Below are 144,179 nucleotides of genomic sequence, written 5' to 3'. Positions count from 1 at the left end.
TTCGCTTCAGAAACTAAACATGGGTTTGGGGAACGAGAGCAACCACCTTCTGTCCAACATCGCTGTCAATGGCAAACATGGCGAGAACTCTGCTTACTTTGATGGATGGAAGGCTTACGAAAGAGACCCATTTCACCCTACTAACAATCCTCAAGGTGTCGTCCAGATGGGTCTTGCAGAAAATCAGGTTTATCTACACATACACACCCACACCCTCTAGAAATTCTATGCTTATGCCACTATGATCCAAAGGTGTGTGATGAGTTTACTGACTCATATATATGGGTTCGTTTTCATTTGTTTCCTCAGCTCTGTTTTGATCTGATAGAAGAATGGATGAGGAATCATCCGGAGGCTTCCATTTGCACTCCTGAAGGATTGCATAACTTCAGAGATATTGCTATCTTTCAGGACTATCATGGACTTCCCCAGTTCAGAAAGTGTGTGTGTGTGTGTGTGTGTGTGTGTGTAGTGATTATGATAAGATATCTCGTACAGCCTTTATATATTGTACGTACATGGTTGAATTAAATTAAAGCTGATGACAAGAAATGGGTGTGCTTTGTGTTGTTTATAGGGGGTGGCAAATTTTATGTCAAAAGTGAGAGGTGGAAGAGTGAAATTCGATGAAGATCGGATAGTGATGAGCGGAGGGGCCACGGGGGCTAATGAATTAGTCATGTTCTGTTTGGCTGACCCCGGAGATGCTTTTCTCGTTCCAGCACCTTATTATCCAGCGTATGTACTCCTACCCTTTAGAGTACTTTCCTTAATTTGTTCATTATTAGGTGGATCATCTTCATTGTGCCACCAAGATTCAAAGTGGGAAATTAATAAAGGCATTGCTTGCTGTACTGCAATAGAACAAGTCTTCTTATTTGGAGAATTGTACTTAAAAACAAACAAAAAAAACTGTTTTCATTCACATATAGGTTTTTTTTTTTAGTAATTTGAAGAGCTTTATCAGAGGACAGAGGAGAAAAAAAAATGAATTATGTGCAATATATATCTAGATTATGTCAGACTTAAATATTATATAATGTAAGTAATAGCAAAAATTATGTTATTGCTACAAGATTCATATATATACATTTATCTTGTTATTGTTAAAGATTCTCTCAATCGTGATGATATTTTGATTAGTGTACATGATAAAATAACATAAAACGCCGTTTGATATATTTAAGCTTCTTTTTCTATATCTCGAATTTTAATTAACTGAATTAATTGTGGTTGTGGAAGACTATAGAACATACTAGTTTGGAGTTTGTGTGTTAATAAGATGCCGCTTATGTGATATAAAGATTCTTTTAACAAGGGTGCTAAACCTCGGAAAACAGTACTGAATACTTAGCTTCTATTTTATGTCCATATAAATAAAATAAAATGAAATTTGAATATACTAGCTATCAATTATCATATGCCCTTCAAAGGGACGAAATTGAATTGTACTTTTTTTTTGTGAAGTCATTTGTTACGTGATAAATTACGAAGGAAAAAAAAATCACACTCCATTATTGTGTGGCTAATATTTTCCCAAACTTGTGAATGTGAATGGCACTGACATAGCGACGTCTCAAAAGTCAAAAGGCGAATTTTCAATATTTGATTTGATACAATAAGTTAGGTAATTCCAAATAGGTCAACCAGCATGTGGGGTTTCATTTTGAAATTCAAATTAAAGTTACGACACTTGAAGGTCAGTGGACCCTTATTGTCATTGATCATGGGGAGACCATAGCTACTTCCATGTACGGTTCCCTTGAACTCAAACACGAAACGGTGCAAGCGATCCGTGTCCTATGTCACATAGCTGGATTCCTTAAACTTAGTTGATCGAAGAAACGTGAAATACCATAAAATTCTCGAAGTATGCAGAGAATTCTCTTATAACCTATGCGTCCAAATTAATCGACATAGCTAAATTTTCAAGTTTAATGTGTTCCGTGCTGTGTAGGAGCAATGCCTTTACTCATACGTATTTTTCATATTCTGTTGCAGATTTACCCGTGATTTATGCTGGCGAACTCAGGGTGCAAATAATTCCTGTGCATTGCGACAGTTCTAACAATTTCAAGATAACAAGAGACGCTCTTGAAGCAGCTTACAAGAAGGCTCAAGAAGACAAGGTCAATGTGAAGGGTTTGCTCATAACAAACCCATCAAACCCTTTAGGCACCACGTTAGACAGAGAGACTCTAGAAAGTCTTGTGAAATTTATTAATGAGAACAACATTCATTTAGTGTGTGATGAAATCTATGCAGCCACTGTGTTCAACTCCTCCAACTTTGTAAGCGTCTCGGAGATCATACAAGACATGGAGCTGTGCAACAAAGATCTCATCCACGTCGTTTATAGTTTGTCAAAGGACATGGGCCTTCCTGGATTTAGAGTTGGGATAGTCTATTCATACAATGACACAGTAGTGAACCGTGGCCGCAAAATGTCAAGCTTTGGATTGGTCTCCTCACAGACTCAGTATATGCTGGCTTCAATGCTTTCTGATGATGATTTTGTGGAAAAATTTCTGGCAGAAAGCTCAAGAAGATTGGCTAAGAGGCATAGTGTTTTCAAAAATGGGCTTGAGAAGATGGGAATTGCTTGCCTTCCAAGCAATGCAGGGCTTTTCTGTTGGATGAACTTGAGAAGCATGCTGAAAGAACAAACAATCGAAGGTGAAATGATGTTGTGGCGTATGATTGTGAATGATGTGAAGTTGAACGTGTCTCCAGGCTCCTCTTTCACTTGCTTGGAACCTGGTTGGTTTAGGGTTTGCTTCGCTAACATGGATAATGAAACTGTGGATGTAGCACTTAAGAGAATCAAAGATTTTGTGGGGAAAGAAATAAAGAAATCGGTGAAAGTCAAGCACAGTCAAGGCCTTAACCTCCGAGTCAGTTTCTCCTCTAGAAGATTTGATGAGACTGTATTGTCATCACCTCACATGATATCTCCACATTCACCAATCCCTCACTCGCCCCTTGTTAAAGCCACTTAAACCGTCAGATTTACCATCCAAGAAAGAAAAAGCCTTCAAATAATAAGTCTCATTTCAAGCGGTATACCTAAATAATGTTCAGTATCTGCTTTGCTTTTCCATTGTTTGTTGCCTTTTCCCCATTTCTCCCATTTATTTGAATTATGGGAGTGCAATAATATTCAGATGTGTAGGTTGTCCAATATAATGGACAGCTAATTCTAGTGAAAACAGAAGTTTCATTATTATTAGACACACTGGTAAGTTTGGCCACTTCTTGGATTAATCTCTGCTTATGTGACAGATACGCAGGATAACATCACTTCTTCTTCGTCTTCTTTTTTTTTTTTTTTTTTGATAGAGACCCAAATATATAACTAGTCTGATGAATTCTAGAACCCAGCTGGAAAATGTAAATAATTTTTCCCACATATCTACTAATCTATACTTTGATATGGTTATATAAATAATCAGTAAATTGTGATGCGTCTGTAATCTGATCATTCCAAGAAGTTATGTGTGATATGACAGAAGAGCATAGGATGGTATGAAGTCTGGAAATGACTTAACTTTGGAAAATTTCCTAGTCTTTTATTTCGTGCCTCTCATAAATTCCATAACATGATAATGAAGGTCAACAGACAACTTAGTCTAAGTGCTTGCCTACTCAGCAAAATTCTTTCCATCTCATATAAATGGACTTTTCAACTTACCAATACCAAATTAAAGAGATAATTAATATTATCAATACATTAAGAGTTGGACGCGTGTCCAAGAAAGACAACAAAGAAACAAAATTAACCACGTTATGAATGGACTTTATGTTTTATTGGCGTGCTGTTTTGAAAAATTCAACCCCATGTGAAGTAGAACTTTGTCACCTTTCTCTCTAGACTTGAACTCAATTATTTAACAAGGCAAAAATCACTTATCCATCTGAGAAGGCAAAAATTTCTAGACAAAAATAAACTTCCCAGAGCAAGTTTGCAAGTCTTGACAACTCACATTCATAAATACATTATCTCGATGAGATTATTTATTATCTTGAACCTGACAAGGAACGTACATTCTAAATTTTGCTAAACATATGCATTGTTGATTAAAACTTATATATCTCTGTTTGTTAACAATTTGCATAGATAAGTTTAATTTCGGGGCTGCTTGAGTGCATGAAATGCTGCAGAAACTTCCCTGTGAACAAGTTTATTTTCCAATTCCAGACAGAATCCTATTCATCTGGTTAGGCAAATGCAATGCGAAAGGGGACACGGCTATTCTATCGCAGGTCATTTTCTCGTGTGTGAAGGGGACATAGTGACCCACACACCAATATGCAAGTGCTTCTAACTTCTCTGCTGTCTTAGCATTACTGAAACTCACCACACCCTTTTACTCTCATCATTTTCATGATCATCCACATATAATTGGTTCATGTCGGGGGACTTTTCCATGTCTTGTGAAAGAATTAATGAGTGGTGCACATAAATATGATAATAGCGTTTGTATCTCAGTCGACGTAGAGATTAGTAATACTTCAGATGAGGGTTTATACAGAAATAGTACTTTTCTTATTCCCAAGTCTCGCCAATTAGGATTTAGGAATTTGAGGAAGTGATAAAAGCCTTTTGTAAAACAGTGTTGGTTTAGTTTATCAGTTTCTCCTCCCCCATCACTAGTATATAAATTAAAGCTAGTGGGATCATTTAATTAATCCGAATGATAAGGGTGTGTCAACCGTACGAAAACATGATTCTTAGTTCATCAATGTGGCAGAGCTAGCTGTGTGGTTTTTAGAGCTTTTCTTGCCGTCTGGGACATTGTTGTTTCTGCAGAGCAATGACAGTGATGTCGGAAACAGGATGCACTGCCACATATCATAAATGCACGATCGGTTCAGTGATGGAGGGTCTGTGTTGCTGTTGACTTTTGTGCATTGTGCATTCGGAATTCAAAACGAGAGTGAGGACAAGGACATATATACTCACTGCATCTATCAATTCACTGCCTTAGCTTTTAACCCCAAAATGAATCTTCAATTATGTGCTGTGAAAATGTAATTAGATTTAAATCAGCTTACTTACTAACATATAACAAAATAAAAGGGAAGTATCAGTCAAAAGATAAAACCTTAAAACTTTGAATTAAAATATGGCATCCTTCAATTCTATTTTATCATTTATCGTCCCCTCGTTTCTGGCAATCATTCATTAAAAGAATGGTATGATATGCCTGGAATGGCTTTTTTTTAACATATTTTTTTTTTAATTGAGATGAATTGGTTCCAACAATTGTAATGAGGATTTAAAAAAAAAAAAACCAGTGTCCTATGTGCTACAATAGCACCATCGCTCCTCTTGTACCAAGGAGGACGCAAGTTCAAATTTAATAAGCGTGAAGGGTGCACGGATTTCTTTCCTTAAAAGGAAGTATAAATATGAATGTAAGAGTGTAATTGTCGTAATTGTTTCCAACAAGAAAAAAAAAATTAAATAAATTTCATGATATATAAAAATATATTTGCAAATTACCAGAATGCATACCAAAAGTTTGAGCCAAGAGTATTGCGATAAGCCAGCTAGAAAATCCTTGACTTGTAATCTAATGGTTTACAAGTTAAATTTGTAGGATTAGGGATTGGGATACGGTTGAATCCGACATGTGTGATAAAACTGGAATTATGTACATAAACTGGGTCGACAAAATATTGGCAACATGTAGACGAGTGACATGACGATAAGACTCTACGTGTACATGTGCTTTATTCTTGACGTACTACGTGCGTCTGATGTGCAATATTTAATACGCAACCTCGCAAGATGCGATTTATGGCTTGCACGTTTATCCAACAGTGACAACCGCTTTCTCCCGCACAATTACTTTCGTTTTCACCCTTAGTTTACGTTAAATAACAAAAAACACCACGCATTAGTTAAAATTTTTTGGAAAAACATGATCATTACCCTTATAATTTTATTAAATTTTGCTTTCAATTTTTGTAATATTTTTTAAGTGTTTTTAACCTCTATAATTCAACAAGATTCTGTGATGTTTATCACTTAAGTTCCTAACGGTGTTAAATTACAAAAATTATAAATACTGAAAACATATTATAGAAATTAAAAACAAGACCTGATAAAATTATAGAGATTACTAATTATGTTTTTCTATTTATATTATATTCATGATTTTGATTTAATCATGATGGAATAATAAATCATTACTGATTTAATGGTTCCCATTTCTATATATTTAAACATTAGGAATAATGATAAAACTTTCGACCTTTTTACACCAAAAAAACTTTCGACCTTTACCCACATCTTAAGGAAAATATTAATAAAATGACCCATTGATCAAATTTATTTTGAATCAAAGTCTTTAAACTTCTAAAATATCATTACAGTCCAAAGGTCTTAATTTAATATTAAATTTTAAAAAAATAATAAAATTCCCTCATTTATATTAACATTAAAACTGTTATACTTTATTTATTCATTTACTTACAGATTATTGTTTCATTATTTTATTTTCATTTAATTTCATTTTACTAACCATCAAGTTGTCTTAAAATAATTTAAATAATTAGAATGACATTAAGTGAAGTAGGTAATGAATAACATTTTATAAATAAATGAACAAGTAAAATAGAACAATTATAATCTCAATTTAAATGAAAGGTAATTTTGTCATTTCTATCAAAAATTTAATATCAAGTCAGGACTCTGAACTGCATTGATATTTTAAAATTTATGGACTTTGATTTAAAATAAATCTCATTAAGAAGTCTTTATTCATATTTTCCCCACATTTCATCCCACTTTTTCTAATACAAAAAGAACGGAAATTAAACAAATATGAAAACTCTACTTTATTCTACGTAATTTCAACCCACTCATCTGAATAAGGCCGATTAGTTTAATAGTCTAATCACAAATGGGCCAGCCCATTAAAGTTCTACTTTAACAATTATCCTCATCCTAAACTAACAAACTAGTATTTTTAGGTGCTCTGGTTTTCTTTATTTTAATTTTAAAGAGTTATAACCATGAATTATAAATGAAATGTACTTACAATAAAAGACTTTAAATTTTAAATTATTCTAAATAATTCAAAATAAATATAACCTTAGATTTTATTTTTTATGTATAATTTTTTTAAATTACTTATATTTATAAAGCTAATAACAAATCAAACTGCATTATTTATAATTCGAGAATAATGAGGCCTCTCTCTTAAACTTTATACCGCATCAATTTATTTTCATATAAATACATTAAAATTTATTTGATAATTAAAGCTTTTTTAAATATCATACTCGAAAGTTTATCATTATAACTCGAATTTTGTCCGATATATTGTTTGGGAAACTAATGATTAAACATGATGAGATAAGTAAAGATGAATTCAAAGAAAAAAATAAGAGAGGAGAAAAATCCACTGGCCGATTTATGCGAATTTAAATTTAAATTTAGATTTAAATTAAATTTTTTTTTGGATGCATAAAAATTTGCAGAATCCATTTCTTATTATATTTTTTTATAATTTTAAATTCTCTCTATATTCTAATCATATAAAATTTTAGTCATTTAAAATATCTCATTCTTCTTGTATGTTTTTACTATTAATGTCTCTATAACTCTTATATCATTGATCATATCTTGTTGTGGTCTCTTATCAGTTAAAAAACAAAAATAAATTCATCACTTTCAAATCTGTCAATTAAGTATTTCAATTCATCTTTTTTCTTTATTAGATTTGTTTTAAAACTATCAAAATAAAAAATTTTAAATATAAAATTTGGAATGCATGATTTTAAATCTAAAATTCTATCCATTCAAACGTTATCAATATGTAATACGAAATATATACAAAACCACACCATATATAATGTAAAGTTTGTAAAGTCATTTTATTCGTAAGTTCCGGCTAGTGTTGTTCAATTCAAGCTCCGAATAACGTATAGCTCGTAATCAGTTCGATTTCATACAAACATGCATTTTTTTTTGCTTTTTTTTTTTTACCGAAATATATTATTGGGAATTTAAAAAAAAATGGGAATAGAAGTGATGGGATACTTATTTTATTAGAATGATCTTAATATTTGATTTTAATAAATGTAACCTTTTAGATTATTAGGTTATCCTTTAGATTATTTTAGAATATTTTCATCTAATTATTACAATTTATAAAATATTATGTTTTTAATATTTTTATTTTTAGGGTTAGATTAAAGCCTGCAAATAGAGCCTTAATACATTTGTTTTATATACCTTTTGAATGAACAGTATTCAATATTGATTTACCTTTCTTTGAGTTTCTCTCTTGTGTCTCTATTATCTTTCTATCTGCTGTTTTCCAACTCTTTTCTCTTGTCTTTTCTATTTTCCCTCCCCATTCACATCAAGAAGACTCTCTTTTAAATTAAGGTTTAAAAATTTCAAAATCCTAAGGTATTATAGCGATACATGTTACTTGATTGGAAGTGTCATTTTTTGCTGCATTGGGTTAGTTACTTGGGAGAATTTTATTGAAGAAACTGAGTAGCAACTTATTTTTGGTAGGTCTTAAAAAATTTAAAACCTCAGTATATATAAAAGATTAAAATATTCTTAATTCAAATATTTTAAAAAAACCATCAATCACTATTGTCAAAAGTATCATCGCCAGTGACCAGAGCCTTGTCAGCGATAATAGCCACTGAATCTCCGTTGTTGAAGCTTCCAACCATGTTGGTGGACTGCCGTTGACTGTGATGGAGGTCCAGCCAGCAGTCAAAGCTCCAATGATTGTTGTCGCCGGCAAGGCTTTGGCCACCGGCGGTGGTGCTCCAATAATAGTAGCTAGTGATTTTTTTTTAAATATTTGAATTGAGAGTATTTTAATTTTTTTATATTCAACTTATTTTAATTTAATCTTTAAAGACAGAATTGAAGTTTTAAAATTTTTTAACACCCATTAAAAAATAAGTTACTACTTAGATCCTTAATGAGATTCTTCATGATTATTTCGCGGCATAACAATTCCAAGTTGATTAGGCGTGTGTGTGTGGGGTATGGGCCGTGTCAACAATTTGGAAGGATCAAATATCATCTCACCGGCCAAAACGCCTAATCAACCCCACATGTCATCACCAACGAGTGCGATTTCTTAATTATATGATTATCAGTTGTAATCTTCCTCTAAGCATGCTTTGCTGCGGCACGCGTTTCAAATCACCATAACCAAAAAAAAAAAAAATAATACAACACACTATGTATTCTCTATTTCCTTTCGTCAGTTTTTATTATATTCTTAACTGACAATGTATAACATATCTTGTTTATATTTTTTGTTATTTTTATATCTGACATTATGCACGCCAAAAAATGTTTTTAAATCCCTCTAATAATTCTGCAAGGAGATTAAAAACAAAAAAAGGCCTGATTGATTTATGCGCCAGAAGTAAATGTTAAAACTTAAAAGTACAAATGTGTGTGCCTTTGTTTTGTGTTCACAATCCTCAAAAGGATTTTCTTGATATTTGATAAAAAGAAAAAATTTGAATTTGAACCCACACAAGAATAAGGGATGAAAATGACTACTGTAGAATGAATAGTAATATTTTGTTACGTGTTTATATATATAAGACTAGGTGAATGGAATACAAATGGATTTCATTTTTTTGTTTACAAATATTATTTCAAAGTACGCATTAAAAATTTAATAAAAAATTAAATATGCCCAATGTTAGACAAAAGATAGACCCAAAATAAAATTATAACCCATTACAGTAATAAATAATTACAAAGGGAGCATCTGTGGATGGGAGGCCCTCCAATGTCCAGACACAGTTCCTATGCTAAGCATTAGTGATTAAATAATTAATTAACATTAATTAATCACATGCTTTTGCATTTCCGCGTGCATGCAGTACAAAACAGTGACAACGGAGCCAACATGTGGATTGATGAAATCAGAAGCAAATATGACCTGCCAACTAAACTCTTACAAAATTGTGAATTAAAAATAATAATAATAATACAGAGTAATTTATTGAATTATACAGAGTTTATTGCAAACATTTTGAGTTATTTTAAAATTAGAAAAATTAACCAGTAACTTGTATTTTTTTATAATTTTTTGGGAAATTGGTAATAATTGTAGCCCTTTGAAATTTTTGAAGTTTTTTATCCTAAATTTTTAATATCTAAATATTTGGATATAATCAATCTCATAAAGTTAAGCAGGTAACTTTGTCTCTCAAGACGAAGCATTAAAAAACAAAAAAGTAAATTATAGGTAAGACGCATTTGCCTTTTTTTTAGGTGGTTTAACAGGAGATTACATTACTTTAATTTAAAAGTAACCCACTGACACTAGGTATTATTAAGAAAAAAGCGAAGTGTGGATCTGGCTGATAAATTTGATTGATCACAACATGGAGATAATAAAACAACCTCTGATTCTCCATGCAGAAAACTCCATGTGCTACCCGCTTCTCAAAGAGCTAGATGCTGTCAAGCTCATCAAGACCATTAAATAAATAAATAAAAGAGAAAATGAAGAGTTTTGAGTACATTTGATGTGTAAAGTCCACCATGTCCCTTTCTTAACAAAACCGAAGTTAAACATCTGATTATTATTCCTATTATTAGTTGTAAATGAAGCATACAGACACATCATGTTACATCACTCAGAGTAAAGATGAATCCAGGCCATGAGGGGCTTTCAAGTTATTTTAACTCCACATTGTGAAGGGGGATCACACACAGCTGCAAAAAGAAAAAGTTTAATTTCAACCTCAAAGATGGAGTCCTATGTTTTTCTCACCACCATGTCCCACATGAGGACATGCTGAAGGACCAGACAAGAACCACAGAATCAGAGAAATCGGGAGATGCTCTAGTAAAGATTAGATTAGTACTTCTGCCCCGTCTGTGATCTGACCCTGATACAAAATATGCACACTTTTTCCTCACCATCCAAGCACATAAATTAAAATTACTGTGTTTACCAGTAGGTGATGTCCATTCAAGCAACTATTTTTCTCACTTTTTCACCCCGTATTTTTTCATCACCCATTCACATGAATTACCGAGTTCAGTAGTAGGTCATCCCTTCAAGCCAGGTAATTATTACAGGAAAAAAGTTTGAAACATAATTGCGTTCAGAAAAAATTCCCCCGGACAGTAAAGGAGTGTTATCACATTTTTACCCTGTATTTTTCTGAATGTCCAAACAGATATGAGATGAATAACTGGACTAACTAGCAGGTGATGCACTCAAGTAACCGTTGCAGGAGACGAGTATGAACTACAGTCATGTTCAAAAACGAATCCCATCAAAAATCTTATTCAATTTCTCCTACATATTACCAATATTGTCTCAAAACAACTCAGCTGAAGCATCACCATATTATATACAGAAGAGTACCTATGTTCTTGGCTGTAACCTCCTACAGGCTTGACAGGTTTGAATCCATTACCAAATAGAGAAAGTTGATCTCTCTCTCATGCTTGGACAGCTTGATAATCATCAGCAAATGGCACAAGCATTGGGATTCTCTTCCATGCTTTGGACATAATAATATGTTGTCATCTGGGGGTTATAAGCCCTGTAAGCCCTGACCAGCTCTAGAATAGGGTCTGGAACTGGAACTGGCTCTTTCTTCTTCTCTTCTTCTTTCTTCTCCTCCTTTTTCTCTTCTTTCTTCTGATCTTCCTCAGGCTTGCCTTCTTCTTTCTTGGGCTCCTCCTTCTTTGCTTCCTCCTCCTTCTTGCCTTCCTCCTTCTTTGCTTCTTCTTTCTTCTCTGGCTCCTTTACTGGTCCCACTGAAACTATATCTGTCTGCCAATATTTGCGTAATTTGCTCACCACATGAACCGGATCCACTGTTCCTATCACTGTTAGTGTCCTATCCTTCATTTCCATGGAGATGGCATCTATCCCTACAAGATTGCCGGAGTTCATAGTGCAGAGTTTTCATGCTTTGAAAAATAACTTCGGAAACAACATCAAGGACAGGCACCAAAATCATCTTCTTGCTTCATTTAACTAGAGATATGTACTACAACTACACATAGCCGACTACACCTTTAAATGTGAATTTGAAGATCTATAATGCTGACTCGTGGTACGTACATGATCTAATTGAGTACTGTATGTCGAAATGTGAAAAAATGAAGTAAGACGCAAACCATAAAGGCTCTCGCTCCTGATTCTCCAAGTTCCTTAAAAAATACGAAACCCCATCTCACCATATTTTAAGGAACCCGAGAGCAAGATGTTGACATGCTAACAAATTAACACCTTCATCTCATTGAAAGATGAGGACTCTTAAATTTGATTTCCCTGCCCCACCTATGACCTCATGCCAACAATAAAAATAATTAATTGGTTGGATAAGTGCATGAAGTGAGACTCTGGTTCATTCATTTGATATAATTGCCATATTACATCACGTGATGGTTGAAATTCTGAAAAAACTGAGTCTGGGTTCATCTTACTTTCTCTGATTCATTTTGCAAGATGGATACAAGGGAAGGTTTTCATTCTTTTTAAGCAAAGAGTTTGGTGGAAACGAGACGTAATGAATAAACAATGATACGATACCTGAAAGTGTTGATACTGTTTTCAGGGCCTTCTGCTTCGCCTTGTCATCATGCAAATCTAACTTGAGCACAACCTTCTGTAAGCATACATCAGAGAGTAATTCAGCTCGGATTCAAATAATCTTCAGGGAACCATGTTCAGCGGTTCAAGAATTTTACAGAATAACATGCAAAATCTAAACTTATCAAACAGGGGGGGGGGGACTCAAAAACCAAAAATTATCATCACGACGCTAAGGAAAAAATAAAGAAGTGAAATCTAAACAATCTCAAAGAGACAACCCGACGTGAAATCAAAACCCGAATATGAAGTGGGAAAACCCAGATTCATGTCAGATACACGCCCCTAATATTCAAATAAATATAAGTTCGTGGAGAATCAGAACCTAATGGAATCATGGTTCAGAAGTGATGTATTCTCGTCATGGAAAGAAACACAAAAAAGGAAGATGGGAGAAAATGGAAAAAGTGGGAGAATCATACCTTCATTTCTAAATACCTCGCAGGGGACAAGCAGAGAGAGAGAATGGGAAACCAAGAAGGATTAGCTGAACTGGAGGGTGGAAAAGAGAGAGGCGAAGACGTAATCAAATAATGGTCTGAAAAGGTTGGGAGCAAGAGACTGAAGGAGTGGTACTATCAGAAAAGCCGAAAGCAAACAAGGAATTGCAGAAAAGGAGAGAGAGAGAGAAGGAAAGTTAGAGAAAGCAAGAAGAGGAAAGGCAAACGTCAGAGGAAGAGCTTGGAGAAGTGGAAGCTATAGGTGGTGGTGAGATATAGGCCATGAGAGACTGAGCGCCTCTGTGCATGAAGGCTGGTGCTGAGCTTTGATATCATCAAAAAGTAAAAGCCACGCGAGGTAGGAGAGCGCGTGACTATGACTGACCGTTGGGCACCTCTGAAAGTAAAATCTAAAAATTAGTAAATACTAGCACTAAACACACGAGTTATACGGCTAATTTTAAAAAAAAAATTAAAAAGACTTTGTTATTGAATAAAATATTTTAATAAGCAATTCAGCACTAGGGCCAGTAATTTCGACAAGTTAGGCTTACTCATATAAGGTTTAATACAAGGCAGTCTTATTTGAATTAGATGTATAGTACTTTATTTATGTAAAAAATTTATATTATTAAACCAGCCTTAACACCTTTCAACTTCCAATTTATTCAGGCCAACCGGAATATTCATAACTTTTATAAAAAAATTTTGTTTTTTAAACTAATTTAATTCTATTAAGTATAAAATATTATTTTGACTTTAAAAAATAAAAAATAATAACTTATCAATTTTGTATTTAAGTAACTTTATTATTGTTTTGCTATCTTATGTGTAATTTATTTATGAATATTTTTTTATTTATAAATTAATATTTTAGTTATTTAAATGTTTCTCTTACCATGATCGTACATAAATATTTTTTATATTTTAATTATAATTAAGTTAATCTTAATTCAATTATAGTTAAACAACTAACTTAAAATCATGACCTGATTAGTTTAAAGTTTTTAATAACTTTTGAATAAATTGTACTTTTTATTTTTAAGAATATGAGAAAAATTATTATTATATTATATAAAAAAATAATTAAATCACAAGTAAAATAGTGTTTTTTTAAGAACTATTTTTTTTCTTTAACTTTTTTTTCCATGACAAATTCAACGATGGGTCCAAGACTTGTGTGGGAAACTAAAAATTCAATAATGCAATCCAAAGAATTCGAAAAGAATACAATGCCATGCACTTGCTTGAGAGCTTTCTTGGCAAGTATGTCCGCAATCACATTCACATATTTGCTGCATCATATAATATTCGCATTCTAATCTCTATTCAGCATGCTCCTGATCTCAATAATGAGGTCATGATCAGGATGGTGATCCAAATCTGCCTTCCAGCACCTCTACAGCCTCCATATAATAATTTCAACTTTAGCCTTCCTCCAATTCAAATCCCAAGCTCTCTTAAACGCCTAGAGTATTCCTCAAAGTTTTATATTTAGATTGCTTCCCTGCCTGTTATGATGAAGAAACTCTGCTAACGTGCTTCTAATGTGTTCACGGGCAATCCCACCGCAACCTAAAAGACTACTATCTCTACCACAGGCTCTGTTAGTGTTAAATTTTATAACCCCTATTTTTAGGTGCTTTCCACCTACTCATACTCATGTATTGATCTTTAGGCAACCCTTTTAAATTTGACCATCTTACCATAGCATGCACTTTGGCAAGGGTAGCCTACAATCAAGTAGCCTTACCTTGGAACACTTTAATGTTTCTGCTTATCCATCTTTGTCTAAAGAGCATAGCAAATCAAATATCCTATCGAAAACCATTGACTGTAAACTTATGAGATTTTTTCTTTAACTTCTTATATTGTTTAACTCTTACATATAAAAAATATTTTTTTTTAATTTATTCTTAATTTTTAATCAAGTCTAGCATAGATGGTGATCACATAATTATCTAAAAATATTGTTTTATAGTCGATAATTCATACATGCCCAGATTTATTTTTCAAATTATTTTTAATTTAAAATTTTTCTTTAAATCAATTTTCTCATTTTATAAAAAAATATAAAGTATATTTTTTGGATACTCAAACTATATATAAGACTAAAAAAAATTAAAACATAAATGGGTCTTAAAGCATAAAAATCAATAAATATTATTTTGAGATATTTTATTGATTAAAAATAATAAAAATATGAAAAATAAATATTTTTACTTTTTTTAAAAAAATAACTATAGCAATGCACTCTAATATATGATATTTTAGTATAAAATAACATAAAATTTAAAGAGTTAATTAATATTTATTATATTTTTATATATTTTTAAAAACATGTTTTTTAAATTTGAGTATCTAGGAAGCCCAAACTAGATCAGATTTAGGCTCATTTAAGCCAACCTAGATAGGCTCGAACATTAAAAAATATTTTTTTAGGCCTCAACACTAAATTTTTGGGCTGGATCGTTGAGTTTAACCTAAATTACAACTCTATTTAGAATAGAAAAAAGAACAATTTACCTCTAAAACTGCTCCCTCTATTTAAAAATGTAAGGCATTTTTTGAAGGTTTGGATGTTAAAAAGTGTAAGAATATTTTTAGTCTTTCAAGGTGTAATTATTATTTTTAAAAAAATATTTCTATTAAATAAATTATTTTATATTTATTTTAGGATATAATATCCTATTAAATAGGGGTAAATATGAAAAGATAGGGTTATTTTGAAAAAGTAATTACTTTATTAGATGTGAGATTTAATTAAAAATGCTTTATATTTTTTAACAGGTGGATTATTTAATAACACTAGAGATCACAAATTTATTTATTTATACTCCCTTCGTTCAAAAATATAAGGCATTTTTTTAGGAGTTAAATATTTAAAATATAAGACATTTTTAGTATTTTAAGGTGTAATTATTATTTTTTTTCAAAAATACCTCTATTATAATGACTTATATTTATTGTAAGGTGTTTAATAGAGGTAAATATGAAAAAATAGGAATTAGTCAAAAAGTAGGTAGTTACTTAATTGAGGTTGAAATTCAGTTAAAAATACATTACATTTTTGAGTGGAGGAAGTACAATTTTTGTTATGAACTTCTATCAACTTATTCTTGACATTAACTAGAGGATAATATTCATTACTTATAATAGTAGGACCCCTGATCTGGACATGTGGCACATGTTTTTACTTGACACATGGATGAACTAGATAGCCTTGTTATCATAAATTAATAGACATTATCCTCTACTGAAACATTAAGAGTAGGAATAGACTAGGTCCCTATATAACTTGACCTATTTAGGTTCAACCCAGTTTATTTATTAAATAGGCTCAAGCTAGATTCAGGCATTTAATTAGGCTTACTTAACTGAATAGGTATTCACACATACGCGCACGCACGCACACACAATTGCAAATACATTAATTACCATTTAATTTTTAATTAATCTATTCATTTTTTAATTCTTGTTATGCTTTCACTTTTCAATCATAATGAACTTATATAATAATTTTAATATAATAACTTTATTGTTATATTATATTGTATTTGAAAAATATTTCAATTATTATATATTGTAATTGATGAATTAGGTTATATGTTGTATATTATAATAGTTCTAAAATAACTCAAAACTAAAATATGAACATATTTAAATACTTACTTTTAAGTAGAATTTTAAATAAGTTTTCAAACCAGATTAGGTTTAGATAAGTTCAAACTTGATTCATAAAAAAAAGCCTTATATAAGTTTTAAATCAAGCTCAAGCCTGTTTGATCAAAATCTAATTCAACCTAACATATTTTTACCCCTACTTAACATTATAGGAGAGGTTCTTATGAATTTAAAATTTGAAAAATTAATTACATAATAAATGAGTTTAAGATTTTAAAGTCACTCAACCTATAATTTATAGGCATATTACTCTTTACCCTCTAGAATTCCTAGTGAAAAAAGCTAAAAATATTTTTTTCAACCAAGATTTTGTTATTAATTTAATGTTCACTAAACAATTCAAGTATTACAATTAATTAATTTTAAAAAATTCTAAACAAACTGGCTATATACTCAATATTTTGTTTGATTTAAAAAAAAAGTATGCTCATTATTTTGTACTTTTCACTGTTAAGCAACAGATGGGCCAATCAAAATCTCATGTTTGTTTGTTTAGGATTAAAGGTCAAAAATATCTATGAAGTGCACAACGAAGAGTCACAAATGATATTAAATTTAACTATAGGTTATTTATATCTTTTCAATTTTAAAAAAATATTACTCTGCTACCCTGACATTAACTTACTGTTATGTGGGCCTCATATATAATTTTTTTAATATTTGTATTATAAAATATTTCTTATGGGCCTCACATTATTTTTTTAACGGGTTAAGGATCAATTTTATTGCTAAAGTATACATGAAAGGTAAAAATGATCCTAAACTCAACTTAGGATTAATTTTTTCCTCAACTATTAATATTTTTAAATTTATCACCTTGCTATTTTTTCTATTAATGGGATCCATTTTAATTTTTTTTTCCACCAATCATTTTTTCATGTTTTTTCTCCTTCTCTCTCCCCCTTCTCTCCTTCAATCGTTTGAATCAAGGTCATATAAGAGTGGTCAAAATTGTTGTTGATGGGAAGAGAGAGGGAATGAAGGACGTTGGAATGATAGCATTTAAGTACAGGGGACCATTGATTCAATCTTCAAACCAGAAAGAGCTAGATTTGCAAAACAACCATGCTACATTCAAATATGCAAGAATAGGCTATGTAGGTGAGGGGATCAACACTACGATTGTGTTGAATCATGCTCAAAGTGTAACATGTATGCTCGGCCATAGATCGAGCGTTGGGCTCGAGCTACTTGAATGGTATTTTGTATGTAAAGCTAGCCTCCAAGCACTATATTTTCCTTTTTCATTTAGGATTTTGCTCTCAACAAGCACGTGTTGCATTTTTAGCCCTGGATTGAGTTTAGACGCATGTTGCTCTCAACTAAGGAGCTTCTGTATAAGTACTCAGCTTGTTAGATGATACACAACTTGATTTAAACGATTGAAGGAGAAGAGAGAGAGGGGGGGATAGAGGGGAGAGAGAAGGAAAAAATATTAAAAAATAATTGGTGGGGCGCAGTTAAATATTTTATAATAAAAAAATTAAACAATTTTAAAATGAGCCCTATTAATAGAGAAAATAAATTGAGAAAATGACAAGGTAATAAATTTAAAAATCTTAGTGGTTGAGAGATAAAATTGATCTTAAGTTTAGGGTCATTTCTGACTTTAATGTATACTTTAGAGACAAAATTAACCCTTACCAATTAAAAAAATAATGTAGGGCCCACAAGCAATATTTTATAATAAAAAATATTAAAAAAAATTATATGTGGGACACACATAACAATAAGTTAACAACAGAGTAACGAAGCAATAATTTTTTAAAATTGAGAGATATGAATAATTTTAGTCGAATTTAAAATCATTTATAATCATTTGTGTGCATTTTAAAGATATTTTTAATCCTTAATTTTTTTTTATAAGGCCTCATGTTCAAGTTTTACACAATGTAGTCATGTAATTCATTGACCTTTCCCTCCCCGCTACATTTACATTAACCGCTTAAAAACTATGAATTTGTATGCAAAATACATCATATTTCCTATCAACGAGTGTCGGAATATAAATAATAAATTTTATAACCACTGCTACTTTTTAAATTTATCTTAAAATTTAAAAAAACCCTTGTCTTGTCAGCTATGATTTTATCCAATTAATTATCTCTGATTACAATATTAATAACATAGATTATCAAATCAGTTATTTTTAAAATTGTCACATAAAATAAAATGCAATAAAAAAATTATATTTAAAATTACTACAGGCAATTCAAATTTGCCAAATACCTAAGTATGTATCACAATATTTATGTGCAAAGTGGACAGATATGGGGTGCTTTGAATGATGTGATCTGTTATCCCCCCTTAAAAAAAGGATGAGAAATTAAGATAAGGATGGCGGCAAGAATTTAAACTCCTGTGAGCACAAATGACCCAATTTTTATCTATTCTCTACATGATAATGATCACATCAATGATAGCAAATTTATGCTAACACAATGCATTTCATTTTTTGTTAAATTAGCAACGAGGGTCGTGATCATCTAATCAATAAAATAGATGCCCTATTTTATAATATTAGTATTGCTCTTACACAAGCATGTATTATAATTGAATAAATTAGTATAAAATTAACTCGGGACTATTAAATTGTACAATTGTTTAAATTATCAATGTTTATTATAATGAGGTGTATATATTTTGGCAATACATGGAGTATTAGCATGGCATCATATTCCAACTCCACTTTGGCCAGAGACAGACAGACATTTTCTGCCCTGCCACGTCATGCGGGCCCCAGGGGCGGTTGCCAGACTGTTAGTTGAGTCATTCTCATTTATGAGTGGCATGCCGTATGCCATTACACCTGACTGGCAGTGCGCGTCTGCGCGTGAACCAGGTTCCCAATTCAAAAACTACTTCTCCTTCAATTTTGAAGGTTACCTGAGAAATCTAAAAATTTAAAAAAAATAAAATTTTATTAAATACTCTTTTTATTAAAAAATATAAAATATTTTTAATTGAATTGTTAAACTTTTAATAAAATTATTTATTTTTTATTTAACTCTATCTTTTTATACGTTATTCTTATTAAACACCTTATAATAAATATAAAGTCATTATTAATGGAGCACTTTTAAAAAATGTAATGATTATATCTTAAAAAATTAAAATATTTTATATTTTAAATATCTAATTCTTTAAAAAAATACTTTATATTTTTGAATGGAGTGCGTACACCATTGAGCCAGCTTGTCCTCTAAAATTTCAAAAGCCCTTTGTTTTTATATAATCCGATTTAATCTAGACAAATCTAATCTGATTTGATCTTTTGAAAAAATTGATCTGAAAAATTAAAAAAATCAATGAGATTGGACTTTATTTTCAGGTTTAAATTGAATAAAAAATTAAACTTTCAAATTACTTAATCTATCCTGATCTTGTAAAATATTTTAATAAATTATAATGTGAAACCTAAGTATTAAATTGAATGGATTGTTTTTTCACTTCCTTTTCATGTTGAGCATGATAATTATTTTTACTATATTAAACTGTTAATGCTTTGTGATAAATTTTATATGATTAGAAGTATTTGTATTATTTTAATTAAGTTTATTATGTTAAAATAAATTATTATCTCTTGTAGAAGAAAAAGATAAAAAATAGCAGAGCAAGATACCACTATCAAGATTGGTCTCACAATCATATGGATCAAGTTAGTTAGTTATGTTCAACTTTAGGTTAAATTTGGAACATTGGACAGGTGGGTCAAATCAAACTATGAGTTATTTAACTCAATCTTTTCATAAAGAGATCAAACTTGGGTTATGTTGAAATTATGTCTTATGTATTTTTTGTGTAGCCCTACTCTAAATTATAAATTCAAAATATTTAGGATCTTAAACTTATTTTTTGTGTAATATTTTTTTAATTTTTAAAAATAACACAAATTAAACTCTTATCATTAACAAAAGTTAACTTTTATCATTAACTGATAAGAAAATGATTTAAAAACACCTCAAATGTTAAAAATAAATTTTATTGATCATTTTTTATAATTTATTGGGTCTTTATCTATAATTTTTGGGTTATTTATTGTAGTTTTTGATCATTTAATGGTCAAAGTTAATTTTTTGTCAACGATTAAAGTTAAATTACACTATTTTTTAAAATTAAAGAAAACATTATACTAAAATTAACTTTAAGTCCTAACTGTTCTTGTACTTATAGTTTATTGATCAATTTATTATTTTACCCTGTTAAATAAACTTTTCTAATATTATAGTTTTTTTTAATTATATCTTCTGTTTTAAAATGATTAAATGAAAGGTATTTTATGAAAACTTATATTTTTGTTGTTTTAAAGAGATAAATTAAGTTCATGGTTGATTTAAATAAATTTGTCCTATAAATTGGGATAAAAGGTTATTTTGTCATATAATTTCTTAAAATAATAAATATTACAATTAAATTTATAAATAATGAAATTTTAGACGAGTGAGTTTTTCTTTTCGTTGACCTGAGCATTTTTTTTCACATCTGGAACTTATATTTTATCTTTTTATGTTTCATTAAAAATAAATGTTTCTGTTCTGTTATAAAATTTACCATATACCATTTGCACATTCAATTAAATATGACAGAAGATCTTGACAAATATTTCAACAGTATCAATGAGAATTATAAGAATAGTATCTCCATTGTTCGAGACAGGAGTGTTATAATTATTTTACCTTACTTTTTATACTGTATAGTATATATATACAAACTCTTTCCTGTAAACAATATGACTCCTTACATTAATATTTATGCACTGCATCGCATGATTTAATGTTTTATACACTCTGAGTAACTTTGCTCTATGCAATTTTTTTTCGTTAGTATTTTTTTTTCACTCACCATATAGATTTTGCTCAGTGTTTTTCAAATTTCTTTATTTTTTTAAACTACCTCGTAGAGTTTAATATTAAATACGTTATCAAAGTATATTGTGATGTAAAATTAAGTATAATTTTTATAAAATGCAGATTTACCTGAATTAAAAAAATATAATTTTAATATACACTTTCTATCAACAAAAAATTATCCTTGGAAAAAAACAAAAAAAATTATCAAAACTCACCCCGACAAGAGAATGATCTTCGTCAGAACGATGCATACCGTGGGCTCTACAGAGCTTGCTGCGTGCCACGGTTACTTTAGCCAAACCATCGGACTCTGTCTGTTTCAGTTTATTTTATATTAAGAAAATTACTAATTTTTAATATTTATTTAAATTTTTTGAAATAATGAAAATGAAAAACCAAAATTTTTAATTATTTTAAAGGAGCACACCTTAGCCACAACCATGCACAACATAGTTGTGGCCATGCGAGCCTTAACTCCCTTCCACGTGGAATTTTTAATGCCACCATGTCTTTGAGAATTTTCGGTCCTAGTTCCTTCATCTCATGAATTAATGACTGTTTGTAAAATATTATTAAAAACAATTTTTTTTAAGAAAACTATTATCGTGAAATATGAATCCCACAGGTGCCATCTTCCCTGTGATTGCAATTGGCAAAGGACAAGTTTTTGACGAATGAATGCATGCATCACAATTTTTTACTTTCAACATTAGCTCATTTTTTTAAATTAAATTAATTTCAGTCCTGCCTAAGAGTATTCTTATTTAAATAATGATGTTGTATTCTTTTTGTCCAAAATTATAAAATATTTTTAATTAAATTACACTTTTTAATGAAAATTAGAATTATCTCTGTGGATCATCCTCATATTGTAAGGGTAACAAGGATTAGGGTAAGTTATCACTAGAAGATAACCTACCCCCGACAAATTAGTTAATTATTTTTAAATTATACTATCTTTCTATGTTTATTACATTTAATATGATATCTTAATTAAAAGACATTATTAGTTACACCCCCCATTAAAGGTGCTTTTGGAATAAAATTATTAACTACATCTTGTAGGTTAAAAAAAGTTAAAAACTACATTTTGAAAGACCCAAAGTATTTTATATTTTTTAATATCTTGCCTTAAAAAAAACATGTCCTATATTTTTAAAGGAGGGGAGTAGTTACATTTTTGTAAAAAATTCATGATGATGAATTGATAGCATATAATACCACATCTGTCCAATCTATAAGATATTTTTAGAGGTATTTAATGTTTTAAAATATTAGATACTTTAATAAAAAATAAAATTTATCTCATGATATTCTTCTAATATTATCATTTTCATTATATTTTATCTATGTGATATTTTTACGCAAATGGAAGATAAGATAAAGGAATTTTTTGAAAGCTTACAATTTTTTTGAAAAAAAATAAAGTTATAAAATTATATTTAATGAATTCGATTAATATGCACTAATTAGAATAATGAAGTTTTCCTTTCATTAAAAAATATAATATACTTTTAATCAAATCTCGTCACAAATATATTAGCTAATTATCTTTGAACTAATACCATCTTTTTATATTTACTTTTATTTTGATAGGGTGTTTCATTTAAAAATAAATATAATAATTTATTTATTAATAAAAATTTAAAAAAGACATATTGAAACACTAAAAATATTATATTTTCAAACATCTAATTCCTAAAAAAGTGTTCAATGATCTTCTGCCGTAGGGAGTATGTTTAAAAATATATACTCTACTGTGCATAATTATAAAACATTTTTAGTTAATTTACATTTATCAATAAATTAGTTAATGACGTTTAAAATTATACTTTTTTTTCACATTTACTTTATTAATGAGGTGTCTCAGTTAAAACTTTCATTAATTACACACCTGGTTAATTTTTTTAAAAAAATCTTATTAATTACATAATAAAATACAACATATTTTATATTTTTAAATATAATATTTCAAAATTTTTCTTATAATATTAAAGGAATGGAATAATTACTTTTAAAAAAACAGGGCGTTTGAGGATCCATACCGAATCAACTTTCCATCAATTTGTGAACTCAACACATTGGGCCACCAAACCACTATCCTCTGTTGTCAAATGCTGAAAGCAACACAACATGTACATTTTGTTCTTTCCCGTCTTCCATTCATTATCCTTTTATTTTCCTTTATTTAGTAATATTGGCCAAAAATTTGTAGCTAATATTACAGCCACGTTCCTTAGGATATTCTTTAGATTTATTTGAGATTTTTCGAGGAAAATAAATTGAGTCCATGTTCTCTCGTCTTGATATAACTAACATTCTACTAATTGGGCGTACTTTTAAATATTAAACTAGATTGGGTGTCAATGTTATTAATTTGCCATTCTACATAAAGTGAAGGTAATTTTTAGTCTGATATCAAGATAATTTAAATACTAGAATTTCAATAATTCTATTTGTCCAAAAAGAGAATGAAAATTTCAAAAAAAAAATATATTTTGACTAACTAGTAATAATAGTTTCATAATTTGAGCCATATGCATAACCAATGCAATGTTGGCAATCGAACATATTTTTTAGTGTATATTTATGAATACTAAATAAATTATATTTATTTTAATACTATTATATTTAAGAGTTTGCTTTAATTTTAATGTGTTGTTTGAATAAAATTGTTGGACTATATTATAAAAAGTAACTAGTTGAAATTAAATAACATGAAATATGAACACCATTAAATATAAAAGACGTTTTTTTAATTTGAAAAACGGAATTCTCAATTTTTTAGAAATTTTATTTTAATTTAAAAATAAAGTATAATTTTATCCTTTTGTAAGTTTATCCAAAATCATGATAATCATCCTGGTGTCAATGACATAAGAGTAAATGGGATTAAAAGTTTAAAACCAATTACCCTTTATCATCAAGTTTGGGGCCCAGTGGCGTGACACTCCTCTTGTAATAAGGAGGTTGTGTGTTTAGGTCCCATAATGTGGACATCTGTGCCGAGTACGTGTGGTTTCTTTTTTATGAAAAAAGGAGTGTAAATATAAGTGGGTGAGTAGATATTATTAAGTAATTATACCCTAAAAACTAAAAAAGATGGATGGGAAAATTCAAACTGAAAAGGCAATGTATAGCATCCTTCATGAAGGTGGGGCTAGTTATTAACTTCCTTGGGCCTGATTGTCTTGGTTATTACTGGCTCTCGTTTAGTTTCACTATTTTGGCAGGACAAAAAACATTGCAAGAAAAACCAAAGAAAAAGGTCCTTACATGTAAATGGAAATAAAAGATTATGTGTTAGATATTCTCATGGCCCCCAGAAAGCACCCTATCTCTATGCTTAAAAGCAACTTCAAATCACGGGAGACCTTTTCTTTTCTACCTTTGTATATTTGTGTCTGGGTATTATTTATGGTTCTCTCTTGGACCACCAATATATACGAACAGAGTAATATGGTGGTGAATTTTAAGTTTAAAATGTTAATATTAAAAGATATTCAATTTTAAAATTAATTTTTTATAAAAAAGTAAAATAAAAATTTTGGGTGTGTATAATATTATAGCTCGGCTGAGATGAATTTATTATTTATGGAAAAAATATTAAATTTTATTTAATAATTTTTCTTGCCGTTTATAAAACATGCGGGTCTTTTTCGGACGAGGGGCCAGTGTTCCCGCTTTTATGCCTTGACAATTTCGATAAAGTAACATTGAAAGATCTGAAAGTTAAATTCTTCTGAATATACAAAATGTTGGTAAAAAAAGAATATACAAAAGGGAAAGCACAATCGGTCCTGTAATTTTATTTGGTTTTATTTTTAATTTTAGTAATTTTTAATATTTTCACACTCTCTTTATAAAATTCTGTTTTGAAAAGCATGCTCATAATAACTTACACATAATGATTCAAATTTCTTAATTTTGAATAATGTTTTAATGATCTATGTTTACTGTTTAATGTTTATTTTTTATTTGAATTATGAATGTCAACTGAATTAATCAAAATTTAAAATTTTAATTTATATATAATAAGATGATAACTCAATCTTTAAATTTATGTATTGATCTTGACGATAGTTGATATTTTAATATCTCAACTACAAGATTTGAAAATATTAATGTTTCAATTGAAAATTGAGTTTTCAAGATATATTAACATCTTTGTTTGTTGATATTTATAAATCATAAATAAAATTATGACATGTCATAAATTTATCTACCCTCACATGATTTAATAGAAAAAAATAGTGCCATACAACTTTTATATTTATCTCATAATCTTAATCCTTCATGTATTGCATGTGAGAAAAACATTACAAACTATCTAATTATCAAATAGATCTACAAATGATAAAGGAAATAAAAAAGCAAAATTGCAATATCAACACAGTAAAAATAATAAATTATATTGTGATTTACAAAGAAATCATAACATAACAAAAATAGAGCTAGCTTGTGACCTTCTAAACAATCAGGGGGGGTACTAGACTTAATCGATCATGGTGGCTTCTTTACGATAGTGAAAACAAAATAAAGATAAAAAGAATCGATAGATGAGCCAAACAAATGAGGTGAAAAGTATAGAGAGGAAAGCCACCATTGTTTTGAACATTTGAAGATTCATGATAAGTTTTTTAATCTTTTTTTTATAATTCTATACTTATCTTATTAGTTAATATTGCAATTTATTTCATGCAAACTTTTTTCACCTTTGTTAGTTAATATTCTAAAATAATTTTATTTTATGTTGCAAACGAGTACCATGCTAGTTTCAATAATATTAAGTGATATTTGTTACTTTAATTTTTATAATTTTAGTGTGTTTTAGTCATATAAAGACTGAAAAAAAAAAACTAAGAACTCAAAGCAAAATTCAATAAACTTAAAGGATTAATAATTATGTTCTACCTATAAAAAACGAACAAGAAGTGCTTTTTAAATCAGTGACCACTATAATTGTTAAAATTATCACCCATGCCTTTTAAAGCTGCAAATATACATCACCTAGTTGTTATAACTTTGACCGGCCTTGTTATAAAATGAAAAAGCATTTTTATATAAACCTAAATTATAATTCTGGAAAGTTCAAGACTCAGCTGGTGATGTTGACCTTTCGAAAGAGAATTTAATTTAAAAAGCTTCTAGTGTCAGTTAATTTTCATCAAACGCATCTATTTTTCTTCTCAATCTCCGCCATACCCTCGCGTTTCACTTTTATGAAATGTCTTCACACAAAAATCAAGATGCATGGCCACAGAAATAAAAGAAAAGTAAAGCAAAGACTTTTTTTTTTCCCCTTAAAAAAAAAAGGCAGAGAGAGAGGGGTCCTGATTTTGAAGTGAAATTGTGCCTAATAATCAAATTTAGCTTAACTATGATAGGAAGCAAAAATTATTATTTGCAATTTCTTTATTTTTCTTTTCAAGCTCTCTTTTCTTAAAAAAAATATGACAATTGTAATGAAATCATTTGAGAACTAAAAAAGTGTGGGACAGGTATTTAAACATGAAAAATAAATTTGAATCGAACGTGTGCCTTTCAAATTCAAAAGCAAGAAAGCAAGGCAAATCATACGCATAACATTCTGTTCACTCAATAATAAACCAGCGATCATTAAGAGGAAGAAGAAAGATGACTATACCGAATGACGTATTCCCCCTCCTCTCTTCGTTCTTCTTTCTCTCGGCCTTTGCTTTCTTTTCAGTGTTTTTTTCCGTCGCCTCTGCTTTCTTGTTCAGCTTTGAGTTCCCTCACGTTTCAGCCTCTGTTTTTTTTGCCAGAAACACTTTCTCGCCTCTTCTCGGTTTCTCTCCTTTTCTCTGGTCAGAACAGCCCCTTCTCCCTCAGCCTCTGTTTCACGTCTTTCGGTCTCTCTCCCTTTCTTCGTTTTCACACTCTTATTTCTCCTTCTCCGTCACTCTTCTCTTCTCTTCTCTTCTCCTTCAGTTTTTCGTGCTCTGTTTTCTGTTTCTTCTGTCTGTCTGTTTTCTCTCTCTTTTTTCAGTCCAGAAAACCGTCCCCCTCCCTCTGTTTTTCATTCAGTCTTATATAGGAGATGGAAGAGGTGAATCATTGCTTTCCTGCTCGCGCTTTTCCTTTCTGCTGTGTTTTTCTGTGTGCGCCGAAGTCTGCTCTGTTTTTCTGCATTTCTGTCTCTATTTTTGTGCTGTCCCGTCTGCTTTCTCTGCTGTGCCATTTCCTTCATGCATGCGTGCGTCCTTAGTTTTTCTGTTTCTTTTCTCCTGCCAGCCGAAAGTATATGCGTACGTGTTCGGTTGTTTACTGTTCTTTTCTTTCTGTTTTGCTTCTCCTGCGTTCGTGTCTGTTGCCTCTGGTTCTTTCAGCGTCTGCAGCTCATGTGTTCGTGCGTTCTGCTGTTCTTCTGTCCTTTTTCCTGCTGCATGGCCGAAAGTGTATGCTTATTTTTGTTTCTGCGGCCTCTGTGCCTGTGTTTCTTCGCTGTTTCTGCATTTCTTTTGCTGTTTTTGCATTTCATGTTTGCTGTCTCTTTGCTTTTACTGCTGTCTGGCTGAGAGTGTATGCGTGTGTTGTACTGTGTTTTCATGTATCTGTTCCTTCTTCTTCTTTTTCTTTTCTTTTATTCTTTAATGCCCCCTTTTTTTTATTAATTAGATTGAGGGGGAGAAAGAAAAGTTAATTTTAAAACATATATTTTAAATGAAAAACAAAAGATTTAAGGAAAAAAAATTTAAAAATAGTTGAGTCTCAATATTTGATTCCCAATATCTTTGAATTCTTTTTGAAAATAAATCCTAAAAAAAAGGATTAAATTTTATTTTTGTATTTATTATATGTTTTGATTATTATTAAAAAAAAAGAGTCCGGACAAAATACAGTGTTCACAATGTGTTGCTCAATTTCTTGTATGGTTCTGTATTCGTCAAAATGGGAAGGAATTTGATTGCACTGCGGAGTTATGTAATGCAATTTTTATTATTACTTAACAATAACACAACATTTTTCTCAATGATTTTTTCTATTCGGGGTGGATTGAAATATGCGTACACCATCTGGGTAAGTGACCCTCCAATATTTTTTGGGAAAAATCAATTAGACCCACAAAACAAAACTGAAGGGATGAACCAAGCATGGGATGGGGTTAGTCTAGTCGATTTAGTGAAATAGTTAATTTTTTATAATATAAAAAATTAAAATTTAAATTTTTATTAAAAATATATTCACATTTAATGTTCAACTGGACCTCCAACACGAGACCTTTCTAAAAGTGCTAATGCTAAAAAAAAAAAAAAAAGAAATTCTGGTATGCAGGCTAACCACATGGCATTGTCAAGTGTCAGCTTTTAAAGGAATCCAAGTGGATTTGGATTTGAACGTGAGATTTGCTCTTTTGATACGGCTGTGCAGGGTGAAGAAGACCTTATGGATGCTACTTCTGTTGAGTCCTTCAACTTTATGCCTAGAAATGGAAGTCTAATCATCTTGTGTTAGATTTTAAATTCTGGTCTAGTGGCCAAAAAAGTTCATCATGTAACCTTTTTTTGGATAGCTAGTCTTAGGTTTGCTCACAAGTCATTATGCTCATAATTGCATGCAAAATTATATTTATTTAAAATACAAAGCTCTTTTCTTAAAATATAAAATATTTTTTTTAAAATTAAATATTTAAAAATATAAAAAATTATTTTTTTTTTTCAAGTATAGTCATTCTTTTTTTTTTTAAAAAAAATGCTCATATTAAATAAAACACTTTAAAAAATATTCTATTAAATAAGGATAAATATAAAAATACATAATTAATTTAAAATAAATAATTATTTTATTAAAGGTGAAATTCAATTAAAGATACTTTTATATTTTTGAATGGATGGACTATTAGTTTAATAATAATAATAATTAGATTTTAAACAAATTTTCCAGGAAAAAAATGACTCGCCGATGCCCATCCGACAATGAAAATGAAGATCTGGGTTGCAAAACTCTATTTGAATTTTTTTAATTTGCATCGGTTTCTTTTTATGAAAAGTTTATTTGACACCAAAATATAATTAAATGTATATACTGGGGACTCAATGTTCATTTGTCGTAAATAATTAACACACTTTATTGTGATAAATTCATAATCTAAATTATAAAGAGTTACATTTAAATGGTTCCAAGATGAATATAATTGCAGTTTTAAATTTCCATAAATATTTAGAACGGATCGTTTCAATTCCTCTCCCTTAACCCCCCAAAAAGGAGAGGATATCAATAAAACTTGCTAAAATAATTTAATATCAGACAATAATTTGGACGGATCAGATACTTATCAAGCTTAAACTTTTACTTGTCAGTTGTTAATTTTTATTTGTTATAAGTCATTGTCTGATAATCTCCACATACAAAAAAAAGTTATATCTGAGAAAGATATACATCCAAGAGTGATTTTTTTTTTTTTGTTTCTTAGAAACTCCTACAGCTGACAATGATGAGATTAATTTTTCAAGAAATTTAAACACTATTTAAAAGGTTATCTTCTTTCAAACTATGCCTTCTACTCACGTCTCTAAAAATGATTGCTATGATCTTACTCCAAAAAAAAAAAAATTAGGGGGGTAATAAGAAGAAGAAGATTATCTCATGGCTTCTACCGAAATAACATTATATTGTGACTTGTGGCCCAATTAATCACATGGTTCCTACTATCATAAAGTATAATCTGGCCCATACCATAGCCCAAAAAAAAAAACAAACATTCAAAAGACTAAATACTAACAGGAGTAAAGTCTAACAGAAAATGTTAGTCTTTTATAATATGAGGACTTAGGATTTAAATTCTCACTGAAAGAGGTACCAATATTTAATATTCAATTATATCTCAAATGCAATTATCTTTAATAAGAATACGTATGAGCAACAAAAATATAATGAACAACTTGTTAAAATGCTTACATGTGATCATCATATAACATAAATATGCTCGGTTGATTATAGGAGTCGATGACGGAAATAATGAGGAGAATCTGCGCCTGAAAGTTGTGAGGCCGTCGCCTGAAAAAGAAAGAAAGAAATGAAATAATCATATTTAAATCATATGATTATTAAAACACACCAGACACAATAGAATTAATGGCACCTTAAACATGCATATTATATATTTTCCTATAATCATATCCGAAGATGCGTGGGTGTGAAACTGAGTTAATCCCTTTACGCAGTGGGCTATTGGGCTTCTTATAGGTTTGGGCTCAATATATTTCATAGTTTTGGGCTAGTTACATACTAATATTGGATTAGGATCATCTATTAAAGAATATGAAATTTTAATCAGTTCTGGTTCACATTCAGTTTATGCCTTTCATGCTTAAAACTGAAGCAATAAGGATCCTCTTGATTCATCGAGCTTGAAAGCTGAAGTAACTGGATTTTTTTTTAATAAAAAATCAGGCCCTTTTATTAATGTTATCCAAAAACACACACACACACTCACACACTAATCCCCGGTAAAAGAAAAAGAAAAGGCAGAAAAATCTATGAAATACAACCATTGAAAGTAAATCAAAGCAAGTAAACATAAACATACAGCCCACGGAAAAACCAGAAAAGCAACAGAACATGACAGCAACAGGGAACCAGAAGCCTAAACCAATACCTTTCTTTAGCTTTGCCTCAGTGCTTCTGCCATGAAGGTCTCCCAACATCACACTGAGAAAGACATGGTTGTTCAAAGAGTTTTGTCTTGCAATATGGCAAATCAGTATTCGAATCTCCGTTGAGAGAAATTTCATATTTAGTATTCACAATGCCTTGAAAAGGACTAATCCAACATGAGGATAGCCGTGGGCTCCAATAGGAGGATATACTTGTGGGTGGGGAAAAAAACAAAGAGCTAGCCTTGTGGTTGCTAACCTATTTGCAACACCACGGCCTCCGTGAGCCACAAGAACTATGGAATAGTTCACACCAACATTATGTAATTCAAAGCACTTCAAAAGTTAAAGTACTCTTACTGAATCACAATATAAGACATATTTTAAAAATCATACTTTGATTAAAATATAAGATATTGAATAATTTTGATATTTATTTTTTCAATTATAACTTTACATCATTTACTATTCTTTTGAAAAAAATCATGCATTAAAACTTTAATTATTATTGTTAATATTTTTTTATATAAGATATTTAATGAAGGTATAAATAAAAAATGTGTGGACATTTTTAATAATTTAATATTTTAACTAACATTATTCGTAAATTATGAATTAATTAACTATGACTTATATCATGATTCGAAGGGAGTAAGTGGCTTGGAAATTTTGAACACCTTTAAACAAAAAGCAAGATTAGAATGTGAAGTCCATGTTGGATTTTGTTGTATTATATCATCTTCCATGAATGGAAGTGGCTGCCGCTTCTTCCAATTTTGTCAAGGTCACATGTCAACTGAGTTGGAAAATAAGTTGCTTCACAAAATTGTAAGGATAAATTTAAATTTAAAATGAGTCTAAAATAAAAGGGATAATTGTAATCAATTAAAATTATACTTGGATCACCTAAAATCTTACTTACTCGAGTTTTAAAAATGTAACTTAGTTATTAATTTAATATATAAACCTGTCGCCTTCCATACAGTACCGCTCTCAGTCGCCCGCAAGCCCATAAAAATATTTTTGCATGACCACAGATGTTCTGTCTACATTGTCTTGCCACAAAAAAAACTTCACTAGAAAATGATATTCTTACATTTATTCTAGTCCATAATAATATTTTTAATAGGTTGAGTAACGTGTATTTTAATTTATCAAAGATCAGGCTTTTATTTAATTTCGATATAAATTTTTGGTATAATTACTGTCAAGTACCTCACAATAATTACAGTCATCCTAAAGTGCTATAAAATGTACAAATTATACAAAATCCCAAGTAAATAAGTTTTTTCACTGCAATTGCATTAATACCCTCAGCTTTCCACAATGACAAGAATGTTCTTCTCTGTTTGTTTTCTCTCATGGACCAAGGATGGGTCTCATTCTTGATTATGTTCATGTTGTCACCACTTTCTCCCCCATGCCATACTTCCCTCCTTTGGCTCCCTTGTCAATCTCCCACACAACTACCCTTCTGCTGTCGACTATGATCACCCTAACTGCCTCCCTTTTGATGAGCTTGGCTACTTCTCCAATCACAACAACCTTGCTCCTTCCAATCACCCCTCCCACCCTTGTAAACTCATCAAAAAGATAATTCTCCCTCCGGATCCCCCTGTTTGGATGTTAATGTAGCCACTCTTTCCCCAGTCTATGAGTCTTATATTTAAATGATTTTATTACAATGTCATGATGAACTGCCTCTACTTTAACTGGTGATGTCGGACCTTAAGAAGTGCATCAACAAAGAGAGGAACTTGTTGGTATGAGTGAAAGTGGAAATAGGAAACGAAAGAAGGCTTCATATTCATGGTAAATTTGGTGGAGTTGAGGAGAAGATATAGGAAGAAAGGCAAAGATGTGAGGAGAGTGAAGGATGAGTGAGAAGCATACGAAAAGTAATGGAAAAATGGAGGTGGCAAGACATGAGGGAGGGAAGTTGAGTTGTGACAAATTTCATTAGGAAGAAAGTTTCAACAAGTGGCCCATATAAGAGAAGAATGATAACCATAGGATTTGATCGGATTTTGTTTAACTTTTTCTTATCACTTGGAGGGCAAATTTGTCTTTTTATGTGCATTAACAGAACATCCAAATCTTTTAGGACCTCTTAGTAATTAAATAAATTTAAGAGATTTACTTGAGGTTAACTTAACTAGGTTTTTTCCCCAAATTGTTATCATCCCTTTGCAAATAACACTACTATCACGCTTCGCTTTTCTTACATTTTGAATGACAAATGTGTTGTGTACTAGATATTTTATATAAAATCTTAACTAAGAAATTAATATTCTCAAATTATCAATTTATTTATTGATTAATAATTATTATATAAAATTTTTGTTGATTACTTTATTACTTTCAAAATAGTATTCACATTTATTATTTCAATGATTTATTAAAAATAACATCAACAAGTTTAAATTAAGACATATCAAAATTATATTTTTAATAGTCCTTTAATTTCATTTATAGAATCGAGAAAGAAAAAAATTTAATCTCACTCATAATTCACATTGTTAAATTTTTATCACAAACTTTTTCCTTTATACTTCATTAAATGTTAAAGAAAAAAATACATTATTAAATAATGTATATTTAATAGGAATAAAATTAATAATTTTTTAATTTTTAAACATAATTAATAAAATTTAATTTTTTTAATATTAAAAATATGTTAAGAGTGATTTATAAATAAAAAAATAACATATAAAAATAATTAAATTAAAAATATTTTTTATCAAAAATAAAAATATTATTATATAAGAAAATGAGATGCTTCGCTTGCTTAAAAATATATAATTTTTTTTGAGAGGTTAAATATTTAAAAAAATAAATATTTTTAAATTTTCTCTGAGTAAATTATTTTTTTAAAATATTTTTATTAAAAATAAAATATTTTATTAAATAAAGTAATATAAAAAAATAAAATTAATTTAAAAATAAATAATTATTTTATTGATGGATAAAGTTTAATTAAAAATAATTTATATTTTTTAAAATGGGGAGAGTATCGAGAAGCGAGGTAGCATTTTATTTCCTTCGGGTTCTGTACTGGCAATAACACGTCCTTGGCAAATGACGCGTGTATGCGATTCTGACTCCTAATAATGCTGCAATTTTGTAGTTCTCTTACAGTACGGAGACCGAGAACCCAACCCGATTCAGAAAACCTCAATAAAATTTCATCTTCAAGACGCCAAGCAAAAACCCAGAATTCCCATTTCAGAATTCGGACAATCTTCCATTTAGCCCCCTTTTTTCCGTAGCATATTCTTTCCCGGGAATTCAAAATAGAAATTCCCAGGAACATAGCATCAATTTTTGGGATCCCGAATCCGGTTCCATTTCTTTTTTCCCCCGTTCGATTAAGTTTTTTGTTCCTCCAATTGCTTTCCGGAACCTAGTTTCCCATTACCACACTCAAATATTCATAGGGATTTTGTATCTCCTATGGACCAACAGGACGAAGCAATTTGCAAATCCTCGAATTCGTTTAATTTTCTCAATGGGTTATCTCTGAAACATTCGCGTGGTTCGAAATTAGGCTATTCTATGTCAGGATTTCTCCTTGTGTCATCGATAACGTGCCCGACCACCTTAAGCTCTGCCATCCTCGGCGTGAAATTGGGGTTTCCCTGGAAATGAACGGGTCCCGCATGCCCCCATCGGAGACGGCGTCATTGACTCTCCGTCGGGATCGGGTCGACAAGGAATCGTCGGAGGTCACCTATGTGAGCACCGATAACATCCGGGTCACGGGCAGCGTCGAATTTGAGGTGTACGAGAACGATGGGTTGATTCTTTGTGGTTCTTTGGAGCGAATGGATGCTGATTGGACGAGCGGGAATGCGGGGTCAGGGAATGATTCAAATACAGGTTGGAGCATGGATTGTCATGTGGCGATGTCCATCGGGTCAGGCTCGTCGGCGTTTTTCCAGCCAAAACTTGGAGTTTCGGCACCTGCCATTGAGGTATATATTGCTGGGTGTTGCTCTGGTATGCCAGTGATTCTGACCAAGACGATACAAATGAGTCCAAGGAGGAGAGTGGCGAGACATGCGACTCTGGATGTCATTCCTGAAGATGAGGAAGTGGGGAAGGAACAGAAGAGTATGAACGGGTTGATTCGCCAGCGTAAATTGCAGGTATTGCCTTTTGCTTTAATTGCTATAGTATCTTCTGATTAGTGCATAAGCTATGTGAATTAGCTATCTGTGCATATTTTTAATGCAGTTTATTTTCTTTGTTTGTATCCTATCCTAAAAGCATTTTCCCCTTGACTGTGGAAACTAAACTTCATCCTTCTATTCACAAACTTCAGAACATACAAAAAAATTCCATGCTTTTTTGAACCAAACTGAAGTTGTTCCTATCAGGTAAAGTTAAATGCAGGAAGCTGGTTCGTCACTTGAATAATCTTCGTCGACAGGCATTGGGACAGGGAATTATTATGTTCGTTTCAACATTTATGTTAATAATTCAGTGATTATGCTTTAGTTGGGTAAAACGTAGTTTTATCTACTTAATATGTGCTTGCATGCTTTGTACCAAGCCAATTGCTGCGATTTAGTGGGCAGTGGTAAGTGTACCAGAAAACATCTTTAAGCTGACTACCTGAAAGGATTTAAGAAGAAACCACGGATGCAAATCAGACTTGGGATAACGCATATTTGAAGCTGAGTTGATTTTGTACGTCTTACTAGATTGAGCCGTGGTTTTCTAATGCCATGCGGTCTGTTGACTGTTACATTAATCTTTAACATTGTTTTCCTGAGAATTTCAATGTTGCTTTGTTTGTGTATCCTTTGTCAGCAACAACTATGCATGATTCCTTGATTATGCCTAACGGGGGGTGAGGGACCTATAATTTTGGTGGTTTGGCTGCATCTTAATCTGCTAAAGGAAGAAAGAAAAAAGATTTCATTTTCAATAAGCTGTTTAGTAGAAGATAACATACCAAAGGTTTATGAGCATGATGATACCACCTTGGTTTTAAAATCCAGAGGCATTGGTTGAGATTATAAACGATGTGGACTTTAGTTGTATTAAGTTGTACAAACAAACATTTTAATTTCCCATTTTCTACAAAACCTATTAAAGTATTTTTAAGTTGTTTGAGGGTGAGATTTGTGGAAAGTTTATGATGATCGTTTTCTTTTCTTAATATATAATTAACCTGGGGATTTGATTTTTAATATATCTCATGTTCAATATCTTATAAATATGTTTCTAAGCACTTAAATTATAATGCCATTAACCACCTGAGGCTCACCATTATTGTTTGGTTGTTTAAATTTGTCTCATAGTCTCTTATATTTGTTCAGAATGGTGGCTTACAATGGAGTATGTTTAAAATTTTCCTTTGGATTCTTTGGGGTGGTTGCGGTGGAATTTATTGATTGTGCATATGGTGGAGATATGGGTAGGAGAGTTATGTGCTAGCCTTATTGTGATGTTTAATGTCATAGAATTTGATGGAAACAAAGATTTGGGATGTAGATCTGGCTTCAATATCTTATCCTTATCCTTAAAATGTCTGGTTTTGCATTTTTCATTCAATTTGATGGTGCTTTGTTGGTGCAGATCACAGGGTCAGAAGTTGATGATTATGAGGCATATGGAAAAATGGAGCATGATTTCTATGCTCAAGACATGTATCCGGGTGAGGATGGACAGCTTTCATGGTTTAATGCTGGTGTTAGAGTTGGTGTTGGTATTGGTCTTGGGATGTGCCTAGGCATTGGAATTGGTGTTGGACTACTCATGCGTTCATATCAGGCAACACAACAGGAGGAATTTAGGAGGAGATTTTTCTGAAATGGTAATTATTAATTTTATTACATTAGCTTAATGGGAAGTGACAAAAAAAAGCTCTCTAGTCTACTCTACTCAAGAGTGGGATATTCCTGGAAAAGGAATTGAAGATGCCAAGCTAGCCTAAGTTTTGTAGACGAGTGGCTGTTCTCCTTCCTCTCTTTAGCTTTACTTCCATAATTTTTGGAGAAGAGACTGTAAGTGGGAGTGTTTGCAGGACATGAGCATAAACAAAGATCAAGGTAAAACTGGCCGAGTATGAGGGTTGTGTGAGCATTTTACAAAAGCTTAGAAAAAACTGTATCTATTGTAGATATTTAGATCGAGCCAACTACAAATAAATATGTAAATATGTCATACTTTTTTTATTTGGAATAATTGGCTCGGTTTATATATCTATAGTAGGTTAGGGTAGGCTACCAAACTATCTCCATGCTGGGTAAATCGTTTTGATCGGAAAATTACAGCTGAAGATTTTAAATTGAAGATGTTTTACACTGAAGAACTTTTGACATCTAGAATCATTTAAAAGAATCCGAGGAGAAAACAGTTTAGATTGTCAAGGAAGATTATAAAAGGATCTTCAGTATGCATATTTTAATTCAGAGTCCACTACGATAACTTTTCCTTTTAAACTGTGGTCGTGTCTCAATCAGTCCACATGGTTAGTATTCTTCGGTATATTGAACCTTATACGGACATGATGCGTCCAAGAAGTTTTGTATCAGATATTTGATGCAATTCTGCGAGCTTTCCTGACAGGAGTAGATAGCAAGCCAACAGGCGCGCGCGCGCGAGAGAGAGAGAGAGAGAGAGAGAGGGTAGAGTTTTGAGGATGTTCTGCAGAGACTGAGAGGTTTTGAGTGTGAACAAGGATGGTGTTTCTGCTGTTTGACATCTGGTGTTGTATATTTGTTGTCATCTGATGCAATTTTGGTAGGCATATATACATATATTGGGTCTGTTTTTCTTGATATTAAAAATATACTTTTTCTCGTTGTTCCGTATTCTTGTTAAAGTTCTTACCTTTGATCGAATTAAGTTGTTTTGAGCAGCTTAGGGGAACGATCAGTTTTTCCCCTCTTCCAAAAAGTAGTGGTAAGGCTTAAACAAGCCATGCAAGCAAAAATGTAATTTGCGAAAGGATTCTCTCATGACGCCTCCTGCCAGAATCTATCGAAATATTACAAAACAGAATAGGAAGAACAGTAGGGCTGCTAGAGCCGATTTCCGTATCGGCAAGGTTCAAGCCTACATCTTCTACATAGGCCTGTGGCTTTGTGGTTGTGTCAGCTGGGCTTTTAACACATGTTTGGTGACCCCAGTTTTCACAACTGGCACTCAAGCCAAGGTCTCATGTCTTCTAAATAGCTTAACTTTTGCAACAAAGCCACGAGCTGTTGATGACTTTTATCGCTTCGCTTTTGCAGCTTTTCTTGCCGATTGAGCTCTACTCTCTCGGACTTTGCTTCTCTTGTGCATTCATTTCTTGCGCTCACGATCTGCTTTACAAAGGAAATTGCAACTTTGGACCAAATATTAGCGCAGTAACACTTTTCCAAAATATTTAAAATTTAAATCAAGGGCCTTAATTTTACTCTAACGTTAAAATCCAATTAATCAAAATGTGATTCTTTAGGTAAAAATTGAAAAACAAAAAAGCGGCCGCATAATCAACAACTTATATCTTGCAGTCTGCAAGTTGAAAATCTTGAAGCTTGGATGAAAAACATTATAACTAAGATGCTTATGATAATTATAATTATAATTCAAACATATATATGACTTATTATGCATCATAAAATCTGAGAGATGAGATACAAATCACTTCTCCTGGCCTTTAATGTAGGATATTTTTAATCGTTTTGTGAAAAGTTAATTTTTTTCTAACATTATAAAAAAAATAACATGAACTTTATTTTTACCTTTGAATTTTAAATATTATTATATAATTACATTAAATAATTTTATATTAATTAAAAAAGATAATATTAAAACAAGTGGTTTAATTATCATAAAATATTTTATATTTTAAATAAAAAATTATTTTTAACTGGTGTTTTAAAAATGGGATTGGGGAGTATAAATTTTAAAAGTATAACCAACAATTTAAAAGAGTAGTAAACTGCAAATACATATTTTAATAATTGACTTCGTTTCTTCCTGTAATTTTTTTTATTTTTGGGGTGCATTTCAGCAGGTCTCCTCAGAATTTGGTACTGTCCGTATTACGCAAAGCTGATAGCTTAACCCTCAGAACTGCCTGAAATTACGCCCATAACCTTCCGGCACGAACTACTGTTAATCAAAAAGACTGAGAAGATTCCGTAAGCGGGAAGACGGCGATTATTCTTCTCCGCCGCCGATGTCTCGCCGTACCAACCCGACGTCTCTCTCCCTAGTGGTCAGCCTCAACTGCATAGAAGATTGCTCCTTAGAGCAGCAGTCCCTCGCCGGCATCGCCGCCGTTGAGCATGTCCCTCTCAGTCGATTATCCGAAGGCAAGGTAGAGTCCGCTTCCGCTGTGCTCCTCCACTCTCTCGCGTTTCTTCCACGTGCTGCCCAACGCCGGCTCCGTCCTTATCAGCTTATTCTTTGCCTCGGCTCGGCTGACCGCTCTGTTGACTCCGCCTTGGCTAATGACCTCGGCCTCCGCCTTGTCCACGTTGACACCTCGCGCGCCGAGGAGATTGCCGACACCGTTATGGCGCTCATCCTGGGCTTGCTCCGCCGAACTCACCAACTCTCTCGCCACGCCCTCTCGGCTTCCGGCTGCCTCGGGTCAGTTCAGCCGCTGTGTCGGGGAATGAGACGCTGCTGTGGGCTGGTTCTGGGAATCGTAGGTAGATCTGCGTCGGCTAGGTCTTTGGCCACTCGAAGCTTGGCTTTCAGAATGAGCGTGCTTTATTTTGACGTTCCACAGGTATCTTCTTCTAAAAATTGACATTGCTACAGTCAGATAAAGTTTTTTTTTTTTTTTGTTTTGTTTTATGTTGAGGCGACCTTCATCCCTACGACTGATTCTATTTTAGACTTGATAAAAAGGAGTAATTTTGAGTTGAAACAGAACAAGTATTTCCAGTTTGAATTTCACTAGAAACATGTTAAACGATGATTAGTTGATATTAATAAATTGAGTGTTCACCAGAAAATACTTGAGTAAATTATGAGATATTCTGTCCGAAAGTTGAGGGTCTCTGTCTGTGCGTATGCGTGCTAATATATATCTCCAAAAATTGAAATAGATTCGTATCCAATAATTTTGGACTCAGTTAGCCTTATAACATTTAGAAATGAGAAAGTTTTCCTTCTTTTCGGCTTGGGTTTTACTTTTATGGACTATTAATTCCTTGCAATTTCTTTCTGTCTGCTGTTCGGCTTCTAAATGTGTCTTCTACATTCTGCTCTTTGACTTTCTAGCCTTTGTTTGTTGATATTGTCCTGAACCTTGCACTAAGGGAAAAGGAAAAGTTGGCCGGTCTTCTAAAACTTCCCCCCTGCAGCACGAAGGATGGATACTCTTAACGATTTGCTTGCTGCAAGTGACCTCATATCACTTCATTGTTCTCTAACAGACGAAACCATCCAGATTATCAATGCTGAATGTCTTCAACATGTAAAGCCTGGTAGGTATACATTTATGATTCTGATATCCTTTGTATCTATGCCGGATATTATGATCTATTTCTTTGTGGAGCCTATAATCTTTAAATGCATCCACAGGAGCTTTTCTTGTAAATACGGGTGGCAGTCAGCTACTGGATGATTGTGCTGTAAAGCAGCTTTTGATTGATGGAACCTTAGCTGGATGTGCTTTAGATGGTGCAGAAGGACCTCAATGGATGGAAGCATGGGTATGGTAAATTTTGGGCTCTGAATCCGATACAGGCACCTGTGAACAATCGGAATTATAACTTCTAAGACTACTCTCTGAATCCCATTCGCACTATGATCAATATCGGGATTTTGCATGGTTCCATTTGTTTAGTCGTTCCCTTTCTTAATAAAATATTTTGAAGCGGTGGAGTTTTATTTGTGTCTTAATCTTTGCTGTCAGTGATCCAATAGATAATCTTAATGTGGGATGGTGGCCCATGTTCCATACCAGGACATGTCTGCAGGCCTCTTTTGAGTTGTGATCAACAGCCGCGTATCTGCTGTAGATGCAGAGATGTTGTATGATTAATCACACCATCAATCCCAAAAGATTGAGGAAAAAGAATGACAGGAAAGTTGAAAATAACTAAAGTAAGTCAGGAGGATGCTGGTGTATTTAAAACCAAGTACTGGCAATAACAATAGGAGAAACTGTAATATAAAGTAACTGGATATGAGTGCAAAATTTGATCTCATTAATGGGCTCATAACATTTTTGGCTTGCTGCCATATGCATAAATTACTGCCTGTTGCAACTTACAACTGGAGATCTCTTGACCCAAAAAAAAAAACTGGAGAACTTGACAATTAGTTGACGTTAATGGTTAATGTGTTATGTGTGTCTACTTCAGGTAAAGGAGATGCCTAATGCGTTGATACTTCCACGAAGTGCTGATTATAGTGAAGAAGTTTGGATGGAGATAAGAGAGAAAGCTATATCTATATTGCAAGCATACTTTCTTAACGGAGTTGTTCCAAAAAATGCTGCATCTGACGGGGATGAGGATGAAGAGGAGAGAGAAGTCAGTGATGAGAATGAACAATTGGATCAATTAGACAGAGAAATGGCTTCGCAGATCTGTATTAGAAAGCAAACTGATGACATTCACATGTGCCCTGAATCAAAGAAGGAGATAATCAAGTTAAATTTTCCTCCCAGCATCAATCTTCTGTTTCTACTCAAAATACCACTGGTCCGTCTGAAGGAAGACGTAGCAGGTCCGGTAAAAAAGCTAAGAGGAGGCATGTGCACCAGAAGTCTAAAAAAAATCAGAAGATCCCTCTACACTGGAGAAAGAAAATACGTCTCAGAGAGAAGATACTGCTATAAGTGGCACTGACCAAGCTCTGAGCTCCAGCTCTCGGGGAGCTTCCCCTGAAGACTCAAGAGGTAGAAAAACTCCGGTAGAATATATGCAGGAATCAATTAGCAACCAACTACTGAAGTCGAATATGAGGCTAAGTGGAGAGTGTTGTGAACTGTTGAGAGATGGATGTGTTATTGCCCTATATGCAAGAGATTACTCTGCACTCTATGTCTCAAGGCAAAGAGTTCAAGGTGGAGATTGTTTTCTTGAGCTCATGTCAGATATGTCAACAAGAGACCCTGCTGCACAATTTCTCGTCATCTTTCGAAGCAAGGTTTATTTTGAAGGAACTTATTTCTGTTTAGCATATTTAGTATTTCAATATGTATTAAGATAATTTGAATGGTATCTGGTTGTCTTGATTTTGATGCCATCTAGCTGATTGGCTTTGCTTCAGGACATAATTGGTTTGCGATCTCTTGCTGCTGGTGGAAAGTTATTGAAGGTAACTATGCATTATATTGGGAAGAGTTTGTTTCTCAATCTCAGTGAGATTTCTCTTAGAGCGGAGAGAGTAATTACGTCATTGTCTTTTGCATGCGGCAATTACGTGATTGTTTTAGATAAATTACATTTGCTATGATTTGAGTTAAGCATTTATTTAGATGACAGATAGATTTATGGCGTTTGAGTTGTACAATTTAAGTTCTTCTTATACAGTTGTTGTATTCCATTTAGCTATGAGGGTTCATTTCATTTTGCAGATCAATAGAAAAATGGAATATGTCTTCGCCAGTCACAGTTTTGATGTATGGGAGGGTTGGGCACTCGAAGGATCTTCTCAGGAATGTAGGCTGGTGAACTGTAGAAATTCATCGGTAAGTTTACCAAGTGGTTGTACAGATCCTCATTATAATTTATTTTCCTTTAATTAGTTTTAGATTATAAGAAATATTTGAGGGATATGGAACGTGATTTTTGAGAGCTCCTTTTATTTTTGATATATCATTTTTGCCTTGATCTTTAATTGACATGAAGAAATCATATTTTTTAACAGAAGTTTATACTACATTGTAAAAGATCATTGCAATAGCATGCATTCTAAACATGTGCAGGTATACTTGGTTCGGATTATAATATAAGACATTTTTTAAAAATGTTGCTTAATCTAAAATATAAAGTATTTGATAACTTTTATATTGGTTTTTTCAATTATATCCCTACTTCATTTATTTATTTTTTTTTTAAAATCATGTATTAAAATTTTAATTACTATTATCAAGGTTTTTACATAGGGTATTTAATGAAAGTATAAATGAAAGATGTAAATATTTTTAAAAATTTAATGCTTTAACTAATATCATTTGTAAATCGTGAATTAATTAGCTATGATTTTATTGAGGTTAAAAGGAGCATATATATATATATATATTTGGTGATTGAAATGGTTGATTCGAAGATGAATATATTTTATATCCATTTTAGGAGGGATGATGTGGATTACAACGCTTCTGCAAAGCTAATATCAGTTCACCTCTTGCTCTAGGCTGTGTTAAATGTAGCCGTTGAGATTCTGGCAACCAAGGGCGAAGACGGTGTCACTCGCTGGCTTGACTAGGCTTTCGTGCGGGCTGGTCAACCATTATTGTAAGCTCCTTCAGCTTCAAGTCGTTCGTTATGGAAGAAGCAGATTATCGACAATGGAGAGCATATTATATATATATATATATATATATTATATACACGCACATATATTCTTATTGGGAAAAAATTTTTTTTTTTGGTGAAATGACAACCAAGGACCCATAAATCTTTGTAATCCCATCATGGACTATAAAAAGTTCAGTTCAGCCAAGATCCAGGGACACCTAAATAAGGAAGGAAAAGACCATTTCGTCCTTAGTGTGGGGTGCGAGTCTAAATGTTTAAGAGAAAAACTAAACAAAGCCTATTTAAATAAATAAGACCTGGTTTATTTATTTAAAGCTTGCCCTTTAGCCCTATTTGTTAAATGTTTTTTTTTATATAATTGAATAAATTAAAAAGTATAAAACTCTTTGTCTTATTTAAAAAAGTATAAAACTCCTTGTAATGTGTGTAAAGGGACTATGTATTTTTTTATAAATCTACGTAAGTCTTTTAACTTATGAAGGTACGTTCTGATGGTTTTTATGTTTATATGGACATTGGTGATTTTCAAACAATATTTTGTAATCTGTCTTGTCCAAGAGGTTTAGATGGGAAGAACTGGCCAAAAAGCATGAAAATTCAATTTGTATTGGTCGGTTCAGCCTGTAAATTGATGACTTTATCTTTTTTTGGGTCTAAAATTTCATCTAAATTGGCTAACCACTAACTTAGTGTGACCTGAGGTCAACCTAGCTAACCCAGTTGTAAGGTTGTTGGGCCATGATTTTATTTTTTTAAAATTGTAAAAATTAAATAAAAAGTAAAAAAATCGGCTTGAAAAATTAAAAAAGTGAAGCAATGGAAGACAAGGCAATTAAATTAGATTTCACCATCTGTAATTTAAACTTTGAATAGAGGGCTTAAATTATAAGTTCAAATTTAAAAAATTTAGTATTCTTTTAAGTTAATTATCCCTTAATTGATTTAATTTTTCATTATTTGTTGTTGTTTATTTGTTTGATTATTGTTTAGCATTTATGAATTATGACTATCATTGTTAATGATTTTAGTGTTAGTAATGATTAGTTTTAAACTTTCTAATGATTGAAGGGTTGTAAATTATAATTTTAAAAATGAATATTTAAAAAGTTATATTTTATTATTGTTAGACTTTTGGTTGGTTGTTATTCAATCTATAATTAAATTGTATTTGTATTTTGCATTAGAGATTAATCTTGGATTTGGTTGACTATTTTCATGATTGATGTCTTTTTATTTAAATTGTATTATTTTAATCATGATCGGTTTGCCTTTGGGTTGATCCTCGATTTAATCCAGGTTGAACCACTAACCCGTAACCCATTAGTTTGATCAGTTTAATGACCGGTTCAATTTTCAGTACCTTTCTAAAAAGTATTCAAATGTCAAAGTTAGTTACAAGGTAAGTGATGAAGAGTTGATCATATTAACGATCTAATCTGCATAAGTACGATCATTGATGGAAGAGTATAGCTCGTGATTAAAGTTTGATAGAACATGTGTAAGCTAACTACTCAACATGATTTATATAAAGTTTGAATTTGAATTTGAATTTAAGAGGTGATAAAATTTTCATGTAAGTTATAATCTCAAACTGATATTCCTCAACCCAAATGTCATTTGAGGACTGTGGTCACAGATTGAAAACAATATCATCAATATAATATACAAGATCAGCAACCAAACCACCTATGCTTTGGGTCTGCCCTGACTAGTTTCAACTTGAAGATGACACTTGGGAAAATAAGTGTGGAAGGGATGATCACATGAAGCAATGAGCAATTAGGCACGTGCTTTCCATTCTTTTGAATGAAGCAATCTCTCCATCAGCAAAATGTATATTGCCTTTTAACTTTTCAACAACTAATCAAACTTAAAAGCTGACTTCTCTCGCTCTCATTATTTTCCTAGATGAAAATTAATTAGAGTATGAATTATTCACATTCAACACTTCTTTTCATTTTCAAAAAATTAATACAAGTATCATATCTTTATTGAATCTTATTAAGATTACATTATGGACTTCTTATATATCTTCAAAACTTATGCACATCTATCCACACATAGTTTTTCTTGAGCATTTGAATTTCATTAAAATTAAAGAAACCTTTATTTTATTTTTAATTTTAACAATATTTATTATGTGCGTGTATTTTATATTCTATTTTTTAGGGGAATTTGTGTAAGTTTTGAAATGTATGCTGAAAAAAAAAAAGAAATTTTAAGAAAACTCTATGATTTATTTTTATGGGAAAAACTCATATGCTTAGATTTATATATTTAAGATGCTTGTATTCAATTAAATTAAGACATGTGGATCTTTTATAGATTATTTTTCTATAATAAATTCTTGTTATTAATTAAATTAATACATTAAAATTCACGTATCATGATTTGATTTGATATAAGTATATTAAGTATATAAAGTTAACTACATACTCCCTCTGTTAAAAAATGTAAGGCATTTTTAACTGAATTTTACTCCCAATAAAATAGTTACCTACTTTTTTAACTAATTTTATCTTTTCATATTTACCCATATTAAATACTGTACAATAAATATAGATTTGTTTCATCAATAGGGTCACTTTTAAAAAAAGATAATAATTACACCCCGAAAGACTAAAAATGCCTTACATTTTTAAATATACAACTCTTAAAAAAATACCTTTATTTTTGAATGGAGGGAGTAAGTCTTGCCCTATTTTTATTTCCAAATGAAATGTGTAGAAGTCACAAAAGTAGAGGTTGTTATTAGTGTTGTGGTTTGTAAACTAAATGCCCTTCTGGTCTAAAATATAAATATTTTTTTTAACTAATCTTAATTCAAAATACAAGTAACTTAGTATATTCAAAATTTTTCTCTTAATTTACTCTTTTATTTATTAACTTAGATCCTCTTATAAATTTATCTTTCATTTATCATGAGGTATATTGATAATTGGGATTAAAATTAAAAAAAAAAGAAAAAACAATACATAATTTTTATAAAAACAAAGACTTTATTGATATGTAATGTTTTAAAAAAATACTTATATTTTTCATCAAAGGAAGTAAGTACTAAGATGTGCTAGATGCCAAAGTTCCACATCAAATATTGCAAAAAGCTTTATAAACACCATCCAACGTCATATAGGGAAATGGGACTTTGAAGGGAAAAAGTAGAGTTGAATATTAAATAAATCATTAATAATTGACATCAAAAAGAAAACTGTGGCAGGCAGCCTTTACATATAAAAAAGAAAAATCCGATCAATAGTTTTGAGAGATAATCATTTTCCTACCTAAGAAACAAATCCAACGCCACAAAAAATATTGACTTTCATATCATCCTCACCGTCTATATTTAGATCTACACACAATAGAAAATTTTTAACCAGTCTCAATGCTTATTTATTTAAAAAATAAATAAATTGGCACATGACTTGTCTGGATGGCACCAGAAGCTTTAATAACTCCCAGTCCTAGGGAGGCTTCCAGCCCCACGCTCCGACACATCTCGCGTCATCATTTGTCCCCTCCTTTCTTTAATATTATTATTCTTATACGGGTGTGCGCATTATAACTAATTAGTCATGGTTGCGTATTGAGAAATTCCTATGAATCTGTACACTGGGGATGTTCATCGATCGTGTCTCATCCTCACAAAAGATTGAGATTAAACTTTTATGTCATATTTTATCTTGTTTTCAAAATCCATCCCGTTAAAAATTAAGATAAGATTGAAAATAGAACAGAACATCTGCCATCCTAATAAATTATATAATTTTTAAAAAATTAGGTAATAATATTAATTAAAATTTTAAATCATATAATTATTTAAGTTTAAAATTAAAATAACACAAATACATAAATCACACTAATTTAAAGTTAATTATTAAAATTATATAAATTATAAGTAATTTCTAAGCTATAAGAGAAGTAACAACAGGCAAGTCAAGCATAATATCAAATTATTGTTCTCCTATTTTAATTGAGATGTACTAACTAATTACTCTTCTAAAAATAAAATAAAAAATATGATATAAATAAAAGTGATCAAATAGTTAAATATAAGAATAAACTGTATTAATATAATTAAGATATTAAAAAAAATATCGCCTTGTTTACTCTTTGTTATTAAAATTATCACTATAAAAAACTTTAGTTTTATATAAAAATTGCAAGTATTGAAATTATAATTGATATAATTAATATAAATATAGATTATATTAATATAATTAATATATTTAATGTATATTTTAAAAATAAAAAATAATATATATAATATTCGAGACGGGATAGGACATTCGGATGGTGATCCTGTTTCCCATCCTGTTTCGAACCCATTTCTCATTCCGTCCCAAAAACCCTATCCGATTGTTTTTAAACCAAGACAAAATCCATTTTAATATAATCAAAATGATATTAGACTAATTAAGATGAATATAAGCTGAATGCTTGCACTGTATCATTTATATTTTATTCAATAAAAGCAAACCATGCTAAAATGAGAAAGAAAGAGGGTAAGATATGGAAAGCACAGGACACAAAACAAGCAAAGGCCTTACACGTTTCCACTACATCTAAATAACGGTTGCCTTTCCTTCCTACCCACTTCTCCAACCAAACCTTCCACCGCCTTCTTCTTCTTCTCTTTTCTTTTTCTTTTTTTTTTTTTAGTCTCTCATCATTTAACTTCAAGCATCGCCTTTTTATTTAAATATTGAAAAGGGGTTACTCTTTTCATCCCTCATTTTATTTGTTTTCCTCTATCTGCATAATTTATATATAAATATCCTTCCCGGCTTTTCCCAGGCATTTAAAAAGAGTTATATGCGAGTAGAACTATTTCAATTAAATATAAGCATATTAAATACTTATATATAAGCAAAAATAATCGTTTCACGATGTCTAAAAAAAATTAGTTATTTCTCTTAATTATGTGAGATTGAATTTTTACCCTGTAATGCCATTTTTTTTCAGTGAAACTGAATGTGTGTCTGTGTGTGTATAACTAACTCAAACTGAGTATAACGCCAAAATACAAAGAAACTCAAGGAGAAAAAACTAAGAACCATATCTTTAGCCAACTACTTCCATTATAAAAAGGTGTTTTTTTTTTTTTTTATCAAAGATATACAGAGCATTATCAAAGAATGACAAGATTTAGCTAAAGAGTGTGTCATATGGTTGGCCTCCCATCTTTAATATTCTGAGGCCTTAATTTATTTTGCTTCAACCAAACTGGCTAGTTAGCCCAGAAAATTTTTGAAAATAAGAAGTAGTTAAAACTAATATAAGATTATTAGTAGTTCAATTGATTGAGATTGATCATGTGTTTTTTTTTTTGGGGGAAAATTTTGTAATATTTCTATTATAATCCATATTTTTAAATTAAGCTACGATTTGTTCATATACTTATACCAAACAAGCACAGAGAAACTAAAATTTGATGGGAAAATGAACAAGTAACACACACATTTAAAATTATAAAATATTTTATACACTATATACACGTCCAGGTTCTTATATTATTTTTTTTTCCAAATCATAAAATATGTATTAACTTTTTAATTAATCCTTTTCATTTATCTTTACTCACATTATTTTTAAATTTCATCATAATTGAAGTCAATTTTTCTATTTTATTATTTTATATCTTTGTTGCTAAAATATCTGGTTTAAAGTGAAATATATTAATTTAATTGCAAACATTTTAACCATGATTGATTCGCTGATTCTTGAACCGATATTTCAATTGATTTAATTGTAATTCTAGTTCTTTTTTTTTTTTTTGTAATTCTAGCTCTTAATACAATACATTTGAGAACTAATTGAGCAATGAGGTAAAATAATTATTCAAATATACGTGGTACTAATTCCTTATATCGGTCGACATACAATCTACGTACATTCTCTTTTTAATTATTTTTTGCCTCATAAAAACTAAATTTTCATAATGTGTATTTTCTCATTTGTAAGATTGGAATTTAAAATATTATTTAAGTCCTAGAGTTTTTTCATAACAAAAAGTTTAAGTGAGTTGGTTTGGAATTAAAAACTAGATTTTTTTTGTTGAATGCTAACCATGAAATTGAGATTAAAAGTTAACAAAATTCTATTCCATGTTAAACAATGCAAAGCACAAAAATGAAGCAAAAAATAATACTACTTGGCATTTTGTTTGTGTACCCTGTTTGGTACGTAGACCTAAATTTAGAGAGATTGGGATTAATATTAGAGCTCTAAAATTATATTTGGTGTGGAGTAATAATTAAAAATAATACTTTATTTTATTTTATTTTTTTACAATTAAATATAATTTATGAAAAAATTATAATACCCCTTATTAATAAAAAAAATTGTCCCAAACCTATCTTTGTCGTGGACTCACAAGTCATCTCCTCACTCAATTCCCATCTTCAGTTCGAACTCAACCTTCCTCCTATCTTCTCTGACTATGATTTTCATTCTATCATTCAAGAGTTTATATCGCTTGAATTGAAGAAGAAGAAGAAGAAGGATCTGAAAGCAAACAGTAGTGATGGAGATTGTCCAATGACTTAGAACCAAATTTGGAATCTCTTGAATTGATGACAAAGATGAGCGATTTGGGAGCAAACGTAGCAGCAAACCTCGTGTGACGACTTGTTCTCTGATCCGGACTCTCTCAAACTAAGAAAGACAATGATGAAATCTAGAGTTTTGAATTGACATTGATGATAACACTGAACTGGGTTTGAAGATGAAGGCGAAGGATTTGGACACTCTCGAACCAATAACAGAAGAAGATGCTGCTAAACTGTCACCAATGATGTCGCTAAACTATCACTGACGATGTTGGATCTAAAAGAAGATGAAGTGTGCTAGAGGCAAAGGTAAGGGCATTTTTGTCTACATGAAAATTAATGTCAAGATTGATTTTGCAATGTCAAGGAAAGGTAGTATTGAATAATACCACCAAAGTGAGATTAGGATTGGAATTAAAATCTTTATTTTCATGTACCAAATACAAAAATTTAGGATTAATTAATCTCAATTTCAGTCCTACTCTCTCATTCTTTTCATACCAAATATGATCTAAAGTTACAACAAAAGAGGAACCCAGAAAAAAAGTCCCACGTGCACGCCAAATTATGCTTGGAGGGCATTGCCGTCCTTTCACCTTAGATTCTGTATATATACGAAATGGAAGGTCGGTTTTGGTATGTGGATTTGAAGTGAAAATTTGTTCCAGGAATTACTCTGCTCACACTCGACAAAGCACTGGCCGAAGCAGAAAGTGGCAACGAAAAAACACGAACCGAGGTTGTTGGCAAAGATACAGACGCAAAAAGTGTTGGTTCGTGTCTTTCTCTCTTTGTTTTTACTCAATTTATAGTCTTATGGTGTCCGTGAACCCAAATCCAGCTCAAGGTTTTTACTTCTTCGATCCCATGAATACGGGCCTTCCCGGTCTCAATCGCCCTGTGCCGCCCCCGACGGCGACTTCGGCCGTTGCCTATACGCCGCCGTATGCGGATGATCCGAATAAGAAGATCCGAAAACCGTATACTATTACTAAGTCCAGAGAGAACTGGTCCGAGCAGGAGCACGACAAATTTCTCGAAGCTCTCCAATTGTAAGTTCTTTTTTGTTCTTCTTTTCTTGGTTCATCTGTTTTTGCTGTTGAAATTTTCCTTCTTGTTCTTTTTGTATTTGTTTTTCTCTTGGTATGACTTAGAGGAATTTGATAGTTTTGTCCTTCAAAGTTTTAGAACCTTCTAAAATGGATTCAAATTAGCGAGACACCGAGACAATAAGTCGGTGTAGTCTCATGGGTTAAGTTCTATGTTAGCTTTTTTTTTAAAAAAAATCCTGTTCTAATAACTCTGAATTTCGAGTATTGGGATTGCTCGAGTCTTCTCAACGGTTAAATGCGATATTTTTTTTGTTCATTTTTAAGTAGAAGTTGTCAAAATCTTTTACTTGTTTTCCCCTTATTTTTCTCTGTTGTGCGGTTTGGGTATTGTGATTATCCTTCATATTCTGGAGCTTCGAACCTAGATTTGTTATTGACCTGAGGGTACAAGAATTATACTTCTGGAGAAGTAGATGCCTCTCTCTATATCTCTGTTTCTTATTATGCTCAAAGAAGTGTAAGATTAGTTTCATTTTTGGTTTAGGGGAACTCAGGCTGGTTGAATAATGAAGGATTTAACTTCCAGTATTGGCTTAAGATCGTCGCAAGAGTACACGTGAGCATTCCCATAGTTATGAGAAATTCAAAGTAACTGAAACAACGGGAAAGTCAAAAGAAGCATTCAATTTAGATCGAGTTGAGGAATTACTGTTTGGGAGTTGGGACATATATAGTTATGAGCCAATGTAGAGTCATTGACATCAGTTAGTCTGTTCAGTGTCTCCCTTAAGCATTGTCTTCCAGAGTCAAAAATTACCCCCTTTTTTATCAGTTGCACTAAACTTCTGCCTCTTGGGCAAATGATTGTAGGATACCTTCTTCTTTATTTTGTTTGATTGATTATGTATGTTCGTTTCTTTTGATTGGCATCAGATTTGATCGTGATTGGAAGAAGATTGAAGCATTTGTTGGGTCAAAAACTGTTATCCAGGTAATTAGACACTTCTGGTTTCTGTAGAACTTTTGAATATATATATATATATATACATATTACCTTTCTGGGTTTTTTCTCATTACAATGTGGTCATTTTAGTATTTGTTACATCTTCCTCTAGGTACTCCTCCTTTATCTTTGAAAGAAGTCATCCTGTTTTTGGGCCACAGATCTTTGGAAGAACATCGGAATTCAATATTTGCTCCATTTTACTGTTGGCAGATAAGAAGTCATGCGCAGAAGTATTTTCTAAAAGTTCAGAAGAATGGCACTAGTGAACATGTGCCTCCTCCCCGACCAAAGAGAAAAGCTGCTCATCCTTATCCACAAAAGGCCCCTAAAAATGGTTAGCATAGTAACATAATTCACATGTCTATTTTTAGACTAATGCACCAGTTTTTGAATAACTCTTGGTTTTTCTTTTGCTATTTATTAGCTGCATTGGCATCTCAAGGTATCGGACCAATGCAATCATCATCTGCTTTTGCTGAGCCTGCATGCATTTATAGACCAGATTCATCATCCGTGCTCGGAACACCAGTTACCAATGTGCCTTTGTCATCTTTGAACTGCAATGCTATGCCGCCTGTCAGCATGCCACAAGTGGCTAAAGGTTTTGATTTATTTGTCCTTAATATTTCTTTTTATTGAAAACATCAACTTTTTATTGTTTCCTAGTACTCTGAGAAACATCAGATACCCGTGTTCCTTTTAACTGAGTAAATTGCTTGTTAGATGATATGGGATTGGCTGGACAAGCTGTTCCTCGTAATTGTTGCTATAGCAGTAGTAATGAGAGCACTCCTGGTGTTTGGCCCGATAATAGAAGTATAGATCAAGCAGACCAAGGCAAGCCAGTAACTGGTGAGGCTACTTTGTCTCCAATTGCGTATTCTTGGGCTTGAATTTGGCATAATGGCACTAACACGAAGTCGCAAATTTGACAGTTAGATCTTCTGACAAACTTTGAAGAATGCAGTGCTTTGGATTGAACTTGGCGTAATTGGGTTATCAGAATTTTGACAATTAGATTATATGATAAACTTTGAGAATTTGAGGTTTATATTTCCATTTAACCATATTAATTTATTGATATTTTTCATTTACCCTGCTGCTGTTGTGGCGCATAGAATATTGGGAGGTTTTTCTTATATCTAAGTCCACCGATACTCTACTCCATGGCCAAAGCTTGGAATATGAAAATTCTGTTGGAAAAGAATGAGATGCATTTTTTGTACTCATGGGTTGCACGTAGATTTGCAAGAAAAATGTTATTTTATAATTTAATAACACTTACTTAGCTTATAAACCTTTAATACTGGAACATATAAAGCTTTATAAACCCTCATGTCAAATTGTAGGACTGTAAATAAAGCTGCATTCACTGGTTGCTTTATCCCAATTCATTTCATTAGTTAAATGAAATATCTTGAGTATTATAACGGGCTTGTTTATTCATGAATGGCATGTCGAGAATGGTAAGGGTAGAATGAACAGAGTCAAGAACAGTTGCTTTATCTCAACTCATTTCTCTAGTGTGACTCATTTAGACAAGTTGATACAAGCATATCTTGATCTGCTTTTGATCTTACAAGCTTAGCCTATTTAGCTTGTCCAAATGAGTCAAACCAGAATTATCGGACTTTAGTTTTTCTGATTTTTTCCCTGCAATAATCTAATCCTAACCAGAGACATTTTTAGGGTTTTATGCTTGTGCCTTGAATATTTTGCTTCTACCTTAGAAGTATGTTGCTTTATAGCATTAGGTCCATAATGCTATGGTGTGCTAGGTATTAGCATGCTTTGGTTCATGATATGTTTTGTAAGTAGACTCACAATCTTTGTATCATCTGCCTAATGCAGTAATGCCAGATTTTGCACGAATCTATAAGTTCATCGGTAGTGTGTTTGATCCAAATGCAACGGATCATCTGCAGAGACTGAAAAAGATGGACCCAATAAATGTGGAAATAGTAAGTACTTTCATGCCACTCTTCTTTTTTCTTTTATTAAGAGAGCGAGGGTCCAAGATTTATATATTATCAGGCTATGTTTGAACATGATTTGAATATATGATCGGCTGTCAGATGAATTGACATGGTGCTTTTCTGCAGGTATTGCTGTTGATGAGAAACCTCACCATCAATTTAACGAGTCCTAAGTTTAAGGACCATGTAAGTTTCATTCCCAATATATTTCATGGAATAATTATACATGGTTATAGATTGATGCTAATAGTGAGATTCGTGTCTCAGGACTTATTTGGGCGTCTCAATTACTTATATATATATATATATATATATTAATTCTATTACTGCCAGTTTATACTTGCCTCACAAAATAATGCATCCTAGTCGACTAAGCGATTCCATTTCTTACAAACTTACATAAAATTATGCAGCAGAAGTTGCTTTCGTTGTATGATGTGGATGTCGGGAAGTTGAAGACTGGTAGTCTTCGCAGCAATCCCATGTCCAACAAATCTGAAAGTACTGTTCTGTCTGCTTAGAGGATGCATCGCCAGTGTGGTTTCTCCTGACCAGAGATTTGAGATTTTTTTCCTCAAAGTGCATTGGCGTTCCCTCTTCCTAATGGGTTGAGGGATTATTCGCAAAAAGGGAACAGCAAACCGGTTTTTGCTGACAACAGATGTAGATTTTAGATGCTTGCACTTAGTGTTTGTGTGTGTGTGTGTGTGTGTGTGTGTGTGTGTAAAAACGTTGCATATAAAGTTGAAGTGAGTTCGTTTGTGGTAGGAAGAAGTTTTGAGTTGTGTTGTGTGGAGGTCGTTGTGAATAGGTGATGAACATGGCTGTCCTCTGATGTTATGGCCACTGTTGGAGGCTATACTGTATAGTCTGTTGGGTGAGCTTTTTTGTGCTGTGCTTTTGTGTTTTATATGAAATATGAGCTAATAAGACAGTGATCTTATACCCTAGTTTCCATGCAATGATTCCTCTTGTTTACCCTTTTTTTTAACCTGCATGAACATGTAGTTGAGCGTTTGTGGGGCATAATCCACAAATTAGACTCTGAAGTGTTAGATAAAAAGAAATCAATTACCTAAACCTAGTCCTTGAATGAATCTGAGTTGTGACTTGATTTTGTAGGCCACAAGCGCAATTATATGTAGTGTAGCCGTGCTAGGTTAAATTACTTAATTTCAATAGTTCTATTTCATTTTAATTTGTCTACCAGTCAAAAGTTTTCATTTCGACGATCAACTATGAAAGGCAATATAAATTCATTCAGAAGATTAAGGATGAAAGTCATGACGCCACACAGATCACTCAAGGCATGTGATGCTATAATTAGCTAAACCAATAAAGTCCTAAAGTTTATCATTGAAGAGAAGTTTGAAATTTGGGAAGATAGAACTTGTGATAATTAAACTTGATGAATTATATTTCGAATGTCCACTTGAAAATATGTTTAACGTCTAATCGTGTTTTAAATATAATTACCTCAACTATGAAAATACCTAAAAATATTAAAAGTCATTAAAGTTTAAAATTTTTATAAATTTAATCCTTCTGCTTTTTAGTTTTGGCTGACGCCTTGTGATTTTTAGTTAGCACTAGTACAAACGAAACGGCTCGCGCTACATTGCTAATTATACAAACGGTTTTTGTTGCCAAAAAAAAAATCATTACCAAATTATAGGTTAGACCAGCCATTTTACATGCACACGATCCCCAAAAAGTGCAAAATAATTATTCACAAAAAGTAGTAATTAAGAGAAAAATAAGTTTGAAAAATTATTATTCTAATTTCAACCTAACAATATTCAAAGCCGAATTAGTAATATCGATTTTCATATAATCATGTCCAAAAACAGTATGATTCAGAAAGCGTTCCATCATAAATGTCAGCAGCATAGTTCAAAGGGAGGGGGGGGATTTTATTCATTGCTAAGAAAAGATCGATCAATTCAGTAAAGCCCACCTAATTTTTGGTTAAAAAAAAAAAAAGGAAACCATAAAAACATATGGCAAGAGTTGCACATCCGCATAAAAGTAAAATGAATACAATGCAAGGGATATACATCAAAGATGACAAAACACTATCTATACCCAAAACCCAAGTCCAGCTCTTGGCCATACATTCCCTGGCTCTGTCCACCAGAAAACGGGTGATGCACCAGTGGCTTCGAATTCGGCCTCATTTCCATCTCAAAAAGTCGCTGGAGTGCCGCCGGCTGGTTTCTTCCACCACCGTCAGGAGCTAAAGCAAGTAGTCAAAACCCAAGTTAGGAGCTCAGTGACTTTGAACAAATCCCGAGATTATCACTTTTTTAAGGCCAAAACTTACACAAAAGAAATAAATTACATTCAACGAAATTTCCAGATGATCATGGCCAACATTTACTCCAATCATTTTTGCCCCACAAATTGACACTCACTGCTGAGCATGAGATTAAATATGAAGAAACAACATTGAATGTTGTGAGACTTCTTTTTGAATTTGAAGGGCAGGCACTAATGGATGAGGTCACAAGCAAGCCGGTGACCTCCCACTTATATAGGAGTTTATATGCCACTAGGTTACAAAACCATTGGCCTTTTCAATACAGTTGCACAACAAGAATAAAGATTAGGTCAGGTATTTTCCACATGAAAGTGTACTAAATGGTTCATACTTCATATCAAGTGCCTTCGAATATCTCTAAAGCAAGCCAAAAAAGCATGTAATCATTACAAATCGATTACAAGCAAGACGGCACTTCATCTAGCCGGTGGCCGTACTCCACCAACTCATTAACCATCTTGGCCAGTAATGAATTAAACTTATTTGGCAACAGCAGGGTAGCATGCATTACAAACGACCAATGATGCACTGCGCTCATAATCCATGCAATCTTAGGTTTAAAAGCATGATTTGACTAAAGCTTTCCTTCTTCCCATTACAAGACAAAAGTAAAGACAAGCTGAAAGCTGATGTCACGTCTACAACAGACTTATATATGCATATGGATTATTTTTAAGAAGCATCAATAGTTTAAAATCAACCAAATAACTCAGTGGTCAGAGAATATTTTGCCTTTAACTACAATAATATGCAGAAGACAAGCATGATGCAGATGCTTTACCTGTCATTGACATTCCAGGTCCACCGAAATGTTGCTGGTGACCACTAAATGGGAAGCCCTGCATAGGGTGCGGCTCCTGCATGAAACCAGGCAATGGATTGTTGGGATGAGCTGGTGGCGAGACACCCAATGGGAACCCTCGTAACAGGTTAGGTGGAGGAAGACTCCCTGGCATAAGCATCTGCTGTAACATGGAAGGATGAGCAGCAGGGTTGAACCCAGTTAGCCCACTACTGGGTTGAAGAAAGGAGGACGAAGCATGTTTCTTGGAACCTGATGGTTAGGAGGAGCATCGTGATGAACCATGTGCTCTGGAGCCATCATCTTCATATGAGAGTTCATATGAGGAAGTTGAGGATCCAATTGGTTGAACATTGGACCCATTTGATTTAACTGAGAGGGATGAGGCTGTGGAGATCTATGGACGTTAAGATTCTGATGGGGAATACCTGATTCCCTTGTATCATAATGACTATATGCGAGACCTTGACTTCCGACAACAGGATGTTGATCTCTAAATGCAGGGCCCAGAGCTGCAAGTTTTCCGGCAATGTCAACTGGTATGTCATGGGACAACTCATTTTTTGCTGAATTACCAGCAGATAAAATATTTTGAAGAGAATCACCAACTGCCATCAAATTATCTTCTTCTGGAAGGCAGAAATCAGTTGGCCCACTAAAACCACCAGAATTGGAAAGTTCACTTTGAAGTTGTGATGAATTACCATCTCCCTGAAAATCAGCATACCCTGACAACTGCTCTTCAAATCTATTAGGTTTGAGTTGATGAAATTTTTCTGATGGCAGGACACCACTTCCATGCCTGCTCAATGCAACTTCACCTTTAGAAAGAGTGAGACCATTGTCTGAGACTGGGAAAGGAAATTGAAAAGGTTCTGAAACATCAGACCCAGAAGATCCAACTAAAGAACTCTGAATGGACAACGGTGCTCCAACTGACTGCAACTCCTTCATAAAAGCTGTTCCAAAAAGAGTTTCCAGAGTCAAACTCTTTGAAGAATTGGAAGCATCTGCATTGGCGTCCCCTAAATTACTAGGTGAATGACTCATGGTGGCTCCTTCAACACTTTGATCTTTCTCTGCAGAATCCATATCTGGAGTAGAATTTGGTTTCATGTCTTCAGAGCAGGTTCCTTTTTGTAACAAAGAAAGGAGCTGCTGGGACGCATGATCATTAATATCTGAATTTGACTGCTTAATCTTTGCATCAAAATCCTTTTCCTGCATGGACTGCTGAAGTGATGAAACGCTTTCACTAACTTGTGACAGTATAGAATTTTCCAGATCTTCACATGTTAGAACTGCTGGAACAGTCTCAGGTTTATCACTCTTGTATGGTTGCTCCATTAGTTCAATAGTAGTACAGGCTACACTACCACTTGCAGGTTCTGCGTTTAGGAAAGGAACCCGTGATGCACCTTTTTCACCCCCAACAATCAGCGAAAGCAAGTCATTTGGCCTATGCGTAGAGTCCTCCACATGCTTCTTTTCTGCAGCACAGTAAGAGAAGAATGAATAAAACAGGCCAACATCAAGTCACAAAGTTTAGCTTGAAAGTTAAAAAGCATCTAATTATTAAAGGTTTAAACCATGATGTAAGTACCTTCTTCCATAAACCAATGTGCAAACCTGGAAGACTGCGACGCATGAGGACTCCATGTTTCATCTACTTTGTGATCAGGCTGCTGTAGGGCCAGTTGCATAAACAGTCAAATTCAAAGAAGAAACATTGTCAAACAAAAACAAGAAATATAACATTTATCCAATCAACTATATATCCAGGCCCCATTTTTCAATTCAAAAGATATCTTCCACTTGTGGTTTCCAAGACACTTGAATCCCCAAGGAAGAGCTTGAGGGAGGATAAAAAACTTAGGCAGACAATTATCCAGAGAATAAATGAACACCCTCTCATCCACATATGATTCACTGAAGATGGCTTGGAGAAAATCCAATGACAAGTTTATTTCTCAATTGCATCAATAAATGAACTACACATCAAGAAAGTATTTTATCATCATGCTAAAACCAAAAAGAAAAAAATTAAAAAAGTATGGAACCTTGGAGATTCAAATTCAAACCATTCAAACTGTTTAATAAAAAGCTCAGCAACCAATCACTCGACAACACTGATAAAAGATTCCAATAAATGCCACTAGTAATTGTACCTCAGCATTTGTTAAGTCGCTATTATTTAATGTTAAAACATTGCCAAATAGCTTGTCAAGGACAGAATTTGAATCATTCTGATTTGAAGTCCCAATGGTCTGTGTCCCTTTTACTCCAGTGTTAAGTTGAATAACTTCCCTGTCATCTGATGCTTCTAAGGCTTCAGAAAGAACGGACTTCTTCCTCAATTGATAAGCATTCCCATCTTTATGTCTGGAGCATCCACAGCTGATGATGAATTTAGAATCTTTTCTTTCTCGTTGAGTGAAACATTTAGACTTGAACTTCCAAGATGTTGCTGATCCATATCTAATTGCTTGGTCGAAGAGTTATCCTCAGCATTATCAGAATTGACACTGAATACTTTATTACCTTTGGCATCCCCAACTTCCGGTTGTCCAACCTACCAAAGTAACAGAAGAATAAACAATATGTTAAAGAAGAACCCACAGATGAGAATAAATTGAAGTAAACCTAACAAAATTCAAATTCCAAAAATAAGAATTTGATATGAACTACTAGGCATTCAGACAAATGGCTATGATGGGACTCACTGTTATATTATCTAATAGTCAATGAGAAATAGCAACGAAATTCCTCCAAGTATCACAGAAGAGGAAGCATCAGCAAAACAACCAATCCTCGTAATGACATTAGCTAAACTGGTAGAAGAAAAAACGAAAAAAAAAAAAAAAAACAGATATATACATATATAGTACAGACTTCCCTGACTTTCAAGAGGCAGAACTCTTCCCAAGCCGACATGATTTGACATACACACATATAGGTTACTACATTAGAATTTAATCTTGATCAATATTATGATATTTGATTATTCATTACTTTTGATTTTAATTTGTGATTATATGTGCATTAATTTTCTTATATCTAAATATTAAGTTGTGAATGATGAAATATATTAATGCTAATTTCTTTTTGTTAATAATATTTTAACTAATACACCATTAAAACTAAAAATATATTAATTTAATTTGTTTAATGACTGGCATGGTTTTTAAAACATTGCTATTAATATCTCACTTTGCCTAACCCATGTTACCAGTGAAAATCAGTCAATGACAGCTTGACTCCAAAAGCTCTCCCCTCCATTTCTTCCACTCTTTCTTTGATTGGAAGCCAACTTATCCCCTTTGGTAACCAAATAGGAAAGGAATTTCCTTTCCTTACACAAAGATTGAGTTATACAATATGTATTATATCCCTATTATCATTAATCAACAGTCATAGTCTCTTTTTAAAAAATAAAAAAAAATCGGAGATACAAAGGACATTTTCCATTGACAAAGTCACCTTTTTCCTTCTATTGCATTCCATTTTGGCTTTCCCATCTTGTCCCATGGAAAGTTCAAAACCCTGAATCATAGTTTTTTATTTCTCACTAGACATGAAGTTGACATAAATAAAAAAACTTTTAAAAACCAATAAATGCAATGTTATCAACTATCCAAGATTTGAAGCAACTGGAATCTTTAATACAGCAACCAGTTGGCCATCAAACCATTGCAATTTAACTTTATAAAAGGAAGTGTTCTTTAGGCATTCAAAGCACTTAAAATTCACTATTGGAACACTAAAATCCTTCTGAAAAATAAGCGCAGGCAGGGTCATCAATCTTTGTAAGCCGAAAAGAACAAAGAACTAAATTCCAGAATTTATCACAATTCCTGTCACAGCAGAAAACATGCCAAGTAACTAATTTACCCAAGGTAAACAACAACCTTTTACCATATCTTTTAATAATATAACTATAACTCACACCATAAAGATACTCTGTAACTACATTCATCACAGGCAATAGCAATAATTACTATCAGAACTTCAGAAGTGCAGCCACAAAGTTACTTGAAGTTTAGCTCAACATGTAAAAACATACACTATTATGAATAAGTAACCACATATGAAACATGCATAAGATACCAGGTTAAAGGAGAAAACTACCAACCTCTGTTGTGTGAGTGTTTGCTGATGTTTTTGACGCAAAATTTCTTTCCAAAACTGTGCTCTTGAAGCCAGGAGGTACAAGCGGTCTTGCTGAAGGGGTGTGCACAAGGAAAGAAGACTTCTCAAAATCATTGCTTGAAGCTGACAGAGCCACAGGAGGTTCCACTGACTCATTGCTTCTACTAATTAGTCTTTTCTCGTTATCATTTAGCAATGAAGTAAAGTCAAACTCATCTTTATTCTTGTCCGGGTTCAGCTTCTGGTTTTCATGGAAAGCTTTCTGTTGTTCCTTTCTCATTAATTCAAAAGAAGCTGGAAACAAAGTTACCAACTCCTTAGTTCAATTTTATCAGAGGTTAACTTCATCATGGCAAGAAGAGCGGTAAACAAGACTTCATAAAGCTAAAAAGAGAGAGCAGTTAATGCCTCTCCAGCCAACAAAAAACGGTTACCTCTTCTCTTTCTCTCCTCTTCTACCCTGTCCTCACTGGTATACTCCGAAGAACCAAAAGTTTCATCATTATATGCGTCACTGTCCCTTCGTGAGTGAGGTGCCTGGGAAAACATAAGACAAGAAACATACATGGCATCTAAGTAAATAAAATTGCTTGCAATTACAATCTTTTCAATTTTTTCAAAGTTATAACTAAATTTAGTAAAGGTAACATAATAAGCCAACATATAGCTGACAGAAATATAACAACTAACCTTATAAGGGCGAGGAGGATGATATGGCTCATTAGAGCGGTTTAGTTGGGAGTGGTCATTAGCTCGAAACTTTGAACCAGACAGCCCAGGTGCAAATCCAGGTGGTCTTGAAAAAGTACCACTACCCAGAAGTCCATCATGTTCAGGACCTTGCCAAGACCTACGAGATTGGTTGCCAAAACATCTTCCAGAATCTGCAGATTGACAAGACTAATGAGTTGGATTGAGACCAGACTTGATTAAGAGCAACTTCTGGTTCCACAAACAGCATTTCAATGTCATAAATTTGCAGACTGAGGAAGCGTAAAGAAGTATATGACATATAAAAAGCTTGAATTTAAGGATGAATGAAAAAAGAACCCAACATTCACTTGGCAGAAACAACGTGATTAGATACAGCCCCGAATTGATTTTCCTATATTGAGGGGATAAAAAGAACACTCACTAAACTTGTATATAAGGTATAGCATAAAAGGAATGACAAGCCGAACCCATAGGAACTGGCACAATCAAATTATTAAACTAGTTCAGTTAAGATCATAAGCCAACATTAGTAGTTCAACATTACGTATTATTCATTCTTTCTTGGAAGGGTAATTTCTCAGCAAAACTTTTCAAACACTGAAATAAGTAATCATTTTATATTATAAGCTCCACAGCCGGGCGTGTAAGAAAGGCTCAGAGAAACTTCTAAAATCTAAAAGCCATAAACTCATCAGCATTCAAAAATTAAACATTGAAGCACAGAGAGAGAATCACATCAGTTTAAATGGTCGGAAAGCAAGTAAATGTTTTTATTCGACAAAAGGGGAAACACTGTTGAAGCAGTTTAAACTACACCTGAGTCCCATTCGGATTGAGAGTCACTATCTCTATCAGACCGTCCAGAAGAACGAGATTCCCATCTTCCATGAACTCCCCGTGAATAGCTATTCATGTCTCCTCTAGTGGGAGGGGATGAACCATATTCATGACGCCTAAAATTATGATTTGATAAACCTCCAGTTTCTCTCTGTCGTTCCTGGGAAGCATCTTCGAATTCACTGGTCCCATTAAAGGGCACAGGCCAATATTAAAAGCAACATATGACACAGCAATTGAATAGTAGCAGTTGAAAAGGATGGATAATAATGAAGAATAAAATGAGATCCCAGCATCTTTTTATTTTCTCCTTCATCAAAATCGGATGTTATCCAATGTGATAATTTACCTTAGAATTGATGGGTCAAATCCACTGGGCAACTCTTTGCAAATATCCAGTTTACTTAACGACAACAAGAATTCGCTTGTATATGAGAATTTCAACTTCCTGAATCACCATAAAATAATTATTAGACATGTGTGCCAATTTGATGAAGACACTAAAAGAGGGGGGTAACGAGAGAAGAGGGAGAGTTGGAAGACAAGAAAGAAGTTTACTTCGGTAATTCATGATGAGTTGATTGATCGCAGAAGCTTTTTTCTTCGCTTTCTAAGCTCATTTTATATGCTTGACGAAGAATTTTGCTAACTAAAGTTGATGAATAATGCCAGGTATCAACCACAAAAAGAAATGCAATCACTTATGTGGTCCGGCTACACAAGCTCATCCTATAAATTCAGCTCCAGGAAAAAAAAAATCAGCAGCCAAAACACCTAAGTCCACAAGGGACTAAGGACCAAATGTAACGAATGCTCCGCTTCTCCCAACACGCAACGCAGTAAAGGGCATAGATAAAACTAAATCATTTAGTGCGTGCAGAAGGCCAACCCCGGCGTATCCATCACCCTCACTAAAACCCTCATACATCCAAATTACCAAATCTAGTCTAGAACCTATATAAAAGCAATACTGATCCCACTCATGCAACCAAGCCCATCACAGCCCAAAATTCGGAACCGTCAAAACTCCATTCGTCGATGAAAAATGTGGAGTGCCCAGCAACTAACAAAGTCCTCCTTCAGTAAAATTCGCGAAAGGGACGTAGATGTATGTACAGGTTACAGCCCGTTAAACAAAGCAGAATCCATACTTGCAAATTGCAAGATATGGGAAAAATGATTATATAGTACTTGTAAAAGACACGAAATTAAGCTCCAACTAGAACCAAATAGACCAGAATTAAAAGGAGCTTCGTTCTAATCTAGCAGGAGATCCTCCATGACATGGTAACTAGGGTTTTTGTTCTCAGATGACGAACTACCTGGATCGAAGACAAGAGAGAGAGAATCAATCAATAAAATTCATGGACAGGATGTAGATGTATGTACATGTTGCAGCCCGTTAGTTAAACAAATCGGAATCCGAGCTTACAACTAACAAGATACAGGAGAAATGATTGTATGATACATGTGAAAAAGACACGAAATTAAGCTCCGACAGAATCCAGATAGACCAGAATTAAGAGGAGCTTTGTTCTAATCTAACAGGAGATCCTCCGTGAGATGAAAATTAGGGTTTTTGTTCACAGATGACGAACTACCTGGATCGTAGACAAGGAGAAAGAGAGAATCAATCACGAGAACATGGTGTAAAAAGCTGAATAAATTTTCAATTATTGTGGCTCTTTCTGCTTCTTTCTTCTATCGATCGGAGAAAGAGGTTCAGTGAGTAAAACAGATTTGAAGGGAAAGGTTCAGAGCGGAAACTGGCATGGGGTCTCTCTTCTTCCTATGGTGGAAATGACGTTATTCACCTTCTGTTCCATTTCACGATTGAAAGGGAAATCCCCCTTTCAACTGCTAAATGACACGGACATATAATATTGTATTATCTAATTATCACAAATGATATTCTTAGTTTTTTAATAATCTATCATAAGTGATATTAATATTATGTTAACAGTATACACGTTGCCCACTGTCATCCTCCCGGTCACAGAAGCATATTGTCTCTTTTTAAACTTTTTTGATGTACAACACACAAAAATTGTGCATATGATGAATTATAAATTATCATTTTTATATTATAAATTATAAAGCATTTCTTATTCGTTGCGTAACGTAAAAGAGTTTAATATTGATCAATTAATAATAATAATTAATAAATATAAATATTTAAATAAAAATATATTGAAATTTGAATCTAACCACGCAGATAAATCTCATTAGTTGCACTTTTAAAAATTCAAAATATCTTATATTTTTAATATTTATATAAAAAATTTCTTATATATTTTGAAATTATAAATAAAATTTTAGTTTTATCATGGTTGTAACCAATTTAAACATTTTATTAATATTTTCCACATTCACTTAATTGATGGAGTGATTCGAGTCACTTGATTGAACAACTCGTAGTAAACTTCAATAATAGATAAAATTTGTTTGATATTTTTTTTTATGGAACTCCAATTTTTTTATTAAAATCCACTCAATTTTAATACAACTAAGAATTGTTTAATATGAAAGTTGAATATCCAATGCATTTTTGCATTGCATATTTCTATATTAAATCTAAATACTAGATTTATAAATTTATTATTAGAATAAAGTTGTCGAATTCACAAGTTTAAGTAAATTCAAGATAACAATATAAACTTAAATTGTAAATTCATAAGATTATACCTATTAATAAATAATTATTAACAATATATAACTAAATAATTAAAATATAATTATAATTTAATTTAAATATATTTTAAATATAAATTATTAAAATTAAATTCATCTATTTGATAGATTACCATACTTGAACTTAACATAGAAATTTTAAAATATGACAACTTTTTTTTAGCATTTATTTTTTATTTTTCAATTAATATTGATTCTTGCTTTTTGAGTTTTTTTTTTTGAATTAAATCTTGTCATTTTTATAAATTAAATTCTATACAACATATATTTAACTCACCCAACTCAACAACAAAAAAATCAACAAGTTTAGTGGATTTAACCAATTTTGTGTCTAGTCTTAATTTAAAAAAAAAAAAGTTAACATGATTTTATAAATTATAAATGTAAAAAAAATGAACTTGAATAGTCAATTTGTGAGTTTGTTTTTACCAGTAGTTAATTCACGAATTTAACTGAATTTAAATTTAAACTGAATTTATAAGTAAGTTAATATGATTTTGCAAGTTAAAAATAAAAAATAATAAAAATTAGATTATCAGCTTGAGAATTTGATAACAGTGAAGTCTTCAAATAATTTTAACCGTCTATTTAAAATTATTAAATCTTCACCCCCTTCCACAAAATGTGTTTGCTGTTGCATTGTTGAATGGGTGCATTGGAGACATGAGAAAACAGATTATATATTCCAATTCAAATTTTGCTTAATTCTATATAAAAATTGACTTTAAAAATGACTATAGAGGTATGTTGAATTAAATTTTTAACCACAGGACATCTGTGTGCAACAACAAAATAATTTTGTATTTTCAGTTTGATGTACAAAAGTTATAAATGTAGCTTAAACTCGTAAGATACCTTTGCTACATAAATGAAGAAAATGAAATACAAATACTTTTCAAATTTTCCTGTTCATCAAGTAGAAGAAGGGTTGCATCAATTTCATGATTTCATGGAATATATTAACATGAAGGAAGTAAGAGAGATTCACGTGAGCCGGGAGACACTGGCGAACTTCACACGTCATGCGTGGCTAGTCTGAAGATGTAGAAATATCGATATCTGCATTGACTAGCAAGTGCTCGTTCATTCTTCAATTGCTATGGCTCTGCATCAGATTCTAAGACATGCTTGAAGCTTTTTTATTGACTAAAAATTTATCAATATTTCAAATATAAAGCTATGTATGATTGAATTCATAAAACCTCTGATTGGCTGAGAGGAGTAAAAGCAACATTATAATATAAAATTTCAATCTACGTTATCACGTGGCTTAATTAAGGCATGCAACCTTCAGGACATGGTTTTATAGGTATGGCCGCTAAAATGGGTAGTTAATTTTGAGAAAATCGCATCATGATTTTAAAGATGATGAAATGACTAAATTTGTGTGTGTGTGTGTGTGGGGGCTATAAATTTGGACTGCTTTCTACAGCCCAAAACTTTGCTGGGCTGCTTTGTGCAGTACCTCTGATCACCATTTAATCTCATCAGACTTGCTCAGGAAGAGCGAGAGCCACGGTTTTGAAAAGAAAAAAAAACAGAGAGGGAAATTCAACGAGATGAAAAACAAAAACTATATATTCTATAAAATTATACTATAAATTATCCATTTATAAACTAGCATTAAATACAATTAAGTTTATCATTCTAGTTAGAGCACAACCTTCCTGGATCGTATTAAACTCAATATAGTAGGTAATATTATTTTTATTATATAAATATAAACAATATCAAAAATAAAGAGAGAAAAGACTAGCAAGATAAGAAGAAGTGTGATAAAAAAATAAGGAAGTAATAGTTCTTTTTTACTTGGGGTTTAATGCATTAAGATAAAGAATTCTACAAGTTATGAATTATAAATATCCACTCATATAATAATACAATATTTATGGCTTGTTTAGTTCAATTTCATGCATTAGAATTATTTGTAATCTGGATGCACTTTGTTTATTCCTGTTATTTGGCTAGACTTAATAATGTAATATGAACTATATTATTAGGTAATCCTAATTCTCTCAAATGACTACAATTACATAGCTAAATCACCTGAAAGAGGATTACAAGACGAGCAAAGGACATTGTTGCCCTTGAAAAATCGAACGATGCCCTTTCACCTCCACTATTGCCTTCTTTTTGTGGCAACCTCATCGATCTGTAGCTTACCAAATAACTTCGTTGAGCTTTGTAATGTCCCCCTTATCAATCCATTTTGTAATCACAATATTAAGGGAAATCAAGGGACTAACATAGACAAATTATCCATCCATAGTTAACCAATTACTAAAATTTAAGCTATAAAATTTTCACAATTAGGGTCCCAAATTTTTAATATGAAAATAAGATAAATAAAGCTTGATCAAATCTATTTCAGTATTTAAAATAATTACAAAAGCATGGTATACCATTTATTGGTTCAAAATATATAAGATAGTTGAAAAACCAATAGGATCAGAAATTGAGCGACACATTATGGCGTGGCACCCTTACGTCGTAGCTTATCTTTTTTGTATCATACATTGCAGTATAGGTACCATGTGTCACGATGCATTGTAAATTTTTTACAAAATAACTACTACCATTTGACAGTAGTTGGGGCCAACTTTTGGCATGCCGTAATTCTTTATCCAATGTTTGATTGAGGTGGTTTAGATATTTATAAAAAGCTTTTTTTCAAAATCTAGTTAATAACACTGGTCTCATTCCCAAACTATTATTCAATCAAAAGATGGACACTCATTAGTAGAACCACACATTTCATACGTTCATACTTAAAATTTCAACTTAGGTGCCCAAACTCTTAACCCAGTGCTAAAAAGCCTATAAATACACATAAAGCACACTCAATAGATTCGAGACTACTTGTGCAACACCCGCATCAAGCATATAATACATATTTCTCAATTTTCTTGATTCTCGAGAATATAACCAGGGATATTTGACATCAAAAGTCATTATAGCATGCTTTACAATTAATTGAATCATGCATGTTTTATTTACACTAGTATTTTAGCCTTATTTAAATATCTCAATCATCGGGCCTAAAACTAAGGACCCAAAATACACTAACTCATCACTATTAACACTTAGTGCAATTATAATAAAATAATGTAGTTCTAATCAGCAATAAGGCGATACAAGAGGTATGCTTATCCCTAAGTCTCGAAAGCTTTCCTTTTATCTACACTTAAGCTAGAACCCATAAAATATTAAGATTGAGGTATAGTCACTTAGTAACCAGAGTACGTATATCCTTTGTAATTTATTATTAATTGACAACTTAATATGTGCAAATTCTCATAAATATTTAAATTTCTTAACTTGTAAGGAAATCACATTTAACCACATGAAAACTCAAGTAATGACTTTATCATTCTCTACAATCATCTCACAATGCATATTGCCACAATAATAACAATCATATGATAACGGCAAAAGCAAATATCATAACTTGTCATAAACTTAACAACTATATGATGCATTAGATAAGAATGCATAATTTAACTATCTGTATATTCTCCTTATATCTTTTGATTGAAACTATAGGTAACAATTCAATCAAGGCTCCATCTATGTGAATGTACTATCTAAGCTCACCAATCATGGGAAGCGACCTTACTAAAAATTATCACACTCACTCTCAAACCACGGTTTCCCTCGTTCTTAAATATTTGGGGTGTCATAAACTTTAAACTAATATCTTCAACAAATAGGTAGAGTTAACTAGGTTCAAGCCCTTGCATAAATAATGTGATAAGCCCTCAACAAATATTAAGACAGGGCTGCCCCTCGATTCCAATGATTAGCAACCATTATCACGTGAATTTTATTTACATTCCCTAGGTGAACTCCCATAAAAAATGATCATGCTATTAATGATACTCACTTATTTCACATATTCACTTATCTAAATACAAGTTCATTGAATTCACATAATAAGTTATCATATTTGAGCATTACAATTATCTTTACTTATCACACATAACTTCTATTCTCAATCTCATATACTCATATCACATTTGCATATTCTCCAATTTACTCATATTGTATTTCAAAGCCGATACATCAATGCCATCATTCAATCAATTTGTCAACTTCTTATTTCAGAACATAATTATGTTATTTCAAATATTTTGAATTCAGATATTGAATTTATAACAAAATGGGCTAATTAAAACTGACATGTTTGGCACATACTAACAATAATGTAATTCAATCATTTATGTCAAATCGTTTTCTTTTTCCAAAAGCATGGATCAATTAATAAACAACTATAAAGAAAAGATTTCGGATAGTTATCTCAAACTTTTGAGTGACTAAAAATTTATCCCTCAAATCAATGCTTTCAAAGCTTACTCACAGGTTAAATAGATGCACCGACAATGGATCTACGATTAATTATGTCCAAACTCATCATTATTACCAATTGCATAATTTAAACTCTTTATTTCAACACTTAAAATATTCCAAAGGCCTTGTCCTTATCATTTAGGCTTACCTATAGGGTGTGTTAACTCTCTTTAGTTCACATTAGCTTCATTAAACCCTTACTTTCTATTAACCAATTCTAACAACTATAATAAACGGCAATTTCAACCATTAATGTATCTTTAACCATTAAAACATGTAAACCCACAAACCTTAGATTTAATTACCTTAAACAACTCTCATTAACTATATTTAAGTCAATAAGGTTGGACCTATGACTTCTACAAATCAAAATCACTCCTATAAGCAAACCATAACTTTAAAACTTTTGAATAACGGAGAAGGAAGGCAGGAGAAGGATTAAAAAACTCACCCTCAGTGTTTGTTAGCTCTCAAATTGCTCTAAACTCTTAAAAAGAGTAAACCTTAGCAGAGCTCCACTCCCTTCTTCGTCCTCCTCATTTTAAACTTTATGTTTTCTCCTTCCTTTTTGACTAATTTTGTGAACTGAAGTATTATAATTTTGTGCTATGCACCACGGTGTACCCTATGGCTCTGTTTGGTAGGAATGATTGGGAGTGTGGGATTGGGATTGGGATTAGGATTGAATAATCCCACCTTTTCATGTTTGGTATGAAGGAACGGGAAATTTAATCCCAATCCCATCTAAGTAGGTTTATCCAATACTGCTACCCCCTGGTACTGGAAAATTAATCTTGGATTTGATTATTTTTGGACCAAATTGCCCTTACCTCTTACACTTGTCTCTCTCCCTTGGCCCTTACTCAGTAGATGCACTTTCAGACTAAGCAACGCCAACGCCGACGCTGTTCTCTACCAACGACTCTCTTATCCGCTGATGCCATTACTAGATCTGAAGGGAAAAGGAGATCGAAATGAGAGAAGGAGAATGATTGATGACCCAAGCCTCTTTTTCAGGACATAAACTTGAGCTACAGCTACCTGAACCCTTGTAGATGGTGGCCACACTGGCAACCTCACAACGAAATCACTCCTGATTAAGTCACTGACATACCTCATCGTTACTATATGTATGATCTTCAAAATTCATCGCATAGCTGAGAGTATTATAAATGGAAATCGGTGGACTGGCGGCAACCTTGATGGGATCCAATCAACTAGATGAAGTCATTGCATTTGTTCTTGAAGTGCAATGAGTTCTAAAACGTAATGGACTTGGCAGTGAAAATTGTGCAATGGGGTCATGAAGAAGAACGGCCCAAATTGCTTCAAAACCTCTGGTTTCTCCAGAGGGCTAATATAGTCTTTTCTTAATTATATTTAATTGTAAGGTAAAATAAAAGGAAGTATTCCTTACAAATATTATCTAATATCAAACATGATTTTAAAACCTTATTCCTACTTTTAATCCTAGTCCTAGTCCTAATCCCAATCCTATTCCTTTAAATTGAGACTTGTATACTAAACAAGGCCCATATATGCTGCAGTGTGTGGCATAGAGAGCCGTACCCCACACCTATTTGGCCCATGCACCACAACAGATGGCGTAGAGAGGTCCCCTTCTCCTATTTAATACTTTACACTGTGGTAGATGATACATATAAAGTGATACATGGCATAGAGCCACCCTTCTTTGACTTTTCTCCTTCCTTTGGGCTTAACTGGCCTAAATTCTAACTCAGATCTGATCCTAAGGCTATAACCCACGCCAGGATGCATAACGGGTGTCATAGTCATAAGCTTTATCAGCATCTTCTCATATCTAGTGACCAAAAGGACCATTAAAATGAAAGCAAATGAGATTGTTGAATCTTGGTGAAGTGAACTTGCCATTGTTGTTAGTCTTCTTACTCCATCATTTTACTTCCATTAGAGTTGGGTGAGGGAGAAGGGATCTTTGGATTTGAAGAACAACTGTATTGCAATTGAGGTGGAATGATTTTTTTTTTATGGTAATTGCTCTTATTGCAAGAAGGTTGACCTAGCAGATGAATGAAGAAGATGGAGGATTTTTTTATGAGGGTAGTTATGTCTATTTAGTTTTATTTAATTTAATAAAATACCAATATTATATTTCATTCCCATGTTCTTAAATATCATACTAAATAAATTCTTATAATCACCATCATATTACATTACTTTACATTTCCAATCATTACATTCACAATGATTCCATGAACCAAATAAGCCATCATAATACTATCCTTTAAATCCTTTAAATGTTCATAACAAATATTGCATTTAAAACCTTACCATGAAAAACTCAATGATATAACAATCTAGCAAAGGAAAAAGAACAAAAGATATTTATAAATATTCATTAAATTTGTTTCATTAAAAAAATCAATAAAATTTAGTGGAACAGGACATTAAAAAAAATAGAGTGTGCTATTTTCTTCCTTGGTAACAATTTTACTTTACTTCCTAATGACACCATTACTCACCCTTAATATAGGTCATATTTTCACAACAATTTTGTTATAATACCTCATGTCATAAATTTCAATGACACTCACACACACAAATTTGTGGATGTCAAAGAATATTTGAGAGTTTTCATTTAAAAAGTGAAAAAAAATAGACAAATCTAGTTGAAGTTATGATAAGTTAATACGATAGTGGGCCATGTTATGAGAATTATGCAAATGGCGAGCAATATAAGTCTTTTTCTAACATTCTTAAATCTTAACCTAAAAGAAACCCAAAAAAGTGTCATTCCCAGTGGCAAAGTCGCCTAGTGGGTTGGGTTCCATAAAAAATGATCCATTTCCCTCTATCGTTCTTGCCACTTTGTCTCACTTCATCTCTCGTACATTACCCACATACGCGCATGTACGCACACTTTTAAATACAAAATTAAAATTCTACAAAAAAAAATACAAAATTAAAATTATTTTCATTAATGTCAAATTAATATGATTTAAATTGAATACATACTATTTTATTTAATGTGCGCAATCTTTCCAACAAGGTACCAAAAACTAGATGAATAATTGATTAAAGTGCTAATTCAAGGGTTAATGATTAAAATTATAATTGAATCATGTTTAAATAGATCATGAACAAAATATTCTATTAAATCAGTGACTAATTAAAAAATTGATTTAATAATTTACTGATTTAATAGAAAAGTTAAATCTTAATTTTAATACGCTCCTTCATGAGCTATATACTACTCCTAGGATGAAATAACCCGCGATTTCTTTGCGTATAAATGATAATGAGGAAGTCAAAACTTAAAACCAAGAATAAACCCATTTTAACTATTATTTTGGTTTATTAGCAAATTAATTTATTTAAATTCAAATTTTTAACTCTATGTCACGTTATACCTGTGAGTGGTACTTTTCATCTATTTTTCATAAAAAATATTTCAAAACCTTTATTCAGACTGTGTTAAAGACAAAATTAATCAGAAGACTTTTTTTTTGGGTAAAGAATTAAAAAGACAATTCGATACGAAAGAAAAGAAACAGATTTTTACCCCAAAAAAAAAAAAAAGAAAATAAAACAGATACAGAAGCTTACGGTCACTGAATCTGAATTAAACAATGAACGTCTTTGCTTGCTGGTCCGGTCTTGTGTCTCTAACTTCAACAAACACACACGCTCTCTCTCTCTCCTCTCTCTCACTAACCGACCATTACTTCTCCCTTTCTCCTTCATTTCGATTCAAAAATTTCACCCCATTCCCTCTCACCTCCTTTACTCCATTGTCCATTGCCTTCCCGCCGGAGCTTCAACCATGATTGCCGTAAGAGTTCATTCTTTTCGGAATTTTGATAAAAGTCCAATGCGACCCAGTTCGTAGCAAGAGTGTGCGTGCATTGTGCTGCGTTGTGTGTCTATCCCCTCGCACAACAAAAACTGGAACAACAACGAGATGTTAGTATACGACGCCGCTTTTCTCGATAAAGAGCTCTCCAAACGCACGTCAATCTTTGGCCTCCCTCTCTGGGTCGTTGTCGGAATCATCGTTGGCGCCGTCATCGTCCTCGCTCTCTTCCTCCTCTCCCTCTGCCTAACCTCTCGCCGCCAACGGCGCTGCCACAATCCAAAAAAGATTCACGATCCTGAAGATGCTGGAACCCCTGTTGTATCGAAGGAAATCCAGGAGATCGTCCACCTACCTGGACCCAACCAGCACCACCCGACGCCGCCGCCGGAGATCCATGTTGACATCGGAAAATCACAGCACCGGGTTGTGGTGTTTTCCGATCGGATTTCTAGTGGAGAGAGCAGGGGTACGGCCATGAGTGCTTCTGAAACGACGTCGTCTTTTGGTGGTGGGAGTGTTGGGCCAGAAGTCTCCCATCTGGGGTGGGGGAGATGGTACACTCTGAGAGAGGTCGAAGCTGCGACTAATGGGCTGTGTGAAGAAAACGTGGTTGGTGAAGGAGGCTATGGAATAGTGTACAAAGGAGTACTTGATGATGGTACGCGAGTTGCAGTGAAAAACCTTCTAAATAATAAGTATGTATTGCCCTTTTTTTTCCCCCTTTCCATTCATTTCAGATTTTACTTGCAGAATGATCTTCACTGGAATTGAGACGAACCAATATGATGATCACATAATATCTCTTCCTAATAACTGAGCTACTTTGAATTACTCTCATCTAATCATATATAGTTTTGTTTTGTTGCCGCTAGTATGATTTTTTATGCTAGATGTTTGGAGCACGCTGGAGAAATCTAATGTTTCAACTTTCTCTATGGGGTCTATCTTGTTTGGTTCATATCCGGTTTCGAACTTATATGCAGTTTTGTAAAAGAATTTAGAAAAACGATGGTATACTTACCGCTGGAATATTAGTTTCTTACATATACAGTCACACTGGCCGCCAAATTGAAAGGCTACTTTATCTTTTTGGGTTCTTGATTGGATTCCCAGATGATGAATTGTCCTTTAAAGCCTCAATCAAGGCGAAGGAAAAAGCAGATTAAAATTCTGTGTTTCTATTTTTTTTTTAAAGAAAAGCACGATTGGAGTTTGCTTACTGGTTTTCTCCTTCGTAGTAATGCACAAGACTTCTCATAAGCTGTGATTTGCTTTTGACTGTAGGCCCGTGTTTTCTTCTCTTTTACTTCAACCTTCCCCCCTCCTTTTAAAATCTTTCCCTTTTCATTGTTGTGCTGTTGATGTTAGTAGTTGGGTCTAAAGTGACTTACTTGAGTGAAGAAAAGAATAAACTTTCTTTCTGGGCCTTTATTTTATCACTACTAAATTGATAATGCTCTTCAACTTCATGTTTAACTCATTTGAGGGGCCAAGCTGAGAAAGAATTTAAAGTGGAGGTCGAAGCTATTGGTCGTGTGCGGCACAAGAATCTTGTTAGGCTGCTCGGATACTGTGTTGAGGGAGCATACAGGCATTGATATAATTTTCTATAACAACAATTGATACTTGGAACAATATTCAAGAAATATAAGTATTACCGTATTATCTTCTTTTACAGGATGCTTGTGTATGAATATGTTGGCAATGGCAATCTAGAACAATGGCTTCATGGGGATGTTGGATCTGTAAGCCCTCTGACATGGGATATCCGAATGAACATCATATTGGGCACTGCAAAAGGGTATTATATTCTTGGAATTATCTGCATAAAAATACTATCCATGTTGATGCACCAGTGGTTCGGACTTCTTATCACAGTGCTTCTTGTGTACTCTTTTCAGATTGGCCTATCTTCATGAGGGTCTCGAACCAAAGGTTGTTCACCGAGATGTAAAGTCTAGCAACATACTCCTAGATCGCCAGTGGAACCCAAAAGTTTCAGATTTTGGGCTTGCTAAGCTCTTGTGTTCTGAGCATAGTTATGTCACAACTCGAGTCATGGGCACATTTGGGTAAGTATGATCAAGCTAAGCGAATATGTTCTTTACTATTGAGGTCTTTTCTACCAGGTTTTCTAATGAAAATATCACATGCGAACATTTATTATAATTCAATGTCGTTTATTGACTCTACCAGTAAAGTCTCTTCCCATATCACCTAAGTTCTGTCCCCATAATCAATTCCTGAGTGAGTACAATAAACGATGAGTCAATCTTACTCTGAGAAATTTGAAGGTCATATGATTCTCCTTTTTCTTCCTTCCATCAGTTATGTTGCACCAGAGTATGCCTGCACTGGAATGCTGACTGAGAAGAGTGATATTTATAGCTTTGGAATACTTATCATGGAGATCATTACTGGGAGAAGTCCTGTTGATTATGGTAGACCACAAGGAGAGGTCAGAAAACGCGACCACCTAGAGTTTCAACTATTGATATGCCTGATGTGTTTGCAGTTCTGATTGTTTTAACTGTTGAAACCGGAAAACTTTCAGGTTAATTTAATAGATTGGTTAAAAGCCATGGTTGGAAATCGAAAATCTGAGCAACTAGTTGATCCTAAGCTCCCTGAGATACCGTCTTCGAAAGCTCTCAAACGCGCACTGCTGGTTGCTCTTCGATGTGTTGATCCCGATGCTACCAAGAGGCCTCAAATGGGGCATGTCATCCACATGCTTGAGGCAGATGACCTATTATTCCCGGATGTGAGTTCTTTTCATCTGCCTAGATCATTCTCAAGACTCTTCCACAATGCTGAAACCCTCTGTAGTTGCATGATAGGAAAAAAATTCTTAGCATAAAAAGCAAGATATGTAATGTTTGTTATATCTTTATTTTCTTGAGTGTATGAAATGCATTTTTCATTCATAAAATTATTTATTTTATTATATTCTAATTCTGTGTACTAAATAGAGCCTTATACTTTGTTCTTTTGCAGCCTCAGGAACGCCGGATCAGGGGAGAGCCTTCGCATTCCAATCGCGATCGTCAAGAGCAGAAGGAACTGAATTTAGATAAAAGAAGTAATGGAGAAGGGATCACTGGTCCAAGTGAAGCAGATGATAGTAGTAGAAGTCATCATCAGCCAACTAGGTGGAGATAACGGTCTGACAGTTAGCTGTTTATAATTTAAAATGGCAACATGTTTTTATCCTCTGATATGTAGTAGTTTGCCAATTATTATTTGTACCCCAATTTTACTCGCCCTTCTTGCTTCAAACCTCGACATGGGATTCACATGTATTATACACACACTCTTATTCATTATATTATAAGCAGATGTTTATTCTTGATTGAAGATCAACGAAACTAATGGTAGTGATGTTTAATTTTGATTGATGTATTATTTTATTATATTCGAAGGAAGTAATAATAACTGATCACGGCTGGTTTGAGTGGTTGGACACTTATTTTCTTAATGTTAGACAATAGGATCAAGTTTTTTAAGCAAAGAAAACTGATGTTGAAGGGTTTTACATTGATAATCCTATCTAGCTGGATTATGAATATGAAAATGTAATGTGCGTGTGAATATGAAAGAAGCAGTAGTGGATAAGCAAACAGGATTGGATCAAAATGAAATGGCAACTTCAGTGATGGAGGGTTGTGGGAAAGAGACAGGCAGGGCGGCCAGATTTCTTCTCAGTGGAAGCACTATACGATGGGAAGAAGATGACAATCACTTGATTAGCTGGCGGTTGAGGTTAGAAGCTTGAGAATGTGAGTGCATCCACGGGGGACGCCCCCTTTTGTCTCCTTCTGCTTTAAGTTTCCGTTGGTTCTGACTTTTTCTCCCTACTCATGAATTGCCCTTTTTTTTTCTTCTTTTTTTTCTCCCGGGGAAGCGAAACGTAGAATGCTTAATATTTGAAGACTTAAACTATTTCTAAATATTTTTAAAATAGCTAATATTTGATATGGGCTTTCAAGTAAAATTTTTATTTGGATAAGCAACGTCATATTGAAGAAGCGTGCAATTAACAAGAAATTCTGCAATTCGCCCTTGCTCTTGCCTTTGAGCTGTCCCAACTCAAAACCTCCCTATACCAATTTAGTTTTTCTTTAGAACTTATATATATATATATATATATATATATATAATTAGGAATAAACAAATTTTTTTTATTCAAATTCATGCTCTGTTCATTTTGGGACAGCAAATGGGCCCAAAGGCCAATCCCAAGTAAACCCCGACCCTGTTTTATAGTGTTCTTAGTCAAGAAAACATTTGTAGTTTCACTCAGTTTTTAAACTAAATTTGCGCCTCCAAACAAAGAATCAACATTTCTTTTTAGTTGTTGAATATTTCTTTAAATTTATAAAAATGATGAACCAATCTTTCTTTTCTCTTGGATAAAAAGATGAATTGAAACGAAAGCCTACAATACAAGAGTCATGAGCAATGCCAAGAAAGAGGGTTTCAATGAAACAAAGAGCCTATAATCATTAGTTACAGATATTGAAAAAGAATTAGAAACTTAGTTAATAGTTAATACAAAAAGATCAAAGCCAATTGAACCGGATACACCTGCAATAATTAAGGAAAGTTAGACAATCCATCATACAAATTACAAAAGCTCTCCTCCCAAACATGCTGGCAGAGAAGAAACTTTAAGATTTTTTTATAAAAATGAAACTTTCTAAAAAGTAAAATACAACTAAAATTCAAGTATATTTGCTATTTATCTCAAAAGAATAAGATTGAAAATTTGCAAATTCAACATATAATTACATAGAAAATAATAAAGTCAATAATTGAAAAAATAAAATCGAAGCAACAATTTTACACTATCCAGTATTATGAGATACTCTTTAAAGTAGCATATTGAAAAACTAAGATATTTTAAATATTTCAAGATATAATTAATATAATTTTTTTCAAAATACTCTTAATTAAGAGTATAATTAATAAAAATAATTTATTGAGATAAGCTATTAAATAAAAATTAATTTAGAAGGAATTTGTAATTTTAAAGATTATTAATTAATTTATTGAGAGTGTAAAATAGTTAAAAAATTTCTTATTACAGTGAACAGAGGGAGTAATTCTTTAAAAAATTTTAGTACTATTTTTTTAAAAACTTGAAAGTATCATTAATTTCATCATCACTGTAAATCATGATTTTTTTCACCCTGTAAAATCATAATTAGTATGCTTAAAAAAAACTTGTTTTAAGGATACATTGGCTCACTAGCTGAAAAAAAAAAATTTATACTCCAAAATTTTTGAAAATTTGAAAATACGGCTGATTTATATTGATATATAAAAGGTTTTTTATTAAAAATCTAAAAATTTATAAAAAACTTATTATTGATATATAAATATATTATTGATAAATATAATAAACAGATTATAATATAAGATATAATAAATATTGAATTATGTATTTATTTTAATTTTATAATATAGACATAAGACATCAACTATATTTGCAAAAGGCTCACGAAAATCCAATTTGGAAAAAAAAAAAAGAAAAGGCAGCACAAAAATCCAAATGCCTCTGAATTCTGAACTTGGTCACATTAGCATGCCAAGGGAGAAGAAAATGAAAATATATCCGAAAGGATCTCTCGGAATTACGGATGCGGGTTCATAAGCTCCCTCCGAAAAGCTCAGTGAGCAAAACGAGCAATGGGGGAGACCTTCGTCCAAATCCAAATCCCGCAACAAAAGCTTTATAACGGAATTCAATTCCCTTCCGTTGTGTCTCCGCGGAGCCCCACTACCTCCTCTTCTCTATCTCTTCTCACGCAATCCATCCAAATCCACAAGCAATTCCTGGAATCGTTGCTTCTTGAATCGGGTGCCGTAGTTCTCAGGGGATTCCGATTGACGACAGCCTCCGATTTCAATGACGTTGTCGAAGCATTTGGATATGAGGAGCTTCCGTACGTGGGTGGCGCTGCTCCTCGGACTAACGTTGTAGGTCGGGTTTTCACCGCTAACGAATCCCCACCCGACCAGAAAATTCCTTTCCACCATGAAATGGCTCAGGTGTCTCAAATTCTATCAGTACTTGTTCTACAAGCATGTTCTAGTGTTTTAACATGTGGAGCTTCAACATTAGAGTCGTATCATGTTCTAATGCAATCATATAATAACGTGTGTGCGAGTCTATATACTGTGTCGTTCTGTTATGTTAATGTTGGTGCTTCTTAGGGTGGTATAATTTGACATTTAGTTAAGTTGGTGGACAATTCATGTTTGGCTCGAGTTGTTTTTTGGACAAAAGGCAAATATACCCAAAAGTCATTGTGAGGGAAAGTGCAAGAGTTTCATGAGGCCATGAGGTATTTCTATGGGTTCATCTGTTACCAAACTGTTAAAAGTCAAAGATATTGACTGTTATGTTTTAGATTTGAAATTTAATATTTTTGTCACAAATATACCGAAAAAATAACTTTATTGGCACTCGTGCATTTTTTCCTCACTTTAGGCTATGAGATATTCCTGGTTGATGATTTATTAGATATTTTTGCCTCTTTGCTCCCTTTTTTTATTTAACCGTGAAAATTCCCCTTTAATGTGCCAAATTCTTTCAATGTTTACTTTGAAAGCATGCTGACTATTGGAAGTTGGAACAGATCAATTTGATCTTTGGTTAGATAAATGGAGAATCCTTGGTGGTCCTGATTCGATAATGTTACGCTAAGTTTTGGATGATATTGTCCTAATAGCTTAAATTACATTTCTTGTGTTAAAATTCTTTCAGTATTTACTTTGTATGCATGTTTTGATTGTTAGAGTGGCTTGTAATGTTAATGTTTTTTCTACCAGTTTCTTTTGATTGATGTGGTGTTACCAGATTAAGTTTACATTCCTTGTATCACTCTTTTTTTTAAAAAAAAAAATATCCAAAGTAAATACTGCATTGTAAATGTTTCTTGTTCCATTTTGTTTGATTGATGCGCAGTTAACAGCTTAACTTTTACATCCCTGGAATATGCTTTTGAGTGATCAGTTTACAACTTTCATGTTGCGTTCGTTGCTGATTGGGATTTCTCAACAGGTACCTGAATTCCCTTCCAAGTTGTTTTTCTTCTGTGAAGTGGAGCCTGTGAGTGGAGGTGAAACTCCAATTGTTCTTAGCCATATTGTGTATGATAAAATGAGAGAGAGGCACCCAGAATTTGTTGAACAACTAGAGAAGCATGGTTTGATGTACATAAGGGTTTTAGGGGAAGGAGACAATCCTTCATCTCCAATTGGGCGAGGGTGGAAATCCACCTTCTTGACCGAAGACAAAACCGTAGCTGAAGAAAGGTTGGTAGTTTTTAACCTTAATATTTTTGTGTCGTGTTTCTGTCTTGACGATTTGCTGCACAAGAATGAGAGAACTCTTTTAGCATTAGATTTTGTGTTTTCTGCAAAATATTGGGATGACACCATCTATCTTAGTTTTCCTGTTTGACAACTGCTACGAATGGTGCGATTATATGATATGGGTCCGAGAAATCTTATTTATGCCATGGTTCTTGGTCTATGATTCAATTGGTATGGGTAAAAATAGGAATTGTGTTTGATCCTTACCGAGCTTAGTTACGGTCATGACTCATGAACGAGCTTATTGGTAAAACCAATCATGTCAGTATTCCCAGGATTTTCCTTCATTGTATATCACTCTTTGTAATTACATAATAATTGCATATTAAGAAATTATCTTGTGTCAAAAATATGGTTTAGTAGACGTGTAAATCATGTCCTTGTATTTCATCAACGGGCATTCTTTAACCATGGAAGGGACAAGATTGCATTCAGGCAGTGAGCAAAATACTATCCATGATTTACCAACTCCTTTATTGTATGGCATATCTGTCACATTAGAGTTTCTATATGAACCTGCTGAAAACATGAATTTTTTTTGAAGGGCTGCTAAACTGGGTATGAAGTTGGAATGGTTGGAAGACGGAGGAGTGAGAACAATCATGGGTCCAGTCCCAGGTATAAAACTTGACAAAGCAAGACAACGCAAGATTTGGTTTAATAGCATGGTGGCTGCATACACAGGCTGGGAAGATGAACGAAATGATCCTGTTAAGGCCGTGACCTTCGGAGATGGCCAGCCATTACCAGGTGATGTGGTCCATGATTGTCTCAGAATCTTGGAGGAGGAATCTGTGGCCATTCCTTGGCAAAAAGGTGATGTTCTGTTGCTGGATAATTGGGCTGTTCTTCATTCCCGAAGATCATTTACACCACCTCGCAGGGTTCTAGCTTCGCTTGTCAAGTAGTCTCGAAGCGTTTTGAGATTTGGGTTGGCTGCGTCACTCATAGAGAGATATATACTCGACTCGTTAGCAACACCACAACATTGGTCTTCCATATACTATGCTTAGTTGGTGGAAAAATATTGAGGGGAATAGAAATTAGAGCAAAGCTAGATGTAATATACTTTTATATAATTCATACCTATGCTTGGTGGTTTATGAGAAAAGTCGATTCATTTTTATATGTAAAGGAAAATTGAGGAAATGATAATATTCTTCATCGTTGCAAAATATTGCAGTATTCGATTTTTATTACTTTAATATACAAGAAAAATATTTGTAAAATGATCATAATGAAATATTAAGTACTTTTTTGGCCAGAAAAAAAGGAATATTAAGTACTTATTTTTCGCTTTTTATCCCCACGATGATTTAAATATTCGTAATAAAATTGAAGTGAACTGCAAGGATTTTCAAAACGAGAAGAAAGGGAGAGGAAAGCGTGAAGGCGTGGCATGCAAAATGGGGATAGGGTTTCAATTTTCAAGTTTCAATTTCAACTTGCCTTTTGTTCTTTTAATTTTTTTTTTGAAAAATAACGATTTAGGCTAGCCCAAATTCAAATAAATATGGCCTAAAATTCATGGTAATCTAAGCTAAAATACGTTAGGGAAAATGATAATTAAGAATCTCATAAATCATTAATTATAATTAAGGATCATGAATTATTAAAATTCCAATAATAAACTATGGTTTTTACTTAAAATTAAAAACATATAAGTTTAAAATAAAAACAAAGACACTATTATAATTACTATTATAAATTAGGACTATTACTAATCTTAGTTAGGAAAACTATAGATCACAATTGGGAATATGATTGTTTTTCGGTATGAAACTAAAATTTGTTTGTAAAACTTTCAGAAGGCACTTATAAATATATGATAATTGTAACACCCTAAAATTTTTGGATTGATTTTTCACAATTTATTAATTCAATAAATTATTTTTACTTCATTGAATCCTTACTATAGTAGAAATTTTTTTACTATAATAATAAATAACAAAACTTCTTTTAAAACTCTACTATAGTGGAAAAGAGTTTATCATACAAATAAAATATTTTACAAATAGCCTATCATAGTAGAAAGAATTTAACATAATGAATAAGTTCTATCATGATAATTCAAAATGTATTTATAATAAAATTTTATCTAATGAAAAATAATATAAAACAATTCATATAAAAAAAAATAATTTTTAAATCAACATTTGGTGTAAAAGCCTATCCTAAGGTGGTAGAATCCCAAACAATTCCCAAATATAAATTTTTAATATTGTTATGTGACCCAAGTGTATATTCAAGACAATATACCACAAGTCTTGTTTAAGTACTAACACTGCCTATATAACATTGGTTCAATAATACCTAAAACGGGTCTGCACAACATTTATCATAATCTAACACTTATCCTTAACAAATATAATTATAAGATGTACATTTGTTCATATTATAAATACCTTTTCACTCAATATTTAATGCTTCCAAGTAAAGTTTGTTATGTTAGTAACATAAAAAAAAACATAAGGGACAAATAGGATTCTTATGGCATGATTTTCAAATCAGGTCAAGGATGAAAAGGGATAGACACGATCTTCTTGGTCATAAAAATGCAGTTAATAAGAAGGATTAGAGGCTATATACTCTGTAAAATAAGATATGTCCTAAGTTAGCACCCAATACATTATATAATTTAAATAAGAGGCAACGTAAAAGGTGGCCTATCATAAACTAAAATTATGCCTCTGGTGCTCTCTCAGCCGTATTCGTTCTTGTAAAAATATTAATCACAGAGAATGAGACTTGAAAGTCCCAATAACTAAAAATTAATATATAATAATACATGTAGATGTAACTAATTATAAGTGGGCATACAAAAATATTTAACCAAATAATATTTCCAAACAAACCGAATAAATATTTAATTATATAACTACACCTTATATCATTCTTTTGCCATGCCTGGACATCAAATCACCCTGCCAAATATGAGTTGGACCAAGCTATACATTGGGTCTAATGAAGGCTTACTACATGATAATAATTAACCATATAGAAATTCCCAACAACGCTATATATTAAAATACCCTGATAAGTCATGCATCATTTAAAACAACTAAACAAGAATATAATCAAACAATAATATCTCATCATAATAAATAAATACAAATTTTTAACTCACTTGGCGATAATTCCAAACAAGTATATATCAGTATTTATTTTTAATAATTCATAATTTTTTCAAACAACAAAACAACACATAACTGATCACACACACACTCATCACAGCACATTAATAACGATTACCTTGTGTACTAAATAATAAGTTTCCCTTCACAACTCCTCTTTCACCACTCTATTTGTTAATATAATCTTCATAATTATTTCATAATACTATATATTAATTTTACATTAAAATTAATAAATAACTTTAATTTAAAGAGTTAGAAAGTTTTAGATCTAAGATTCATATTAACACTAATTTAAGGTTTGTGCCTCATTTAACTTTTTAAATTCCTCTCTAAAATTCTCATACCTTAATAAATTATATTTAAACTTCAAATCATTTATAGTATCACAATTTCATCATTCCATATTCTAAAAATTCATTTAAAAATAAATTAAAAATTCAAACATTACCCTCAAGCTTCAAATCACCATTCTACAGCCTTAGAAATATCTATTCATACTTAAATAATTATTTAATAATCAGAAGTTCTTTCCTACATCTCAGATTCAACATAAATTTAACTATGTAAATCTAAAGTCTAACTCAAAAATTTTTAAATTTGAGTTTTAACCTCAAAGAAATATTTTATAATATTTACTATATCCTTAATAACTTTACCATGTATTTTTAGTTCATCATAACATCAGATTAACTATCTATAAAAAAATTTTAATCAAAATATTTGCTATACTCTACAAAACAATCATATCATTGAAAAGCTAATATTATTTAAGAAATAACTATGAAATTAATTTTTTAAATAAATAATTTTTTTAATGTTAATTTAAATTAAAAAGTTGGAGCACATTTGAAGGGGGGAAAAAACAAACACTCCTTGCATGAGAGAAGATGAAACAACGAGAGAGAGAGAGAGAGAGAGAGAGAGAGAGAGAGAGAGAGAGAGAGAGAGAGATAATATAAAAGGATGAATATAGGTCTCACAATTACATTAAAAAAAACAACTAAAGATTTGAATAAATTATTCTCAACCAACCGAGGTATCCAAATTTGGTATAACTATAAACTATCTCTCTCTCTCTCTCATTCATACACATACATATATACAAAAATCAAATTAATAAATATCTCTTATATAACTTCAAGCCTAAATTTAATTTATAATTAAATATTTAACTATATTATTACTCTCAAATAACTTCAAATACAAATTTATTCCTTAATTTAAACATCAAAATAATATAAATTATTATTATTATTATTATTATTTTATCTTCAATGAGACATGAATTTCATAATTTTTTTATTATCTAAAAATTAGGGTGTTATGATAATCACTTAAAAATTTACTAAACTCACTTTTGAAAATGAAAACAATCATTTGTGAATTTTTATGCTTGTCAGTACATAGATAAACTACTTAAAAAATTAAAAAAAGATACTATTAAAATTACTATAATGAGTTGGAATTATTGTTAATTACAATTGAAAAAATTAGGATCTCAGTTGTTTTGAGTTGGAATCACTGAAATTATTATTATGGGTTGAAATTGTTGTTAATTTCATTTTCAAGCTTGGATCCTAGTTTTCACAACTAAGTTTAATAATAGTCCCAACTATAATAGTGAATTTAATAGTATCTTTTTTGATTTAAACTCATATGTTTTAATTTCAAGTAAGTACTATAATCCATTATTAAAATTTCAATAAATCAATAACTCTAATTGTAATTAATGGTCTTACTAGGGTTTTTAATTGTCATTTTCCCAAAACCTAATTATAAGAAATTTCATTTTTTTCCATACTAAGTGCTATAATTTTTTAAAATTTATTTAGGTTTAGCATGAATTACCAGATAAGAGAAATACAATAAAACATGGGTTATAAGAAAGGATGGATTAGAATGCATGTGAGAAAGGCTTTAGGCATAATAATGATGCCAATTCAAAAATTATAAAGTCTTTCTCAAGGTTGTGACGTGGTTTTAATGAAGGATGATTTAGAATGCATATAAAAAAGTAACGGATGGACAATAATAATGCCAATTCAAAAATTACTCAAGATGCACGGCATGCACAAAATTTAAGAGGTGAAAATCGTTACAACAAATATACTTCCTTTATTTTTTATTGTTAGAAAAATTATTATTATTTATTTATTATTTTATATAAATAAAATTACTTATTTTAATAAATATTTATTATACATTTTTTAAATCACATTTCATAATTTACATTAATTAAAATATTTATTATACATTTTTTACATTTTATAATTTATATTAATAAAAAATAATTAATACATATTTATATTGATTAATATAAAATTTTTATAATTTTTATTAATGAAAAATAATTAATACATACTTGTATTAATTAATATAAGATAATTTAATTTAATTTTTTAATTTTTAAATATAATTATTATAATTAACTGACTTTTTTAAATTATATGGTATGGTTTTTTTTATATATAAAAATAGAGGGGGTAATTGCCTAAGGTGCCAGGCAATCTCATGTTATTTTTCTTCTCATTCCTTTTCTACATTTTTTTCTTTTCTTTCTTAGGTTTCTATATTTTTTCCAACAATGTTTCTTTTTCCCTTTCTCCCTCTTTGCACTGAACAAAGCCGGCGCAATGGAAGACACCTTCATCAAAATCCAAATTCCACAGCAAAAGATTTACGACGGAATTCAATTCCCTTCCGTCTTGTCTCCGCCGCTGAGCTCTGCTTCTTCCTCGTCTCTGTCTCATCTCACTCACTCCATCTAATTGTACAGGCAATTCCTGGAACCGCTGCTTCTTCAATCAGGTGCCGTATTTCTCAGAGGACTCCCAGTCAACACAGCCTCCGATTTCAATGACGTTGTCGAAGCATTTGTCTACGAGGAGTTTCCGTTCGTGGGTGGCGCTGCTCCTCGAGCTAATGTCGTGGGTCGGGTTTTTACTGCTAATGAATCCCCACCTGACCAGAAGATTCATTTCCACCATGAAATGGCTCAGGTACGGTATACCTCTATCTTAGATTCAATATGGAAATCCCGTGTTGGGCTTGAAATGTTAATGTTTTCTCTTCCATTTGGTTTCGATCTATTAGGTGTTACCAGAACGAGTTTACATTTAGAGTCAAATTCTTTCTGAAGTTACGTCGTCCATACTGCAATGTCAATGTTTCTTGAACCATTTGTTTGATCTGATTGATACACAGTTAACAACATGAATTTACTTCCTTGGAGTGTGCTTTTGAACAAGTTTTCATTTTGTGTTTATTAATGATTGGGGTTTATCAACAGATACCTGAGTTCCCTTCCAAGTTGTTTTTCTTCTGCGAAGTGCTGCCTGTGAGTGGAGGTGAAACTCCAATTGTTCCCAGCCATGTTGTGTATGAGAAGATGAAGGAGAGGCACCCAGAATTTGTTGAACAGCTAGAGAAGCATGGTTTGATATACATAAGGGTTATAGGGGAAGAGGACAATCCTTTGTCTCCAATTGGGCGTGGGTGGAAATCCACCTTCTTGACCGAAGGCAAGACCGTAGCTGAAAAAAGGTTTGTAGATTTTGACTTTAATGTTATTGTGTCCGTCATGTTTCTGTCTTGTCACTTTAGTTGGAATGAAAGAGCTGATCAGAAGTCTGTTAGCATTTCATCTTCTGTTTTCTGAAAAACTTTGGGATGGCATCATCAAATCTCTGTTAGCCTATCTGACAGATTCAAGGATGATATAATATAGAAGTTATATACTTACAATAATTAACATTTCTTAAGAGTTAACATGGTCATTCTAGAAAAGGAAGAGACTTGAATTCTTGTGCCATAGTCCTGTGAAATAAGATTGCATTCAAGCAGGGAGAAAATATGATCCATGATGTACTAACTCTTCAATTTACGTTCATACCAGTATCCAAGTTATTTTGGCAAAAATATGAATTACTTCATATACAGGGCGGCCAAATTGGGAATGAAGTTGGAATGGTTGGAAGATGGAGGAGTGAAAACAATCATGGGTCCAATCCCAGGTATAAAGCAAGACAAGGCAAGACAACGCAAGATTTGGTTCAATAGCTTGGTGGCTGCATACGCAGGGTGGAAAGATGAACGAAACGATCCTGTGAAGGCTGTGACCTTCGGAGATGGCAAGCCATTACCAGGTGATGTAGTCCATGACTGTATCAGAGTCTTGGAGGAGGAATCTGTGGCCATTCCTTGGCAAAAGGGGAGGAATCTGTGGCGATTCCTTGGCAAAAGGATGATGTTTTGTTGATTGATAATCTGGCTGTCCTTCATTCTCGGAACACATTTACACCGCCTCGCAGGGTTCTAGCTTCTCTTGCAAAGTAATCCTGAAGTTTTCTGTGATCTGGCTCCCCCATGTTTGGCTGTGTCCATGAATGATAGTAACTATTTACTTTGGCTCGGAACTCATAGCAGCTATGAAGGAGTCTAATCTGGGTATCAATATTTGTTTCACCCTTCTTAGTTGCTGAAAAAAATTGTTAGGGGAGCGAACATACAAGAGCTGGAAAAGAAATAATCCTTGAAGTTGATGGAATGAAATTCTATATTTTGTTGTTGCAAGAGAAATTCTATAATATATGATATGCTTATTCTGAGAGAACTTTAGCTACTTATAACGATAATTTAGATTTTTAGTCATGTCCAAATATATTGGCCCTACTTTATACTCAATAACAGTCTACATAATTAAATCAAGTAATATCAATGGCTTTGAGTCATGAGTTTAAGTTTTCATTAGCCGGTAACTTTGGTGAGTGAATTTATATATATATATATATATATGAATGAATGAAGGGCATTTTGATTATTGATAATTAAAATTTAATTTCAGTTTAGTCGCTAATCTTACTTTAGCTCTCATTTGTTCTAATGATATTTATGAAAAAGATTAATGATATTTAGTCGCTAATATTTTTTTATGTTTTCTTAAAATAATAAATAGTACAAAGGTTGAGTAAACATTCGTTTTAATTGTAATTAAAATAATAATGGAATAATTATGTTAATTGATTTAATGATAAATTGAAGTGGAAATTATTCTTTATCAACTGATAATAATAAATCAATTTTAATTGAGTAAAACACTCTGAGCTCCTTTTATTTTATTTTAATTATATATATTTTTCCTTTCTATTTTTTTTGTGTGTTAATGATCTCCTTTCTATTTTTGAAACATATAAGAACTTTTCCTATTATGAATAATTATAAAACATACTTTTTATTTTTAAAATTTTATTTTCATTGATCCAGATGTTAATTAACTATTAAGTAATATATGTTGGACCAAAATATTCTTATTTAACTATAAACGTAGACTAAAAATTATTTAAATCACCCCAAAAAATTCATGCATATATATTTTTTACGTTTTTATTTATATTTTTAATTTTTTACTTAGGTAAATGTATTTATTTAGTAATTTTTAAAAAATTTTAACACGCAGTTAAAAAATTAATGAAATAAAATTTTAAATTATTTATTTAAATATTCACATAATTAATTATTTGAAGTTCTTGAATTGTGTCTCAGAGAGAGTATATAATTAGATCATAAGGGACAATTAATAATTTTAAATTTTTTAACATAATTACAAATAAAATTTAAGATTTTAGGAATAATTAATTAAATATTCCTAATAGTATTAAAAATTATATTGCAATGTATGTTTACAAAATAAAAAGAAGATTTTTATAATTTTAGCAAAATGGAAGGAATGTCATTCTATTTTATTTATTTTAATTACACACATATAAATAGATAGATAGATAGATAGATATATTTCATCAATTAAAAAATTTAAAATATTTTTAATCAAATTTTACCTCCTAATAAGATAATTATTTGTGTTTAAATTAATACTATTTTTTTTATATTTATCCCAATATAACGTGTCTCACTCTAAAACAACTATAAAATAATTATTTAATAGAGATAATTTTAAAAAAATATAATAATTATATATTAAAACATTAAAAATGTTTTAATGTTTTTAAATATATAATTTTTAAAAAACATTTTATATTTTTCATCAGAGGGAAGTATATATATTAAAATTGTCAAGACATTTGGTAGTTTTGCCGTCATCGGGACCGTAACTCATGGCAACCAGAACGGCCCGTTACCTTGGCCTAAAAAAACGGCCCGTTACAAAGAATTAGCTTTTGTTTCTCTCTCATAAACAAATAATGTGAAATGCCCTGTTACTAACTTCGTCTTAAATCATCGACAATGCAAATTATGGAGACTTTTTCTCTATTCTTAAAAACTGCTTTGTTGTTGCTCAAAACCTGCACTTAAATCAGTTAAAATTATTTAAATAGTCTCATAATCTAGTAGTCTATTCTTTTGTCACACCCCCAAATTCCAGTTCAGACTTTAGATAGTTTCAAATAATTAAGCATAATAATATTTAAATAAATATTTTAAAATCATTAAATTAGAAAAAAAATATTTTTTATCTGAAAAATTAAAAAATATTTACATAAAATAATTTTTATGTTAAATTGAAAGTTAAAATGTTGAAACAACGAATTAGAAATATTACTAAATAAATATTCATGATAAGCCAAAAAAAAAAAACGAAGAGAGAGAAGGAGGGGTAAAAAGGGTTTGCTTCCTCCAAACGTCATTCAGCAACGCTGGGTGACGCTATCATAACCTACCGCGCTAGCCGCCACAATTCAGCCTCCATTGATTCCATGTTCATCCTCCAGATCTGAAAGTCTCCAAGAGGGAAAAGCTCTACAGTTGACTCAAATTATCTGATCTTTCCGATTTCTGTTATCACAAACAGGTATGAAGTCTCTCGCTATGCTTCTATTTCTTCCTTTTACTTCTCAATTAGTGGATTTGTTTCTCTTTTATTTAGAGAAAACCGGGAGATTCAGATCTCCTTTGCACAAATCGATTTCTCAATACGCCGATCTATCATATGCGCTGAAGTTTAGACAATCTTTGTTTTTACTTCTTCCAATTGAATTTCTAACTCATTCATTTGTTTGTGACTTGCAATAATATGAAGAAACGAACTGGAGTGAAAATTTTGATTCCGGAATTGTGTTTCCTTATTAACCAGACCCTAGGGCTTTACCATTTCTTTTCCAAAGTGAATTATAAAACTTTTTTCTGGGAGAATTTTCGTTTTCCATCTGTATATCTGACCATGTTTTAGCTTGGATGCTTGATGATGAAAGAGAAACTTTATGATAGAGGAATTCTTAAACAAATTTTCTGATTTTGGAATTTTGTTTCTTTAATAACAATATCTTGTGGTTTGCCTTCAAAAAAATTGTAAAGCGAAATTCTTAGAGGAATTTTGTCGCTCAGTCCGTTGGTTCTTTTAGATAAATTGGTTTAAATCATCTCTGACCATGCTTGATGGTGAAAGATGAACCTTTTATGGTATAGCAGTTCAATGAATGTTCAACTAGAAGCGATGTATATGTCGGTGAATCACTGATGCATCTATTAATTTTTGTTGGTAGAGCTAGAGGTTGAGTGGGAAGTATGGTTTTGTATTATGGAAGCATGAAACGGATGAAGTCTGTATTTGGGTCTGATTTACAATGAATGTAGATTATTTTTGTCTTGCAATATTGCCATATGTATAGCGATTTCCCAATTTCATTATATGATGTACCTTAATTTTTGGATTTTTGCTGTTACGGTAGAACGTGAAAATGAGCCGAGCACGGGATCCACACAGATCTTTCTTCCCCTTTGGAAACCCTTTCCGAATGATATCACCTAAAGGATCTCAAATGTCTCCACAACTTCTTGGAATATTAAATTCTTTTGAGGCAACACTGGCAGAGAGGCTGAAGAAGCTTATGCCGAAAAACAAGGATGAAATTCTTAGTATATCTTGGATGACCCTGGCAATGGAATCACTTTGTGAAACTCATAATGATATAAAGAACCTTGCACTAGATATTGATCTCCCTGTGACTGATTGGGATGAAAAGTGGATTGATGTGTACTTAGACATTAGTGTGAAGTTGCTAGATATATGCATTGCATTTAGTTCCGAGCTCTCACGTCTGAACCAGGGGCATCTTTTGCTTCAGTGCGCGTTGCATAATTTGAACACTGCCTCGCCACAGCAGTTTGTTCGAGCATGTTCTTCAATAGATGGATGGAGGCAGCGTATTAATTCTAGCAATCCTAGGATTGAGAAATGTGGCACCATTTTAGATAATCTTTTGGGATCACTTGATTTGCCGAAGGTTAAGAATTCAGCTAAAGGGAAGGTTTTGATGCAAGCAATGTATGGAGTGAAGGTGGAGACAGCATTTCTATGCAGTGTGTTTGCTGCAGTTTTCTCAGGCTCTGCAGAAAAGTTGTTAGATTTAGATGTAGCTGACACATATTTGTGGGCTCAAGCTTTTACAAATTTGCAGCATAGTGTTAGATTTTCCAATGGAAGATTTGATGTATTGAAGGAGTTGGAAGAGGTCAATGCCTTTGTGAAGAAATTATACCCTATAATCCAGGGTGAACTAGATACCGTTGAGACAGAAGCGCTTCAGAAGACTGTTGAGGAAACGGGCAAGGCGGCAGAGAAGCTTTCACAAGGACTAGATCATCTTGCAAAGGAAGTGGATGGTTTTTTCCGAGTAGTCTTGTCTGGTCGTGATGCTTTGCTATCTTCTCTGAGGTCAGGTGCAACTTTCTACGACAGTATCTCTGGGGGTAAAATGGATGACCAGGGAGTCAATTGAGTGTGCTGGCAGCCTAACTCTGGTACATACTGATGGGCCTAGGTATGGCGTTTTCTGTTTTATGGTCTATTGTGGTTTTCAGGCTTGTGTTAGCTTATTGTATTTGTTGTAGGTTATGTGATGGTACCATTGCGGGGAAATGTATATGTAAGTGTAATTGTGTAATGTCAATATAAAATATGTGAAAAATGCTTCATGTGAACTTGCGAGCTGGTAACTCATGGTATAGGTTATTTCATAGTATCTTTGGATCTCTTTTGACCTGGAAATTTATCGACATTTTACATTTAGACAAATTTGCAAATATTGTTCAGTCTAGAACATAAAGTAATCTGCAGCATGCTTTAACGTGCCTGAAATTCGGTTGTAGTGTAACCTGATGTATCAAATAAGAAGAACGTAGTAACTGCCGAACAAAGTGGTTTTCCTCATCTCCTCTTGGGCACACTTTTCAGCCTTTATGGCGCTGAATGAATTCCTGAGATGGTGAAATAATTCACACTGACGGGAATCTCGTTGGCCAAGTTCTGCAACCTTGAATTTGAACCAATTCTCAATGGCTATAGGGGCCTATACGGTTGATGGTATTCCTGGAAGAGGTAGAGACTCTGGTGATTGCCTCTTGCTATTCAATCTGCATGGGTACACCCAGTGACCAATTAACTGTTTCAGAGACGGGGGAGGAGAAACAATGGTGCGGGAGGAGGGGCTAAACGCTGCAACGGATTTGGCTCGTCTCCAAGTGCTCCGGAAATAAGGTGCAGGTAGATAGAGATGATTGATGGAAACAAAGTGTATCTCGACGAGTAAAATTGATTATAAAAAAAATTATCAAATAGAGTTTCAGAATATTTTTTTATCATGTGGAGTTTCAAATAGCTTCTCCCATAATCAAGTTTGAGAGTCATAATGAATTATCAAATGAAATTTCAAAAAATGGGTCTTTAGGTTATTTTTTCCAAATGAAGTTTTAGAGTCATAATTAATTATGAAGGGATGAATGCATTAAAAAAAAAATAAAGTTAAAGAGACAAAAGAACCCCCCCCCCCTTTTTTTTATAGAAGAGAACCAGTTCCTGCACATCAATGATGATATCCCATATTTTCATCGTCGGATGACGCGCAGGTGAAAGCTTTATATATACTGAACATTTAACGAGATTGACAATTTCAGTACCACTTCGATAATTCTAACTCTATGATGAGTATGAGAAATATAGGGAAGTTTTTTGAATTTTCAGTTATATATAGACGTTTTTTAAATTTTAAAAACCTGCATTTTTTTTTGGGTGAAATGAAATATTTTTTAAAAAAATTGAAATTGTGTGAGAAATTTGTTGTCACTGATAAGTCTATTGTTTCACAAGTAGAAGTGTGACATGTCACAAATTCTGAGTAAGAAATTGATTACATGGGATGATACTATTTCAAAGAGAAATATGGAATGTGAACGGAAGAATATGTGTTGGTTAGTTTTCCGCATCAAAAGAAAGAAATCAAACTCGTTTTCATGTTGTTCTTACTAGTCAACGCTACATTCTAGAGTTCCTAAATTCCAATTCTAATATTTGACTTTGACTAAAGGTAATACAAAGGTCCAGTATGGACTTTGACTCCTGGGAAGATCAAATTTAAAATAAAATAAGGGAATGCTATTGTTACATCAATTTTTAATACATAACCCCATTGAGCTTTTACCTTATATGAATAATAATAAATGTGTTGATCAAGGAAATTAAAAATTAACAAAGGAAATAAATTCATCGATCTTTTTCTTTCATATTATTATTTTTTAAGGTACATAATCATGCATCGAATTAAACCAAAAGCATTTAATTTAGTAAACAAAATCTTTCAGATAAAGAGAAGTGAAAAAGAAACATCAAGTTAATTTCTTCACGAGCCACCCAAGCATTCCCGGTCCAAAAGCTTCCTTCAAAGTTTTCACACATACGCGTTCAGCTGTTCCCTCTCCCCAGAAACCCAAAAAGAAATGTCAAAATCCCTCCTTAAATCTACCAACAGGCCCTCTCCAAATTCAGCACCTCCTCTCCCGGTTTGGTTACTTTCCATCTGATATTTTGCTTTCTTAGGTTCTTCCCATTTCGAAATCGAACCTCTCACGCAGCGTTCTAAAGACATGTCTGCTGAATCACTCTCTGCTTCAGCTGAGCACAACATCAAAGGGTTGGCCACTTATGGTGGACGATACATTCAGTACAATGTGTACGGAAACCTATTTGAGGTTTCGAGAAAGTATGTTCCTCCTCTTCGGCCTGTGGGCAGAGGCGCTTACGGTATTGTTTGGTAAGAAATTTTGCAGCTTTCAAGTTTTGCATTGATTTAGTTTGTTTGGTGGGTTTTGCCGTGCTTTTGTTGATTTTGTGTGTTGATGGGTTTTATCATCTCTTTAAGGCATGTTTTTTTCTTTTTTTTTCTTTTGCTCTTCTGGATGTGAATTATGTGTGGACTTTGGAATTTGTGACTTTGAAAGCAAGAAAGTTCTTTCTTTTGGTAATTGAATTGTTTGTAAGTGGAGTTTGTTATTCGTAAAGGTGAAGACTTGTATATATGGACAGACTAGATTCTTGTTATTTACCTTATTGCCGATTCTAAACTCTTCTCATGGGGTTTTGCATGCATTATTTGGCGTTTCCTGTCATTGGCAATATCTAATTGTTTTTTAAGTAACGATCGAAGTGATTATCTTGGTGATGATGAACGCTATTTTCGAGCTTGCACCAAAAACTCGAATTGTTCATTTTCCTGAATAATGGTGGCCTTTAGATTTTTGTAAATTGTTACGCACGAAAAAAATTCCAAAGCTGAATCATTGTATATGTTATTTTTACTATGTAGCTGACGTTGAAGTTTTCACTATTTCTGACTATCTTTTGAGTTTGACTGGAATACGTTAATTTAGAAGTTACTCACCTTGGATTAAATTAACTATATATAGTTTGTGCATTAAGTATCATGCATTGGATAATCTAGGTATCTGGGTTCATTAATTTTTCTTAAATCAAAATGTGACAGAGGATTCAATGATTCTGAATTTCTGATGGTATTTCTGTGATCAGGTTATATAGAAACCATAAGCAGCACAATATTATCGAATTAAGGATCACTTATCTGTAAACAGCTTCCTATAATTTGGTGTTGAGTAAATAGTTGTTTCTCATGTATCATTTATGTGAGTTTTATTCTTTATTATCAACAATCTGAAGGCAATATTATTACAATTGTTATTGTTGTTGTTACTATTATTAACTAGATACATTTTTCTAATTTTCTTTAGTGCTGCTGTAAATGCTGAGACACGTGAGGAAGTTGCAATTAAGAAGGTTGGCAATGCATTTGACAACAGAATAGATGCCAAGAGGACCTTACGTGAAATTAAACTGCTTCGGCACATGGATCATGAAAATGTAATTTTGCCTAACTTTTCATTAGAATTGTCATAACTAAATTTTGTTTTCACATTATTGTTTATTTGGTCTTGATTTTGACTGATGAGAGATTGGCACTCTTCTTATGTAGCAGCATAGTAGTCCTGAGTATTTTTTAGTATAGTCCCCCCCCCCAAAACCATATTTTCACCCTTGTTTTCTTCGTCCATACGTATGCAGTCACGTCACACTAGTGATGGAGGACCCTTGCAATAAATTGGTAGCATATTTAAATATATTTCATGTTATAGGGACTAGTGATAGGATAATGAGCGTGTGATGGTTAGGATTTAAAGCATTGTTTTAGTGATTAATGTGCAGAGCCTGTACTTGATCTATTAATTTTCATGCCTAATCTAATTTCCAATTATAAATAGAAACATAGGGTAACTGGCTAACCAAGTCTGTCTTGAGATTTTCACACCAAGAAATTACTGTAATTCAACCTAAACTAGGATATATATATTTATATTTTATATCACAGACAAACATTTATATGCCTTTTGGAGGTGACAAGGAGACGTATTACTTCATGTACTTCTGCATTATATTATCATGTTTTTCAAAATCTCTTAATTCTTGCGCTTTGCCGAAAAAAGAAAAAGATGTACCTCTACATAACAAGTAGAGGGATGGTGTGTGTGTGTGTGTGTATTGGTGAGTAGTAATTGCTAATTGAACCCAATACCCCTTGCCAAATTTTGACCCTACCCAAGTGAGGTCGGCCGATGTAGTAGGCCATTGTAAATTTTAGTTAAGCTTTCAAATGATTTCTATAAACCATGGTGGAACCTTGTTTTGATATATTTGCATTAATCATTGTGTTTTTTTGTCGCATTTTCTTTTCTGACTTACAAGGTTGTCTTCTCACTTATTTCATATTCCGTTGTAGCCACAATTCTTCTTCTTTTGTTTTCAAACTATTATGTTCTGAATGCATTCCTTCCGTCACTTGAAGACTAAGAGTATGACCTGTGTTCTGGTCACATGCTACCTTTTTGCTTGGGTTAAAATCAGTTGATGTCTCTTGTAATAACTTTTAATTTACTCTTGAAAGATCTGCTTTTGTAGCAGCCTGATTACTTGAGAGATATTGCATAGTCAGGCTGTTATCACTAGATGTAAAATTACATCAAGAAATTACTTGAGAGGTTCACTTTTATCACAGAGTGATTATGGTAACATCTTTTTATTTACCTTTAAAGAAAACTTGACAAGTTGTCATTGTTAAGCTATATTTTTTCTTTGGTTCAGAAAATTCACTTTGATTTTTTCACACTCTCTCATTAATTTTCTTTAGAACTCAGCTTCCAAAGAACGGTGCTCACTGCTCAGCTAATTTTTCAATGCAGGTCATAGCCCTCAAAGACATCATTCGACCTCCACAGAAGGAGAATTTCAATGATGTATACATTGTATACGAGTTAATGGACACTGATCTGCACCAGATAATACGTTCCAATCAACCATTGACTGATGATCATTGTCGGGTTGGCACTTCAACAATTTCTCTTGGCTTATGAAATTTAACATGCACCTTTCTTTTCTGTCTGGAGTTTTCCCTCTTTGCTAAATAAATGTCTGCTTTGTTGCCTATATACTTTATTTTGTCCTTTAATGTCTTATGCGATGCATTTTCCTTCTTACAATCAGGCAATTGTGTATATATGTATACTCATGGTGCCATACAAGTTTAATTGTTCCTCTTCCCATAAAATTTCTGCATGCAGTTTCAATAAAAAGGCTTGTTCATGGACGATCTATAATTTTTAATTTTATGTCACATGTATAGCTGAAGCATGTTACTCAATTATCTCATTGGGGATTAATTTGTGGGTGTGCATTCCTTTTTCCTTTTCGCTTTTATGGTTTTGTGCAGAATATAGTAATTGTGTAGAATGTTGTGTGTAATATTTTTGGCCATGTATTCATGTGTATAATGCAAATAGTGCTTTTACAATTTACATGTAATCTTATTCTGAATTTTCTTCAACTTTGATTGAGTAATTGTGTATAATTATATATTTTTGTCTTATAGTCATTAATAAGATCTATTGCTTCAGTATTTTCTGTATCAGTTGTTACGAGGACTCAAATATGTACATTCAGCAAATGTTTTGCATCGTGATTTAAAGCCCAGCAATTTGCTCTTGAATGCCAATTGTGACCTCAAGATTGGAGACTTTGGGCTTGCCAGAACTACATCTGAAACTGATTTTATGACTGAGTATGTAGTTACTCGGTGGTACCGAGCTCCAGAATTGCTGCTCAATTGTTCGGAATATACTGCAGCCATCGACATATGGTCTGTTGGTTGCATCCTTGGTGAAATTATGACAAGACAACCCCTCTTCCCTGGCAAAGATTATGTACATCAGCTGAGACTAATCACAGAGGTATATGCCTGAAAACTTGAAATTTTTATGTTGAAACTGCTCAAAGTTAGAGTTGTGGTCGTGAAGTGTGGGTGTTGGAGTTTAGTAGAAAGTCCTCACTGCTGTAAGCTGGCTGGTTTATAAATTTTTTATCATTCACCTTGAGTTTGATCACATTTTTCTCAAGCCCTGTGGCTACAGGAATCAGGAAGGTCTTTTATTATTATTTTTTCTTTTTTAAAAAAATTGAAGTGCAATTGAGTACACAGGGAGGTCTAGGTGGGTATGGACATGGTCCATGTGACCATGTCTATAAACCTAAGCGCATGAACCCAAAATTTGAAATACAAGATTTCAAGTGTGATTTTGCATCTTTGGACATGCTACATTTGGATCATGCTCATACAAGATTTTCTAAACCAACCTACCATATTGGGAAATGATAATGACAAAATTCCTTATCTTTTCAAAGCTCATAGGTTCACCTGATGATGCTAGCCTTGGGTTTTTACGAAGTGATAATGCTCGTAGATATGTAAGACAGCTTCCACAATATCCCAGACGACATTTTTCTGCTAGATTTCCCCACATGTCTCCAGGTGCTGTTGATTTGCTGGAGAAGATGCTTGTCTTTGATCCTAACAGGCGCATTACAGGTAACTTGGCTCACAATAACGCATGTTTGTTTATTTTAATGGAGTTGGGGCTGCTGATTATTCCTGGCAGCTGTGTAGGACTCTAAGAGCGGGCAAGAAATTTGGTGGGTGGAGTTGTGAGACTAACAGCTTAGGCACCAGCTTTTTTTTCAGTGATTAGGCTGAGGGAAATGATTGAATTTCTTTGGAGTTGTGAACTTGGATGTGTGTGCCTCATAAGCAGTATGAGCGAACCTCAACTGTTATGTTTAAAACAAACTTACGAACAACCACATCAGACCAATTGCTAGTTCTTGCTTTCTTTTATTCCATTCAGGACTTTGTAGTTTTTTTTTTTAATAGACAGGACTTTTTAGTTAATCAATAGTTTTTTGATAGAAGGTTCCCTGTGCCTATCAGTTCTGGTGAAAACCTATTTGATGTGGTCTGTAGCTGTTGCCCACTAAGTTTTCTGTTAAGGCATACTAATTATGATGGATTCTTCTTTTTCTTGAAAGAATATGTTCATTGATAGCACCTTTATGCTTGTCATGCAGTTGATGAGGCTCTTTGCCATCCCTACTTGGCACCTCTCCATGATATAAATGGGGAACCCGTTTGCCCCAGACCTTTCAGTTTTGATTTTGAGCAGCCGTCATTTACTGAAGAAGACGTCAAGGAACTAATCTGGAGAGAATCTGTGAAGTTCAATCCTGATCCACCACAATTCTGAGACACTGTTGCATATGCTTGATGAAATACTTGACTGGTTCACAACACTATATGGAAAGTTTTCAGTCCTCCAGAAGGAAAGTTCTGAAAATGCATTGAAAGATGTTCGCAACTTAACAAGAGCTTGATGGAATCTTTTATTTATAACTCGTCTCACATTCTTGGATATATCCACTGTTGCCATGTTTTGTGGAAAAGCATCGAAGTTTGACCGCACTCTACTCTACCAGGCTGCTTGTACTGAAATCTCAGAGATGCCTCAGCAGAATATACACGAGGGCTCCTACTTATTCTCAGTGTCTGTCTGTCTTTCAGCTAAGAAAGACTAGGACCTCAAGTTATTGGAGTGATCTGATGCTGCCAGTTTTTGTATCCTTTACTTTAGATTGAGAAACATACACAAGAACGCTTTTCTTTTGTGGGGACAGACATGTAAATGTACTGGTGTGTGCTAATGTTTTGAATGTTTTCAGAAATTGTATGGTTTTCTCAGCTTATGAGTTTGGTCATTGTTTTTTTTCTGGAGTTAGAAGTAAAATTTGTTGGAGTTCTTGTTTTTATTAAACATTAATTTAAGAAAACTTTTTCTTTGTATTTCAAGCCTCAAGCTAGTTTATGTTGAACGAATTGAAGTAACATAATTGTCAAATTCATTCGTAGAATTGTATATTTTTGTTCCATGGATTAAATAAGTAAAGGCCGACTCAAATTGATGTTGATAACAGTGTTTCATAATTTGGATTGGTTTTGTTGGACGTAACTCATCTGAAAAAACCCGAGTTTAAGATAACTCGTTGCTAAGCTGGAGCAATATCTTTTGGTTAATCTGAAAGACTAACCTTACAAGGATAACCTACATTGACTGATATAAGTGGTTCATTTTAACATGCTAATCATGCAACTTTCAATCTATAGCTACACTTCTTGAACTCCAGCTCGTCAATGGGCGGGGTCTCCTTTGGAAAATCACACGCTGTGATCTTCTCCGGCCCCTGATCCGGCAACAAATCACAGGGCGGCGGCGTCACTCCGCTCGTGATGCCATTGATATCTGTGCACGTCCAGTGCTGCTTCTTGGCCTTGGCGGCCATCCCAATGGTGACGTTGGCCATACAAATTCCAGTAAAAGGGTCATTGGCAATGCCCTCCAACCTAGCAGCCATGCTCACATTCTCAGCCACCACATCTCTGTAGTTGATGTTCTTGATCTCAGGCAATGCATTGGGGTCATACTTCTTATCAGCATGAGAGCCATAGTTGCCAGTCATCCAGAACGCCCATTTCATGGTGTGCATCGTGAACTTCCGGACGTAGATGTCCCTCACGAACCCTCCTCTTCCTACAGCAGTTTTGATTCTGACTCCAGATTCTGTGTGGATGGCGGTGATGTCTTCGGCCCGGACGTCCTCGATGCCGCCGGACATTTCGCTTCCCAGGGCAATGGTGGCGCTGTAAGGGGAGATGCAGGTGAGCCTCCTGATGACGAGTTGTTTGGTGGGCCATCCGAACTGTATGCCATACTCGTCCCAGCCACTCTTGACGGCCACACAGTCATCTCCAGAAACTATGTAACAGTCTTCAATTCTGGTGTTGGTGCAAGAATCTGAGGCATCAACGTTTCAAGAAGAAGAGATTGATTTAAGTTATGATATGAGCATGATGATGATTGGGGAAGGTGATAACTGATAAATTTCACGGGGCTAATTAACCTGGGTTGATGCCATCAGTGTTGGGGGAGGTGACAGGAGCTAGAATGGTGATTCCTCGGACAACAATGTTACTGCTATAAACAGGATGGACATTCCAAGAGGGAGAGTTGAGGAGGGTGAGATTGGAGATTTGAATGTTGTCGGAGAACATGAGTTCGATGAGGTAGGGCCGGGTGTACTTGAGCTTGCCCTTGTGGAACTGCTGCCACCAGAATGCACCCTGACCGTCTATCGTCCCATTGTCCCCTGCCATCCAACGGCTCTCATTTCTTATTCTCAGATTGATATACAGAAGAATGAACAAAATTCCAAATCTAACATGACCTACCCATGTGTGCGAGAGATATCTTGAAGGAAGAATTCCAATCAGGTATCCAATAAAAAATTAATCATTTATTCAGTCCATTTACAAGTCATCAAACTTGCATATTTATATTTCCAAATCATCAACAGTACAGATGCATTGGTGATTGATGAATATGGAAAATGATGTTAAGGATAGTGTCAAGAAAGCAAGTGAGAAGTGGGAATGGAATTCAAACTATGGGGAGCAAGTGCACATGTTTGTTAAAAAGTGAGTACCAAACCTTGAAGTGATGCATAAAAATAAAAAAATATAGTGATTGATATTGCTTGCGGACACGTTGATTAAAAAAGATAAGGCGTGGAAATTAGGAGTAACGTGAATAGGATATACCGGTGATGATGACATCGGTGAGGTTGGTGCCGAAGACGAGGCTGCTGAACCTTCCGGCGGCGGCATCTCTCCCTCGTCCGTACGACGGGAGGGCCTTTAACACTGGCCACTCGTTTATGTCCTGATTCATCCTTCCGCGTTAATTACTTTCTTTCACCATCTCTAAGAACTATTTTTTCCAGCCTTAAATACTCGCATTCACTACCTAATAAAATAATACTCCCTCTACTTCTGGACATTTTTTATAAGCCATTGTTAATCCAAATATTTTTTTTATTTTTTGTCCTTTTTTTGTTACTATTTGTGGAGTAATTATGTGTAAAAAATAATTGTGAATATTAATTGTAGGTATGGACAAAACTGAAAAAATAAATTAATTTTTCATGAAATTTTAAAAAAATGAATTTCTTTTAATATACATGATGAATGTCAGAAGTATCTTAACATTATACTAAGGAAGGAGTAATAATAATATATATATATATATATATATATTTTTGGGAATGAAGTAGCAAGACAGAGCTTGAAAAGCAACAAAAACGCCTGGACCACCCTTTAGGCTACCAGCTAAGGTGTTGTTAATAATAATACAATTAAGAAACAAACAGTGAAGATCAATAACTATGTGCGAGATTTATTTGTTTTAAAAAAATGCTCGTATTGATTGTTTGACGTAATGAGTATGAATTTAATGATGCTAACTTTAAAAAGTAAAAAAAAAAAAAATCAATACATGCACAAGATAATAGATAATTGTTAAGAATGTAAAAATTTGTGAAATAATTATAATTGTAATGTAATTGCACGCCTTAAAAATATAAAAGCTTCTCTTGCTCTATGTGTGTGTGTGGGGAAAGAAATTCTGTAGTATAGAGGTACTACTGCTGCAAAGAGGAACCATAAACATGAATAGCTTTGAGAACAATTTAAAATAAAATTTATAGACTATCACATTATTCATTGATGAAAAATAATGGGGCTCTATTCTTTAAATTTCATGATACAGGAAATGCTACCTAATTTATTAATAATTAATAATTAATAATAACCCGTTCTAGTAGTTTTGGGAAAGAAATTAATTTTCAAAATTTTTGTAAATCCACTCTATAATTGCAATTAGACTGCATGCTCCTTATTTTACATAAAATTTAAAATTCACATGTTATGATTTACGATTATTTTCACTTCTCATAAATCCTATAAAAAAAATAGATATGTGTATACACATGCACTTTTTTCCGTTGAAAAAAAATTATGTTAAAAAGAATATATGTAAGTTACCGTTTAGGGAAAAAAAATTGATAGTCCTTTTTATAAGATATTCCGTATAAAAAAAACAGATTATTCATTATTTTTAAAATGTATTTTTTTAATTTTCTATGAATATGAGTATTAATATTATGGGAGAAATTATTTTTAAAAATAATACATTTTAAAAAATCAATTGAAATTTTTTACATCAGATAATATAATAATTTATTTATTAATCTTATTTGATATATAGTGTTTGTATAATACAAGAATCTCTTAACAATGATTCAAAACTAGGGTTCTTCACAAGTGGGGGGGAAAAAAAAAAGCCCGTACCAGCTAAGTATGTAATTAGTTTTCATTTTTCATTTGACAAAACACATTTAAAAGATTCAATTATTTGTTAAATTTAATAAAAAAACACATATTAGATAAGGTTTGCATGTACTTTTAAAAATTATTCAAACAGGACTTAAATCTAACAAAGTTGGTCGAGTACCTCGCTCATCAAGCCAATCACGGGGACTGCGACAACGAATCCCCCTTGGATACGCAGAAATTTTTTTTTTTTTTTTTTTTTAAAAATTGATAAACTCATCTTCCGACATTAATTATAGGATGTCCTACACGATTTGCAACCCGTGAGTCCCCTGCAAACGTCAATTTTTATCCACATATGTGCAACGACGGAATCATCCCTCGTATCAAATATTCTCCATCGAAAAACTTGAAAAACTGAAAACCGGACCTCGTTCAACCAAAAAAACAGAGTACAGACCCAGAGATACATACCTGAGAAGCCAGAAGAACAGCGTCCCTGTGAAGATAAAGCGTGAAGTGGCTGATGAGGCTGAAGCTGCCGGTGAGCCATTTCCCCGGCGGAACGTACAGCTGAGCCCCTCCTTCGATGCGTACTTGCTCAGTTCGCTTATCGCAGTCTGAAATGCCTTCGTGTTCGATGTCTTCCCGTCTCCCACCCCTCCGTAGTCGCTCAACGATGCACTGTGCGCTCTGCAATTTATCGCCGCGTACTCGAACGACGTCGTCGTCACGTCCCTCGCCTTCCTGCTCTCTCCCCTCTCTGAACTCGCCAACGCCACCACTATCAGAGCCACAACTATTTTCCCAACCACCTGCAAAGACACAGCATCTATACAGCACCAAGAAAGACAGGGGAAAAAACAGAGCATTTATGAGAAGAGATTATTGTTCGGTAAGGAGACGGGGCTTGATTACCTGCATCATCTTGAGAGGAAAAGCTATCTGATCTGAGTTCGGTTCTGTTGTGTGCGTGAGAGAGAGAAGGGAAGTGGGCTATTATTTATAGGGGAAAGTGGAGATGTTTTGAGTTGCAGTTACCAAGTTAATGGACAACTAAAGGCTAAAAGTTAAAAAAGCTTTTCCCCGGACTGCAAGGTCTAATTGCTAATGATTATGCAAATATTGAACTTTAGATGCCACTTAAGATTATTTTCGTTACGTGCCCCTCAAGATGGATGAAATCCTACTGTTCCCCCTTTTTTAATTTTTACTATCAGTTGTTTCTAGGAATATAAAAAGACACAAGAAATTGGCTACTTGTCTAGGTTGATCTGTTGTGACTAGCTCCGTTTTGCCTTGTCTGTTGTATTAAGCAATGAGGTGTCCTTTAAAAATATTATTTTAAGAAAAAATTGTATAGGCTGATAGACATAACAGACAGCATTCAGATACTTTCATTTATAAAAAAAAAAATTAAAATTTTTACACCTTTTTGTTTATATAATAGTATTTGGCTTCTCTATATTTTAATTCAATTGTCTTTTAATTATTTTTCTGTATGTTCTCTTTTTTTTTCTTTAATATTATAAGGCACTTTTTAGAAATATTATGTAAAAAAAAAGATATTTTAAATCTTTTAATATATATTTAATAAAATTTTATAATTATACGCTCTAAAGATAAAGATTAAGAGAATGCAATTGCTGTTTCCAGATATGACAAAGAAATAATTATGGGATGATTCAAAGAGGAATTATATGCCGAAAGAAATAGAGTTAATTACAGTAGAGTGCAAGTCTTGTTTTAGTTTGTGTGCGCAATTTTTTTCTTCAGACCCATGAGTGATGCTTCTAATTTTCCCTTTATTTTACTTTGAAGGTTGGATTAGGCAGCGTTCGAATGTTTTTGAATTAGACGTAAATTTATCTGCAAAATTCAATTCTTCCATGTCTTCACTAATTGTAATTGATCAGCCATTTCCTTTCTCAGTGGCTCAATTATTCCCCATAAGCAACGGTTTATTGTCCCCCACCTTAGAAAGTGTTGCTTACATAATAATGAATCATAAATTATTCACAGGACGTGCTGTATTGTCTAAAAGATTAATTACATAATTAAAATGTTTAAATTTAAAATTAATTATAAAATATTATTGAAAAAATGTGCGAATAAAGCTTATTCTAAAGTCATAGATTGGACCAGAGTAGGTAGATGATGAACCTAAAATTAGATGGGGAGGTTAGTTAATGTTGGTTTGGAGTTTCAAACCAATACTATATATTGTCGTTGATTTTCTAAAAATGTCACGGCACATTTTGATTGGAACTAAATAAAAAAAAAAAAAAACAACTCCCTCCACCCCATTTTTATTATTAAAAAATGTGTGAAATTAATTTCAGTGAAATGAATACTAATAAAATTAATTAAACACAATTTAAAATCTCAGTACATGTTAGGTCATTGTTTTTAAGAAGTTAAAACTTAAAAGTCTTTTTAATTAAAAAAAATTCCTTTTCAGTTAGACATGTCTGGTTATCATGTTTTTTTTTTCTCCCAAAGCAAAGCAAAGCACATCTTACTTATTGAGAGTTAAGGCTATATTTGGTAGAGTGAAATCACAAGCATGGAAAGGAAATTGAAGCTAGAATCATAAAACAATGATGTTCAGTACATGTAAATTTAAATTCTCAAGAATTTTGATTTAAGCTAAAAAGGTTGAATTGAATTTTTTTGATGGGAGCTATGGAATTGAAACAATTTTATATAATTGTATTTTTTAAAAACAATGTTTCCTCATATAAAAATAGAAAAGACAATTGTGCTCTTGTTCATTTGTGATTAATACTAGAAGAATTGAGCATGCAAACAATCACATAGTGAACAATTGAAAATGCTCAACTCATGCTTTTATATATATATATATATAAATGTCCAATTCAAAATGCCCAACTCGGACAATTCAAATTTATATATATATATATATATATATTATATATATATATGTATATATTTGTTTATATATAATTTATATATTTATAATATTGTTTTAAAAAAGTATTTTACTTATTTTTAATATTCATCATCTATATAATATTTCATTTGTATATAAATAGTATATGAGAAATTAAATCACAATATTAATACATTTTAATTTTGATTTTAATTTTTAGGGGTATTTTTATCTTTTAAATATAATTTCATTTCTATATCTTACATACTAAACAAAAATAATATAAGGATTCCATCTATTTTTTCTAATATACCAAATATATTTTTAAAATTCAATTCTGTTTCAATTCTGATTCTGATTTCATCAAAAATTATTAAGTCGTATCAAATGGGACCTAAGTTTTGAGATGTTTGATAAAAAAAATGCTCTATGATCCGAAGTCTTTTTAAAAAACCAAATAGATTCTTAATGTCTGAAAAAGCATAAACTTCTAAAAATATCGTCATTTAACAAAGGCGGTCATAGAAAGGAAAATAGGTAAGGAGTGAAATGATTAAGAATGATTTTGGTATAAGTTTTATTTATGAATCATTTTTTTGCAAATATCACATTGCTAAAAAAAAAAGTCTTATAAAATGAAGTAGATGGAGCATTGCAAAAATGAAATTGTTATTTGTTTATAATGGTTTATTTAAATAATAATCAACATATAGGAGATCGAGGAAGAAGTGAATGTGCATGACAGACTTTATTAATGATAATGGGTGATTAATTATGTTGATGGAAGGAAATCATGTTCTCAGTGGTTTTATTGATATAAACATGTGTGCTGTTGTAGGAAGTACTATTTTCAATTGGGGTTAACAGTATCGGGATTTCAGGGGGAATAATAAATTAGATTGACGATGATGAAATGAGTGATGTGAAAAAAATAAGGAGGGACGATAAAGCAGTAAAGAAAGTTGAAGTTGATAGTATTCACTTCAAAAGAATCCTCTCAACCTAACCAGCAAGTCCAAGATACTGATGAGTGATGGCCCATGAGGGAGAGGGATGGCTACGTTTTACTGTTGGAGGGTAGTCGGGGGAATGTACAAGGAGTTTGATGGGGCCCAAGTGGGTCCCACCGTTCACTTTTATTTCCGGGACATGGCGTGCCCTTTGCAATCTCGCGAGCACTCTCTCACGCCCCTCCCCACCATCGCCGCCCCACTTCTTCACGGGCTTTCCTCCGCCATCTGCGTTCTCCAAAAACTTATTTTCATTTACAAAATATTTGAGACAATTTTTTATGTATTTTAAGAAAATTTATTTTGTTTTTTTATTTATTAAAAATATCCAAAATTTTCAATTATGTTCTTATTAATTAAAGAAAAACAATGTCGCGTTATTATTTCCAAAAATGGAAGATTGTTTCACTTTTTTTATTTGACATCTTATAATCAGGATCACTTTTTATATTTGTGAAATTTCTTACAAGCAAGACATAAGTAGTTTTGTAGCTAATGGAACTGTTGACGTGCTCGCAAAAGCAACCGCTTTTATGTGTTATTGGGTTTCATGTGGCTTCCACTTCCCTCCTGGTTTAGCTTTAATTTAATTTTGTAGCATGATATTAATATTGCTGTTTAATTTTTCTCTTGTTTTATATATATATATATATATATATAAGATATGAGTCATATCTTTTAAACCATTTGCATTTGCATTGTATTTAGGTTTAAATCAAAACGTCACCCCAAAATCATTGAAAGAAAAAAAAAATTAAAATAATATTTTTAAATTAAGACAAGACTCGACTCTTTTGCAAAAGGAGTCAAGCCACTTGCATACTCAACTTGATCCTCAATACTTAAAATGATTGGGTATGGAAGATCGTTGAGTAAATATGAGATCATTATCTAACATGTAGCGAATCTTGCAAGGTCATGTTGAGTGCTCACAAATATTTTACATGCGAGCTTCAAATTCTTCAAGCATAATGGTCTTTGATGAACGATTATAAAAGGGACTCAAATTAATGACATAACAAGAACAACAGCTTACACTAGAAACCACCTCAAATTCATTTTTCTAAATAATGTGCTGGTATTTCATATTTAGATTCAGGTTTATTTTCAATGCACAAGTTATAATCACTGTGACTTTGTACTTTATTTTCTATTAATCAAAACACCTTTCACACTAATATCTTTACATTCTTGCGTCTGAATGAATTAAGGTAAGGTAGCTCAAAAATTCTGTAGTTAATTTTCAGGCTCCATATTTCTAGCACACTTGGTTTTAATGTTCAAACATAACATTCAACTTGTGAAAAATATGTTGAAAACTAATCATGTTGATTTCACGCATTTATGTGACAATCACTGGAGATGGGATAACTATGTTCTATAATCACGAAGGAATAGAGCAGCTAATCTCAACAAATATCTCATGTGATACTGGAGATAATATATATAAAAAAATTTAAAATTAAAATTAGGAGACACTTTAAAATACTTCTTCCGTTTTATTACAGGGTGCCTACTAAAATGATTTTCTGATCCTTAATATAAAGCACTAAATAAATTATTAATTATAGCATAATTTTTTAAGATTGTCCTTATTTAAACATTTATAAGAAAGAATGTAATACAAATTTTAAAAATTATTATTTAACTAATAGTAAAATTAAAAGTTTATTATATTTTCATGTAAATTAATGATTTAACCATTTGTTTCTGATTCTCATGAGATAGTTAGATCTGCCTTATACTCTCCCTATAAAAAATATAAGGCATTTTAATAAAATCTCACTTTTAATAAAGTAGTTAATTATCTTGAAACTAATATTATCTTTCCATTTATATCCGTATTTAACATGATATTCCACTCTAAAATGAATATAAAGTGTTTTGTTCATTAAAGATATGGTAAACCCAAAAAAAAAAAAGAATAAGAAGCAATGAGTACTCTTTAAAATATTAAAAATATTTTATATTTTTTAACAATCAACCTCTTAAAAATAAGTTACATTTTTGAATCAAGAAAATAATAAAAATTAAAGGGAGTGGGTAAACTTGCCAAATGGCTCATTGCACCGATGAATAATTATTAGTATCTTAATATTTAGTATTTATTATTTACAAATAATAATATAATTTATCAAATTTTTATATTAATAATTATAGAAGAACATGATAAATAATATAGAAATGAGAATGTTGGAGTCACGAGAGCACTAGGAATTTCTAGAAAGCGAGGGGCGTGATCTTAGGAAGTGGGGGCGTTTGTGGATGTGATTCAAAGACCGACAAACTTTCTGTGCCCCGACCTCAAAATCCCATCACCATTCACGAGCCCATTCTCTGTTTGCTTCCCCCAAAAGATAACTTCCTCTTTCGTCTTTTTTTGCAATAAAGCCACACCTTCCATTGGGTATTTGAAATTTAAAATTATAACTTTGGTCATTTTTATCAATTACTCTGCCAGTGCTGAGATAATGGAGTTACGTGAGAGCTACGAGGTTTCTTGCTTTTTTACCTTCCCTCCATCATTGTTCTCCCATTCAAACAAAGCATGAGCTATCCAATACAAAAATACAATGAACCATATTGTTCTTGAGTTCAAACAATACAATTCATTTATCTCCACACTCTCTATACTTCAAATCCTAAGGACCCCATGGCAAGAATGAATACCTTGAAATGCAAAATATGAGACCAGTAGCTTGAGTACAAAAAGAACTCCATAGCAGAGGTTTTTTGCGCATCACTCCCAAAACATAGGGGAAATGAAATGTACGGAGATTTATTTTGAAGAAATTAATTGTAATAAAGATATTACGTTTTCTTATACCCAACAAATAATTAATGATATAAGGCTTTAAATTCATAGTGAATCTTTTGAGTAAAGACAAGCTTAAATTAAAGCAAAATGATGTTCTTTAAAAGCAGGTTGGATAGACTTAATATTGATGAGTCAATCAGCTTTAACAAGGTTATAGTTTATGGTGATGTTGTAACAACTTTTGAGTATTTTAAAAGGTTTTAATTTTTGTTAAAATGTTAACTTCACAAGAATTAATATTCACAGTTTAATTCCATAAAAACTTTTTTACTCATCCAACATAACTTATTTAAAATTCATCCCCTATCGAAAAACTATTAAGAAAATTAAGAATTTTTTTATAAAAAAACTAAATGGCTACATCTGATTATGTGTTTGGAAAAACTAACATATGTATCAATATGTTCACAAATACCAAATATTTCGAGATAATTTAGAGTTTTTTATTTTCAATCATCTGCTTTCAAGATGCAGAATTCTCTTGAAATTTAACATGATATAATTTCTGCATCCTTTTATGATTTTCTCATGATCTTGTATTAAAAAAAAAGAAAAAAAAGAGAAGAAGAAGAAATCCTAAGGAACTAACATGATGATGCTTGGATCTTGAGCAAACACAAAATACAAGATCGCATAAGCCTTTGTCTAGCTAGCAAGGTCCAAATATTATTCCTCTCTCTTTAGAGGCTCGAGAGTTGATCCGGTGGATCATAGAGGGTGTGGTTTTGATGTTTATCAGTGTCATGGGATTCAATATTGGGTCCAATAAAATATAAAAAATACTGAATGAATTGGGATCGGAGCTTTGTTGTTTTCATTATATAGTACTGGACTTGGGCTGAAAATGAGTGTGAGGCCTAGAATAAAAATATCAGTTCTGGGTGTGGCCATTGAAGTGGCAAAATATTGTACATTATCATCAAATTCAAACATGGGGCCACTATCTTCGCAAATCCTTAGTCCCCGTCTCCTTTCTTTTGTATATCAGTATAGTACTTTGGTCAGTTGGTGAGCTCGTCCCAGACTGGCCAATTAGTCTACAAGAAGTCATAAACATGGGATTGGGCCCAAAAAAAAAATGTCATAGAAACGTGATAAGAAATGTCGTGGTCCCTGGTGGGAAAGAAACTACCTTGCAATTGCAATTGGTCCTAAAGAGATAACGAATCTATAATGTCCTTTGTTTTTCACTTTTGAATATATCCCAATCAATATAGTTTAATTTAATTGGTAAGCATTTGATCAATATTTCATAAGATCATGAGTTTAAATTACACTGCCAATGCATGAACTTTATTAGTGAATGATCTGTAAATGCTCTCTGAGTATGAATACATGTTTTGATTTTGATGAGCTCTTAATACTCACTTCACCTAAATATTTTTGTACCTAAAAAAAGAGCATATATTTTGTTTATTATTATCCACCCTGGTTAATTAGTCATGTCAATGCGTGGAAACTAGAATCCACAAATAAGAAACTCGATTTAAGTGAATTGAACACTAAAAAAAGAAAAAAAAGAAGAAAGTGGTGAAGGAGTTTCATATAGTGATGCTTCCATAGTTCCATGGTCTGCCTTTGGTCACATGGTACCATTTCTTCAACTTTCCATAGCCTAGGCCAAGTTTGGAGTTTGAGTCTCTCTTGTGCCCGCCCCGAAGAGTATTGAAACACTTCCTCAAGTCCCTTCAAATTTGGCCCCTCCGATCTCCTTGGTAAAGTTGCCACTAAACTATCACAAGATGACCTACTAGATGGCACAGAAGCTATCATGGATGTTCTCATTGAGAAAATTCTACAACTAAAGATGGCCTATGATCTCTTGCAATACCTGTTTCAAAAATCTATCACATATTAATCTCCAAATCAGATCATCATTGATTCCAAGTCTCATTAGGAGTTTTGTTGGTAGTATGAATATAAACAAAATTTGTTTGAGACGTGCTAAAGGACACTATCTTTAAGAACTATTCCAACACACCTAGACGATGGACCAGCAGTTTTTTAGGATTAAACAAACACGTCTTGTACAAGCAAGGCAACAGAATAGCAACTCTAACCAGAAAGCAACTCAGATGAACATAGCACATAGATAGAGGAGGAGGGAAGAAGTGGCTCGAAAATTATAGAGCTTGGCACCTTGCCCTATCTACATCACACGCCTGTATATAGGCTAAAACCATAGATATAAGCATTGGGCTCGTCATCACCGGATTAAACACTATTAAGCCTCGGTTACGCATGCACATATTATTCATTTGTTTTTTCAACTGCAATCGTTTTGAGTTGGCCTGTTTTATGTGCATGAACTCACTTTTCTTTCAAACTCATTTTACTAGCCCATTTCATTTTTTAAGTATTTATATACTAAGAGTACTCTTCATTTAGGCAATATAGGACTTCTTTTGACACTAGCTCAATTACTACAACAGGTTTCACTTCACTCAAGAACTACAAATTCCAGTCATGTCCTTAAGTATATTTTCTTCTGCCACGAATCAGTTTATTGGTCCTCCAAAATGTCTCACTGGGGAAGGTCGAATGAGTGTCAGGCCATCAATGTAATCTCCACTGTGATCCCCACCGTGGGTCAACTTTATTTCTTCAGTGGCACTAAAGAAGCACGAGGCCAAGCCCTTTTTTGATAACTTTTTTGTTTCAAATGGGACTCCAGTCTCTGATGCAAAACGCCATGCAAAGAGCGTAGAGAACTTCCAGGCAATGTCTGTCACTATCAAGACGTGCAGAGTTGGAAGGTCTTTACCTGGATCTGCTTCAAGAACTTCTTGGGAAGACAGTGATACCAACGGGTTCGCTCCCACCCGAGAAGCTTGAAATAGTATAACTCAATGATCAATCGTGGAAGCATATTTTCAAGCGGCTGGATGAACAAGAGCCCAAGTCCATTGGTAGTGAATGCAAGCTGGGCGAGAAACAGATTCATGAGACAGCTTATGGGCTAGAGCTTTCTGATCTACCATTTCTATGGGCTCTAAGAAGACCTGAGTAGACCGAGGGTGAAACAGAAATCTTACCTGCTGGGTTTGGTGCAAGAACAAGAGGGTTGGGCACCTCAAGTGGAAATTCTGAGCCATGAATCAATTGGGGGCTCATTGTTTCACACGGATGGGGCTCCATGAATGAGAACTTGGGATTCGGGCACAACGTGGTGACTCTGCCAATGGTAATTGAACAGGGTTTGAATGCAAGGTTACTGGCAGAGAAGGGTTTGGCTGTGGAGGTAGATAGCGCAGGAGATGTATCATTTAGCAGGGATGATATAGCCAAGTCTTTGAGAATAGCCCTGGTTTCAGAAGGGTTGGCGCAAGGCAAATTGCCACTGTTTTTGGACATATGAAGTTGCAGCAAGAACATTACATTGGCCATCTTGTTGAGTTTATTAAATTTTATAATAAAACCAAGTAATTTTGTTGCCAAGACCATGCTCATGTAATTGTCAGTTCTCTGTTTTTCTATGTATCTGTCATCTTCTTTTCTTGAACTCCATTAATTATATTATGATTTTATGAGTGATATCTTACCAAGAAGGTAATCTGCTCTTGAAATTCTGACTATAACATGATTATCTGCGCCTCTATATCCCACAAACAAATTCTTTTGGTTATTGGTACAAAATGGCCTTGTTTCGTGGGTCATTTTTTTTCTTTATATATTACTATGTCTTTTGATTATTGGTACAAAATGAATCGAAAATCTTTTGATTATATACCCGATTATATTAACTGATAAAGATATGAATATATTGCGATAAATTTAGACCTTTTAGACAGAAAAAAGGTTAATCAATAATTCATTGAGTCTAAAAAAAGTCGTTGGCAAAAAAAAAAAAAAGAGTATAAACAAAGTCATAAAAAAAAAACGTCATCGACAAATTAAGCTCGTGCCGTGGACCCTTGCATGTTGGGCAAGAAATTAGGGAAAATTGAGGAGGAGGACATGAGGCCCAAATAAATGGCAAGGCAAAAGTCTCAAAGTCCCGTTAAAATATTTCTTTCATTTTTGGTTCTTCAGTGTCAATATCTCTAGACGTCAAAAGTCAAAAATACCCTTTAATTAGTAGCTTGAAGCACACGACTTTTATTTTTCAAGAAAAATATATCATAAAAAATAATTAACCTGAAAGCCTTACACACCTCACTTCAATTTTTCAGGAAAAATATAAAACTTTAATTTAAAAATTTTACATGCTCGGTTAATTTTCAGAATAGGATCTCAAGTTTTCATGTAAAAATAATTAACCTGGAAACTTCACGCACCTAATTTGTATTTTTAAGAAAAATTTTACTTTTCATAATAAGATCACAATTTTACAGGAACATTTTTACACCAGTTAAAAAACTTGCAGACACTATTAAAGAGTGTTGACCCTAAAATATTTTTAGGTTTTTTAAGTTCAATCCTTTTAATCCTTTTAAGCCTCATAAGACTCGTCCAAGCCTAATTCTTAACTCTGATTTGAGCCCACGGTTAGGGCTAGGAAACGGGCTTGGCATAATGCCTTCGAGCCTATAAGTCCGTTATCTCAAAAGTAATCATTTCCTGAAACCTGTTTGAGGAGCTGAAGGCAGCTTGTCTGCTTGTTTTTATGATTTTTAAAAATTTTAATTATAATATTTTATATCCTTTTTAAAAAATACAAATTATAGTGTTTAAAAATTTAAAAATAAATAATAAAAATTTTAATTTTTAAAGTATAAATATATATTATAAAGTTTAAATTCAATTTAAAATTTATAAGTATTTTATTTTTTGTGAGGTAAAACGGAAACAGGCCTAAAAAAAACTACCCAAACTGAGCCCATTTTTTAAGGTTACTTGGATTAGGCTTCAAAACTTGATTTCTTTAAAAAATATTATTTTTTAAATTTAAGCTCTTATAAAAATAAATCAAACAGTAACCCGTCAGACCGGACTCTCCACCCAAGCTCTACCAATTGTCTCTTGTCATTCTAATTAATGTAACCTAACGCTAATTACTAATTCTACAAACTAATTAATTATATTGGAACTAATATAATTAATGAGCTTACTTTAGTTCCAATATGAAAAAATCTAATTCTTCATTGGCTCCCATCTTTATCATTTTTTTTTAAACAAACTATCCCTTCATATAATGTATACAATCAATGGAGTTGCTTTTTCAGTTCAACGATAAAAATAACATTTTAGAGAAACCAAACACAACAGGTACCTCCTCCTCCTCCTCTTCCGAGTCAATGGAAATGGGATATTTCATTAGGTAAAAGGGCAGACTGTTCGGGGATATAAAAGGAAAGCGGGCAAATTACATCAGTCATCAGGTATCTCATTATTGTTACCAGGGAATAACTGTAATTACTAATTAGACATTAAGCGCATGTTTGATTTCCCCACTAGTTAAAAGTTAATTTATTGAAAAGTTTATTTGATGAAAACTAATTTAATAAAATTTAATTATTGTAACAAAATATTTATTTGGATATATTTTTTAAAAAATTAATTTGAGAAATTAAAAATTATTTGAATTATATAAAATGAAATGTACTTCTAAATGTATAATTATAAAAAAGAAAATTAATTTTTGATGATTTATAATTTTAATTTGTTGCACATATACATTAAAAATTTTTAAAAATATGATAAAAATTTAAATAGTATAAGCTTTGACATGTTAAATAATAAGATTAAAAAGTATAAAGTTTGATATGTTGAAAAAAATTATATACTAAACAGTTCAACTTATATTGTTATTGAAAATTAATATAATTAACTGTTCAATCTAAATGTACAATCTCACGAGCAATCTAGACAATCTTAGTTTAATATAAATAATTTAAATTTAATATTAAATTTTTTATATTTTAATATTAAATCTCCAATATTTAAAGTATATATGAATAAGTAATTTACAACAATTATAAATTTTTTTATTAAATCTAATCACTAGTTTGTATAATCCAAATTTAATATAGATGATTCAAGTTTAAATTTAACTTTTTTTTAATTTTAATGTTAAATTTATATAAAAAAATTAATATTAAATTTAAACTATCGGCATTAAATATAAAATTTTTAGATTGCTGATCAAGTTGAATGAAAAAATTATATTTTTTTTTTATTTTAGTGAATATAAAATTAAAAAATTTTAATCAAAAGGTAGCATGATCAAATAAAAAAATTAGGTGAACATCTATTGTCCATAATTAATGCTCTAACGTCTCTTCTCAGCAAGCTGCTGCGTTCGCCCATCCACTTTGGATATTTTTTTGGGACAAATTTTGAAAATCCTTTTAAAGTTACTTTGGATATCCAAACAGCACTTGCATCTAGAAGAAAATGTCCACCCACACATGTTTAGTAGAGTCACGCCGGTCATCACCCCCCAACTTGATGTGCAGTTTCAAGCCAGGTTTGGCCCCGATTGATCCAAAAATTTCTTACAAGTATGTTTTTGAAAAATATATAAAATAATTATTTTAAAAAAAATATTAATATTATCATTTAAAATATATTTTTCCTAATTAAAATGAAATGTAATTTTTGTAAAAGTATGTCAACAAGTTTCAATTATTCTTACATATTATTAAGTTAAAAACAAATTTTAAACTTTGAAAGAGATTTAAAGAATTACAATGATAAAAAATACCTAAGAGATCATAAAAATAATACAATTTATAATATTTTTCAATAAAAAATAATATCATAAAATAAATATTATCCAAAAAAGGGAAATCCCACAGAACAATTGAAAATTGCTATTCTTTTGTTTTTTTTCCGAAAAGGGAAATCCCATTTTCTCTCTCACATTAAATCCTTCCCATCGCCACCAAACAATAATCCATCGAGTCTACTCAGAGTAATAATTAAAAAACTTCAGTAAAGGCGGTGGCCCGGAGGCAAAAAATGACGTAGCTTGTGTGATTGGTGGCCACAAAAAAGGCCACGTATGTAATCCATCCGCCTCTTTATTAGAAAGTGTCTTTTTTGATAGTGGCACCTACTAACAAGTTCACAAGTGCTACACCATAAACTAGAACTCGCTCTTCTTTTTCGAATCAGTGACTTGAAACAGAAGAAAATGGCGAAGGAACTTCATGTAGTGATGCTTCCATGGTCTGCCTTTGGCCACATGATGCCATTCTTTCAGCTTTCCATCGCCTTGGCCAAATTTGGAGTCCGAGTCTCTTTCGTGACCACCCCCAGAAATGTTGAAAGACTTCCCAAAGTCCCTTCAAGTTTAGCCTCCCTCATTGCCCTAATAGGGCTGCCATTACCACACCTGCAAAATGGGGACCTCCCAAGAGGTGCAGAAGCTTCCACAGATGTCCCATTCCACAAAATTCCACAGTTGAAAATGGCTTACGATCTCCTGCAAGACCCGTTTCAAAAATTTGTGGCACATCAATCTCCAGATTGGATAATCATCGACTTCATGTCTCACTGGGCGATAGACATTGCTCAAGAACTCCAAATTCCAGTCATGTACTTCAGTGCCTTTTCTGCTGCAACAACTTCATTTGTCGGTCCTCCTGAATATTTGACAGGGGAAGCCCGAATGAAGGTCAGGCCATCCATGGAATCTCTCATGTCTCCCCCTCCTTGGGTCAATTTTCCTTCATCAGTGGCAAAAAAGAAGCACGAGGCATTTCAAATGTTCAAATTCTTTTTTGGATCAAACGGCACTCCGTTCTCTGATGTAGAACGACTTGCAAGGGTCATGAAGAATAGCCGAGCAATTGCTTTAAGGACATGCTGTGAGTTTGAGGGCCCTTACCTGGATTTGCTTCAACAACTTCACGGGAAGCCAGTGATACCAACGGGTTTTCTCCCACCAGACATGCACGAGAGAACACAACTTAATGATCAACCGTGGAAAGATACCTTCAAGTGGCTGGATGACCAAAAGCCCAGGTCAGTTGTGTTTATTGGGTTTGGCAGTGAATGCAAGCTCAGCAAGGAACAAATTCACGAGATAGCTCACGGGCTAGAGCTTTCAGATCTGCCATTTATCTGGGCTCTCAGAGAACCAGAATGGGCTAAGGACGAAACAGAATTTCTACCTCCAGGGTTTGCAGCGAGAACGAGGGGAAAGGGGATTGTGACCTTAGGTTGGGCACCCCAACTGGAGATTCTGAGCCACGAATCAATCGGGGGTTCGTTGTTTCACGCTGGATGGGGCTCTATGATCGAGATCTTAGGATTTGGGCACAGCCTTGCGCTTCTGCCAATGATAGCCGATCAGGGTTTGAATGCAAGGTTACTGGTAGAGAAAGGCCTGGCTGTGGAGATAGAGAGAGCAGAAGACGGATCCTTCAGTAGGGATGGCATAGCAAAGGCTCTGAAGATTGCCATGGTTTTGGAAGAAGGAGAGCCCTTGAGGGTCCGTGCAAAGCAGGCTGCTCCCATTTTCAGAGACATGAAGCTGCAACATGAACACTACATTGGCCAACTTGTTCAGTTCCTGAAATCACGCCAAACTAAGTGATTCTCGGTCCTCGCAAGCTGGTGCTTGCGCAATTATGAAAAGAGTGGATGGATATGTACTTCTACTGTTTACTTTTTCTTTGCGCCTACGCATTTGTCTTCTGGCTCTTCAATCGCTGTGAGAATAATCGTGCATGAAATAATTATGAATTAAGTGGGCTTTATGCGTTTGATTGGGGTCTATAATTTATACGCATGTCTCATATCTATATCACGCAGAACCTGCGTGATTATGATTAAATATAGTATTAAAGTATGATTTATACTGCCATGAATTTAAACATGAAATATATTAACTTGTGTCTTTGATCAGAGCGTACACTAATTATGGGACCCACACTGGGCCCCGAGAGGCATAAAGAGACCCACACCCTCGGTGTTGACTTTCATATCGTTCCGAGAGGCTCAGAGCCGACCTCCTCCGGCCCTTGTTCGGCTTCACCCATAAAAGTTAATACTCAATAGAGAATATTAATCTTTTGCTCTTCATAATTTTCATTCTGTTGTAACTCAGACTTTTAATTCAATATAATTTAATATTTATAATTTTAATTTAATATAATTTAATTTTTAAATTTTAAATTGTTGTAACTTAGTCCCTATATTTTTTAATTTTTTTATAATTTAAAATATTAATTCCTATATTTTAACAAATGAGATTATAAAAATTAGAATTATCAATAAATTAATCTGCTTGACAATCGTAAAGGATTTGAGGATTAGGGTTTGATTTATAAAAAATGAATTGATCCGTCAAGTGATTATTTTTAAGGTTGTTATGGTGTATATTAATTTGGAAGAATGATAGATAGATCCCAAGAAGATTAATCAATTTAAATTAAATCCAAAGTACCAAATCTCATAAATTTGTAAGTCTATCTTTTAATTATACAAATTTATTGTGATAAATTTATAATTTATTTTTAAAATTTTAATATGATTAAAAAATAAATAAATTTGGTTTCTCTATTAGGAACACAATATTATAAATTCATTTTAATAAAATTATAAAATTAAGAGCTAAATTTATAAATTTTTAAAGTTTAACACTTAAAACTTGAGGAGATGTCTATGTCATCCTCCTGATTAATTTATGTAAATATTACTTTTTTAAATAAAATATGAAACTATAAATATTACAATTGATATTATGGGGTCACTAAATTTTATGTTTAACATAGTAGCGGATTTTTTAAGCGTTTATTTTTTATTGGCCTAATACTTTAATTTTTTTTAATAAGTTTTGGCATAGTATCTAGCTAAAAATGATTATAAAATAAGGAGTTAAGTTCACAAAAACTGCCAAAAACATATTGAAATTTAAGGACGTATATTTTTAATTTCTAAAAATTTTAATATTTATAAAGATTAAAATCTTAAAATAATTTTAATATTTGTACTTCTAATTTTTTAAAATATAGAGACTAGTATCTAAAATAACAAAAAAGTATTAGGACTGAATTGTACTGAGTCAAAGTTTATGACTTGAATTACAATTGAGTAAAAACTATAAAAATTGAGTTATAAAGAATCAAAATTTAGAGATTAAATTATACTTAAATCAAAACTATAAAGATAAAACAAGTAATTTTTTCAAGTTAACTTTATGCATTTTTTGGGGTAAAAAGTTAATATTACGCATTTATAGAGAACTCACATTATGTTGATCTTTTAGAGTGTGTGGGAGAGATTTTTTTCAATCATGCAAGGTTGAAGGGTCAGAAAAGAAAACGAAAAGGAAAACAAAATGACATAGCTTCTTGATAAGCTTAAGTTGTATTAGCTTCAAATTAACTAACCTATAACCTAAATATATATAAAGTGCAACTTAGATTCTTCTTCCCAGCGAATTGAATTGAGATTGATTTTAGAATTAATTCGTAAGTGAATAAACAATAACAAAGAGTCTTGATTCAATCACCTAAAATGTAATTAAAGTCAACCTAAATCAATATTTTTATGCTTTTCAGTTTTTACGAAAAAATGAGTAAATGTGTTCAATTAAAGATGATAAATTCTTTTAAATTTAGTAAAATAAAATCATTATCACAAATATTTAATTGGCTAAACTTTCATTCTCATTAGTTTTATGCAATCCAAACAACCATTTAAACCTAATAAGCAAAGCTACTATAAATCTTAGAATTCTAGCAATCATATGACAAATTAAACTTGTTTCATTAAGTTCCTAATGTGTAAATTGCCATTTGGCTTGTTAGAAATAGCCACAAGCAGTAGCTAATTTGAAATTAAACAGTGGATTAAATCCAAATCAAGTTTCTAATGACTTAACAATACTATCATACAATTTAATATATTAGGCCAATTCTAGGACAAGCCAAGCATGTGAATATAACAATAAAGCTCAAAATTTCAGCATATAATCCAACATTCCAACAATCAAAATAAAAGTTCTCATCAACCAAATGTCTCAAGCATTTTATCAAATACTTAAAGTGTATTAATTACAGCCTTTCAAATCAAATTAGGACATTTAGAAAAATTGCAACTAGAATAGAGAAGAAAATTAGAATTAAAATTGCTTAGCCTCCTTGAAGATCAAAGACTCATGCACATCCACTGCCCCTTGGATTCCAAGTGAATTTAGCCACGTAATTTCATCTCAGATCTTCCTCCAAAGGATGTTGAACCCACGGCCATGGTGGGAAAGAATGAAGCGTGCGAATTGAAAAGTTGGAAAGTAGAGGCTGTGATTCTTGCAAGGTTTTGAATCGGATGGAGAGTGGACTTGTCTGATTGGATTGTATCTTGGAACTTGTGACCAATTGCAGAAGCAGGACGGAGCAAGATGAAGAGACGAAGAGAAGTGGAGATACGATGAGAGAAAAGACGATCGCGTGCGTGGGAAGCTGGACGTGTGTAAATAAAAAAGGAGAAGAAAGAATGAAGCGGTGGTGAACTAGAAGAAGATAGGACGAAGAGAAAAAAATTAAGGCCTCGTTTGGTATGATGAAAAAATTTTTGATGGAATCGGAATCGGAATTGAAATTGAAATCGGAATTGGAATCAGAATAGAATTGAGTTATAAATGTATGTTTGGTATGAAGATGGAATCTGAATATAATATTAATAAATATATGTATTTAAAATAGATAAAGACCAAAATGCCCTTATAAAAAAATAAAAAACTCAACCATCATGATGGAGTGTGTATATGGGGCACTTATGACAATTCCATGAAATTGTGGCAATTTCATCATGATGAAGATGGAATTGAATTCTAAGTATTTTGGTAGAATTAAAATTCATAAGGAATTGAATTCATGCATACCAAACAAGTAAAAATATGATTCCAATTTCAATTTCATTTCTCTTGAACCCAATTTTAATGTATCAAACATGACTTAAGAAGTTTTCGTGCATCGAGTGAATGAATTAAGGAAGCTGTGAGTGAATGATAATTTTGTGTAGAAAGAAAAAAAAATGAGTGGAAATGAGGTGGAAGAAAATAAGTGAGGCTCACGTGAATTGGTGGAAGAAAAGAGATAATGAGATGAAGTGGTGATTCATTAAAATTGCTTCCCCATCCGAATGGCCAAGGGAAAACACTTAAAAAAAAATGAAGAGAAAAAATAATGCCAAAAATGAGTGGACAAGAAATTAAAAAGGAGAGAGAGAAAAAAATTCTCAATTTATCCTCTTGTTTATTCTCTTTTTCATATATTCACCTATAAAAATAATAATAAAATCATTAAAAAAAATGTATTTTAGGGATTAACAATAATATTCAATAAAATCTGAAAAAACATGCAATAAATTCTAACAATTCTTTAAAAATATTTATTTTCCCCTTAATTACAATTATTAACCAAGTGAACTCAAATAGTTCAAAACAAATGCTAAAAAATCAATAAAAGTGAGGAAAAAATATGTGAATCATCACTTCTACAACCTCACGAGTCACAACATTATACCTATTTACTTCTTTTTTTATTTTTACCTATTTACTTCTCACTCCATTTAAAATTACTCACTTCACTATTTCAGTATTATAAAATAATTTCTCCTAAATCACTTATTCCAATTTTTAATATAAGACAAAATTTGAAAGCCTTTTTTAATCCTTGATGTAAGGTAAAGTTAATGTAATTAATATTTCTTTCAATTTTACCCCTCATTTATTTATTATTATTTGAATTTCTAGACAACAATTTATTATGATTATTAATTGTAAATAAGGATAAGGATAATATTAAGAAGTTATTCATCCATTAAAAGGGGTTAGATGTTAAAAAATATAAGAAATTTTTAGTTTTTTAAAGTGTAATTATTTTCTTTTTTAAAAAAATGCCCTTATTGAATAAATCAATTTATATTGTTTTAGGGTGAAACATCCTATTAAATAAAGATAAATATAAAAAGATATAATTAGTTTAAAGATAAATAACTACTTTATTAGGGGTGAGATTTAATTAAAAATACTTTACATTTTTAAACAGATGGAGCACATATTTTTAAATAATTTTAAGGATATAAAAATTATTATTAATAAGTGCAAAGTTGGTCAAATTTGCCTAATATTAAGGACCGGAGGGGAATTCATATTAAAAAATATAAGATATTTTATATCTTTCAAGATATAATTAATAAAAAAATTCAAAGATAAATTTAATTTGGGGTTTAATTAATAAAATGTCTTAATTAAAATACTCTATTAAATAAAGATAGACACATAAAGAATGTATAATTTTAAATGTCATTAAATAACTTATTGGGAGTGCAAATTATTTAAATATGACTTATTCCTTTCCATTTCTATTACTTTGTCTGTTTTTATATATAAAAGAAAAAATGTATTATACAGTTTAAGAAAGTTAGTTAATTATAATAATTATGTTGAGAAATAAGAAAAATAGACCAAAATACCCTATATTAATCAACATAAATATACATTAATTATTTCTCATTGATGTAAGTTATGAGAAGTAATTTAAAAAAATGTGCAATAAATGCTCATTAGAGTGAGTGATTTTGTTTATAAAAAAAATACAAGTCAAAGTTATAGTTTCTCTAATAATAAAAAATGAAGGGAGTACAAGGCACCTCTAATTATCTTGTTGTAATCAAGAAAAGATGATTAAAGCCATTAATTTTGTCTGAAAATATAATAAACTTTTAACTCCACTTCTATTTAAATTAAATTTTTTTAAATTTACATTATATTCTCTCTCACGATTAATGAGTTTAGATGTAGGTAATATTAGAAAAGTGTAATTAATAACACATCCAATGTCTTATATTAAATGTTAATTTTTTTTTAGAATGTACCTTATAATAAAAATAAAAAGGAGTATAATTCAAAATGGAGAAAGTATATAAGGTAATTTTTACTAATGTTCACCCTAAAAAAATAGTGAACATCATTAAAAACTAACTTATATTTTTATGTCTATTCTTATTTAATATGACAAATTAATTAAGAATGCCTATAAAAATTTCATTAATTTTCAACATTTGTTAAGGACGCATTTAAAAAAGGATCTCATAAATTATTCCTAAAAGCTAAAAGACACTTTTAAATATGATGTCTCCAAAATATTTTATAATTTTAAATAGATGGAATATCACTTAAATGTCATGATATATATTGATGACATGTTCATGTTGGATAAGCATGATATGTCTATATCGAGGGGTCCCCCAGTTTACTTTATATATATATATATATATATATTTTTTTTTTTTTTGTAAATGATGGCACCAATTCACGTCTGCCATTTTATGTGAGGAACGAGTCTACGAAACAATTCACGTCTGCCATTTTATGCCTCAAAGCGGGATCGCTTCTCATGCCTTCGCTTGCCGAATTCCCATCATTGGGTTCTTTTGGTTTCACGTTCATGGCCCCTAACCCATCCTCCCTATGTTTCTTGGCCCAAAAAAAAAGGGCCAATATTTTGTGTCCAAAATCTAATCCATGTCAATGTAATATTTTAAGTTTCATATTACTATTCGTATAATATTTTACATTTTTTAAATTATTTAAGGATCTAAAAGTTATTTTTTTAAATACCCTTATTTAGATCCAATAATATTCAAATATAAACCTATAGTTCTAAATAAGATATTAATACTTGTACCAGAAATTATATTCACATAAATAAACAATAATATGAGACTTTCAATTAACATTTTACATTTTTAAATATGTTAAAAAATTTGAAATAAAAAATTATATCACGTTAAAAAATCCTCTCACGTTTTTTTAAGCCTCTCGCATTTTTCGAATATGTAAATGTTTTATGTTTTTTTTTTTGTTTTATTGTTGTTGTTTCGTGTGTACGAGATTGAGAGTGCCTGGATCCGAACTGGTGGCTTGAGTTGTGAATCCCAAACACTTTCACCACCAAGCCACAGGGTTCACCTGACTCTCTCTCTCTCTCTCTCTCTCTATATATATATATATATATATTGTATTTAATCTGAAGCTCTCAAGAATAATTTTTTTATATAACAAATTACTTTTAGAAAAATGAGGCAGCGAAGCCCCCACCCACAACAAATTCATGTGGATCGAATTTGCTAAAGTCCATTCCCACCAAACCCAATAAGTCACGGTCTTTCTGAGTTGGGGTAAGTATATGAAAGTGTATTTTGCTGGTAAAAATGCATTTTTAATTTAACCCCTCCTTGTTTAATAAATTATTATTACTGTTATTATTATTATATATGATGTTTTAAACATTTTACTGTTTGATGAATATCTGATCTGTTGGTTAAAAAACAGCTATTCACGTAAAAACGTGGAGGAATATCTGAGATTATTTGACTAGATTCATGTGTATTTTATTTGGTGAACTGTAATATTTAACAAAAAATTGAAATATTTCCTCTTATGTTTGCGTGGATTTTCTGTGATAATTTAAATAATTTTAATTTATGAATGATATACAATATTCTAATAAAGACGTTAAAGAGGGTAATCTCCTATTCTCTGATAAAATCATGTCGATTCAAGTGTCAAAAACATGTTTAGGCCAAAAAAAAAAGTGTCAAAAGCATGTACACGAAAAGAAGAAAAAAATATCTTAAAAAGAGAAGCTTTAGATTTAAAACACTCCTAAATTACGTATTTTTTAAGAAATTCAATTTAATAAAGTGGTACTGTTCCCAAATCTGAATACAAAAAAATTGAATTAATTCTCGTATTTTAAGAAAAAATGGCTATACCATTTAATTTTTCAAAATAATACCTCATTTTAAATAAAATATAATTACAATTGTAATCGTCCTTTTTGTCAACAAAAAATAATTTGATAGATTATTGTAAAATTTGCTCTCCCCCTTCATTGGGCTTTTCAGCTTCGCCGTACCAAAACAAAAAGGGAGAAGGGGGGGGGGGGCTCCCCCTGACCCAAAAAAAAAAAAAATCCCCACAAATTGAGACAACTCGTATTTCAACAGTTTAACCTATTGTTAATCTATGGTAAGGGGCCCGTGCCCTTATAAGGTTACCATGACATTATATTTGCTCTCTCTCTCTCTTTCTATATATATATATATATATATATTGAAGTAAAATAATGTCAGAGTAAATTAAAAAATTACCTGAATGCATGCCAAGGTCCATCGAAATTCCATGTTAGAGTTTGGATAATGAGAAAGCAACTTACTTGAAATATGAACACATGCTGATGTAGATTGGGAAACAGGCAGGCCCGATCCTCATAGGCTTAGGCCTTGAAGTAAATTTTTTAAAATTTTTTTACATCTTGAGGCTTGGCCTCTTATATAAAGAGATAAGGGTTGGGCCTGTAAATCCAATTACAAAGAATAAAAAAAATAATATTATAATTTTATTACAATGTTCTAAAATTAAATATAAAATAAATCAAGATAATTGCTTTAGTTGGGAAAAAAAAAGATTACTTTGCTTAAATTTAGATTAGAATCTTTGCTTAAATTTAGTGAGAATCAAAGTACCCACCTAAAACAATCAAAGTATCAATTACCTAGCACCTATGGCAAGACAACAGCTGTGCGTAAAAAAGTAGATCATGAAAGGCATGAGGGAAAGCATATGTAATAGATGTGAGGGGCGACAGGGCAAGCAAATGTAGGAGGGAGAGCTAAGTGACTCTGAGTGAGGTGAAGATTAGAGACAAGACAGGAATAATCGATGGCTAACGGAAGAGAGCAAAGATGCTAAGTGAAGCAAAGATAAGCGACGACTGACGAGGAGAGCAAATGAGTGACTATAAAAACATCAAACTTCAGGATGAGGAAATGAGAGATTAGAAATTAAAGAAGTTTAAGCTTTAAATTTTTCCTCTATGCACCGTTTTTACATAGATTGCAAAAAAAAAAAAGTTTTAAAGGATCGATTAGGCTCGAGCTCATTTTTTCATGACTTATCAGGGTCGGCCCCAACAAAAAAATTTCCTCAAAAACCCCTTATCTTTCAAGTCTAAATTTTTATTTAAATAGAGATTTTTAAGCTTGATCCTTATTTCGAACTCTATGCTGATGGCAAGCATATACTTGCTAAGGCAAAAGGTTATTTAAAAATATAATGACCAAATTGTCCCTCCAAGCTTAAATAAGATTACTCATAACATGTGCAAGTTGGGTCCTCTTCCTATCTACCCAAGTTAAATATTTCATTCTAGTCTACTATGGTTTATTTAGTTAGAATCAAATCATTTCAAAATAGTGGTTAATAACATAAAAGTTACTTAATACTTACAACATTATTTTGGTTCCAACATATATAACATACTAGCTAGTTCATTTTTAAATACAAGACATTTTAATAAAAATAAAATTTTATTAATAATGTTTATCCAATAAAGAGTGAGTGGAGTTTAACTAAAAAAAAAATTATATTGAATAGTACAATGTAAGCGTTCTAACACTAGAAGAGTTAGTTTCCGGTAATTGAAGTGCGAGTGAATGGAATCTAGACCTGCAGGAAATCTGGTAACGCCAAACATAAACGAGGAAGGAAGTCTGTTGAATTTAATTTAACCATGAATGGCAAACTGAAAGCGAAGAATTTCCGGTTTCACAGCCATTGTTCCTGAATAAAGTTCCAAAAAGATTTCACATCCATTTTGTGTAAGTAAGCATGTAAATGATGATATATTAAGCACGCGTTGTTGCGTTTCTCCCCATTCTAACTAAGTGCTTTTCCTTTTCTCCAGCAAAAATTTCTGCCTCAGTTCTCATCACTTTTATTCTTTTTCTCCAACCAACCAATCGTCTCCCTCTTCCTCAGTTCTCACCCGAGTTGAATTCCAAGCGTTGCTGGTTTTACCTTTTTTTTTTTTTTCAAGTATAAATTCGAGCAATATAGATTTATAATTCTCGTTAAGCTCAAGGTCCTCGAGGGTTACTTATCCTCCCACTTCGTCTTCTTTTTCCTGTAAATCTCTGTGATGGGGTTTTACATTCGGTAGTGTGCAAGTTATGAACAATTCACTTGTCCGTTTATATCCGGGTTCAGGGGCTCTTCTCCATCTTCAGACATGTTCACGATGATGAAGAACAATTTCAAAGATTCGGAACACTTTTATCTCTCATGGACCTTCTCCAAGCTTATCGCCTTCTTCTTTCTCATAGTCTCCGTCTCCTACCTCTTCTACTCCCTTCGATTCGTCACCATTCTTACGACTGTGAACAGCAAAACCCTCTTCCTTTAATTAACCATATATCACCGTCGATCGACGACGCCGTTGAGGAGATCCCGAAACCCTCCGATGAAACCAACATTTCACACATCGTCTTCGGAATCGGAGCTTCGGCGAAGCTATGGAAGCAGAGGAAAGAGTACATCAAGCTCTGGTGGAGGCCTGATCAAATGCGAGGCATCGTTTGGCTTGATCGGAAGGTAGAAACCGACTCTAAAGACAAAAAATCTGCTCCCTCCCCTGAAGATTTCCGAAGATACCGCTAGGTTTTCGTACAAAAACCCCAAAGGGCACAAATCAGCGATTCGAATCTCGCGCATCGTTTCCGAGACGCTTAGGCTCGGGAATACGGTGGGGGCGAGGTGGTTCGTGATGGGGGACGACGACACGGTGTTCGTGACGGAGAATTTGGTGAAGGTCTTGCGGAAGTATGATCACAAGCAGTTCTATTACATTGGGAGTTCGTCTGAGAGTCACTTGCAGAATATATATTTCTCTTACAATATGGCTTATGGCGGTGGCGGATTCGCCATTAGCTATCCTTTAGCGGTGGCGCTTGAGAAAATGCAGGACAGGTGCATTCAAAGGTACCCAGGATTGTACGGCTCAGATGATCGGATTCAGGCGTGTATGGCGGAGCTCGGTGTTCCTCTGACCAAAGAGAGAGGATTTCATCAGGTCAGCAGTGAATTCTAGAATTCTTGTTTATGGTTTTTCTTGTCCGGCTTGATTGATTTTCATTTTTTGTTTGTATTTCTTTCCGGTTGATTCCTGAGAAAACGGAGGAAACTAAGCGGAATAGATACGAAACACATGACTAATGATTGAGATAGGTAAAATAATAAGTAGAAACAATTTGGAAGGAGTTTGGACATTTTTACGGCTCTTGCTTTTTCTAATAACGTAGTATTATTATCAATAATCAACCAATTTGGGCAACAACAAACAAAATGATTAAAATATACTTTCTTTATTTAAAAATAAAAATATGTTGTGAGAAGTTAAATATTTATAAATATAAAATATTTATAATCTTTTAAAATATAATTATTATTTTTTTATATTTCTATTGATAATAATTTTATATTTATTGTAGAGTATTTATTAAAGATGAGATGAAAAGATAGAGTTATTTTAAAAGTAGGTAACTACTTTATTGAGAGGTGAAATTTAATTAAAAATGTTTTATATTTTTAAATGAAGGGAGTAACAATTAGGGGTGAAAATAAGTTATTTCAAGTTAGGTTTTGATCAAATAGATCTGAGCATGTGATTAGTCATAGGCTTGAACTTGACCTAAAGTTTATATAAAGTTTTTTTTTTTATAGTTCAGATACGAACCTACTTAAAGTCTGACATGATTTAAAAGTAAGCATTTTAAACGAGCTCGTATTTAATTTTAAAAGTTTTAAATATACTTTAAGATTATTATAATATACATATATAACCTGATCTATCAATTATAGTATATAATAATTGAAATGATTTATCAACTACAATATAATATAATAATAAAATAACAACATTAAATTAAAATATAAATATAATATAATTGAAAATATAAATAGAAATAAAAAAATAGATTAATTAAAAATTAAATAGTAAAATTGATATGTTTTAATAGATTGGGCTTACTTAAAGTTTGATTTGATTTAAAAACTTATTTAAAAGAATTAAATAGACTTGTATTTTAGTTTTAAATGTCTCAAATATATATTAAAATATTATAATATGTAATATATAATTTGATTTATCAATTATAATATATAATAATTAAAAGAATTTACCAACTATCATACAATATAATAATAAAGTATAATATTAAAATTAAAATATAGTCCAATATGATTGAAAACATAGTTAAAAATAAAAAATAATAATAAATTGGTTAAAATTAAATGGTGAATATGATATGTTGTGATATATTACATATTATATATATATATATATATATAGGTAAATAGGTTGATTTGTTAAGTTTATAGGTTAGGTTTTGAAACAATAAACTTGATCCATTTAATTAAATAGATTTAATTAAATAATAAATTTAATTAAAGACATGAATCTAACTTAATTTATTTAGTAAATTAGTTGAGCTCGGTGTGAAATAGTCCCAACTCTAATAGCCATGTAGAGCAATTAGCGAACATAGACGTGGTTTGTACGGCTATGACATGATATGCTTTTTGGGAAGGCCGAACCAAATATTAACACCAGAAAACCCAAAACGGAAGCGTCTAAAATTCAGGGCAAAGAATGTTTGTTACTGCCCGTAAAAGTGGGCACCTAAGTAAATTACTTAGCGAAAATGGACCTAGGGTTAAATTAATCGGTTGGTTGACTTCTTGTGACGAATGTTGAATATAGCCATGTCTTTTTGTGGAGACAGACAAAGTGTTTGTTTATGTTTGGTTGAATCATGATTTGTTGACCTAGCCTTCCGCAAATGCTGGCACTAATAATTACTCTTTCCTATCTATTTATAGAATAGAGTGAAAATTAATTTTTGATAGGCATTTTCTATGTTTATTCTTACTTTTCTATCTTTATTAAATATTAAAAAATTGTTAAAAATAGTTTTTTTTAACCTTATTAGGAATAGATGTGAAATTTTTTTAAATTTTATGATAAAGTCAGTAAAATTTAATGTTTTTAAATTTTGATAAAATAAATTGAAAGTAATGAATTATCAGAAAAATATAACAAGAATACTACTCGTACTAATTTTAAAACTCTGCGACTCAATAACTAGTAGATTTGCTTGGTCATCCTGGGGAAATTTGTCCAAAAAATAAAATAAAATTAGAAGCGAGGTTTTCAATCAGAAACGCGTCCAAATTGTTCAATGAAGAGTCAAACCCAAAAGTAATGTGTAGTTTGAAATGTTGTCTTCCAAGTGGACAGATGGTAGAAAGGTGGCGCGAGGGTGTCCCATGACTTTAAAATATGACCTGTCCTGTTCTGGTATGATGAGTGTAGCCCACAGAAAAAGCCTTTCCTGTAATCAGACATTTGTGAAGATACAGAGCCCACGATCAGCTCCGTGATTGGGAAATGGGAGGCTCACCTCCACTTCCACTAGTGGTGTTAAATTGGAACTGAATTTTTGTTTCATATTCCATCCCATCTTAAAAGTTATATCATTTTATTAGGAATTAAGATAGGATCAAGATGAAATTAAAATGTCTTGCTGTTTTAATAAAGTGGACAATGTAAGAAAAATGTCTTGATAATAACATTCATTAATTAAAATTTTAAATCATACAACTTACTAAGGTGATAACCAAAACAATATGAATCATAAATCTCAACAATTAAAAGCTAATTATTGGGTTATATCAATTACAATTATAAGTGTATAATTGTACCTTAGAAGTTAAGTATACATGAGATATAACATATTATGATAGTAATTACAAGTTATTTGTAGACTATAAAAATAACAATAATGGACAAGTTAAACACAACATTGAATTGTTTTTTTTCTTTAGTTGAGATATGTTAAGCTAATGACTCTTTTTAAAAATAAAATAAGAAATATGATAAAATAAAATTATTAAATAGATAAATATATGAATAAATTGTATTAATATAATTAATACATTGTAAAGAAAGATTATCATGTCTTGCTTATTTTGTATCATTAAAATTATCAATACAAAAAAGTTTTAGTTTTAAATAAGAATTGTACGCATTAAAACAACTTTTAGTCCCGAACCCTTTTCTCACCTCGTCCCACAAAGTATTATCCCAATTATTTTCAGATTGAGACAAAATTCATTGTGATATGAGCAGAATGAAATTGGACCAATCAAAATGAGTATAAGTTGAACACCCTTAACCTCCACTATCTTCCCTCCTTGATCTCTTTGTTTATTTTTATTGATTATTGATAAATTTAATTTTTTAAAAATAAATTTATCTAAAATAAATGAATATATGAAAAAAATTACGCAGATTCATAAAAGATAGAGATGTACTTATTTAAAATAATTCAGATTCTTCTATCATTATGATTGATAAAATTCGTGTGTTGTGCCATTCATGTTTTGACCAGTTTGATGTGTACGGGAATATTTTTGGGCTTCTAGCAGCCCATCCAGTGACCCCACTTGTCTCACTGCACCACTTGGATGTGGTGGAGCCCATATTTCCAAATATGACCCGGATCCAAGCTCTGAAGAGGCTCCAAGGGCCCATGAAGCTCGACCCGCACGGCCTCATCCAACAATCCATTTGCTACGACAAAAAAAGAACTTGGACCGTATCCGTGTCTTGGGGCTACGCGGTTCAAATATTTCGAGGTACCTTCTCGCCGCGAGAAATGGAGATGCCCGCGAGGACCTTCCTGAACTGGTATAAACGGGCCGACTACACCGCATACCCGTTCAATACCCGCCCCGTGTCGCGCCATGTTTGCCAGAAGCCGTTCGTTTATTATTTATCCGGTGCAGTTGCTCTGAATGACAAGACAAAGAGTGAGTATGTGAGGACCGAGTCAAACCCGGAATGCAGGTGGAAAATGGAGGATCCTTCTCAAATCCAGAGAGTTGAGGTGCATAAGAAAGCAGACCCGCATTTGTGGGATAAGGTAATTTCAATTTCCCTTAAATTTCTTGGAATGGAAAATGAGAACTGATGGGACAGGTTTTGATGCAGTCGCCAAGAAGGAACTGTTGCAGGGTAGTGCCGACGAAGAAGAAAGGAACGATGGTGATCGATGGGGAGAATGCAGAGAAGATGAAGTTGTGGAGTTGTAGGGAGACATACAGGAGACAACACTCAGCCTTGCTCTTTCTGGAGCCGAGGGGGAAACATTCCTGATATTCTTCATATTGCAGTGATTCTCTTTTTCATTTCCTCCCTCTCTTTTTGTCCGTTCAAATTGAAATGAGAAATTCTTTTATAATCGTGTTAGGGGAGAGTGGGGAGCAATGAAAATGAGAATGACAGACTAACGTAAATGTTTCCCATGCTTTGTGATGGCTTTAGCCGTTTAGCAATTCTCTCGCACTTGAGTTATTCAGCGGAGCGAGCCGCTAATTCTTATCCTCAATCCTTATTTTTTCTTAACAGTTAATACGTAGTAATTAAAATTAAAATATTGATCATATTATCGAATTCACCTTTCTCTCTTTAGTTGGAAAGAAAGCGTCGGGAGAAAAAAAAAAAAAATCGTCTCTAGCCTCTTCCCTCTTGCTTCTTCTTCGTATTTGCACATTCTTCAACTAAGGGCTCTCTGTCTTACCATCTTGCACCCAGGCAGCTACAGGGGCAGATATTCTTCAGTGGTTTTGACTTAAAAACAATCGCGTGCTCTATCTTACAACGCAGTGCTCGTCTCCGTCTTCTTCATACCTCACCATTTCATTTTGTTAGATGAGGAGGAAAAGCAACCTCATAAAATATAAAACCTTGCCGGGCCTCTTCATCGGTCCTCTTTTCTTTATTGCCAGATTTGTACCGTCCAAATTTATTTTATTATGTTATTAAATTGAAGTTTAAAAATTATTCACTTGATTTTTTATTATTTTTATTGATATTCAATTTACTTTTTATAAAGAGAATGACCTTATAGATATATAGATATATATATTGACATGAGGGTATAATATCATTGATATATTTGTTCATTTTTTTTCTTCTCTATTTTCTTCATCCAAATATAGGGAGTAATAATTTTTTTTCCTTTTTTTCCGGGGGTTCAGTTTTCATTTTTTTCCTTTATTTTGTTTCCGGGCCGCTTGTTTTTTTTTTTCCTCATCCAAACGTAGTGTTACTGTACTGCGTTAAAATGTTTTTACATTACTTATCTAATTTTATGGGGGCAGGGAAAAATGTTAGTAAATATTACGTTTAACTTTTTAAGATATATAAAATGAATTTTTTTTTCTATAAAAAAATTTCATTATGAAAATGAGGCATGAGACTAGCATAAAAGAATGAGAAAATGATAATAAAATTTTTTAAAATTTATAAAATAACAAGTTTAATTTTTAAAATGTCATGATTTTACTAAAGTCTTCAAAAACTTCTGTATTAATAAATTTAAATTAAAAAAGATTTTAATTTCATTGACAAGGGTAAGTTTTATTCAATTCTTATAATTATAGCACAAAAATTATTATTTAGGAAACATAAGTTTTGTGATTGGGGTTTGTTATTGTAAGGATTTGTTTTCAATAACAGAAATATACTAACAAGCGGTGGGATTTTTTATTAACTTTTTGCATGTCATAAAATAAAAGTTGTGTCCCTTAAGCAAAATTTGTGAGTAAGGCATGTTATTTTGAGACAATAGGAATTATACTTGACAAGTTATATTTTTTTATTTAATTTTTTTTTTGATTTATAAAATAAAAATTATTATTTCTCAAGCAAAAGTTGTTATTTAGTTTTTTTATTTTTAATAAATAAAATAATTTTTTTATTTTAAAATTTAGGAACACAAAAATTCCTAAAAATTGAATAAAATTATGATATTTAATAAAGCAGATGGTTATTTATATAATTCAAGAGATTTTATTGTCAGACTCCATACAAGAGTTGACTTTACTTACAAGTCTCATTTTATTTTTGGCCTTTTGCATTTGGTTATTAAAAATTCTTAGGATTTTTGCTATTAGTTCTCAACTTCGAATCGATAATCAAGAATGATATTAAATAAAATATGTAGCTGTTTCCTGTTTCAAAATTCTCTTTTTTGATTAACAGGGTTAAATCAAGTGCAATGATTAAATGGGCTAATTAAAAGTAGGGAACGAAAATCTCTTTTAATATCCCTTATACAGTTATACTGTATTAATAACAAAAAATCTAGCCAATTGTATTCAATGTTTCACAATGGGGGAGCATTTATTTCTAATTACTTATACAATGGGAAAGTATATTTTAGTCTTATAATTTTATAAATATTTGAAGTTAATCCTTTAATTTTAAAAAAGTATTTTTTTAAGTCCTTTAGCTCTAATATCATTAGTTGCAATGTTAATTTTTGGTGTCAATTATTATTTTTAAGAAAATTAAACGTTAATATGTTAACATTTGTGAATTTTTTTATCAATATATTTATGTACATTTTTTTAATAATGAAACTAACATTGTTACTGAAAAAACACACTACAAAATTAAAGGATTATATAAAATTTTATATAAGGTTAGAGATATAAAAATATACTTTGCCTATATAATTCGGTTTAACATCTTTTAAACACTATGTTTTTTTAATAAAATTATCAGATTAATATTACTCATTAGTGAACTACTATTAATTTTTTTGACCTGTTTAAGAAATTGACAGGATGGGATATTCTAATAAGTTCAATTTAAATAAATGAACAAATAAGGAAGAAAGTTTTAATTTATTTATCAAACCCTTTTCTTTTTAGAGAAAATTTCAATCAAGGATCATGGAAGAAAAATATTTATCACTGGGTTCTCAAAAAACTAAAAATTCACTGCAGGATTTTTGGATTGAATTGAAATAAAATGGGTGGCTAAAAAGATCAAAATATCCTTATGCCAAAAAAATAATTGACAGTAAAAAAATAATTTACTTCATATTCACAAATTACTGTAACAGTTCTCACCCCCCATAGGGGTCTTTTAGACTGGACCAATCCACCTTACAGCAGCGAAAGCCAGCTTTTTTTCAAGGTAGTACTTAGGTTATTTCTCACTCTATCAAAGAGGTCTTTTGAAACCTTTCTAAACTCAAACCTCCAACCTCTACCATCTTAAGAAAGTTGAGATTAACTCTAGTACCAGTGAGTTAAGTTATGTAATAGTTCTCATCCCTCACTGGGAGTCTTTTGGATTGGGCCAACCCACCTCATTGCAGTAGAAATTAGCTTTTCTCAAAGTGGTACTTAAGTTCTCACCTCACTAAAGAGGTTTTCTGAAACCTTCCCAAACTCAAATCTCTAACTTCTATCATCTTAAAAAAGTTGAGGCTAAGTCTGATATCATTGGGTCACTTGCCAAAGACCTCTTTGATGGGTTAAAGAATAATTAACTATTATTTTAGGGAAAGTTGGCTTCTGCTATCGTGAGGTGGGTTAACGTAGTCCAAAATACCCCTGATAGGGGGTGAGGATTGTTGCATAAAAATTACCTTTTATGTAACAACCCCAGCTCACCAAGGGGCTTTTCCCCTGAACTTTTGTCATGTTAAACACACCTCCCCTTAAGCTCCACACAGGACGACCCTTCTAAAAAAGCTTCGGGAGACAAAGCTTTCCTACAATAATATGTGAGATTATTCTCCTGTGATAAATATTGCGAGGAGAGCCTCTTCAGGTTCAATCCTCCAACTTCTCCTACTTAACGAAGTTGAAGCTGAACCTGTTACCATTGAGCCAACTCAGTGGTACTAGGTTCAGCCACAACTTCCGTAAGTAGGAGAGGTTGGAGGATCGAACCTCGCTTAGTGGTACTAGGTTCAATTTTAACTTTGTTAAGTAGAAGAAGTTGGAGGATCGAATTTGGGGAGGCTCTCCTTGCGATATTTATCATAGGAGAATAATCTCACATACTATTATGGGGAAGCCTTATCTCCTGACACTCTCTTAGGAGGGGTCGTCTCGTGTGGGGCTTAATGAAAGGTGTGTCTAGCACGGTAAAAATTTAGGGGGAGAGGCCCTTGATGAGTTGGGGCTATTACATTAACAATTAAAATTATAAAATCAACAAGTAATGTTCTTAAAATTATAGAGTCACAAAATTAACTATTTAACTATTTAACAAATACTGTTAAGGAATTAGCTAATATAAGCAAGCAATTGACAAGTAAATTTAGATAATAACTAAGTATTTGTTAATTTTGTAGAAGGGTATTTTAGTTTTTTTAGCCACCCATTTTATTTCAGTTTAATCAAGAAGTTCTAGAGAGAATTTTCAATTTTTTTTTTGGGAGTCATTGATAATTATATCTCTTTCATAATCCTTAATTAAAATTCTCACATTCTTTTACATTTTATCTCTATTAAAATTTTATAACTACAATTATCCTTTTTTTAATTTAAACCCATTAAAATACTCCCTCACCTTTTCTCCTCTCCCTTTGCGGTGGAAACTAAACACAAAGGTTAATATGGCCAAAAAAAAAAAAGTCTATTGCTGACCTACAATATTTTGAGTAATAAAAAAATAGGTTGGCAAAAAAAAAAAGAACAAAAGGTTAATATTTCCTTCAATTGGTTTACACTCCTCTAATATTATTTATAAATTATATTTTAAAAAATTTACTTAATTTTATTTATAAATTATGATATATTTTTTAAATAATATTTAAAAAATATTTTTATAATTATTTTTCATGAAAAAAGAAAAAAGTAATATAATATTATTTTTTAATTTTATTATATAAGAATATATTTAAAATTTTATATACTTTATTTTTGATATTTTGTTATATTAACATCGATGAAATTAATAAAAATAATTTATAAAAAATTGGTATAAAAAAAAAATTCCTGGCATTGCATGAGGATGTAAAATCCAGTTATGGGAAATGCATTGCGCGAAACTACCGCTGTGTACCCGACTGAAGAAGATCATGAATTCATGATGCCATTACAGATCGACGGTGTGGTTTACAGTCTGTCTGACAGTCTGAGCGCGTAGGAGTAGGACCCACACGTATTGGCACTCTGAATCGGTCTTCGTCACCTCGCCTCCAATTGCTGCTGAAAATTGATGAGAACGTAGAAAAGTCATCTGCTGACTTCTGTTCTTCGCCTTCTGAATTCTCTCTCCGAGCTCTCGATCATGGAGTTTCTGCGGCTGAACCTCGTACCTTGTTTCCTCTTGCTTTGTTTCCGCACGCTTGCCGTGTATTCCCACCTCCTCTCTCCCCTCGACAACTATCTCATCGACTGCGGTTCCGAGGCCGTGAGCACTGTAGACAACCGTCGGTTCGTCGGTGATCTATCCAGCAACGATTCGCCTTTGTCGTTTTCCGGTAGTTCGATTTCGCTGAGAAATGAAAACCTTGCTCCGGGTTTGGCCCCGATCTACCACACGGCTAGGATTTTCAGAAGCCCTTCGAAGTACGCATTCCCCATCCGAGACAAAGGAACCCACATGGTACGTCTTCACTTTAATGCATTTGATTCTCCTGGATTCGATCTGTGTGATGCTCAATTTCACGTTTTGGTTGATGGGTTTGTCGTTATGAGCAATTTTAGCCGAGCCTGTTCTGAAAACCCTAGGATTATGGAGTATCTAATAAGGGTTGATGCTGAAAAGCTTGTGGTGATGTTTGTTCCAACTGAAAATTCAAAATTTGCATTTGTGAATGCTATTGAGGTGATCTCTGCTCCGAAAGACCTTGTGCCTGATACTGCACAGTATGTGAGTTCGAAGAATATAGTGATTTTTGATGGTCTAAGCAACCAAGCACTTGAGGTTGTGTACAGGTTGAATGTTGGGGGTCCTAAAGTCACTCCATTTAATGATTCCTTGTGGAGGACATGGATGCCTGATGATGGGTTTTTCAAGCCCAACTCTGAATGTCAAAGATTGTACTTCGGGGGTCGGATCAGGTATCAAAGAGGAGGTGCGAGCCGTGAAGTTGGGCCTCGGATCAGGTATCAAAGAGGAGGTGCGAGCCGTGAAGTTGGGCCTGACAATATGTATAACAGTGCCCGGCTGATCAAAAGTAAGAATGCTTCTGTTCCTAGGGTCAATATGACTTGGGAATTTCCAGTCGTTGGGGGATATAAATATCTTATTCGGATGCACTTCTGCGACATTGCTAGTATTTCGATTGGGTTGCTGTACTTCAATGTTTATGTCGACGGGCATTTAGCATATGCAGATTTGGATCTTTCTTCCATTACAGGTTTACTGGCTTCGCCCTTTTATGCTGATTTTGTTGTTGATGCAGACAGCTTGGGGACTTTGAGTGTCAACATAGGATCCTCAAATAAAAGCATCCCATATGTAGTTGATGGCATCTTGAATGGAATTGAGGTTATGAAACTGAACAATTCTCACAACAGTCTTGATGGAGAGGTTTGTCCTGGTTTCATTCTGAAAAGCTGGTCAAGGGGGAATTCAGGGCTTTTCCTTACTTTGGTGGCTGCTGTATGCATTGTATTAAGCATATCCTTGGTGATTCGTAGGAGGATACTTGGATCAAGGGATTCATTCCCATGGTCAAGGTTGCCGGTGGATATTTCAGAGGATCATGCTAAGATAAGCACTTTTCATTCCGAAAGAAAATAAGTTGTGTGTAAAATGTCAGCGGATCCTGGTGACTACGAGTAGGATAACTGGATGAGGAAGAAGAGGAAAGAGGAGGGAGTGCTTTGCACCTTAAGCCTTTAAGGAATAGTGGGATTTGTAAACCTGAACATATAACATTGCTTTGAACCTTAATTCTCTGCAAAACGTACTCTAGTTAGGGAGTATCATCCTGTGCCTAAATTGCTTCGCTTGTGTATAATATATACCATGCTGTAAGGCTTAACTCTTGGCTCTAGTTACTTTGTATCTGTTCGTCTGAAGCTGTATGCCTGTATCTTTTGTTTGTGACGTTTGAAAATAGGTATGAAACTTTGATGTAAAGTTATTTTTGTGGATGCCTCCAGATTATTTTAAAATAGTCTTGGACCAAATTCTGTTGAATAAACTGTAGAGCAATGTTCAGTTTACATGAGCATGCTCAACCTGAAGAAGACGAAGCACTATTTCACACTTTCTATAATTCTATATCTAGGTGCATGGACAATTACTCTTGCAGCTTAGTTGGACATCCTATCCCTTAGACTGTTAGTTCAAATAAATTTGCTGCTGCCCTCCTTCAGAATCTGGCAATTGAATTTTGATTTTCCATAATATTTATGAAGAGAAAGCATTATTTGAAAAAATCTTGCTTGAGAAGTATGAGTGGTTTCAATCTGAAATATTATTAGTTCAAACTGAAGTTTGTCGTTCTCTTCTTTGGTTCAAAATGTTATTTAAATATTATGCATTCAGATCGAGGATGAGAATTGAGGACGACTGAGAATAGGGCGGGCAAAGATCTGAAAAATATGAAAGTTCGACATACAAGTTAAGAGTTTTTTAAATCTGAAAAATCTTTCTTTTTGTTGAATCTGTATTGTTCAGATTAGATTTAAGCGGATTAGATTTAAAATTTTATAGAAGTACTGTGGACATGTTCAAATGTAAAATGAATAAAAAAATTAAAATTATTAAAATTTGATAGATCTGATTAATAGAGGAAGAGAGAAGTGGAGAAAGGCGAGATGATATATTTGTTTGAGTAATTGCCAAATTATGGTATAGCGACGGAATTGGGTTTCTTCTGTACACAGATAAAAGATAATCTGCAGGAATGAACATGTGCGGTTCGATGGGGAACAAGACTTAGGCCAAAAGAAAACAAAGGGAATGAGACAAAAGGATGAAAGTGCACATCAGGTAAATTACAAAAGCATGCTGATCAGAAAGATAGTTGATGATGGTATTCAAACCTTGCTGATATATCAAGAAAGAAAGAAAGAAACAAAGAAAGAAGACAGGGGAGAAGAGAAAACTGAACAGTATGATTTTACTCCATCGCCTTGCGTAGATAGAGTACATTCATGGGCACGTATAATACAGAGTCAACTTATTGTAGTTGGCTTCACAAGTCTTCAACAATGACTGGGCACTGTTCTGCCTTCTGCGGCATGTTTGTGAGGCCTTGTGTTATTCATTGTGGGGCTTAATATGGATATTTTTCATTCTAATTGTCACTGAGTTAAGTATTGAATTTACATATAGAAGTGGACTCAAATTACGAGTTATAAAATATCCCAAGAGTTGAAGATATATGGACATATATGTAACATTGCTTCACGAAGTATCGCATTCAAAATCTGGAAGTTGTTTACTGCAACACACCATCCTTTTTCGGAAATTGGTTCTCGAAGAGGCACGAGGGGCTTGCTTAGCAATTTGCATGCTACTAGAATTTGCTACTACACTATCTTTGGACGAGACCGGTTCTTCCGATAATTAATTTTTTTTTTTTGTGTTTCAATAAATTTTATTCCATTCCAATCAAGTTATTTTTTAATAATAATTTCATAATTTAGATTATGCAAGAAATTAATAATTTACTTAGTAATAATATTATCTTATTTACCTCATTTAAATCAGATAATTCTCATTCCTGTATATTTATTTTTCATATATTAGTAATAGTAATAACTTTGTTGTATTATGGTGATTGCGACGTTTATTTTTAACTAAAATAAATGCGAAATTTAATTTTGAAAAACATTAACACATTTTTTTAAAAAAAAGTTAAAAACAAAATAACCAATCAATGTCTGAACAGATGTAGATCGAACTAATAATCATTGCATGTGATGTAAATTGTATAAATAGTTAAATACCTCACCAGTCAAATTTGAACGTTCTCTACTAAAAACATTACACAAAATAAAATGAATGAAAGTTTTTACTGCATAACTTTTTCGGTCAACAAACTTTTTAATACGTAACTAGTGCATACAAATTATGAAAAATGGGCTACATTGTTCATGATCATAAGAGTGTACTTATTATCAAATCTTTTATAAAGCATATTATTTATATATTGGAAACGGTATTCATGTTAATCTCATTCTATGAAAAACATGTCTAGGCTATGTAGAGTCCATTTCTACATACAAAAGAAAATAATTAGATCACACAATTTAAGAAAATTAATTATTATAATAATTGTATTTGAAAATAAAAAAATCAAACAAAAACATCTTTTTATTTAATTAAAATAAGACTGTATTAATTGTTTCTCATAAATAAAAATTATGAGAAATGATTTAAAAAATTATAATAAATATTTATTAAAATATGTACTTTTAATAATAAATAAGAAAAAAGCGAGTGATGGTTTTGCTTACCTGCAAAAAAAAAAAAAAAAAGATAAAGAGGGGGGATATAGAATGTTCTGATCATTATGAAAGAAGATTTGTTATTATATTTATAATTGCCCCATTGCCCCATGTGCCGTCATTAACTCCTCATTCTTTCATGCCTTTTTTAAATTGGGGAAAATCACAAAACTAAGAGGTTTGACCTTCCAACTCACGTCAATTTAAGGGCTTCAAAAAAATAATATCTCATGTTATTTATAAATTATTTTTAATATATTTTATTAATATTAAAAGAAATTAAAAATTATTAACTTTATTTTAAATTTTAAGAAGTTATCAACTTTACTCCTATTAAATATATATATTTTAATAGTATATTTTTTTCTTTAACATTTAATGAAGGGTAAAATAAAAAATTTATAATAAAAATTTAATGATAAGACTTATAGATTGGATCAAAAAAATTCTTCAATTTTATAAATAAGATTAGAGAGAGTATTGTCAAATTTGAAAAACTGCTAACAAATTACGTCAAAATTTACATTGAGGTCCTGTATGAATATATCATCAATTTGTTTCCATCAAATCTTTGGTGAATTATTTACTAATTTTTACATTCCAATTAACAGTCCATGAACCCTGCATGCTTCTTTTCCTTCTCATTACTGCCCCTTCCGGAATTTCAATTTTTATGACAGCCAATTAATTATACCTGAATCTGATGAGCTTTCTGTTCATTGTCCAGAAACTAGAAAGAGAACCTAATCATTTAAATTTAATTTTGACATTATAAATATTAAATTTTGGTTTTTCAAACATTGACAGGTAAAAATTTTCTTTTCTTTTCTTTTTTTAAATCTCCGCTGCTGTTAAAATTCAAAAAAAAATCTAAAAATTAAAAATAGAATACAATAAAATTTAAGCCGTTTGATTTTTTTTTTTTAGTCAAGGGCCCAACTTTGTCCCTAAAATCCAACTCTTTCAAACTATGTTTACGAAAAAGAGAAAAACCCAACTTTTAGATATGACAGGACAAATCCATTTACATCATCTCCATGCCTTTCTCAATACATATCTTCA

General features: G+C 32.3%; 11 protein-coding genes and 3 pseudogenes across 19 annotated transcripts in view; 11 read left to right on the top strand and 3 right to left on the bottom strand.

Annotated features, from left to right (window-relative positions):
• Nucleotides 1-3,104, top strand: part of LOC129291424 (1-aminocyclopropane-1-carboxylate synthase 1-like) — a 3,165-nt gene extending 61 nt beyond the window's left edge. The window contains 5 exon segments of the mRNA XM_054928754.1: nt 1-187; nt 310-444; nt 578-738; nt 2,002-2,029; nt 2,031-3,104. The exon segment at nt 1-187 is cut by the window's left edge and continues 61 nt beyond it. Coding sequence (XP_054784729.1) covers nt 20-187; nt 310-444; nt 578-738; nt 2,002-2,029; nt 2,031-2,999 — 1,461 coding nt within the window. The 5' untranslated portion in view covers nt 1-19 and the 3' untranslated portion in view covers nt 3,000-3,104.
• Nucleotides 3,105-11,279: 8,175 nt separating this feature from the next.
• LOC129291263 (heavy metal-associated isoprenylated plant protein 39-like) lies at nt 11,280-13,312 on the bottom strand. The gene is made up of 3 exons (XM_054928533.1): nt 13,052-13,312; nt 12,570-12,645; nt 11,280-11,905 (listed from the first exon to the last, which is right to left on the bottom strand). Exons 1-3 carry the CDS (start codon nt 13,055-13,057, stop codon nt 11,493-11,495), a joined length of 495 nt encoding a protein of 164 aa, XP_054784508.1. The 5' UTR covers nt 13,058-13,312; the 3' UTR covers nt 11,280-11,492.
• A 20,975-nt stretch (nt 13,313-34,287) lies between these two features.
• On the top strand, nt 34,288-43,847 carry LOC129290787 (C-terminal binding protein AN-like; annotated as a pseudogene).
• Nucleotides 43,848-50,864: 7,017 nt separating this feature from the next.
• Nucleotides 50,865-55,204, top strand: LOC129291764 (protein REVEILLE 3-like). Of its 5 annotated transcripts, none has more exons than XM_054929289.1 (9): nt 50,878-50,959; nt 51,062-51,272; nt 52,206-52,263; nt 52,489-52,612; nt 52,703-52,879; nt 53,002-53,130; nt 54,130-54,239; nt 54,381-54,440; nt 54,668-55,204. In XM_054929289.1, the coding sequence occupies exons 2-9, from the start codon at nt 51,088-51,090 to the stop codon at nt 54,773-54,775; spliced, it is 951 nt and encodes a 316-aa protein (XP_054785264.1). In that variant the 5' UTR covers nt 50,878-50,959; nt 51,062-51,087; the 3' UTR covers nt 54,776-55,204. The 5 variants fall into 5 exon arrangements, with proteins under 5 accessions (XP_054785263.1, XP_054785262.1, XP_054785267.1 ...); XM_054929290.1 differs by having other exon boundaries at nt 50,879-50,993; XM_054929288.1 differs by having other exon boundaries at nt 50,865-51,272; nt 54,671-55,204.
• Nucleotides 55,205-56,143: 939 nt separating this feature from the next.
• On the bottom strand, nt 56,144-64,903 carry LOC129290685 (uncharacterized). The gene is given in 12 exon segments (XM_054927557.1): nt 56,144-56,490; nt 57,356-57,598; nt 57,601-58,866; nt 58,980-59,061; nt 59,545-59,730; nt 59,733-59,948; nt 61,509-61,819; nt 61,960-62,062; nt 62,216-62,409; nt 63,056-63,258; nt 63,426-63,524; nt 63,635-64,903. Coding segments are annotated over 12 exon segments (3,126 nt in total). The 5' UTR covers nt 63,697-64,903; the 3' UTR covers nt 56,144-56,329.
• An 8,836-nt stretch (nt 64,904-73,739) lies between these two features.
• On the top strand, nt 73,740-77,320 carry LOC129290177 (probable serine/threonine-protein kinase At1g01540). Of its 2 annotated transcripts, XM_054926883.1 has the most exons (7): nt 73,740-74,647; nt 75,439-75,543; nt 75,631-75,753; nt 75,854-76,024; nt 76,281-76,410; nt 76,507-76,716; nt 76,950-77,320. In XM_054926883.1, exons 1-7 carry the CDS (start codon nt 74,058-74,060, stop codon nt 77,112-77,114), a joined length of 1,494 nt encoding a protein of 497 aa, XP_054782858.1. In that variant the 5' UTR covers nt 73,740-74,057; the 3' UTR covers nt 77,115-77,320. The 2 variants fall into 2 exon arrangements, with proteins under 2 accessions (XP_054782858.1, XP_054782859.1); XM_054926884.1 differs by lacking the exon at nt 75,439-75,543.
• A 2,241-nt stretch (nt 77,321-79,561) lies between these two features.
• Nucleotides 79,562-82,510, top strand: LOC129291102 (clavaminate synthase-like protein At3g21360). The gene is made up of 3 exons (XM_054928259.1): nt 79,562-80,006; nt 81,022-81,275; nt 81,880-82,510. Exons 1-3 carry the CDS (start codon nt 79,644-79,646, stop codon nt 82,241-82,243), a joined length of 981 nt encoding a protein of 326 aa, XP_054784234.1. The 5' UTR covers nt 79,562-79,643; the 3' UTR covers nt 82,244-82,510.
• Nucleotides 82,511-87,034: 4,524 nt separating this feature from the next.
• On the top strand, nt 87,035-89,084 carry LOC129291447 (clavaminate synthase-like protein At3g21360; annotated as a pseudogene).
• A 2,026-nt stretch (nt 89,085-91,110) lies between these two features.
• On the top strand, nt 91,111-94,066 carry LOC129290851 (protein BPS1, chloroplastic-like). 2 transcript variants are annotated; one of them, XM_054927900.1, is made up of 3 exons: nt 91,111-91,277; nt 92,155-93,246; nt 93,575-94,066. In XM_054927900.1, exon 2 carries the CDS (start codon nt 92,164-92,166, stop codon nt 93,202-93,204), a length of 1,041 nt encoding a protein of 346 aa, XP_054783875.1. In that variant the 5' UTR covers nt 91,111-91,277; nt 92,155-92,163; the 3' UTR covers nt 93,205-93,246; nt 93,575-94,066. The 2 variants fall into 2 exon arrangements, with proteins under 2 accessions (XP_054783875.1, XP_054783874.1); XM_054927899.1 differs by lacking the exon at nt 93,575-94,066 and having other exon boundaries at nt 92,155-93,447.
• Nucleotides 93,661-100,887, top strand: LOC129290850 (mitogen-activated protein kinase homolog MMK2-like). Of its 3 annotated transcripts, none has more exons than XM_054927897.1 (8): nt 93,661-93,803; nt 93,877-93,962; nt 95,298-95,511; nt 96,503-96,632; nt 98,006-98,143; nt 98,717-99,049; nt 99,501-99,684; nt 100,221-100,887. In XM_054927897.1, the coding sequence occupies exons 3-8, from the start codon at nt 95,345-95,347 to the stop codon at nt 100,394-100,396; spliced, it is 1,128 nt and encodes a 375-aa protein (XP_054783872.1). In that variant the 5' UTR covers nt 93,661-93,803; nt 93,877-93,962; nt 95,298-95,344; the 3' UTR covers nt 100,397-100,887. The 3 variants fall into 3 exon arrangements, 2 of the variants coding, with proteins under 2 accessions (XP_054783872.1, XP_054783873.1); XM_054927898.1 differs by having other exon boundaries at nt 93,877-93,968; XR_008588580.1 differs by lacking the exons at nt 93,661-93,803; nt 93,877-93,962 and having other exon boundaries at nt 94,317-95,511; nt 99,508-99,684; nt 100,221-100,359.
• A 217-nt stretch (nt 100,888-101,104) lies between these two features.
• LOC129290848 (probable polygalacturonase) lies at nt 101,105-105,436 on the bottom strand. The gene is given in 6 exon segments (XM_054927896.1): nt 101,105-101,998; nt 102,105-102,350; nt 102,802-102,922; nt 104,845-104,960; nt 104,963-105,185; nt 105,289-105,436. Coding segments are annotated over 6 exon segments (1,425 nt in total). The 5' UTR covers nt 105,298-105,436; the 3' UTR covers nt 101,105-101,288.
• Nucleotides 105,437-118,098: 12,662 nt separating this feature from the next.
• Nucleotides 118,099-119,746, top strand: LOC129291183 (UDP-glycosyltransferase 91C1-like). Its single transcript, XM_054928419.1, has one exon. The coding sequence runs from the start codon at nt 118,170-118,172 to the stop codon at nt 119,574-119,576; it is 1,407 nt and encodes a 468-aa protein (XP_054784394.1). The 5' UTR covers nt 118,099-118,169; the 3' UTR covers nt 119,577-119,746.
• An 8,994-nt stretch (nt 119,747-128,740) lies between these two features.
• Nucleotides 128,741-134,256, top strand: LOC129290449 (uncharacterized; annotated as a pseudogene).
• Nucleotides 134,257-138,767: 4,511 nt separating this feature from the next.
• On the top strand, nt 138,768-140,882 carry LOC129291520 (probable receptor-like protein kinase At5g24010). The gene is made up of 2 exons (XM_054928922.1): nt 138,768-139,783; nt 139,829-140,882. The coding sequence occupies exons 1-2, from the start codon at nt 138,994-138,996 to the stop codon at nt 140,452-140,454; spliced, it is 1,416 nt and encodes a 471-aa protein (XP_054784897.1). The 5' UTR covers nt 138,768-138,993; the 3' UTR covers nt 140,455-140,882.
• The last annotated feature ends 3,297 nt before the right edge of the window (nt 140,883-144,179 follow it).

This window comes from Prosopis cineraria, unplaced genomic scaffold (genome assembly GCF_029017545.1).
Source record: "Prosopis cineraria cultivar Desert tree isolate PC_DT_omini unplaced genomic scaffold, ASM2901754v1 PC13, whole genome shotgun sequence".
Taxonomy (NCBI): Eukaryota; Viridiplantae; Streptophyta; class Magnoliopsida; order Fabales; family Fabaceae; genus Prosopis; species Prosopis cineraria.
Note: the sequence above shows the minus strand (reverse complement) of the source record. Positions and strands in the feature narration are given on the sequence as shown.

Bases quoted from the DNA above. Each gene is read 5' to 3' on its own strand.
- LOC129291263 (XM_054928533.1), bottom strand. The intron at 11,906-12,569 runs GTATCGTATCAT...GCAATCTTGTAG, and splicing joins AACAGTATCAACACTTTCAG to GGATAGATGCCATCTCCATG.
- LOC129291764 (XM_054929287.1), top strand. From the start codon at position 51,037: ATGGTGTCCGTGAACCCAAATCCAGCTCAAGGTTTTTACTTCTTCGAT. The intron at 52,613-52,702 runs GTTAGCATAGTA...GCTATTTATTAG, and splicing joins ACAAAAGGCCCCTAAAAATG to CTGCATTGGCATCTCAAGGT. The intron at 54,240-54,380 runs GTAAGTACTTTC...GCTTTTCTGCAG, and splicing joins ACCCAATAAATGTGGAAATA to GTATTGCTGTTGATGAGAAA.
- LOC129290177 (XM_054926883.1), top strand. From the start codon at position 74,058: ATGTTAGTATACGACGCCGCTTTTCTCGATAAAGAGCTCTCCAAACGC. The intron at 75,544-75,630 runs GCATTGATATAA...CTTCTTTTACAG, and splicing joins TGTGTTGAGGGAGCATACAG to GATGCTTGTGTATGAATATG. The intron at 76,411-76,506 runs GTCAGAAAACGC...GAAAACTTTCAG, and splicing joins ATGGTAGACCACAAGGAGAG to GTTAATTTAATAGATTGGTT.
- LOC129291102 (XM_054928259.1), top strand. From the start codon at position 79,644: ATGGGGGAGACCTTCGTCCAAATCCAAATCCCGCAACAAAAGCTTTAT. The intron at 80,007-81,021 runs GTGTCTCAAATT...ATTTCTCAACAG, and splicing joins TCCACCATGAAATGGCTCAG to GTACCTGAATTCCCTTCCAA. The intron at 81,276-81,879 runs GTTGGTAGTTTT...TTTTTTTTGAAG, and splicing joins AAAACCGTAGCTGAAGAAAG to GGCTGCTAAACTGGGTATGA.
- LOC129290851 (XM_054927900.1), top strand. From the start codon at position 92,164: ATGAGCCGAGCACGGGATCCACACAGATCTTTCTTCCCCTTTGGAAAC.
- LOC129290850 (XM_054927897.1), top strand. From the start codon at position 95,345: ATGTCTGCTGAATCACTCTCTGCTTCAGCTGAGCACAACATCAAAGGG. The intron at 98,144-98,716 runs GTTGGCACTTCA...CTATTGCTTCAG, and splicing joins TGACTGATGATCATTGTCGG to TATTTTCTGTATCAGTTGTT. The intron at 99,685-100,220 runs GTAACTTGGCTC...CTTGTCATGCAG, and splicing joins TCCTAACAGGCGCATTACAG to TTGATGAGGCTCTTTGCCAT.
- LOC129291183 (XM_054928419.1), top strand. From the start codon at position 118,170: ATGGCGAAGGAACTTCATGTAGTGATGCTTCCATGGTCTGCCTTTGGC.
- LOC129291520 (XM_054928922.1), top strand. From the start codon at position 138,994: ATGGAGTTTCTGCGGCTGAACCTCGTACCTTGTTTCCTCTTGCTTTGT. The intron at 139,784-139,828 runs GTGCGAGCCGTG...ATCAAAGAGGAG, and splicing joins GATCAGGTATCAAAGAGGAG to GTGCGAGCCGTGAAGTTGGG.